Here is a 121,896-nt window from a genome sequence, read left to right on the forward strand (position 1 = left end):
CTGGTTTGTTCATTTTGAATGTCATGGATAATTTGTCCCCAAGTGCTGCCCATCAAGCTGCGCATTGTCATGGCAACAGCGACAGATCAAGAAACAAGTGGAGCAGGAGAGCATATAATAAGTCCCCCCAACCACATCACAGCAGCTAATAACTTTGTATTTGCGGTCTTTCTTGGTTTCATTTGAGTTACAGAATCTTTCAGTTTGCAGAGGAGTCAATTGCACACTTTGAGCACGGCTTTTTTCTTTTCTTTGTCTTTTCATAGGCCTCAAGTAAGGATATTACTGCTTCACTGCACAGGAATGTCCTGTCATGGGGTGTGTGGTGGGGGCAAGAGGAGAAGCAGAGTGTGTCCCTTAGAGCAATAACACACACTGCCTACTCTAAGACTGCAGATAGTGGAGTTTCCAACCTGTCCAGGACTGCAAGTGTCCCAAATGTGGTTGGAATCAGTCCAGAGGCACCATTTTCCTCCGTATCCATCGCAGCCCGGAAGGTTTTGCAATCACGCTCCATCTCGCAGGACCCTGAGTATCCATCCACTCCAGCTCAGCATGTGAAGGTATCCCCTCCAAGAACACTACCAGAGACTTTTGGCCGAAGAGCCTCAGCCATACCCACCAGCACAATGAGAGTGTCAGTCCCCCGACCAGACGTGTGCAGACAGAATCCCGCCATTGTGTCAGCAAATGAGTTCAGACAGGCCTTCTCACCAGCTGATGGATTGGCAGTGAGCGATCGAGGGAAGAGGAAAGCACAAGCTGTACAATGTAGACTGAGCCACACAGAGGGCGACAGACAGCAGGGTGTGATAGCTGGCTCATTAATGAAGCTGTCCTCACAGCCTTCCTACCGGTCTTGTATCCATCTTGAGGTGCCTGTGAGGTCCATTAGCTCTGCTGTGTTTTTGGACAAGTTACTTTCCATTTCCCTTGTGGAACTAGAGGGAGGAAGAGCAGGTCAGCCCACTTTGTACAGGTCCACCTTGTTTGTTCGCCTTGGTGTTTCATCCTGCCGCAGATCCTCTGCAGATAGCAAACCAGCCAAAAGTAATGACGGTTACAGGACACCCCGACCAGCCATGTTGGACCACAGCATGCACAATGGTGGAAGGAGTGGTTTGGGTCACTGCAGAGGCCCTCTATCAAAGTCTTGCAGGTGCAAGGTCGAGGAAATAGCACCCACTCAGGGTGTTAACAGCAAGGCTGATGATTCAGACACCCGGCGCCGCAGCGATACTTTGGGATTATTGTCATTCAGAGGACCGAGCCCCTCAAACACAAAGGCGGGATGGCAGAAGGGGAATGCAGATGAGGCTGCCTTCCTTACCCGGAGCAATTTCAGGCGCAGGCAGCACACTTCCAATATTGGCCCAGGTATGAATTTCATCACCTCGTTCAGAAGTGAAAAGCTAAAGTGCCCATGCCAATTGATCTGAATATTCCTCTCAATGGGCCGCATATTCCTAAGCTATTGTAGATAAGATCACATTTCCTGAGGCGTAACAGCAAACTGAATGCGGTGCCAAGGTGGTCTTAGAGGGTGGAAAGTTTCATTTGTTTCACTCTCCCTCTCACCTTTTGATTTATACCTCATGCATTGTTAATAGAACCACGCCCACCCACCATACATCTGCTAGTGTACATTCACACTGTTTAAAATAACTGGTGCTCACGGTCCAACTGCAGATTTAAATCAAGAACAAACACGTTCACTCATCCTCCACAGACTTCAAACACTCCTGTATAAAACCTCAAGTTAGCAACTGCTACGTATTAACAGCGGGTTGCAGGACCTAAAGATAGACTGACTTTGCACGATTACCAAGAGACCCTGAGAAGGATTGTTTAAAATCACTCTCAAGGTCTCTTGATACGTAAGCTGGGACAAGATCAAGGTTATGTGAGGGCTCAGTGGCATAATTTGCTTTATGTCACTGAGGAGTTTCCAGTTTAATTTTTGGTGGCAGGCTGTCTTCAGGGTGATATAAACAGTAACTAACACAACATACTAGTGCCACCGGGACAGAAATGGATGTTACACTGCAGGTCTGGTCTTCTTAAAGGTAACCAATTACTCCAATTATGCCATCTAAAACAAATAATTTTCTTTTGGGAAATACAGCTACTTGCTTTTTTGCCGAGAGTTAAATGAGAAGATCGATAGCAATAATTATGTGGACACTTACTTTGAAGCCACAACATATTCATATTGAAAGTTTTCCTCACGTGTCATCTTCTGCTTTACTTGCCTTAGTGATTGTTGATTTGTTTCACCTGTCCCTCCATAGTGTATTTAAGTCTGCGTTTCTGCTCAATCTGCACCAGTTTGTCCTTGTATCTTGTGTGTTCAGAGTTCCAGTCCTTTCCTTTCCTTCCCAGTCCCTTCTGGTGTTTTCCAGTTTTCTGAACTTTTGCATTGTTTTTCCCCGGACCTTCGCTTGTGTTTGGACTTCTGGATTCTCCTCTCTTTTTGAATTTGTTTGCCTGTTTGGACTGATTTCTTTGGATTTTACCTGTTGTCTGCCTCACCTTCCCGTAAGCCTTTTGTTAATTGCCTTTTTTTTGTCAATAAATCATTTGAACTGTACCTCCTCCGACTTTCTAGTCTGCATTTGGGTCCAGCCCCTTGCTTCCTTGTTTCCCCAAAACATGAGAGTGGTATCGATCTTTGCATCTAATGCTGCACAAAAAAGCAAGTTAGACTTATTCCCAAAATTTTGAACAGCAGTATCTCTTTATTATTGAGGTGTAGCAGCAAGGGTAACCTGAATGGAGCCATAAGACTCCATAGAGAGTGTACAGTATATCTACTGCACCTTATCGGCAGCGAGCAGACTTATACAGTACTGGCAGTGGATGTCGCAGCTAAAAGGACTGAAAAAATGTGATGTCACTGCTGGAAGCAGTTTCAGAGTCTTACCTGCCTGCTTTCCCTGTTACATGGGCTGTCTCACAAAAAACTGCAACTCAACACTTTTTAATTATTAAACTGCTCTCTCTGCACTCATTACACATTTTATTTTCTGCGCCATGCCACAGCTGTTTGTGTTTTCATCTTTAAACTTTTCTTTCACTGGGCACTTCATTCATTCTGATGCCTAAGGGGGCAAGACATATCCTGTGTCAATATCTTGACCGGCAACATTACATTTTTGGGTGTGCTTCCCGGAGCATGTGATGATGCCCTGTCTACACGCCACATGGTCAGGGCCGGTTTTCAGAAAAGATGTATAGCCCACAGAAGTTAGAGGAATGGGGTTACGGGTGCAGAATGGATGCACTGTCATCCTTTGCATTATTCATAGGCCACACTCGTGTTGCCTCTGGGTTTTCTCTCTCTGAGTTGCGGGGGTAGCGTGTATGGGTGTGTTAGGGTCAGTTTGAGGTCCTTTCATTTTCCTGCTTCTCCAGATCGTAAAAGCATAGATGGAACTCAAGAACGTTGGGAAAATTGTGCTATAACTCAGTCTCAGAGGGGAAGAACACAGTCGTTTGCATTACATCTCCTGTATGTCAACACCAAATAGTAAGAAAACTGCAAAAACACATACACTTCAAATTATCACTCCCTGTGAAAGGCAGTTTGGTCTTTGCAATCCATTGACACGTTTTGTTTTGTTTTTTATTGTGGAATGATGTGGGTTGCCACATTAAATTTCAGTCATTTCACTTCTCTATGTGTCTCTCAAGTGGACTCAAGAACATGGAGCAAGCGAGCAGGGAGTGACAAGACAGCGGGACGACAACATGACTGGTCTGCAGAGCCTCAGAAAGTCTCCGCTTTGGATAAAACCTGTTCCCGACCGAAGGCTGGTTCTCTGGAAGCCAAATGCAAGACTCTCAGCCTCAAAGTAGGAGCCATATCTGCCTTTTAGGAAATATACTACACAAGAGAAACTCCAAAGCATATACAACCTTCATCTTGAAGTTTCATTCTTAATTGTTATTAAACTTCTAAGCACAAGATCCACTTACTGGAATTTTCTCATGACCTTCATCAACAGATAGAGTATGGTAAATTGTCATGGAGATGGATCAGTTGTTAGAACCTCTGTAGAGAATAACAGAATAACAAGTGATCATATAAAATAAAATAAGATAAACTTTATTAATCCCTGGGGATTAATTATCTGGGGAAATGAGGTGTTACAGGCAGCATCAATAGAAATAGTAATAGAAGGTGGAAAGAAATAGGCAATGGAAAATACAAAATAATAAAACAAGAAGTTGACCACATATATGTACATTTTATACAAAAGACTATATATAAAAATACACACACACATACACACACACACACACACACACACACACACATACATACATATATGTATGTATATGTATACATATACATACATATATATATACATACATATGTTGTGTTGGGGGGAACTAGTAACCTGCCACTTTGCAGGGATGGTCTTCCTGATAAATGAGCAACATGGTTTGAAGCTGATGAAGGTCAGAAGATATGAATGAAAGCTCCATAAAATTTCCATTAAATGATTTCTCCACTGATTTACAGCATTGCACTTCTATATACTATAATATTGTCAGACTTGCAATAGATGGTTCAGAAAAAGGTTTAAAATCAATGCAGCAGAACCAGAGACATCTTTCTTATACTGCAAATTCTTCCTCCTTTTCAAAGTCTGCTGCCGACATTCACCACAATGCAATTTGGCCAGTTCAGTCAGAGATACTGGTGTGTTAGCTAGTAGCAGCTAATGTAGCCTCAAGCTCAGATGAGGAGTGGTACAGTGGTCCAGTAACCTCACTACTTGTTAACTCCACACCTCCAGATTTTTCATCATTTTCAACTCATTTTGTATTCTTCAGACCCACCTGACACTGACTCAAGTGACATCACTGGAGGCAAATTGCATACCTTGCTGAATAACTGTGAAAGCCTTTGTACAACCTTTTTCACACAAGTTGTAGCACTCCCCAAGACTCGTAAGCAGACATTGATGTGTAAAGTACCCCTTTAAGTGGCTCTTGTGCTAAGAATTGCAGTTTTATAATATAAACAATATGTATGTGCATAAGGTCACAATACAAAATTACAAGTAGTTATCATTCCTATTGATAACATGCCAGAGACTGTGTCAGTTGTAACATGGATATTACAGTATTTTATGCAGTTTGAGCAAAAAATCAACCTCCAATGGTTGACTTGTTTCTACGTTTCTAGCTGTTCCACTGCTTTTGACCTATTAAATTTAAGAGCTGTCAAAGAATCGGTGGTGTGGCTGAGGAAGCAAAAACAATGGATAATGATTCAACAAAGGTCAATCAGGGAATCAAGAAAATGCCTTGAAAAGCTGTTTAGTATTGTACATAGTGCCACCGCACAGGGCTCATGATAAGATAGAGAAAAGTGCAGATTATGTGACCTTTACAACATTTGGAATGATATATTGGACTATTTCAATTAGGGCTTCCCACACAGAGAATCTTGATTTGTTTACTGTTGGAATAAACACTATCACAACAGCAGCGGCATCTCTTGAGGGGTGATTTTTACACTTGGAGACATTTTTGCTTTGCTTGGTATTTGTCACAGCCCCTGCCAAGTAGAGCGGGAATGAAAGAAAATCTTTAATAATTACACTATTTTCATTTTTTCATTTCCTTCTCCCTGGTTCTATTTTATTTCCACTTTTTTTTTCTACCCAGTTGTGAGGGGTAAAGATCCAGTAAGGTTTGTGAGGCTTTCTAAAGGATTCAGATTCCCCCTGTGAGTAAAGCTCTCTTACCTTTATCCCCACTAAAGCTGAGCATAATATTACCATGTTGCCTACACCTCCTAGCTATTACAAGGATGTGAAGAGGATTCTCCAAGGTTAAGGAATAGATTAAGGATATTTTCAGAATAGATTCTAACCCAATGAAGATTTTTTTTTCTCTTTCCACAGGATTAGTGTCTGTGTTGTACTGTATTCGTCCCACCAACAAGCAGCTTACTGTATACATACCTCTACCCACCTCAGGAGGCTTTGGAGCTCTTCAGGCCAGACTTCATCAGCCGGTCTCAGGATCGGGTGAGGAGGTTGGAGCAGAGGGCCATGAGAAGGAGAGCGCTGCAGGACTCCAATCCAGACCTGGTGCAGGGCCTCCGGGAGAATCGATATAAACAAAAGAGGAACTGCACAACACCGGATCCACTTAGTGGTGAGTGCAGCTAAATAACTCTGGCTGGAACGTGGAAAAGCAGCAGAAACCCATTTAGTAAAACACAATTTCATCTCTCTGGCCATTGGCCAATCAGTCAGGAGGTTTCGGTTCTGCTGTCAAGCCTCCCATGATGAGACCAGTGCACCAACAGCTGTAAGTCATACAGTATGATAGAAGACTTGTGGAAGGGTGGTTCCCACTGCAGTGACGACAGCAATCAATTCACAGTCTAGCAGTTTGAGATGAGTCTGTCCAAAGCAGGCCCTCATCTTCTAAAACAATCTTTTACCATCTGTAATCTGTTGTTACATCACTTCTGCACGGGCGAACACATTCATCAAATCCTTGGACTGTTGGATGAAGGCTCTTTCAGTAGGTATAGTCTTCTGGTAAGGAGTAACCATGTCAGCCCCAGCCATACACAGGCAAATATATAAATAAGGAACTTGAGGTCATGTCATACTGAAACATGTTGGCTTTTCTGGACTGTTTCTCAAATAATCCATGCTAACCTCAACTACCTCAGGTGATCTGGGGGGAAAAGAGAATTTTACATATTGTTCTCCAACAAGTATAGTGGCAATTATCCAACTTTGCTCTCTGGTGGCCAATATCAAGTACTGCAGATCAGTAGAGGCATATTTCTCTTGAAGCTCTGTATGCAGGGAATACACACAGGATGAGGCCAAACGTGTCTAGAATATAATGATCCCTAAGATACCTTCTTATCCATTTGTTTCAACTTTTTTTTTAACTGTGGGATAACTGGTTTGCATTCAGGAATTAAACAAGGTTGAAATGTAACAAAGCAAACGTTTGTCATATGGAATACAAAAAACATATAAGTTCACAAATATAGATAAAAAGAAATCATAGTGAAGAGACACACCAAAGTGAAGCATATGAATGAGATGTGATATAAATGGCTGTAAACTCATCATGAAAAGTAAAATCCTGTGTAAAATGTCCAGTTTAAACCAGAGTTTGTCAAAATGTCATCCGGCAAGGTATAAAGATGCCTGTAATTCCACAGCTGTCAGTAAAGATGAAGTAAACTTTTCATTCAACTTTTCAAGTAACATAATAATTGATCACATGTGTGCTTCTTCATGAGAGGGTATCAAACATGGTATTTTTCTAGTTTGAGACTGTTAAAGCGGTAGATCGTGATACACTGCTGCACATTCAGTGTAAACACTGTCGTGAGTGTTCTCCATCGTTCTCACACTTTGTACGGTTGAGGCGAGCATTTCTCTCAGCGGCTTCAACTCAGCTGTTTGATTCTCTGTCTGCTTCACTGAAATATGGAATTTTAAAAGCTAGAATTTGATTGATTCTCCACATAGGTTGGGAGATGTGAGAATTTCTTAAACGTTTTCTGATTACACCGGCGTGATCACTTTTTTTTTTCCAAGACGTTCACCGCAGCAGATTGTTTACAGCAATTTTTCTTTGCAGCAAATCCAAGTGTGGCCGACATCTGACTGCTCAACCCTTAAGTAAACATTAATAAAGTCAGGAGATATAATACTTCTTGGAACTGAAGGACTCCAACTTTTGAAAGGGCATGGAGGAGTCATGGAATTAGGCACCTAGAATAACTCTCACTGACCTCTGACTCAAGTCTGAAGTCTAATTATGAACAAGGAGTCTTGGTGCTGTTGACCTGAGCAGCAGCACTCTGGCAGTACACTTCAGTTCAATGGCAGAGACAGAGTAGTCCGACTTGATGGGACTGCGTACGGCTATGTACGGTGTGTGTGTTTTTGATATGTGTCCATGCATGTGTGTGTGAGTGTGTGTGTGCTAATGCTCAAATGTCTAACTGTCTAAAAAAGAGAGATCACACACAGCCCTCAGTGTTCATTAACATATTCAGGATTCATTTCCATATTAATTCTTGTTTGTTATTCCTATGTGTTTGTGTGTGTGTGTGCATGTTGGTGTGTGTGTGTGTGTGTGTTTGTGTGTGTGTGTCCTAGATAACCTTTTCAAGCCTAGAGAGAGGTCTATATCAGGCAGAGAGATGCAGCTGAGGTCCAGACGGTGAGTTCTCCAGACGATGTCACTCTGTCTCTCCTCCCTCTTTGTTTTTTTTTTTTTTTTTTTTTGCCAGCACAATCCATCAAGCTTGTTTGTCATACCTGCCAGGTTTGCCCACAGCCACGATGCACGTTCGCACATTCACATACTCTATGGATACAATAGATGTTTAATGTCCAAATGTCTTGACAGGAGATATGAGCTACCCTCTGTATGCCTTATCTTTCGTTTTATTTTTTTCATGCCTTATCTGGAAAGGCACACCTGATCAGATGATGGCTGCCCATTGTAATTTTTTTCAAAAGCGACACTATCTGACTTGGAGGATCTCTTAACAAATTGGCTGTAGTTGTGGGAGTGAAAAAGGAGTCCGTGTGAGACCTGTTTATCAGTGGATCCAGGTTTTTGCTGGCTGTGGTCTATCTAGATAATACCACTTCTCTAGTATGCCAATCCGCTGGCATAGCTCTGCCACCCTCAGACTTTTGATACCATGTTCTCCTGCCCTGTATGAATTTGTCTTTTTTGTGTCTGTAGGATTTACAACAAGCTGCCGGAGGTGACAAAGAAGAAGGAGGAGGAGAAAAAGAAAGCGGTATCACAAACCAACAGATTGCGAGCAGAGGTTTTTAAAAAGGTAGATTTTGGACTTAGAACAGTTCAAAACATTGACGTATGCAATAGAAATAAGAAACAATGCTGCAACAAAAGACGCCTTAAATCCCAAACATAAGACTCTCAGTTTCTAACGTTGTGCTTTAACTGTGCTCTGAAGGCATCTCGTGCTGTTTAACATTGCACCAGGGGATCATTTTAAAATCTGAATGCTCTTTGCAAGAAATGGTGTTGATGAGGAGCTTTTTTTAGATGTGCAGATGCTCATCACTGTGTTATCATCACATTCATTTGACACCCTGGAGGTGGGCCGTGGTTAGGTGCAACATTTTCTTATTCTTACTTTGTTTATAGCCTTGAAAAACATTATTACAGTCATCTCAGACATTTCACATCCTCTAAACTAGGCTGATGACAGTCATCTTATAATTGTGGGTGAGGATAAGAAATGTTCAAAACAGGCATATTTTACTCCAATGTGTCATCAGAGTTTTGATTGGACTTGATTCATCTATTTATGGATCTACAAAACAGACCAATCTGAGGGATGCATGGAAAATGGTTCCAAGATGTTAAAGGATGGTCACAAAGCATGTACCATAAAACTGAACAATGCAAACTTGACAAAAAAATTAGTAATAAGTCTAGATGACACATGCTCATTAGGTGTAAATGAAGTGTTTAGTGTTATTCAAAGTGTATATGAATTATCTATATTCTGTATATGAGTATCATTCATGACGGTAAAATGAAACATAGTTTGATTATTGTCCAGCAGAGGTCACTGTTTGACTGCTAAAGCCAGATCTTCAGTCATTTATCACACTGGACTAGGCCAAAGAATCGTGCGTTCAAAACGTAGGTCCTTCAGTTTCCCCTCATTTTATGTAAAATCTGATATGTTTCAGTGGTGCTTTCAAAATCAGATCAGGAAAGAATCTTCTGATCACTCATGTCAAAACTAAACCCTTACTGCATATTCCCATTTCACTGTTTAAACCACGTGGTGAAGGTGGCTTTCAGCACTGTAAAAATCAAAGCTCACACAGTAATAACTCAGTATTACTTATTCTAAGCCCTGCTGACCCGATGCATAGGACCGGCAGTATCATCGCCCTCCACCAGTGAGGGATGTGTGGCAAACAAATTACATATTTAGGATATGTAGTGTCAGACAGATCCTTTCAGCCTTCACTCACTCTCCCATTATAACTTAAGCCAAACAATGAATTTACTGTCAGTCAGGTGAGAGGTGAGAAAGGTGAGGAGATGCTTCTGATACTTACACAATCATGGCATCTTCAGATCATGCGTGTGTATAACTCACGTTGTGGGGACACAAATCTGTATACACAGTCACATTGTGGGGACTCGTCTTCCTTATTGGGACAAAGCACAAGTTCCTCTAAAGTCAAAAACCATCACATTTTAGGTTAGGTTAGGTTCAGGTTAAGGTGAGGTAGGTCGTGTTGATAGTTAGTGTAAGTCTCCAGGAAATGAATGAAAGTCTATGTAATGCCCAAAATTGATGGATGTGTAAGCATGTGTGTGTGTGGGACAGAGAGAGAGAATATATGTGTGTGAATGTTTTTACCAGTATGTTATTCAAGATGATTGGCTTCTCTCTAGTTTGCCAATGTTTGGGTAAACTGGGAACTGTTTTTCCTCAAGCCTCCAGCAATTTTCATTTTTAGGGAAACAGTGAATCTCCAGTAAAACCACAGCGTTGTGTGATTTACGGACACAGCCAGCGTCTATAGGGCGTATTTAGTGTGACGTCAAAATGTCTCTGTAAGAGAATGTTTTATGTCTCGGAGAAATGGAGCAGGCGCGGCTGTTGCGATGCCAGAGTGACCTTGCCACCTTTCAAATGAAGCTATTAGCCAGGCTCAACCACAGTGAGATTGGGAGAAAAGGAGTATGTTCCTCCCTGATAAACACTGAGTCTTGTGTGCTTTAGAGGCCTCATTTTTGTCAGAAAGTCTCCAGCACACACACACACTGAGGTAGGGCCGGAGAAGAGTGACAGCGGGGTTTGATAGTGCAGGGTAGAGGGTGGGCAGTTTTGAATGCTGGCTGAAATTAGATTCCAGCTGTTTGTAGCACTGTAAGAGGAGAGTGATTGCATAGCAGGGTGTTTGGTTAGATAGCAAGTCAGAATTATTCCCCCTACCTGGGCTTGGACATCTCAGGGGTGAGTCTGATGGAAGTGAAAGCCAATTTAGCAGCAGGAGTCGCTCCTGTGTGATGCAGAGCTGCTCTCTAGAGATTGAGGGAAGAAAGGCTCCGAGTGCAGATAACGCAGATGTGTTTTTGATCAGTTTTTTTGGGGGGAAATTTTCTGTAACATTGTTGTTTTTCTTGTTTTGCAGAGACTTCTGGACCAGATCCTGCAAAGATAAATGGGGTGAATTCACTGACCATTCTGGCTGTTCAACCTTCTCACTGTGCATTAAATAGGACTTTGTATTTGAGTCAGTTAATATTCAGTGCAAGCATTGCACCTGTGCATATGTATTCATCAGTATTAAGGCTCAATTCCTCTTGTATCTTCTTGCAACCTGCAAATGACAACGAAAAGAAACAAAGATTACATTTTGCTGACAGTCAACAAGCTTGTGCAGCTATTAGGGTAACAGGAAGACGTGTTTAGAGGAGTTTCCTTTATTTGTCACCAGTATTTATCTATATAATTTGATTTGACTTGTAACAAAGACACATCTTGATATTTTGGCTTATGCCACAAATTGCAAAATAAGCAATTTCGTTCAGCACAACTATACTGTAAAAGTGTTCTAGAGATGAAGATTGTGTATGATGTTGAAGGTTATTACGTTAATTGTTGTTGTGTGCAGACACTGACAAAGCCGAACCTTCTCACCTCCCTCCAACACACCCGTAATTGAAAAATGAAGAAGGGTTCGACAGTTTAAAATAATAAAGCAATGAAATTGCAATCTGTTTGCCCTGCTCAAATGAACACCTGACCATTATATGTAATTCAGATTAATCATATAATTCTACCCATTTCTTCTCTGATGATTTGATTCCTTATCTACAAACTAATTTTCCTCTAATGTATCTCAAAATGCAATAAAAGTATTCCAAGGGCATTCTATTTAGAAGTAGTGTCATTTTCCAGGAAATTGAGTCTCAGTGCTTTGAGCAAAGCACCTTGACTCTGTCATTGGTACAGCACTATAGGTGTTTATAAAGTGGGATAGGGGAGAACCATGCTTCGTCATTGGTCTGCCTCGAGGCCTCTGGAGCCTCCCATCCGGAACAGTGGAATTCCAAGCTAATCGAACTCAGGAGACATGCAGCGGCTGTGAAAGGGGCCTTTGTCACAGAGCTCCAAACCAGAGATGACATTGTAATAAGAGAGGAGACTGAGCACTGCCTGGGACCGCACTCCACATATAGCCTGTAAAGGTGACTGACATCTTGGTGGCATTTAAACAGAGCTTGCTGGGATGAGGAGAGAAGAGGGGAAGGACATGTGCCGCAGGTCTCAGACACACACATAATGTAAAAACAAACTGCTGTGGCAGACTTTTGGTGGGTGGGTTGCTCTGGAGTATAAAGGGGGTTTTGAATCTCAAACGAAATGCTGGATTAAATGTTGAATATAACCTGAATTTTAGTCTGCTACTGTAGTTCATTCTCTTCCAGTATAAAAATGACAGACCAGCTGCTGTGTACTGCAAGGTTCGCCCATCCAGAATGGAGGATTGTGGCCCAAAGCAAACAACATACTGTATGTAGTAAACAGTATTTTAATCCACTGGCATTACTGATGCCAGCGAGGCCATTTGAAAGAGTAATCCACATGGGAGAACTGCTCTCCTGCCATGTAGGCTGGTTCCAGATGATGAGCACAGACTGACAGGCAGTTGTATACAAGGAGAAGGGCTCCTGTCAGTCAGCCCCACTCTCTCTGAGGCATCATGTGTCTGTATGTCACATTGCTATCTCCGCATAATGGAGACTGTGTGCTCTGAGGCCCCTCTACTGGCTTCCCAATGTCCCTGACTGATTCAGATGCCCTGAGGGTAGCACTGATATGTCTGGCTTAGAAAGGAGAACACTAGCTGAGTTTACAGAGCTAATTGTGTACATTGAAGCAAAGCCACAGATTGTAAGTGTTTAGTCACTAAACATCTCACTGGCACTCATTATCTGCACATCTAGCCTCATGGACATGTCTTTCCAGCAGTGGCTTTGTGTTTCAGGATTGTGACTGTAAAATCAATGCAAACAGTCTTGCCAACTAAAGTTTACAATATTTACTGTATGCAGCAGGGCGAGGTCATTTAAAAACACACACAGACAAAACAGAACCAATTCAACAGTTACAAGTGAGCAACAAAATAAGGACGGTTTTTAGGCTATACAATTTGATAAAAGTCTTCAGAGTGAAAATGAAGGTACACGGATGCACAAAGACATTGAGGGATTTTAAGGACATAACTCAATCAAAGTCAGCTCAGGCGAAGCACTGCAATTTTTCCTTCTCTCTGCAGCTTGTATCCTCAGTGGAGATGTGGAGTGAACCGATGCCTGCACAGAGACATCTGTGACTTTTTTGCCTGCAGCGTACACACACTAAAAAAGATTAGACTAAACCAGACCAGGTAGTCTGCGCAAAACACAGATGGGACCATGGTGATGACAGTCTGTGTGTGTGTGTGTGTGTGTGTGTGTGTGTGTGTGTGGACAGACAGAGAGAAAGAGGAGACAATGTCATCCCGCGGTATTGCGAAATGGGGGCATGATTCACCATTTTGATTGCTGAATACTTTTTAAATGTACAATATTCCCACTGAAAATTGAATCATGAAGCACTTTTATTTCATTTCAACATTACAAACCTTAATCATGACTCATACACGTCATGAACACAAGCATCGTGTGAAAACACGCAGCTTTAATTCAAATCTCCTTTCAAAGTTGTCAAAAAGAAACTTTTCATGGGAAGTTAGGTTCAACAGGTTAAAAGCTTAACATTTTTTGAAATGTCAACTTGTAATCCCATCAGCGTATATGCACAGTTTCATTCTACACAACCCATCATGGTGTTTCACACTACATTTTCCAGCAATTCCATCTCAAGCAGTGCCACAGTCAGACTATGTAACCACCTGGGAAGTGTCCTTTTCAAAGCTTTTCTTGTATCTTACTTGGTTGTGTCTCTCAGGCTGCATCCGTCATGTCTTAGAAAGAGTGAGTTAGGAGAGGAGTCATCATCTTAATCCACTGTGGACTCACTAGATCAAAACATCAAAAATTCTGTCACACCAGAGCAGAGACATGGGGGACTGAAGCAAGAGGACATAGATCAAAGTTCCTATTAACTGTAACTTTAGCAATTTGTTATGTCAACAATAAATAAATAAATATTTTATTTTGAAACCTCATCCACTCATAAACCTCCATCCACAGTGGTCGGAGAAAAATTTGTTATACAATTGGTTTGCACTTACAGACACATACAGGATATGTGTATGCATAACACACTGTTCCGTCTCAGTTTTTTTGTTCAAGAAGAAGAATTAGAAAAAAGCTAATAAATATTTTGTGCTGAAGCAAAGTTTATCTTGTGTGAAAGTTATAATTTTTCGTTCCCACTCTTTTTTTTCTTTTAAGTGTGGTTTCTAAAAACGTTTAACTGTTCGGTAACAGAAATACAGCACACAAAGCCAGAATTTTCACTTTCTACTGGATTAAAATATATATATATATTGCTGTACTATGAATTTTAGAATTCTAGTAGAATCATCTTTTGAAAAGCATTCCCGTCACAATTGTAGAAATTTAAAAATATGTAAATTTTGTTGTTGTTTTTATTTTATTAAAATTTTTGTTTGATTTGTGTGTTTTTCATGAACTTGGATGGAATTTTTTTCTCCCTTTTCTGCTTTGGTAGCAATACCTTTTTCTGAACACCCTGTTCTGTTATTTGTCATGCAGCTTATTGTTCGTCCAATAAAGTTATTTTGAAAAAAGTAGCTAGCTAACATACTTAGCAACTAACCGGCTTACTTACAAACATAAACAAGTAGGCTACAAACATTTAAAAAAACTAGAAACTAGCTACTACTCCCGTCGCGAAACATAGGAGAAACTAAAACATGACTTTTTTTTAATCAATTTCTTCCAAGTTTTTTTTTTGTTGTCAGTCACACATAGCGATTAGCTGACAATGCTATGTTCTTCCTTCTCTTTGGACACAGTCTTGCTAGCTGTGGCAGGTTGGTGTGCTTTGAGACTTGGGTTTTTCGATATGAAATAGCTATTCTATCTCCGTAAAAAGCGTTAAGTGGGTAAATGGGTGAAGATGGTAAATGGGTGAAATCGCAAAATTGGATTTGGCAGCTAATTAATTGGATTTGACAGAATTTTTCTGGCTTTAGGACCCAGCGGAGTTCGAGGCGCACATGGCAAAGTGTGGCTGCTCCGGTACGCGAGGGGATGTCAAGTCTGCTTCACTACTCTCCAACATCCTCTCATTATTTCTGCCGCTCCTTGCCATACCCCTATCACATGAGCAACACCTCCACACTAAAAACATTTAGCTGACACATGTGTTCGCACGGTGTCCCCGCGACAGTTGGCCGCCAAACGTCTGGTGTAGGAACGAAAAGTTTTTGACAGCTTCTTTCTTGAAATGACAGTCTGCCGCATCTAGTTGGACTCTTGCTGGTAAAGCTTTTTTTTCCCCCCTCCCCGTCTTTCCCCGCAACACCTCCGTGAACTGCTCTGACCCAAAGCTCCATCCCGTCCCTTGTGTGAAGTATCTGGTCGTGCTGCATTAACAACGCGGTCTGACCGGAACGCTTTCCCCCGGCTGCACCCCACCGAGCCCGCGCATCATGAGAACCTGGTGGCGGCGGAAGAACTTTGCCTTTCTGATCTTCGCTCTCCGCGTTTGGTGCCTGTCCACGGCAACAGAAAATGCTGACAACACGGTTTACACTGTACAGAAGGGTGAGTAGGCAGCATAAATAATGTTAAAATTTCTGTCATTCACCACTTGGCTCATTCACATGCAGAGCTGCAGACGTTAAACCAGCTGTCAATTGAACATGTTTTTTTAAAGAGTGTTTGGACTGGATTTCATTTATGTTTCATCAGGATATATGCAATCTAAGTGGCTTGTAGTTTGCAGACATTCATATATGTTAAAGGACTAATCTCCTTCCTATTCATAGATGCAGCCTACTTGATGAGACCTTAAAATACCCATTTTGCACACCATTTTTGACATTTTCTCTTCGTACACAGCCCTTTCATTGTCTTGCTGTGCATGCTACATTTAGGAAACACAGGAGGGAAAAGAGTTTGTTTGTTTTTTTAGATCCATCTTTCTGCTCAGATGGAACAATAAAAGGAAGTGTGTATGGATGAGTTAATATCCAGGAAGCTACAGCAGTATCTTTAGGTCGTAAACATAAACAGGATGTTATTATTATGCAGCTAAACTTTCTCTGGTAAATGAGAAACCCAGTGATAATCGGGTGTTGTGTGTATGGGAGAGAGCTTGTGTCAAGATACAAATGGTTTGTGAACACACAATCCTTACAGACCCTAATTCCCACTGCAAACCAGGCCAGAATTGAGGTACTCTATATTTTAGGTGAAAATGTTATGGACCCTCAAACTTGGCAAGTTGGAAAGTCAGGACCCAACATGCTCCAAGAATACTTAAGACTCTAAATAACTTAATCTCTTAACTTTAGTCAGCTCAAAAACATGCAGTGCCTCTGTAACGTGTCCTCCTGAAGCAATACTTCATGTCATCATCACAGTTAAAGTGAGTCCCATCAATGCACAATGCTCACAAGGGAAAATAAAAATGTCCACACTGTGGTAAAAATAGAACTTTTGGTGTTGTCTTTAAAATTTAAATGCATTTCATCCTGCAAAATGTAGATGCAGTGCAGGGCCGGACATTTCTTCTGAGAAAATGCACACACTGCTCAGTGATGCTGTTTTTTTTTTTTTTTTTGCTAACAAACATAAAGCCTGAGGGCGCATCATTAATAGCACCTCACAAATTATAGCAAAGCTTCGCTGAAAATTACCCATGTGGGAGAGAAATGCAGTTCAGGAGATGTTTACCGTGCACATCATCTCAATGCGGGGTCATTAGAGCTCTCACTCAGAGGGTTAGCTGACATATGAAAGCAGGGAGTAAAAATAGTTTTAAAGGCTAGTGTGAGTATTGAAATAGGGCAGTATGTGCCACCTCTTTGATGTCAGCAGGATATTGACTTCAGCTTCTCTGTGAAATGTTTGTCATGGCCTCCCCTCCACCGCAGTGGTAACTGTGCTACAATGTCTTTATCATGCTGTAGTTTGTGAGCCAGAATGAAGATGGAGAGGTTTTCCTCGAGGCACACTCTCCCTCAGTTGTCCTACAACATTGTTTGGATCGGTTTACTAATTGGGAATATATAGAGAGATAAACAGAGCATTTTTCACTTCAGAGAGTCTACTGATTTTTTTTTTCTTTTTTTGTTTATTGATGGGAAGGTGGAGATATCAGAAGCATTAGATAGATAAAGTAGATTCAGGAGTATGGGATTTGCATTTATGGTTTAGCTTGTATGCTAAATGTATATATGTACATATTGGCAAATGCAGATGGATTGGTATGACATGTAAAAATAGAGTAAAAAAAGTGAGAATGATATGTTCAGTACAGCAAAAAGACAAAAAACAGAAACACATTGTTTATTCTTCATACTTCATTCTGTTCTCCCAAGAAAAATGACAGCATCAGTCAATACAGCAGATGCCCCCAAACGTTTATGTTTAAGTGACAAGTCCCTCTAGTGGCCATAAGAATTCTGAAACAGTGCAATGTTGGTATAGAAGCACAAAGACCATAGAGAAAAGAGGCAAAAAATGTTGGACTTTGACACAGAGACTACTGTTCGCTTCACATTTCCTACTCACTATCATGTTGATTTCTAATTTTAACCAATGAGCTATTTTAACACAAACCACAACCTCTCCCTAACCCTAACCACATCTAGTGGACTTTTTGCGTAGTGTTTAAGTAATAAATGAAGTAGTCAAAGATACATACACGGAGTAGTGGAACAGAATATCTGGTATTAATCAACTGGGAAAACAAGATCCTTGGCCGTAAAAGGCAGCTCATTGGTTGGTATACGTTTATCCAAAATGGCTCGTTTCAACAGCGGCCTTAATCCGGCACAAGTGGTTGCCTGACTTTAACCAGATTTATGATGAATGCCCTGCCAGAATGAAAAACTTGGGCTGATGCCATGAGTTGACACTTGCCCAAAGCTAGCCCGCGTGTTGCTAACTGAAAGAGATTTTCAGCCAAAGTCTTCACCTCCAAAAATCTGGCCAAACCTGGCAGCTGTATATGGACCAGAGCCGACTGACATTCAGCCCTCCAGTGCCAGGACATTTCTCAGTGCGCCGACACTCAGCTGCAACTGGCTACCTGGATAGTGTTCAAAAACTGAGTTACAGTATGTTAGCAGTTATTGAATCATGCGTTAGATAGCAAGGAATTTCTTGTCTCTGTGAAATGCCAGCATGGACGATGTAACATCTTGTTTTTGGGGATATTATAGGCTTTATCTAGATGCCGCAAGTGATCTTAAAGATATTCCCAGCCTATCTGCAAGCTATTACATGACATTTATGAAAGAGTGTGAACATTTTATTTAAACTGCAATTTAACCACTAACCAACATTAAAATCTGTATTTAATAGCAATGTCTCCTCCATTTAAGCAACTGCTCCCTTTTAAAAGTCATTGTGTGTCTGTGCTTGATCACAGCATTATGCTCCATGTAACATCATTATCTTATCTTTAATAACACAATCCAAATCATATCCATAACATAAAGTATTCCTGTGGAGTGCTTGGAGTGCAAAGCAAAATTTTTAAGGATTCAAAATTCTCTTGTTACTCTCATGTGATCGATGGGGCTCAGTGGGCGGACATGCAGCTCCAGCAGAAACATCAGTACATGCACAGTAGGGCACAGGTTCTAGAGATTATGTTTATAACATCTTAGTTAGTTAGTTAGTTAGTTGGTTAAAATCACCTTAACATTGGCAACAGTCATCAATCATCCCTTCAACCTTCAATCTGATTGTGATACAATAGGAAGAAGCCTAGTTGTAGTATTCAAATTTGTTTTACAATATTTTGCAGAATATTTTGTCATATTGTACATCTCATGTTGCCTAAAACTCGACTCCCTGACACTTGTTATTTTAACATCAGAAAGAATACTTTAAATGATCAAAAGGTTGACTGATGGCTGCTTGAGTGATTCTCAGAATAGTAACGCATTTGTTGTTGAGAGCTGGATTAAAAGAACTGCCTCTGTTTAAATGTTAGTGTGATTAAATTTAGGAAAAAAAACAGTCTGTGAGAGAATCTACAAAGTTAAAATCAGGTGATCAGTGGTTGAATTGGCAGTCTGCTCATTAGCTTTCAAAAAAGCTAAAAGCAAAACTAAAAGAAGTCCCATAAGGGCAAGAATCAAGCAGCAGTGTTTACACATCTTTGATGAATCACACTCTCTCTGGCTCTCTGTCTCTGTCTGTCTGTCTTTGTCTCCCCTCTGCATATCAACTGGTTTTCTGAGGTCTGATCTTTTATTCTGGCCAGAGGAAACTCAATAAATAATTAGAGAGAACCAAATGACCTGGATTAGATTTGAGGATATTATCTGGTCAAACCGCAGCATCAGACAGAATTAATTAGAAAGATTAGAACGCATGTGTTGTCTAAACAAAGTGGCAGAAAGAAGACTAAACCTGCCCTGAGCACCCCTGAACGCGTAGAAATTACACATATTCCCTTTGGTCTGGTGTGTAACCCACCTTTGGGCACAGTTTCCTGGGATGTAACTCAAACCCATCCATTCTGTGGTGGAGTGTTGACGTATGGCTGCCGGCTGGGTTGAAACAACTGCTTTTTGTGAAAGCCAGTTAGGAAATAACCTCACCCTGGTCTGTCTTTCAGACCCTTGGGGTAGCTGTCACTTGACATTTTGAGGGCAAGCTGGCATTGATTTGTTGGCCACAAAGGAACGACAGACACAATTAGAAACGTCTCCCTCCATTAAGCATCATTGGTCATTATAACAGTCAGTGTCATTTTGCTTCCTCCTGGTCACCACGTGCAGCTCTGCCCGCGGATGACGGGATCACAGATATAATAGATAAGCCGATGTTATGAGAAGCCAACAAAACACACAATGCGGAAACCAGCGACATGCACAGCTCAGAGATGCTTACTGCTGTGTGATAATCTGAGAAACTAACATGCACGCAAGGAATAATGCCCTCAGCAATCCCTGATGTCATGACTGAGAAAGGGAAGACAAGAGAGGGGGAAAAGATGTGAGAGGTATATCGTGAAACTGTGAGAAATCTGGGTGTTAGGCAACAACAGAGCTGCAGACCACCACATGACAGACAGCAGTCAGTCATGGGTGTGATAGACCAGGGTGGGTGCATTTCCCAACCCAGTCTGCATCATCTTTCAGAGAACAAAAAGAGACACAGAGACAGGTGCAAATATATTTTTGTGGGATCGACAGTTTTCTCTGAAATTCTGTGGAGCACAGAGGGGAAGAAAGGAATAATGAATAGATGCGGAGTAGGAAGGAAACATGTAGTCACTGCTTTTGCGTCCTATATCTGGGAACAGCAATTTGTTAATATTTATGCGAGATTGCAGAATGCTGGGGAGATATTGGATTTGCGAGGGGTGCACACATGCAACGGTCAGTTCTCACATTTAAAATGAGTGAGCGACTAGAGGTGTAGCAGTGGAAGCAGAGTGTTTCGGCGTGTACAAAAGAGGTGGTGTACAAATGAATTCTTTCCAGCAGTGGTTGCTTGTTTATTTCTTTTTCTTTGACAGAGCACCATTCTCAAGATATACTAGGTTTCGCTTGGATGAGACTAAGGACAGAACAAGACAGTGGATGGATGGAACAGTGTAATTCGCAGTTACACAGTGGGTTGAACCACCACCAGGTCATCCGAAATCAATAATTTCACAACAGAAAGGTCATCACACCACTGTGTCAGGGTATTTACTGTAACAAGTTCTTGATTGGAGTCCAGCCTTGCTCCTAAACCGTCAGCCCTTATATTGTGGAAGCTTTTGATGGAGGGAATATAAGCTGCTGAGAGAGTATTATATGTAGCAAACAGGTTTGTAAAGAAAGACCTGTGAGGCAGAGGTTAGTTGTGCTTTTCCCACAGCAATTTGGGACCCGTTGATCCTTTTACGTGTTTGTGTGTTTGTGTGTGTGTATATGTCTTATTGGGGTCCACATATTTGGATGTTTTGCCATTTGTATGTAGATGAATGAATATATCATGGAATTATATATTTTGGATTGATATAATGACATAGATAAAAGACCAAGTGTCTGCATCCATGTTAGCACTGAAGCTGTACTTAAACACAGCAGTGCTTTGAGCTAAATGCTAATGTGAGCATGCTAAAAGGTTTACAGTGACAATGTTAACATCCTGATGTCTAGCAGGTATAATATTTACCCTGTCCACCATCACTGTGTTAGCAAGCTAATGTGCTAATTAGCACTAAACTCAAAGTACATCTGAAGCTAATAGGAATGCTATATGAGTTTTGCATTTGGTCATAAGCCACTGTATAGGACAAAATTGAAATTTTGATATGATGGTGTTGCTACATGAAAAGTTAGAAGATCACCAAAGTTATTACAATTCGTCCTGATGGGGGCATGAATGTCAGTACCAAATTACTAGGGAATTCATCCAATAGTGATTGAGATATTTCATTCAAAACTACAAATGCCAATCCCATGGTGACAGATGAGGAAAAGTTAGGGGATCACCAAAGTCAGTAGGATTTGTCCTCTGTGGACCATGAATATCTGTACATAATTGGCAATCCATTGAATAGTTGTTGGGATAGGATCAAGGTGGTTGACTGATCGACCGACCAATCCAACTGATTGACCAACATTACCATCCGTAGAGCCATTCTCTTAGCATGGCTGAAAATCCATATTGGTGGGAACCCTGTCTCTCCCACATGTGGCTGCTGCAGTAGGTGACCCAGCATGTGTGATAGGTTTCTGTTAATCCCCAAATCCTTCAAGCTGAAATCCCCATTGCCCTGAGACATAATGCCCAAATCTGTGCAAGACAAGATGGGAATTGGCTTTTCCACTGTTGCTCCCACAGGATGGGAATGGGACACACAAGTGAAATCTCACTAGCCCACCCCAAGTCTCCTATTACCACTATTTCACTGTGAGCTGCTGACCTCATAGCTTACTCCATCAGGCCACTAATGGGCTGCTCTGTTTGGAATGGATCTGGGGGGTCCTACATCCAGGATTAACACCTTCTCAACTTCAGCACTAATTACTCCAGTGTGTCATCACAAGGGAAGGTGAGTGTTGAGGGAGGGATTGTTGAAATGAGGCAATGAGGAAACACTCAAATTCTCAACTCCTGCAAAAGACTTTTGGACTCTGTGTTTCTCTTTGTGCCCTTCAGCCCCTTTTTCTCTTTGTCTCTCAGCGTGGTCTCTCCGACTGTCAGTAATCATAATGTTGTTCCTCATTGGAAGTCAAATTGTAAACCCCTTTTCTGCTGTCCGTGTACAAAGACTGATGGTAGAGAAGCCAGAGTGCAAGGGTTGAGAAAGTACTCAACTTATGCTGCTGAAAACACAGGAGAGGACTTACTTTCTCATAAAAACAGTAAAATTGCTCTGTTTGATCTGGAGTGTAACCATTTTTTTTCTCCACCTCAGCGGTGCAGCTCTGCGGGTGGTCATGTCAGTTTGTCATGTTGTTTGTCTGTTGGTCGGCCCACCACTTTTGTCCAAACTCAAATTTTTCAACAACAATGGGAATTATGAAATTTATTCCGATACTACTGGTTTATGTCTAAATACTTGCAAAACAAATGACATTCCCATCAGCCTCAGCTGTACTTTGAGTTTAGCGCCAATCAAACAACCATGCTAACATGGTATGATGCTGAACATGAAAAGCATGAACGTGTGTTCCAAACCCATAGTGCATACTGATTCTGAGCAGTTTTTTTAGTATGTAGTTACAAATAAAATATACTCAAAGCAGACAGCATGCGCACTACATACAGTTGATTTCTTAGTGTGCCGCTGATATACACTATTCTCAAATAACACAAACCACTCCAAAAAATATATCTTGGCAAACAAAAAAAAAAGAATTGAAACTTTAAGTTTAAGTTTAACCAGCAGCAATATTCTGAAGTCACAGCTTGATTGACAACCGACATGACACATACTGTATAATTTCCTGTTATAAAAAGTATAAAATGGAAATATCTGTTGATATTCTTATATCTTAAGAAATAAAACAGTGCACTCTGACGACTGAATATTAGCATGTTAGCGTTGTCTGATAATAGCATTTAGCTCAAATTCACACTGTGCCAAAGCCTCACAGAGCTGCAAGCATGGGGACATATTGTTAACAGTGTTGTTCATTTTTCTCACATGCCAAAAAGCACATTGTAATATTTCTGTAGTAAATATCACGCTCTTACCACTGCTACTTAAGGCCATCCTCTTGAGTCCTGCACTTTAAAACATCTTGCAGTGATATCAGAACTGAAGAATGATCAAAAATCAACAACAACAACAAAACTAAAAGCTTGACAGCAGACATGGCAGAAACATAATTTCATAATTTTGCCCCTCTTAATGACATGTTTAAATAAATCTTGTTGAAATGTAAAAACATTTTTGAAGAGGTCTTTCTGAGTTTGTCCTTGAACATTGCACGTTCCTGGAAATTACAGCCCTGGCCACTGCCGTGTTGAATGTACTGTTATTTCCATCTTATTGCTTTAGAACATGAACAAGCATAGTGTAAGCTAATCAGTTCATTTTGGTGCTCAAGATGAAACCCAGTGATGAAAAATGCATTTGTACATTTGCACTCTAAAAAGGAAAAAAACCCATACATATGTTTCACTGGATGACTCATTTCATCAGTTGAAAGAGTTGCTTCTAGCAAGAAACAAAGTAACTCGCACTTCAGAGAGCTACAGCTGTACTCCTTTATTTAAACAATGCTGTCTACTCTTGCATGTGCTTTTATTAGTCGATGAACATCATATTGAAGATGAGCTATGTCAGCAGCAGGGCTTTTCTGTTTATAAAAAAAGGATTCATCAGGAGCCTTGTAACAGGACGAACTGTAATGCTCTCTTTGATGTGCTGGAAAGAGGGAGTGTTTGTTACCGTATGAAAGGCTTTATTTTAGTGCTGAGTTTCAGCCTATAATATTCTACACAGTCCTAAAGACTATGACTGATGTCCCTCTGTTTCTTTGAGTGGCTTCCTGCTAATTAAATAAATGTCAGGACAACCTTACAGGTATCAAGGGCTAATTGATGTTGCGGGAGTAGTTTGATGCCATTTTTACTTCCAGGAACGACTCTGTTAGCAGAGTCATGAGCTGCACTGTGTTTCAAAGCAGCCTCATTCACCATTCTCTTTGTTAAGACCTCTTTATGTCCGAGGGCACATTGTAGGTGTAGCATTCGTTGCTGTATTTAGGTCAGTGGTGTTTTCATACAGAATCAGTAATTGGATGTATATAGAAAGCTCCACTAATGTGTTTGTAAAGCTCCTTTGTTCCACTTCGACCGAAAAGATGAAAATATTTTAGCGTCTGTAATCCTCAGATTTCTTGTGTAGGAGAATGTAGAACCTGGAGCATCTGAGGCAGATGTAAGAAAACACCAAAGACAGTAAGATCTTCACTGAATCAGAGCACTGAGCCCCCCTTTTCTTGAACTTCCTTGCCTCTGATTTTCTTTCTCACATTCTTATGTCATGCGCAACCCTTGCGACTGTGTGTAATGTCTAGAAAAGCCTGGTCTTTGTCTCACATGTTCACCAGTTGAATGAAATGCACCAGTCTGGATTCACATATTGTTAGTGGTATGTGTGCCTACTAATTACTAACAAAGCTCTTTACAGTCTGCCTCTCATTCACCCATTCTCACTCACAGTGAGACAGCGAGCCACCTTGCCAGATACTGTGGCTTTGTCTTGCCCAAGGACACTTCGGCATGTGGTGGACAGGAGAAGCTGGGGATCGACCCACCAACCCTGCTATTACTAGACAACCTGCATCCTGTGCCAAAGCGGCAGCAACCTCCTATTTGTTTTCTTGCTACAAGTTACATTCAGTGATCAATACCACTCTCATATCTTAATCTGGAATTTGGCCTGGTTAGTTTATGTTAATGACAAGACTACAGGAAGTCTCCACATCCAGCAGTATCACATAACCGCTTGTAAAGCCAAAAATTGTCACTTTGGCTACTACATTTTTTTAGGGATTTTTTGACCTTAAAGCAGAGCTAGGCTCGCGATTTCCCCTGTTTTAAAAATGTAAAAGCTGCAAATGTACAAGAAAAATGTTGCCACATATTTTAATGTTAAACAATCATTAGCCCTACAATAAGCAATAAGTTTGTGAAGCTTGTGTTTTGTGTGTGTATGTGTTTTCATGTATTTGTGAACTGGTCACCATATGAAAAAAGCATGAAGGAAGGGACAAATCACACTGATAATGACACTTATCTCATGTCCAAGCAGTGGTTTTTGCTTGGCTCAATACGTTGCCTTTTTATGAATAATATGTGTAATCAATACAGTAGGCACTCCCAGCAGATTAGAAGGTTAAGAGTTAGATTCCCATCCAAATCCAGTTGCAACCGTTGAACTCACCTATTCTGCATGTTGTCTGCCTGTTTTGGCACAAGACCTTATTTTCAAGACACTCGTCCTTGTAAACCTTCATCTTCCTTTTCTTCACTTAAAGAGGCTCCTCCAACGAGTCACTGTTGGCTGAGATTCCTCTTTAAGGGCATTCACAGACGCACCACAGGGCTTTGAATGGAGGCTTGGAGGGCTGGTTTCGCAGCTGTGTGCAGATATTGAACGTTAAATCTTTGCCATTATCAAATCAATAATCAGTTCTTATCCTCTGATCTGCTGTTATTAAAGGTCTGTTCTCCATGTTGAGAAATAACTGAAAAGTCACGTCTCTGGAGCCGTGTTGTGTTTCCTCGCTTTTATATTTGACCTCACTTGAAAGCTGTTGAGACCGGTCCTGCGTGCTTAAGAGCAGCTAAAACAGAAGTAGTTTTCAAATATAAAAGATCTGACTTTGACAGTGTTAAATAGAAATATTTAACAGCTATATCTCGCAGTAATATGTTTTCTTTTCCTTGAAATACACAATAAGTTGTATGCAAATGTTACTTGCAGGAGGCCTCTCAAGTCCTGCTGTGATGTTTGCTGTCTTGTACTCCCTCAACACCTTTCCTATAGATTATCACATGTCCTTCATCCTCCTGTTTGACCTTCCTCACATTGTTTATTCTCTTGTTCAGCTCAGAGGGACCCCATGTTAACATTGCTGATTGAAGGGACACAGTATTAGCTGTGAATGAAAAGCAGTGTGTTCTCTTTCTGCTATAGACTGAAGGGAACACAGGTAGTGCTGCACATATTCATTTGTCTACATATTATTTATGCACGTATAGCTGCGTCGCTTTAGTCACCCCCAAAATATATGCACCATTTTCCTCAAACAAGGCGAATAAATGAATATACAAATACATCATGTCTCTGATGCAGCAGGTAACTCAATAAGTATGTGTTTTGTCCTGAGTCCAGCAGCACCCTCCGTTTGACTGAAGTAATTGTGGCTTTTTTATGTTTATATTGTTGGCTGTGTCACTTCCCTGCTGAGCAAAGTGGACATCAGCCGCTGGTTGAATTCACATTACCTAACAGTTAATTAGAAATATACTCAAACTTGGGGTGGAATGCTAAAACGGCAGAAATCCATGTTAGATCATCAAAATGGAGTCAGCTTTAAAGGAGATCTGTTTTTTGAGGCTATTTAAAGAGAGAGTGGGGGAAAGATGTTTTTGGCTGCCAAAAAGACTTGTGTTTTTTCGATGTATGACCCGCAGCTGTTTTTCCCTTGTGTCCAATATGGGGATACAACTGTGGTTGGCTTAGCAATCAAGATGCTCTCCAGAAAACATATGGGATTAACCCAGTTTTAGTTTGAATTTCAAAGGTTCCCAAAGAGGATAAAGCCCATGAGAATGATCAGAAATGTCACATTTCTGTGCTGTTTGAAGGGAATGCTTCTTTTTTGGGGAGCAGTGACGGATGTTGCAATATAAACTTTAATCTTCATCCAGCTTGTACCGAGGCCTGGTACAAAAAACCTTGACAAACTCAAATACAGCATTCATCTCTTTTGCCCACATAAATACACACTAATTTACACATTAAAGGGGTCAGTATGCTTCAAACAAAGTGCTTGTCAGCCCATTGAACAGTGTTTGGAACCCATTTTTTGCAACCAGCAATGTAATAAGCATGCCGTCTCCACGCTGCAAGTGTGCAAAAGTGAGAAAGAAGGCTGAAATTGAACTTCTCTCTCAAGCTCTCATTTTTATTCTTCACACAACCACTTCCATCCCTTTCTGTGCGAACAAGCAAGTATGAAACCATGAATGCCTGTGAGAAAAGATTGTCCAAAATTGTGCAACTCATTGTGTCTCGCTCCCCTCTCTGTCACAGCAGGCTTTTTGTCCCACTTTTGACTGTGACCGTTCTCTAAACTCTAAACACTTTTGCCGTCAGATGCGGTCTGATGACATGCTGTACGAACTGGTTTGTTTCGAGCATACCCCTGGTTTACTTTCCTCTCTCCATTGCTATTTAATTAACACAAACTCATTCAGTATCTCAGAGATCTAAATGAATTTGCGAGGGCAAGTAGATGTATTGAAGTCTTTTATTAGCAAGACGTCTGGTTGACTTTCCTTTTATGGCTCCTATTTAATGGCACTCTTGCCACAGCCTGTGGTCTCAGTCATGCTGCTCCGTCTGCCTAACGTGGCTTTCATGCACCACTAAAACCAACGAACTACCATCGGCACATGTTCAAATACCCCATTAAATATAGGAGGTCCCTTTTATGCCCTTGTTAGCTTATTACGCACTGTAGATAAATGGAGAGTCTTGGCCACAGTGAGAGCACAGGGCAACTGCGGTCTCACACTGTTTGATGTTGCTGGAAATGCAGTTGTGGAGGCACAGGAGTTGTCGCTCAATTTCACCTTCAAGGAAAAGAGACATCAGACTTTTAAGGGACAGAGTGCTTGAAAATGAAGACATCTCCAGCTGGGGGGAGAGAGGGAAGAAGAGTAAAAAAAAAAATATGTCAGACTAGTATCGCAGCTCAGTGTTCTACTGAACTCTCGCTGTACCCTGCATAGCGCTACACATGCACATGCACACAAACAGATGCTTTACGTGCGTATCTCCAGGGATTGGGAAACAGGCTCAGACCTCAGACTTACAGTAAATAGAGACGCAGCATGCTCTCTCGGTCTTCCTTTGGTGATGCCAGGAGTGTGAAACCTCAAACAACCTCTCTGCTCCGTCTCCACAGCTCCTCGCTGGGTTTGTAACATTTATTTGGCTTCACAGGAAGCCTGCTGGGTCTGTTGCAACACAGACATGCTCAGTAGGGCCATGGGAGCATTAGGGACGGCATCAGTTGTCTGTGGCAAAAAAGGGGGGGGGGGGCTGAGAGAGCAAGGGGAATTGTGACTGTGATTCCCACATTCTGCTCGAAGCCACTGATCTGGTTTATTATATTTCATCCTATATATACAGTACGTCCCATTCTGTTTGCCTCCCCGATGAGCAGTCTTTTAAGAGTTCATCAGCATAATTGGCTTCTAACTTTCCCAATTTCACTTTTGCGAGAGTTTTAAAGAGGAGTAAAGTCACATGTGAAAGAGAGAAAGTGAAAAGGAGTAGGGAAACAGAGAAAGGCAGCAGACTGCAGCGCCAGTTGCTGACCTGCTATGTGAAGTGAAAGAGGAAAAGATAAAAATAAATAGTGGAAAGGACAATTTCATCCTGCCAGTTGTTGTTTTTTTTTTTTTTTTAACTCCATTCCTGTCTGGAGATATCGTAAAGGCTGAGTTTCTCATAAACTGTGTGAGAGCATCTATTATTGATGGCTGTGGCTGTGGTCCTGTTGCAGAGGCCCTCTGGGGGACAGCACATCTCCTCTCAGGCTTCCGTGCCTTTGTTGCAGGCATTTTCTTTCTGTCTGAAGCATTTTTGGTGTGCGTGAATTATTGAGGGTATTACAGAGTAGCTTTGACCTATATCGCTGACCCCTTTGTCTGCATGCCAGTTTAACAAACCCACTGTCAGAACATCCGTGATATTTTTAGTGTGATGTTAAATGTAATCATTCAAGTTTTTAATCTGACCTGATGATCTTTTTTTATTTTTTTAACAGGACGTAGTCCAGAGGAGCCCAAACAGCGAGGGGAAGCAACCAGACCAGTACGCTATGGGACCACTGTACCTCTGCTGCTGAAGGGCAAGGAGCGCAGACCTCTCTGCCAGCTCATGGCCGGGGTAAATACTCACAAGGCCACTTAGCAGCACTAGTTTAATCCTAATAAGCTGGCCTCCAAGTGTGCTCCATGAGCTCAGCCAAGTACAGATGTCTGGCTTTTGTTTGACATAACCGCACTATATGATTCCCTCCCCCGTTGCCTGTTTTCCCCCAGTTGCTTGATTTTCTTCAGCAGAAAGTCCCTCAGCTCTGTTTATCCTGTTGTGGTTTATGTCCTCGCTGGCTCCCACTCCTTTGTTTTCAGTGTGTCCTGTTTTGTTTGTCGAATGCAAGGTTGCCCGTAGGCGATACATGCTGTGAAATTACTCCTGAAACTCAGCAGTACACAAACCTGACACCGTGAAAAAGATTCAAGAGCGTGAGGCAGCCTTGTAACACCTTTCAGGTTGTGTTCTTGTTTCTTGCACCATTGGATATATGCTTGATTAACAGGCGCACACGTACATGTGTATAGTCAAGTCCCTCTCTCGACTCTCTAGACTTGTGTTCTTGGGCTGGGAAAACCAGTCTGTCCCACCTTCTACAGTTGGAAGAGAAAATGTTTGAATTCGGCATCCCCCACCACAACTTAAGGAAACTTTTCCAGAGGAGGGAAATGCGTAGGTGTTGAGAACTCCCCGAGCAATCAAACATTTTTTCCTGGTGCAGGGAAGTCGCCATCTGAGAGAGTTGTTTTTTCTAATCGTATGCTCCTCTCTCACAGTCAGTCAGCAGGAGAAGAGCAGGGATTTTTAATTACAGGAATTGCACCAAAAAAGCAACTTTTATCTTTATGGAGTTCAGTAAGCACCCTGTTAGATATGTTCAACCACCAGCTACTTCTGGCATAAGGCAATTTGTTTAAGAGATACAATGGTTTTACAGTAGGGCATCTACACATTGACCCTTCCCAAATTAAACTGACCGCAAGGGCAGCCAGTGATTGTCTTATTGCACTAGGACTTAAACCTCCCCGGATTACAGATTTATATAGCGGCTCCTTGTGCCAATACAGGGTTATCGAGCACTCGTAAAGTATTGCAGAGTCATTACTTACAGTGACATCCACTCTTTACACACACATACTCACAGCCGCAAACACAAACGTAGACAAGTTGGCTCTCAGACAGAGCCGGAGACCGGCTGGCCTGAAGGCATCGGTCAGCAGACCCAAGAAATATCACAGTACACAGCATGTCTGAGATATCATCTGGTGATACATAAATCTATGTCTGTTCCTCACTCGCGGAAATGTCTTACTGTCTCTTTTCCTTTTCTTTTTTTTTTTTATGTTAATGTTGCATGAATGGTCTGACGCAACCATGGGCCTCAGGCATGAATGCGCTTTGCGTCTGCCTTACTGCCAAGGGCACTTCCTCACTCTGATAACAACAGTTTTCTGAAAGGCATCAAGTCGTCTTGGAGCTTTTTGTGGAAAATTGCCATTTTGAGATGTGATTTAGGCTCAAACCTCACAATGACATTTTACATTGTGAGCAGAATTTCCTGCATCACCTTAATTTCCCGCTTTCTTGCAGCCATAACTCAGTGGCACCAAAAACCCTCAGTTTTTCTGCCAAAGAATGTTGGATGTTCCATTTGCATTGGCAGTAACTTAATGTCGCTGTAATTCGGTGTAATGATGAACAATACACAATGCGGCTGTGGTAATAGGGAGTGTATTTGAAGCCAGTGTGAGAATGGCAGACCCTGCCACTAACAATGAAAACTACTATACAGAAAAGTAATAACTGAATGTGAATACTTTGAATGGGTAATGCATTTGAATTTCACAAAAATCATAAGCCTTTTGAGAGAGAGTTCAGATAGAAAACTTAAGTTGTTTGAGTTGTGAAACTAGTCCAATTTACCAACTTCTGAGTCAGGCACAGACTTGGGAAATGTAGGATGTGGATGCGTTCTTCCTGTTCCACTAATGCTATTGTACCTTGCCACATCCTGCCATGTATATGGGCTGCGTGTCACAAAAAATGCTGATCCACAGGCAGGATGGGTGAGATCCGGGCACTACCTCAACACTCCCATCGTCTTTTTGTGTTTCAGAGTTATCCTGCGTCACTCCAGCTGCTGGTACGGGCAGAAGGTGAACAGCTGATCCTGTTGCTGGAGAAAAACAAGTGAGTTTTCCTCTGATTCATTTGTATTTAAACACTCACTTGGACTGAGGAAACTTGATATTTATTGGGTTAATCACGACCAATAGATAAACCCTCACTGCCAGCTATGGCTGGCTGGATATGTATGCAAGAGGAGGAGAAGTTGTATGGGTCGGGGCTATGATATAGTGTATTCAGGGAGGGAGAAATAATATGTCCCCTAGTGATTGGACTCTTTTATGGTTCAGTCTCTCTGAAGGGTCGAGAGATGAAAGCTGGTAAAGAATAAGGCAGACGAGAGCTCTGAGGACATGCTTGTCCTCCCCTCCTTTGCTTTCCCTCTCCTCTCATCACTCCACTGCCTTCCAGGCTGTGGAAAATAACACAGTGAACTGTGAAACGAGGGGTGGGGATCATTTGGAGTTCATAAATATGTAGATACACGCACAAAGTGTTTCATATAGAGAGGAAAAATTGCAGCAAAGCCAGAAATAAAAGAGCATAAAGGCCAGGCTACATGTCCGGGGAAATTTACAATCTCAATGATTGTATTGCTGTCTCAGGTCTTGTTTCTGCCAGTGTTTCTTATTCAGAGGGAGTGGAGACATAATATTTTACCCTGCTGCTCTGGGATACAGATATTGACACTGGAGTGATGGACTTGGTCCACAACCGGTCAGACCTCATCACTGGTAACTCTAGAACAAACACAAATCGCACTGCTGAGATTTCCTGGCTGCTTCCCCTTTACAAACTGCAAAACCTCAGTGGGAGTTTGAAAATGACACAACTGCTGCTCTCAACGTTCACAGATGAAACTACTTATATTAGTAATTGTACATCTGACACATAACAGCCAGGTAACTAAAACCACACTTAGAAAGATTGGAAGAGGCTATTCCAACAAACTGTCTAGTGTGTTGGCAGATAAACAAATTGTTAAACACCTCTCCCTGTCTGATTTCCCCTTGCCCATTACTCAAGGTGCCCTGCCAACACAATTCTAATAACTTGCCAACAAACTAAAAAATTCCTCCAAATATAATGTACCTGTCCAGAAATTACACACTCCCTAGAAAAACGCTGTCCTGACTGACCCTTCCATCCGCCGTTCTCCATGTGACCTCCGGTGACCTCAGCATCAGCTGTGAGTCATCCGTCACCAGCCTGAGGCCCGGGAGCATGCTGCCATTCCCATCCGGCCTGTTCCCTGTCAGGCCAGATGTGTCCTCTGATATCGCTTCACCAGTTCAGCCAACTCAGAACAGGTGGTCTCTGACCTCTACGTGGGTCTGTTTTGTCGAGGCTGTAACCGTTCTGTCTGGGGCAGAAGGACAGTTGAGGGTGCGTGACAGGAAAATGCTAATGATAAAGCGATGCCTTGAAGTTTTTCCAAGTAACCCACAGTAGTATTATATATATAAGAGTCCTAATCTGATTTGTTTTCCTATATTAAACATATGTACATTATGTACTTTAAGTGCATTAAAGAACCATTTTTACCCGTCAGCATTAAGAAAAATGTTCATATCGGGGTCTAAATATCTGTTTTATTTTCATCTCCGGCAAGAAGTAAATGTAGAAGTTAAGGGCAGTTTTCATAATAACAGCACTTAAGAGGTGCGGTATGCAAATTTCTTGTTTTTCACCAAAAGTTGCTCTGCTGCCTTCACTCACACACACTGTCAGTGTGCATATGTTCATATTACTCATAGCAGTCTCTTATTTTTTCATGGTAATCTGTTCTATTGATTTTGATCCATAAAAACTCTCATGATTGGATATTAAACATGAGTATGGGATGTTTGTAGAGCTACAACAAAATGTTGTTGCGTGTACACAAGGACAAAATATTTTAGTTAATCCACAAACCTCTTAAACAGCGCCGTCATTATTACAGGTCATTATTACAAAGGCATTTTGAACAGCCAAGCAGTGTTAGCATTGTTTAACTCAATGGAAGCATGGCATCTATTCAAAGAACCTTACAGCAATCTCTAGAGGAATATCGAAGCAATACAGCGTGGAAGTTATTTAACTTTACCGCTACTTAAGGAGAAATGTGGTGAAAACATTCAAGGTTAGAGGTGAAAGATTGCAGAATGAAGGGAAAAGGAACAAACATGTGTTGATGTGGTGGTGAAAGTGAATAGATCTGAATGCAGGGAACTCAAGAGCTTAATAAGTGTTGGCTCTTTGTGCTGAGTTATGGCAGGTTTTCTGTGAAGGCTCATCCTTTTTTCGCTCGAATCTGCTGAGCCTGAGCAGTTTGCTCATTTGGCACTGCTGCAGAGCACACCTGTTCCAAGGCCAGTGTGAAATGATCTCAGTCCTCACCAATATAAACACGCTACCAGATCCAATTAATAAACTGCTGTTTGTTAGCTGCTTGGCCCTGTCCCAGGAAAACTTGGCCACAGCAAGACAAGTACAGATCTACTGAGGAGAGAAATCAGTGGGGTCCGCTGTGTGTATGTGTATCTCTCTCTCTAGCTATGTGTGTGTGTGTGTGTGTGTCTCAATCTCTTTGTTTTTGTACATCTTGTTAATTTTGTCTTCATTGCACGAACACCTAAGCTTGGACTGGGTTTTATCTCCAGGGGTGGTGGAGGCCACTTTTTTTTTGTCCTTGCCAGGCATTGGGATCACGCTGTCTGAATAAAAAAAAAATCAAGTATAGGCAGTGAGAGGACTGCCTCTGTATTCCACACAATCTTAAGTTTTGTGTCACTTTTACAGAATCACCAAAGATGTTGTCAAAAGAAGTCTTGCAAACAGTTCAAAATGTTCCAGTTTGTGAATGTCTGTGCCAAAAAACTAAGTTCAGAGTAAATGTTCTTTTGCATTATTTATTAGTTTTGATTTTGGTTTCACTAGCCAAGCAGCGCATTGGGACATAGCGTAGACCAGCCTCTCTGCTTGATTTCAATTGTAACATACTTAAATGCCATTTCACATTAGCTTCTTTGTCCCACGCGCCAGTTCATTTGAAATAAGTAGTTTAACATGATTAAAAAGGGAGTAAATGTTTTCCCATCACTCCGTCATGTTTCTTATTTTGAGCATCAAAGCCACAGGAATGGCTGCGTCATAAACAGGGTTCAAAGCTTGACGTTTTGTACAGTGCAAACAGACATGCAGACTTGTGCCAGCAGCGGCTGCTTTGAGGCATAGCATTGATCAATGGCACAGTTGGCCAGCTTCAAATGATTAATGGTGGTCGAAGGGGACATTCCACATTAGTCTTGATTAAAGACTTCAATAGCACTGTCTGGGGGAGCAAGGTATAAGGTGTGTGTGTGTGTGTGTGTGTGTGTGTGTGTGTGTGTGTGTGTGTGTGTGTGTGTGTGTGTGTGTGTGTGTGTGTGTGTGAGAGAGAGAGAGAGAGAGAAGTATCGAAGGTGGGCAGCTTGGCCCACTTACTTAAGTTTTGTACATTTACTATTATAATGTTTGGTTTCTAAGGCCTGTTATTGTTTGAACAGCGGCCACAAGGACAACAAGTGACAATCATGGGATAAGTAAGTACTAAAACATCCTTTAGTTTAGTAGAGAAGAGCCATAAAGTCAGAGAACTAACCCAGTAGTGTCAGCTTGCTGACCAGACATCAGCTTCAGGTACTTGACACTGTGTAGTACTCGGTGCCATTGACAGACTTTGGTAAATACCAAAAAGTAGTTGGGATTGATACTCAGCATTTTCCTCGGAGCCACGGTTCTATAGAGAAAACAATAATATGAAAATGCAATTCTGATAAATAAATACATGAAGAAAAATACTTCATGTTATGCTTCTTTACATTCTAAAGATCTTATTTTGACACCTTTGCTAACATTGCTGAATGTGGCTTACAGTATATGGAAGTATACTGACGACAAAAGATTTGAGAGAGCACAAAAACAAATTTCAGTGCTACTCAGTCAGCAACTCTCTCAATTTTCTCCGGCGTTTTGGCAGAGTCTGAGCACTTGGGATTGCAAGAGGTCGCTTGCCAACCATTTTTGTCCAGCAAGCTGCAACAGGACACACCCATATCCGCATGTCAGGGTCATGTCTTTTTCAAAGTTAAACTCCACACATGGAAAAAAGTCATCTTTTGAATGTACTGTACATATACTGTATGTATATTTATCCTCTATAAGGAGCGCTTGGTGGCCAGTTACTTTAAGACAAGATGACTTACTTATTTTACGCCTTGTCGTTTTGCCAACAGTTTTAATTCTTGTTGGCATTAGGATCTGCATCCATAAATTGTTTTTCAGCCAAATTCTGGGGATCTAGCTGATCCCCTGTCACCTCCCTGTCGCCTAATTTATTCATCGCGGTATGTCGGATTTGTGCCACAAGTTTTCTGATAATGCTGATATTCTGAATTTAGCCACAGCCCATAATGATTTTATTTGAACAATTGGTTTTTTAAATCCCACATGGAGTCATGCAGTCAACACAACCACCTCATATCAGGTTCATTAGATTTCTGATCGCAGTTTTCACCTCAGAAGTGACTAATGAGCCTCATTCATAAATATTTTTATATTTTTTCTGTTAAAATTGTTCATAAAAATGGAAAGAGATGAAATAAGAAACCCCTCCATCTGGCTCAGAGAATTACACTAGAAATTTAAGTCAACATGATGCTAACACAGCTGTTGCAATATACAGTATATGTAGTTAGTAACCACTTTTAAGTTACTTAAAACTTCATCATTTTGCAACAAATTAGATGGGATTTTAGTAATCTAGTGTCAAAGCATTTTTATTTTTATAATAATACAGACACTAATAACTGCTCTTCGTCTCCTTCTGGTGGTTAAATTGTCCGAGCTTTTATTTTGAAAGTAGAAGGAGGGATTTAACAGGATGACCCTTCACTTCCAGGTGATTTAAGGAATTCAGCTTTGATTGTTACATGATTCCTATTATGAATCAGTGCCTTTGCACTCTCACTCATATACAGACTGAACACTCAAATTTATTCGAACTAAATCTCTTGTTGACATTAAACTTCCATACCTTTAAGGCATGTAAGATGTATTGTCATCTTGGGTCACCTCAATCCTTTTCAAGTATGCTCTCTTTATTAAAATACATTTTTTTCTTTTCAGCTTTTCTCCTTAAAACACAATAAGCTGGATGTGCTCATGGTCCAGCTAGCGCTCTGCACAAGACCATGCGTTTCCCAGTGAGAACATTTCCTTTCATTCTTCTGTGGCAGGAAAGAAAAGAGGAAAAGAGTCCTTTTGGAACACATGGCCACATCTAAACAACATCATTATGTTTTTGACCAAAAAAAAAAAAATCCCTATAGCAACATCCTCCATGTGTTTTCTGTGGGAAAGACGATGAGCTCTATTTCAATAACACAGCTGACAATGCCAAGTGTGTGGTACCACAGAGGAGGTGTATCATTACCAAGTCAGGCCAGACAAAGAGGGAAGAAATATACCAGGTTTCCCTCGCAGTTTAATTGGATCTGTCAAGACATGAGATAAGTTGAACTGTATGTGGCTCTGTCTTTCAACGTAACTATTTGTGTGGAAAATAATTGGCTGCTTGCTTGTTTGGCTGTCAATTCTGGGTTTATATGTGTAACTTGTCAGTAATGATGGGTTTCCATGCAGTCTAAATAAACCTATACTGACCTAATGACCTGCATGATGTCAGGAAATAGATGGATGCTGGATGTTGAGCACTTTGGCTGTCTACTTCCTCTTCCTCTGCTGCCTCTCACACCAACTCTTCCATCACCCCCACTTCTTCTGTTCCCACACGCTTCTGATAAAATTGTTGTGATGCTCTCTTCCTGTCTCGTCTTGCGGTTTCTCTGTCTATATCCAGGTTTTTCTACACCCCCCTTTTTTCTCTTGCTGTCTCTTCCTATCCTTCCTCCCACGCTCTCCACATGCATGCTTGTGTTTTCAGTGAGCAGCCTTTCTGTCACCATGTGACCTGAGACCCTGTCAAAGCCACCAGTGGGGAACATTGGACCTCAGGCTGCTGTTTGGTGCCAACACATGTGTACTTGGACTTTGGTGCCAAGTCTCTGTGTGACTTTAGTTTGGATGCCAAGGCCTTTTGTTCTGCCTGCCACAATCAATTCATGCATTATTAGAAGGTTAAACACCAGTCACCTACAAGCAAGGGGTTTCTATTTGCTCTTTAACTGCGCTTTGCTTCATTGTGTATGCCTTATTCTCTGATTTCCTGTTATGATACAGCAGAGAAGAGAAAACTGATGTCCAGTGGACTTTAGAGTTTTGCAGACTGAATGCAGAACAAGACCATGCTAGTTAGGCTGTGTTCAGACAGACAACAGCACTGCATGAGAAACAAAAAGTCATATGAAGGAATAGTTTGACAGTTTGGGATTTATTTATTTTTTTTTTTTTGCAGAGAGTTAAATGTGGAGATTGATACCACTCTGATGTCTGCTCATTAAATATAAGGAAACAGCCAGTGGACAGTCAGCCCATTCGCCGTTTTACAAGCGGTAGTGTGCTGGTCTATTTCTTGGCTGCAGCCAGTTACATCCTGGAATCTCTGCGGGTTGCCTGTCATCTGCTCAGAGCCAACAGATAGTCCGGCACATAACCACCTGTTTAATGGAGAGTCGTCATACTTGTTGTACGTGAGGTGGATTGTCACATTTGGAAAGTGCCAGGCTAGCTGTTTCCTCCTGTTGAGCTAAGGTAACCAACATACACAGAGCCCTCCAGCAAAAAAGGAAAACATAGGCCCATCGGTCAGCAAATCAGCTGATCATGTTACAACTTTCAGGGCAATGCACCACATTGGCCGATCAAATTTGTGCAATTACCTTTGCACGTTCCAGGTAGATTACTTTGTTACATGAACTGCAAATTTCCACTACCTGCCCTCGTGATTGTCACGACAGGATAACATGATTGCAACTGTAATTGCTTTCCACTGTTAGAAAATTGGTCTTTTAAGTGCCTGATAAGCCTTTAAAGTCATTAATCTATCATTCAAATTGTCCTCCCTGGTTTATTTTTCATTGTCTCGCTGGTACCCGAAATCCCCACCAAAGTAATACAAGACTCTCATACAGATTAACTGCAGTGGCTCTAAGTCCTTTACCTGCTGCTGGCTTTTTGTCAGGTTGAGAAACAAAATACTTTGGCAGTCAGCTCTACTCGAACTCAGAGACAAGGCAACTATGCCAAAACACACATCTTGTCTTGAAAGATGAGATCTGGAGCATATAGGAATATTATGAGCTTTTACACATCCTGTCTGTTTGAGTATTGATCTGATTGTGAATTTCACCTTTTTTTTCCCCTGATGACATTGTGGTTTGAGTTTTTGTTAAGCTTAGAGCGCATAGTAATCACATTTTGCTTCCTGCCATCTTTAATTAGTTGGCTAAAGAGTTTGTGGATAATGCAGAGTGCCCTTGGGGAAAGTTGCCCAGTCTTGAAGGACAATAAGAAAAAAAAAGAGAGAGAGAGAGCAGTCTTAGGTGTTGCTTGGTGAAAAGATTAGAGTGGTAGTGTTTTGACCGCTTGGATCAGATCCAAGCATCAGAGCCAAGCTAGCTTATAGTCTCACACAGTCTTTCTTTCCTTCTCTTTAAGTCTCTCTCTATCTTTCTTTTCCCTTTTCTTTCTTTGCCTGCCTCGTTCCCTAAAAGTGTGATTAATTTTCCAGACCCCAGAGATCTCTGGGGAAGATCTGTGTTATTATTGATATGGTCGTAAAGAAAACCACATACTTGTGACCTATAATAATGTGCCTGCGTAACGTCATTCACATATTTATGTGATTATGGAGCTGGAATCAGCTTGTTTATTAAAATATGTTTATTATGATATAACCACCTAAAACTGTAGCTGGAGCGCAGCAGATAAAGAATTTTGAGGAATAATGTTGCCAGAATTGTAATTTAGCTTTCAATTAAACACATTTATGTACTAATGCAGTAGTCAGTATATGGCATTATGTATTTGTTCATTGCAACAGACCTATTTTTAGGGGCCTGCAGCAATAGGGAAGATGGCGAGGGTGTTGCCACAGCACTTAGCCAGTGTAGTCAGGTTGTGTTTTGTGTTTCTGTTTCTCTCATTCTCTCTGGCTCTCTCTGGCTCTCTCTGTATATGTACATTTCTCATTCATGCCAGGGAACATTGAGTGGAAGATTTTAACTGCTTTTAACCTCACATGTACTGTACAGAGAGTGGGTCACCTGTCAAGGGTGCTGGCAAGCGGAACAATTAGGATCTTCTGAGCGTAAGCGATTTTGTGTTTAGTTTCTGAACACTTAACAGAGAATAATGTCCTCCAAATGAGAGCACAGAGGTGACGCATTTGCAGCCTTGTTCACAAACTCCTTTAAAAAGGCTGCACATCTTTTTTTTTTTCTTTTAAATTAGACTCTGTTGTACCATGGTATCAGTGGAGTGAACTTTTGCCTGGTGTAGTTGAGTAGAAAAATCTGTTATCTGCACTGGAGTTTTTGATATGGTGGGGTGGGGCTACAGATGTTGATGGTGCATAATATCCATATTTATCATGGGCATCATTTATCTGCATCAGCAGGAAACACATCCTGGAGAGTGTGGTACATGAGTAATTACATTACATAAATGCATTTCTCAAGATAATAAAATGCATGCATGAACTGTACATTGTAATGCACTTCCATGCATTTATCAATGGCAGGATACAGCCATTAGTGGACAATCACATTTCACACACAACCTCCCAAAACCCTTAGCTGTAAAAGCTTCATATCAGAACATTAATGACAAATCCTTTTCAAAGTAGAGGTGGCTTTGTGTGTGATTCACATCCTCCTGTATATCTCAGCATGGTACAGAATGGGTCACTTGCAGTGGACCCAAGAGAAATAAGGACTGTTCCTGCCTGAGACTGCACAGCTCAGCAGCTGTTTCACTCTCTCACAGGTATTAATTGGATATGGTTGATACCAGCAATATAGTTCACCATGCTATCAGACGGTACAGGTGATATAACATAGATTATAGGGATTTTTGAGAGTGCCCCTGAGCTAATGCCACTGGTCCTCAGCCTTTTAGATCAACGTTGTTATTTATGTTCCAGATCCATCAAGTCTGCCTCTATAAAATCACATATGTATTTCAGCTGAACATAATAATCACTTGCCACCATGCATGTATAATTTACTGTGTGCCCAGCAGCCTTTCAGAACTCTACCAGGACACATACTGTATGTTTGAGAAACAGCTTTACTGGCTGTTGGAGATTTGAAAGTTTGAAAGGTCAGCAGTGTTTACATGCATGCACACACACACACACACACGCACACACACACACACACACACGCAGGATAGCTCCGCACACTCAGAGGAAGTGTGTGTTCACAATAAATCCAGATGTGCCTTGGAAAACAAGGTAGAGAGGAAGTGCATCATGTCACATCACTGATAGAGGGGAAGTTTTTGCTGTACTTGGTCCATGTTGAACTTGACAACACAGGGCCAGCAGCACAATGAATCCACAGGCTGTGTGTATAAACACAGGGGCCAGTGTTGTTTTTTTTATGGTCAAAAATGCAGCAACAAACTGTGTTTTTGGAGAAACAAATCTGCAGAGAAGCACATTAATGTATGCTGAAAGTGATAAATATGTTCTTTTGGAACAGAAATAATCCTGATCCACAAGAAAATCATACATTTATGGTTTGTATTTATAACTGTGGAATGTGTTTAAGCAACATTGCTTCAGCAAAGTTTGAAAAAACCATGAGCAGGTAAGATAGCTCTAAACAAGCATGTAAACCACTTTACTTGGAGGTAAAACTGAAAGTAAGCGCATCTGAAATGTAATAATCCCTAATTGCACTGGAAAACTGTGAATGCCCAACCAGGGCAAATACAGCAGGTCAAAGATGAATCAGAATTCAGTCTGAAAACTGTGATGCATGTCTACTTAATCTTCCTTTTTTTGTTTTCTTTTATTTGATCTTTAGACTGCATGTGTTTCTTGCCTTGTCTGACTTCTTTTTAGTGATGTTGCTGCTTTCCCAGATCTCTGCAATTAATTTGGTGAGTACAAGGTTACTATCACCAGTAAGAATGATGGCCAGACCTACAAAAATAAGAGCCAAGTTGCAATAAAACAGAATTATGCTTCAAGGTTTCCTCACATTTTCAAGTTGCAGTCTAAGCTTGAACTCTTGAAGATCAGTAACATTTTTTATAATCCTTTTATAGACTTAATTGAGAGGCCACTACCCGCTGACCAATACGGCATGAGTGATAAAGCTGACTTATGCTTGTATGTGAGCGGGTAGATAAATGTAGTGCAGTATTGTATTTTAGAGGCTGGCATCTCAGAAATTTAAAGTTTCTCAACTAAAGTCAGGGCTCCAAATAACTTAAAAGCACTTTCCTGTTTTGGTTTTTTCCTGACATCTCATGCTCAATACCCAGCAGCCATGCCGACTCACATGAGAGTCCTGCACGAGTCCAGTTTTGCAAACTCACCTGCACCGGTACCAACTCAGTACCGGAATTAACCATTAATATAAGTCTCTTGACCCGTGATTGAACACATAGGCCACACAGTCAGTAACTTTAAAGTGCTTTATTTTTAGTTGAGCAGTTGGAACATGTAGAAACAGCACAATTCAAATCATAATTAAGCGTCCTAATTTGGCAGAATCAATCACCACCTGTGTCGCTACTCACTGTGCTGGCGTTTAATTGCCTTTGAGGTAGCTGTGCTTAAAAACAATATCGTCCACAGTCTCTTGTTCTCCGTTCTTGAACCAAAAATCCAGTCAAGGGAAAGTCTCTTTTACTGACTACACCCACTATCTGCGCCAGGTTAGGAAACATTTCAGCATGCTCCTCCCACCAACACAAAACCTCAATAGGATCCTCCTTGGGTGTCTTGAATTCTGTGTAAGCTGCCACCTCATCCTGAGGCTGCAAAATTTCATCGCTGGAATCCTCCCATCAACTAAATCATCTCCTGTTGATCGCAGATGGGCTCTCTTCTCTGGTGGTGGGCACAGGCCCAGGGTATATTGCAGGGGGCTTTCATGTTTCTCCTTGAGTTTTGGAAAAAGAATAAAAAGGAAACGCAAGATCAATGCTATTTTTAGAGGAAAGGCAAACAAAAAAGAAAATATAACGAGTGAGAAAGTTTAAAACTGCATATTTAGTATACTGCAGGAAAAAAATTGCTTAATTTAATACAGTTATGAGAATGACGACCAGTGCGTCAGTTGCATAATAAACAGTGTCTAATCTGTGCGTTGTGATTTTTTTGCCTTCAGATAGCCTATAAAGAAGGCCAAGATTGAGATTTGATTGCTGAAGTTACTCATTTTGCAGTTTAGATATTGTGAAAATGACAAATATTCTTATAGGAACAATATAGTACCTTTAACAAGACATCCTGCTTCACTGTGAACATTCATCACTTCACCCTGGTGTGCAAGCAGCTTCAGGCTTTTTAGTTTGGGCTACAAGAACAGTGCAAGCTTATGCCAGAGATGCCATTAAATTTTTTTCTTCAGCGATGACAATGTCAAATAGTTGCAGCTGACGTCTGAGGTGCTCCAACCACACAACAGTCAGGCAAATGGTTGCGGTTTTGGATGCCTCCAAGGCCCTGGTCTTGTCCAAATGCAACAAAGTCTCAGAGTCTCTGTGCTCAGGTTACTCAGGCATTTTTTTCTCTTCGCTCCCCCAGAAGAGCATGGATGCCCTCGTACTGGCTGCTAATGGAGTCCAGCATCATATGTAGCTAGTTTTAGCGTGTCTCCAAAGATGTTTTCAGGCCTCAACTGGGTTGTGGCTTGTGGACTCCTTGTCTCCATGTTCTAATGGTTTAAAGGTTGCATTCTTGGAAAAATATCTGTTAATTGGCGCAACACCTGTGCTCCTCCAGCTGTCGATGTGTTTTCTGTCCACAATTGTCCACAATTTAGTCTACACCACTGACCATTATTTGGTCGGAATTTAGGGGTCAAAGTCTGTGTTGTAGGCTTTCAAATTAGAAGGACCTGTGTGGCTGATTTGGCTTGATAATATTTGATGAGATGCTAAAAATACTGCACCATTTCTGATTTCTCCTGGGTAAAAAAAATACAGATTTTTGTTCTCACGCACTACTCTACACTGTAGTTAATTTTACCCATTCCTGTGCCCATGAATTTATATAAATAGATTTTTGACCTTGCAGGTTACCCGTGGGTAACTGACTTGATACAGAACTCTGTCTCATGTTATGCTGCATCAGTATCAGTGACAGATTGTGCACCCTGATCCTCATGTTAAAATTATACATCACAGCCAAGTGGAAGTTTCCATCTCCACCATGTTTTCAAGGTAATGGGGTGGAGAAAGACAGATTGTATGCTATTATCTTATTGGGGAATCAGTGCAGGATCCGTTAAAGTGTAAAGAGTGGGTTTAATGGCATGAGACATTTTTTAAGAGGAGGGGAAGAAATACTCCATGGGGTCTAGGACTGGAAAGCTGATGGTCTGGGATGTGCGCAGTCAGTGAAGCCACGACATGTTATATTAAATCAGTTTTGTTATGCAGCACAAGTGCTCCTTACAGTTTGAAGTCTGTGTGTCAACTTTTAGGGTTTGAAAAAGGAACAAATGTGTGGATGACATGGCTGAATGCAGGAGAGCAGAAGATGATTGATATGCGCCAGTTGCTTAATGTTTTTTGCAGCAAGAATGAAATGATAGAGTCAAAAATAAAGACAAAAATAAAAGGCAAGGGAAGAAAAAACGAAAGACAAAAAAACATCTTTAATATTTTTTCCGCTCAGCTCTTAATTGCGTATTTCCCCTGAAGGCAAAAAAAAGTATGGCTGAACAATGAGGCTGCCCAGGGGAGCAACCATAGATTAATTGGACAGATAGGAACCCTCTGACATTAACATTTATGCATTTGTTTACTCTTTTTCAATGAATAATAATAGGCCACCTCCCTTGAAGATCCCTAGTCACTCATTAGTTCCGGTGTGTAGCTTGTTATGGATGGGAATATTGAAGCAGCAAAAACAAAAAAAAAAAACCCAAAACAGTTCATCTCAGTAGTGGGCAAGCATACGAAAACTATTTCTAGAGGTTGTTTAGAATACTTCTTTCTCACAAACTTTTAATGAAGATTTGATGATGCTGCTGCACACACTTGTTATCCATACATCAGCTTCAGTATGCAGAGGAACATTAGAGGAGGCAAAATAGCCTTTTGTCTTCTGTTTGGCATGCATGCAAATAATCAACTTTTGAGCAAATTGATCAAAAGATACATTTTGTGGTATGATATGTTTACAGTATTTTGTTTATAGTGATTAACTGTAGAAGATGGAGGCATGTTGTTTAGGTTTTCTGTTCACTCAACGCTAATTTAAAATGGGTTAAATGAAAACACTGATGCTTCTTCTAGTATCCCTCCAGTATTTGAAGGATAATGCTCACTTGAGATGTGTATTTCAGGTTTGACTCTTACTGGCATTGTTAGCTGCCCCGGAAAATCAAATTATAATTAATGTGATAAATCTTCCTTGCTATTGCTTCTTGTAGCAGATGACCCACAGTATCTGTAGATCTTTCAATTGCTGAAAGTATTTTCCCAAAAAGAAGTAATGATGTAATATAGAGGATGAATATTCAATGATACAGCAACAGTACAGTCCACCAAATCTCCTACTGGACAATCACATTGAACGCCCCCCATATTACATTATTTATGTAATGCATAATGTAATAGTATTAAGAAAAAATAGATTAAAAGAAAAATAAGTCAACAGATTAAAAAATAATATGGACAGATAATAAGGAAGAAAATAATAAAAATAAATCAAAATAGTTTAATATCATTTGCTTATTACTCAACACAATTGTTGGCAATAAAAATAGGCTTGCTAATTTACTAGATAAGTTATCAGTGGAACCTCTCAAAGTGAAGAATATTCTTTCCTAAGTGCAAGATATGCTGCATTTGTCAGTAGCTTCACTCTATCAAGAACACATTTTCTCACCATATAGAGAGTTTCTGGTTCACTGCTTGTTAGTTGTGGTGATGTTGCCTCAGGCCATTATGAGCTCATACTGTCATCATCTGGTGCCTAGAAATATTCTGCGCTGCTTTGTTAGAGTAATAAAGAATTCAGACACTCCTTTAGCCACACATTTTACATTCACAACGGTCTGATGTTTAGCTGCAAAAGCTGGGAGCATTAATTACAACAAACAGCCTCTGTGGTGCAATAAGTGGGGAGGATGCAAATGCCAGCGGCTAATTTTGGACTAGATGGGCAGGCTGCGTTATAGCAGCTGGCCATACCCAGAGAGAAGTTACACAGTTGGCCTGGCTTCATGTTCAGGGTTCATTCTAACTGTACTGTAGATGAGTGCATTTTCCCTCCTGCAGATTCAACAAACTATTCCCTTTAAAGGGCACAGAGGGAATATGACATCATGCTCTTTTTACAGTTATGAGGAAAAATATGTTTAATGTGGGAATCGTGTTATGGTGTTAAATATTCCGGACTTGTAGGCCAGCAGCTATGAAACAGTTCATTCTCTAACAGCTCTGCAGTACCTCACTGCTTTTAGCTGCAGTTATTGCTTTATTTCACAACAGAGGGAAATGATCACATTGATATAGCTTCAGCGCAAATTGCAGTGTTTGACACCCACCACACGTGTACTTTCATTAGAAGTATCAAAAGGCTTGGGGCTCGACACTAACACATTTTAAATCCTTGTTCTGCACCTGCAGCCTTGCATTTTTACCTACATTCTGATATCAATTCTGAATACTTTTTAAGACTGTATGGTCGTAAAAAGCAGCGCCAGTAAAAAGCGATGGGTGGCAAAATAAGAAATATCTGGAAGCATAAAAGATAAGGTTACCACAGACGTGCTATGAAAGAAAATAAAACTCTTTGGAGATGTAAAGAAGATATGTCAGGGGGACGAGGCATACCCAGGGGAAAGAAACTGACTCCGGTGATCTGAGTTCTTGAGACTCACATGATAGAAAAATGTCTGACAATTGATGCACAAGCCCACGCTATACAACATTTATCCTGCATTTACCGTTATCTGAAGGACTTTATCTTATACAGTTAAACAGGCACCTTTCACTTTGTGCTGTAAAGTGATTGGGAGAGTGGTACAGTCCAATATGGACTGTATATATAATATCTCTCTATATATACACTATATATAATATAATCTCCTCCTTAAGGGATTCTTTCACTGACCATCAGAAGCCTCAAGGAGAAAAATTCCGTGATCTCACTGTCACTTGCTATCATGTCCCCTTATTACCTTTGTCAACACCCATATATTATGTTTCATGGGGCCTGTAATCTTCATTGGTGACAAGTCAAGCAGTCATGAAGGAGATCATATGGTCAGTGATGTAGCTCAAACAGGAAAATGTATTTAAATTTTCCGATGAATGCCTGTGATTTTGGTCATTTTAGAGAGCATGTGAGAGCGAGACAGCTTCCCCTAACTGCATCACTATACCATGATTCATCATTCACGACTGCTCTCTAGTGCAGAGAGCCTTGTTTCTCCCTTAGCGGTTTGTTTTACTGTGATGTGATGACTTCACTGGCCGTGGGCACCACATCACACACGGGGCTTTGAAGCCTGAGGCGAGGGGCACAGACAGAGAGCGTTGTTTGAATGAGTGTACCCTCTTGGTGATTGAACGGCAAAAGGCAGGTTTTCATTTGGATCTCAACACGAATGTCAACTATAAAGCAAGTTGTAATGCTCTTACTCTTCACAAGTTGTGGGCCTGACCACTTGAAGACTGAGTCACTGGTACATTTGTTTCTGCTGGGCCATTTGGGGTCTTTAATTCTAAAAACAGCTTCGGTAGAAATGACTATTTATTGTTTCAGAATTTGGTTTTCTGTGTTTCTTTTCCCTATGATGAGATTTTTGGGGGGGAAAAGTGTCCTCATCTTGGCCTTCGTGAACTCACTGTGGAATGATTTAAAAGTGATGGAGCTGTTCTTCTTTGACTTCTATCTAAGCAAGAAGGGATCTTGACTTATTAAGGAGCCATCTTTGCTTTGGTCAGTCAATATTTAAACAGGCTTGGCCCATCAGCCTGCTTGTCTGATATTGGGCTGCTGCATGCTAGAGTGTTTATATTGGAAAATTTTAGCCTGCTCTCTCATTTGTGTGACTTTTTGCCACACAACAGTGAGACTGAGACAGTGACGACGTACCGCTTTGATCCAGACTCAAGAATCTTGACAGGTAAAGGATGGGTTGCAATGCAATTTTGTGCAGACATTCATTGTCCCTAGATGATATACCCCATTGACTTTAGGGATCCACTGACCTCTAGCACCACCATGTGGCTAGCATATTTGGTTTCGAGGGAATTGTCTCAATAGCTATTGGATGGATCACCATTAAATTTGGTACATACACACCATGTCCTAAGGGAAGAATCCTGGTGACTTTGGTGATCCCCTGATAACTCATATAGTGCCACCAGCAGATTTCATATTCCCACATCTGCGTAATGGATTGGCAAAAAAATGGTGCATTCATTGTTCCCAGAGGATAAATCTGCCTGTCTTTTATTGCTCCCCTGACCTTTCCACTAGCACCATTTTTGACACTATGAGGCTATATAATTTTTTACAAACATTCATGTCCTCCAGGGGGTGAACTGTAATTCCTTTGGTGAACTAAACTGAACCTTGTGCCTACTGCTAAATAATAATTGTTGGTAATTGTTGGTCATTGTTGATGTGTTAATTAAGATGGTGAGCATGGCAAACACTGCTAAACAGCTAGCATAGTAACATTGTCATTTTGAGCATATTAGCATGCTAATGTTGGCATTTAGCTGATATAGGTTTAGCATTTAGACTAAGTAATGTCTCACAGAGCAGCTAGTATTGCTTGACACCTTAAATTTCATGGAGAAAATTGACACCTATAACCAAGAGATTCATTTTATGACTCCCTGTTTTCCACAGCCTCCAGTTATGTGGTCTTTACCAAGTGGAGCACAAATGTGCATAAGTAATCTCTTACAAAGCCAGAGAAGGAGAGTGAAGGCAGGCACTCCTCTAATTCTGCAGTTCACAGGATTTTTCTGTTTTGCTCCCTCCACTCCTCCCACCTTCATCTCTGTCTCTCCCTGGTTTTCTCTGGCTTTGCTGGCTTTGTACACTCCAGTGCACCCGCTACAGCCAAGCCTAAGCTGAAGGGACATTGAGCTGTATGTAAATCAATTTGGAACGCGTCCGAATGTGGAAATAGAATTAGACTTGTCAACCACACCTCTTTAGTTCCTCTTCTTCTCTTCATCTCTCTGTCCTGCTGTAGAATGCTCTTTTTCAGGTTAGGCATACAGTACCATAAGTAGCAGCTATAGGAAGGCTTAGGGTTAGGCTCGTGGGGTAGAGGGGATTAAAAGAAATCACTGGTTAGCAGTCTTCAAAGGAAGTAGAGAGTCTGCAAGAGGAGCCACATTTCTCTCAAATGGTTTCATGCTCAAGGGGCTTTGTGTAATGGTAAATTATTACATGAGGCATGGAGTCACATATATGTAAATGAGGCTTGGCGCTTTAAATTTGCACGGAACATTGTACTCTCCGGATGCCTGAGAAAAGGATGATATTAAAAACACTGATTCATGTAAACAACGTGTGACACATCCAGTTTGGGCTTCATCAATTATGCCGTTGTTGCGAGCCTGTGTTTGCTGGGTTTGATTTGTTTTTTTCAAATAGAACTCAGCAAAATGCATTTGGTTCAACAACAGTTCTATCTGCCATAATTTCAGATATGACAGAAAGTCATATTTTTTCATGCAGCAGATAAGGAAGCCGGGATTTTGTAAGGTCCACTGTAATGAGTTTTTCTGCTGTGTCCTTGTCTGCTTGTTGCCTGCATTGTGCTCATCATATCTATGAGAGTCATTCATTCATTGATTGTTGTGTAGGATATATGTCAGCAATCCACCAATGTCAAGAGATGGAAAGGGAACAGGAATATATATGTCATCATGAATGAGGCATCAGGGATCAGGGAGGTTAAAAGGAGATCGACAGAGCCTTTCCCAAGTTATAAATCATTCCCCTGATTATCAAACAATACAAAACAATCGTAGCATGGACGACATACTTGGCTCTACATATGGAAAGCTATTCATCTGGCTTTTAGAAAAAATCAATAATTCATGCCATGAATGAATTTTCTGAGAAATTAAATTAACTCTGAAGAGCACTTTGTTAGATGCTGAAAAAAGAAATTATTTTTAAGACAAATATCAGTATTTTCTGCCTGCCAGGGTGCTATTAAAGAGCGCCTCATTCATCACAATTAACCTGGGTGACTATTAGTGAAACATTAATTAGATGTTAGACTGTGTTTAATGAATCACAACACACACTTAGGAGCATCGAATCAATGGTTATTGACTCAAGCAATTACAGGAGATTTATATAATATTTCTGGAAAGTGCTAAGTTTTTCTATCAGAAAAGTAACAAGCACAAGAGCAAAGAGTCACACTATCAGTTCACAGGCCATCGCAGGTCATCTTCCTCACGTGGAGGGAAGGTGCATGCTAAAAACAAGTCATTTTGCACGTCAATCAGAAGCTCTGTATTTCTCTTCCTGTTTATTAATTTCACAAACTGTCTCTTATAATGGAGAAACCGAAAGCAGCACTGGGTTTCTGGTGATTTTCAGTCCAATTCTCATCTACCATTCTCCATCTATATTACATTTGATTGGCTGCATGTTCCTCTCGACGAAAATAGGGATGGAGGTGGGTTGTTGCTAAGAAAGGAGGTATAATCACATGGAAGTATTCGGGTAATTCGGAGTTAAACTCATTCTCCTACGTCGTTTTCAGTTTTGTAGAAAAACATGACCCACATGGGTTTGGTGCAGTGTGGATGACATTTCTGGCTCTCAATGAAAATGTCAAACTCATATCTTTTTTTTGAATGCGCTCAGGAGAAAGTAAAACCAAGGCCTGTTTTTTAAAGGCTCACAGTCAGTCCAACAGCTCAGGTTTATTCCTCTGTACATGGACAGTAAAAGGGCAAAGAGGGAAACATTAAAGCAGAAGAGAAATGGAAACCAAGGGCATCTAATCATCAGCAGGGTCACTTTCAGCTGTGTACGACACACAATACCACAACACAGAGCTAAAAGGTAGTCAGAGTGGGCAGAGGAAACTCTCTTCGAACACACAGTAAATATTCATGGTCCCATAAACTCTGTGCTCTTGCCAAGCAGTTGATTGCAGGCAGATTCCACCATGTAAAATCTGCAGCTTTAATACAGTATGTGTCATAGCACCAGGGGCCATGCTGCCCTAAGCTGGATCTTCCAAACATGCTCCCAAAACACAGCACGGGAGAATTTGCTTGGAATTACCGCTCACATGACACAAATCCCATCTTTACTGCAATCACATCCTCTATCAGAGCATTTTGATTTTGCCCTCCTTTCATCAAAAACATGATCGTATTGTGTTGATGTCACTGGCAGATGGCTGTTTATCACTGCCACTTTTCGAACACTGCTTCTGCAAGTTAAATATAACATATTTGTGGATTTTCCAGCCAGCATACAGCACCTTCTGATGTGTCATCCATTTTTAATGAGACATACCGGGCCCTTTAAAGTGATTACTGGCTGCTGGCTTATCGGATTTGGTTTAGAGCTTGCTAATGGCATGATAAGGCACATTAAAGTGATAATAAGTATTTAATGAAGTTAAATTTGGTCAGGGTAGGGCCACGGAGGATGGATCCTTTTTTAAACAGGTCAGGAAAAAAATGAACTTTAAACATGCAGATAAGATATTAAATGGTCCTGAAGTATGAAAAATTATTGGCTCCATCCACTCTCATCTCATTCTGGTTTGTGGTCCATGCAAGCTGTGTGAGATGGCAGAGCAGTTTGGGATATGAATGATTCCCACTGTGATTTGGACAAACACTGCCTTCCAGTTTTTTAAATCCTCTCCATCTCCCCTTCTGTCTTTATGGATCTGATGTTTTTTGGAGAACAAAAGTCAGCCTATGTGATACTTTTCTGAAACTTTTTGTTTTCACATGACGGTTATTCACTTAGCACACTGCCTTAAATTGGCTATTTTAAAATACATGGTGTCATGATTTTTTTTTTTTTAGATTTTGGGGAATCTTAAAATCATGTCACATACAAAGTTGTAGACAAAAAAGCCATGTTCTCACTTGCTAATACTCTTTCTCATACATACATACATACACAGACACACGGATACACATACACATACACACATTCACACACATCCTGAGATCATCCTGCCTGATGTCAGTGCGATTATGCAGCTGCAAAAGATGGGTGTTCCTGCTGCTCCTTGCCAATGCTTGGGGTGGGGCTCACTGTGTCCATCTGCTTATGGCCTTAGGAGCAAAACCCACACACATACAGTGACAGTTTAAAATATGTCCACACACACACACACACACATAGAAATGCACATGCACAAAATAATTACCTCAGCAGGGATTCTACTCAGTCATGCTGAATGCCAGGGGATTCAAGGACATGTACAAATCACCTAATAAATTCACAGAAAATCAAGTCTCTCCTTGCCTCAGAATGCTAAGTACTTCGTCCACATTATCCCCCAAATCCTTACAAGCAACACTGAATCTACATAAAAAGTCAACTAAGGGTAGACTTCTTAGTGGTCTTAAAACACAGACTTTTAAAAAAAAAAATCCATTCAGATTCACAGCGTGTTTGATGTGTGTTTCCTTTTGTTTTTTTTTTTTTTTTTTTGTTCTCTTCTTAGGGGACTTTTTGCAAGCCATTACACTGAGACACATTACCAGGAGGATGGAAGTGCAGTCACCGGTGCTCACAACTTCACGGTACGGTGGCACTCGAGTGCTTTTGACATTTATGGTCGAGTTGACGTGCAGTGGTGCTCTGCAGTCACGCTGTAAAAACTGACCCTTTAAAAATGTTCATGTGCACACATGTTTTTTTTTTTTTTTACTTATACAGGATCAGTATATGGTGATCTAGACTGTGTTTTATGCATTATTTAAAAATCAAATTTAGGATGAAAATCAATTGGTTTTTTTAATCACTACAGTTTGACACAGTGTGTATTTTAAACGGTACGTCTACCCTGTGGCCTACTTGATGATAAGCTGTATTTTATGCTGGCTGTTTTTAAGCCAACATTGCCATCAGGATTTTATTACTGAATCCCCTTTTAGCAGCTGATCTGTTCCTGACTACTTGTTTTATTCTACATGTACGTGAATGCTAGCTGCTTAAACCAAAGTCTTTCTTTTTCTGCTACTCTCTTGAAAATGAAGAAAATGTCGATGTTTGAAGTGAATTTCAAGTACTTCTGAAGGCCACTCACTGACGCACTTGTTGAATTCAGTTCATGTGGCTCACAGGGGAAAATCCAGGCAGAATTGATTCTTCATTCTATGATGAAGGTATTTTTATTTCATGTTAGGTAGAAAGAAGGTTTCACTGCATGGCAACAGTAATTTGTAGCAGCCATTGTAGAGGACAGATAACATTTCTTTGGCATTGCAAAGACTAAGACTTTGAAAAGAGTTCTCTCCCTTTTTTAACATAGTTAACAGTCTCTTGTCCTTATGTGGTAAGTTGGAATGAAATCACTGTTTACCTGAACGGCGAGGACATTTTGACAGGTCACTTACAGCTTGGAGGTTTGATAATTTGGCAGTGACTGACATGTCTATTTCCTACAAAGTTATGCAAACAGCGTTTTCCACTCTCTCCCTCACCTTTAATTTTGAGAGGGAGGATGTTACAAGCACTGCATCAAGCTGTCAAATAGACATACTGTATTGTCTTAGATAAGCTTCACGCAGCTGCACACTTCCAGTACCTGCTGTCACTGAACTCAGCAATCAGCCATGTGTTAATCAAGGATCAGTGGAAAGACGTGTACTGTAAATAAGCTCCTCCGGTCTGTGAATTATCTGATAAGACAAAAGAATCTGTGAAAATGATTTTTGTAGCATACATAGGTTGACGTCCACAAAATAAACCTAAGCAGGAACTGTAAATCAAGAGATAAATCAAACCCTTAACAAGGAGCAGCTTTACAGTGAGTCAGTCATTACAAAGACATTTTTCAAACCCACAGAGCTTTATTTCCAAAATGGACATTAAGGGGGTTAACTAAGATGTATTCTATCTGTTATCTGCTTCAGGAAATCTTCTACAAATGAGCGCATTACTAAATATTTAACTTTGAATGCATTTAGCTGCTTTAAACATCCAGGATCTTATATGAAAGGTGAAGTAATGTAGGTCAAGCATAGCCTAAGCACAAAGCCTTTGTGCAATGCTGCTCTATTTTTATACTTAATGTAGTGAATCTCCATTTCATCACCACCTGGCTCAGTAAATTGCACTATAGTTGTCAAACAGAAGTTGTTGGAAGCGACTGTTTTTTGCAACAATCTCACCCCAAAGTATCCTCCTGCAGTTCAATATTGGGGATGAAAAATGGTCAGCTTAGTGACTAATGACAGTTGATTTAAGAGGACTGGACTGCTGCCTGACAGTAAATGGAGGTCTGTATTGTCTTTTAACGAGGGTCGCTTCCTCTGCTTTTCTTGTGCTCAGACAACAGTGTTTTCATTGTTTCACAGAAGCCTTGAGTGTCCTCTTTTGCCTCTACTAGACCATTCTAGTGGAATAACGAAGGAAAAACAATTACCATATTACTGTCACCTCCCATCCATGTCAGTTTTCCGGCTTGTCCCTTCAACTGTGTAGGTTGCATTAATTTCAAAAATGCCTCTTTGTATGGAGATGGATAGGAGTAACGACTGCTCGACAGAGCTTACTAATTTCAAAGGACATAACTAAGGACAGCATCAGCACAGTTCCACTCTATCTTGTCCTCTTACGCTCTTTTGATGTCACATAAGAGCTGTGACAAGCAGCTTTTGTTCTTTTTAAATATAATGCATTTTTAATTGTCTTATCCAGTGGGCAAAGCTTTCGTGGCATAAAATGTTTTCATCTACAGTATGTAAAGCCTTTTTTAAATTAACAATTCATCTCTTTTAGAGTAACTGCTACTACCATGGGGAAGTGCAGGCACATCCAAACTCCGATGTCACCCTCAGCACCTGCTCAGGCCTTCGGTATGGAAAGTAGCCATCATTTTGCATTCAAGCAGCATCTCAGCACTGCCCTTTAACTGCCATTTGCCATTGCCATGTTTATATTTACTTAAGTCAGTCTGCACAGCAGCCCATCGCTCTTAAGCCCCTTAAGCACGCTGTCAGTAAGTTGGTGTGCAGACTTGCAGAAATAGGAGAAAATGTCACACCTCATTGTCTTTGTCCACAGAGGCATCCAGTAAATATCTGCGCTCATTTTGGCAGTAATTGACATCTTGCTGTTGCTAATGACCAATCACAACTGGAAGATTTGGGAATCAGCAAAAAGTATTGACATACACAATGTGATCTTCTGCTTAATTAAACAGCAAGATGACATTTCCGGACACAGAAAATGTTTACTTTCCAATGGCAACCTTTCATCAACACGGTAACAGCTAATGACAAAGAACATTAAAGTCTGATTTGGGGTAAAAATTATTATTATTTGTGCACATGAAGAAGGTTATATACTAATTATACTGAACTTGTTTGTGAATTAAGAACTTTTGTGCATAAAGACATGAGGAGTTTTAAACCTGAAGTAGTTATTAAGATTCATGGACAACTTCCTTACTTACTATCAATGAACAGTAATTGGGAGGTTTTTGAGGGAAAACACTTCATGGGTCTGGTAGTTTTAGAATATGGTCATGTAGAATAATGCATTAATAAATGCTTTATCATGACTAATAAAGAGTCAATATGCTATTAATGTGCATGCTAATAAGCAACTAGTTAATAATAAATATGTGTACCTTAATATAAAATGTTACCAAAAAATGCTTTAGCGTTTCATTTGGCATCAGTAAGTGGGCTTGTAGAAAATAGGTGTCACATTCAATCAAATTGGTTATGCTTTGAAGCTTTGTGTTTGGACTTGCGCCGCTGTCTCTGCAGAGGCTTCATCGCACTTGAAAACAAGACATTCATCATTGAGCCGGTGTCTGGTCATGACAACTGTGCCCACTTCATCTACCGAGTGGAAGAACTCAGACTGACCCCAGGAGACTGCGGCCACGGCTTCAACATGTCCTCTGTTGCCCCTGAAAACTACATCAAAAACCCCTTCCAATCATTCCACACGAGGGTGAGATTAGTATTCTGTTGTTTTTTATCGCAAAGCCCGTATTAGAACCTTGGGATATCGCAGTGCACGGCAATATTGCCATCAATTTGAGCATTTTGTTTTTTAATTGTCAAACATTTCTGAAGAGTAATGTTCTCTTGATGAAAGAGAAATGGGCGTTTGAGCAACAATTTGGCAAGCCAACTGGTTTGGATAACTTCCCAGAGGGTGCTGTGTTGGGCTTGACACATTTTATCTGCGCTTAAAGCCCAAAGTCGAGGGCGCATGCAGGTTTGGCCAATGATTTACATGAAGCAGGTGCAGCATCCATCTGCCACTATTCCCAAGCATTAAAAACTACATTTGAGTCAGGAAGTGAAACTTACCAACATACAGTACTTAATGACCCCTGAGTAATATCTGGTCTCTGTGTTTTTAGAAGGGCATCGGTTCCAGCTTAAGGGATGGGACATAGGGGCAAAATTTTTTTTAATATGGCGGTGTGATTTGCTTTTGTGTGATGTCCTGGCTGTTGTAAACTATACAATGCTAATTTTAAACATGAGATAAAATTACAAATGGTTTAGTTGCGGTTTGACATTTTGGGAAACTTGCTTATTCAATTTGTTGCCATGGGTTAAATGAGATGATGGATGCTAAATATGATGCTGTAGCTAGCACTCCATTAGCTTAGCGTAGCAGAAGGGGGGTGACATCTACCCTGGCTATTTCCAAATGTAACAAAATGTGTAAATTTAACCAGTTAATGAGCTTTAGAGGAGCTGGTAGGTGGTTTTGTTTTCTTTGGACAGAAGCTAGGCTGGCTGTTGTCCCCATGAGCCGCCAAACAGCTGCTATGCGTAACTTCACATTTACTTACTTACTTACAGATATGGGATTGGTATTGGTATTTTACAGTGAATAAGTGCACTGGAAGGTTTTTTAGGTATGGCAGCATTGGAAGTTTTATCTCAAGGCTGTTACTGCAGGCCCACAGGAAGTGCATCAATTTTGTGTCTGTGATATTTGTGCTTGAAATATAAAGTAGCCAAATCTTTAAGGTTATCAAGTGGACAAAAAACCTTGACAAACCTTTTTTTTTTCTTTTTTTAGCAAGTCTCAAAACATTTCTAACATGCAACATCTCTGTTTTTTTACTTCAGCATAAAAGGCATGCTCAGAAGACAACCAAGTACGTTGAGCTGATCATTGTTGCAGACAACAGAGAGGTAATGCATCTATTGTGCTTCATTCACAAACATCGTGTTTTAATAACAGAAACTAACTAACTGAAAGCACAGCAACCCTTTATGATAACAGTAGGAAAAAAGCTGGGTAAGCTGTAGTAACAGTAGAGCAGGTCCTGCTGGGACTGCAGAAGTAGGTCAGTGTGCAACAGGCAGTGTGGTCTTGTGGCAGAGGCTCCGTTTTGACAGGAAGTGCTGAACGATTCCCCAGCGGACCAGACAGGAAACCGGAAAAAGCCGCGTGGAAACAGAGGAGTCTCCCATAAGCACTGACGAGCTCATTGTGGGGTTTCCTCTTGGCGGCCCTCTACTAATGCCACCAACCTGAATAGAAAGAAAGGAAATGGGGAAAAAAAAGGGGAAGGGATCAAGTTTGTTGTCAGGTTCAGATTTAAAATCCAGCAACAAATGCAGGTGGATGCACAGTAGGTTGGAAAAAGAGGGTCTGACTTGGATCCAAAGCTTTGCAGGCTGTCAGATCTGCCAATATACCTGCTCCCTGTGGCCATGCCATTCGTTTCTCCAACACTGGGAGATTTTTCTACATCCAGATGGCCACAGCTTGACAAGCTGCCTAGCACACAGTAAAACCTATTGCCATTATGGGTGGCTGTGTTGTTTCATGCCGTTTAGTTCTGAAAATCACTATAACTGCAGTATCGTTTGTGTCTTAATGCAGCACAGTTATGTGCGATTTTGTTTTCAGTTTCAGAAACATGGGAGGGATGTGGAGAAGGTGAAACAGAGACTGGCAGAGATAGCCAATTACGTGGACAAGGTAAAACATCATCTCCCCTTTGCACGGGAGGGATAAATCACGTTTTTAAAATAGAAATATTGCTGGCAGCAGAGATTAATGGGATGACTATGTGATATATTAATGTCCTACTAAAACAGCTGCTTTTAGTCTGTCTAAAACCTCTGCCAGGCTGCGGCTCTATTGCTCGCAGATACAGTAGGCAGAGGGATTTACATAAGGAAAGCATGGACGGAGACATGAAAAAGGCATCTGATCATGGTAAAATTGTGGTGCTGATGCACACAGGAGAGGTTTCAGGGTTATCATAATGTGTCTCACACATCTCATTGGAAGTGTTTTGATGATTCATGTGATCTAAGCTAAACTGTACCTCTGTTCACAGTAACTCCCTCCACTTATGAACTTTCGCCCCTTCAGTTCTACAGGGCCCTGGACATCCGGGTGGCCCTGGTGGGTTTGGAGGTGTGGAGTGACTCTGATAAATGCCCCATCACCCAGGATCCCTTCACCACCCTGCACGAGTTCTTAGACTGGCGAAAAGTCAAACTGCTGCCCCAGAAGCCTCACGACAATGCCCAGCTCATAAGGTAGAAATGCAATTTATAAGAAGAAACTGAGCTCAGAGAGCAACAATGAATGTTCATACTGGTACACGAAAACAGATCCTTAAAGGGCCATTAGCCACAAAATCATTTATACTTTATATTATTTCTAACCATTTTGCTTTTTTTCATACCCAGTCAGCCATTGTTTTCCATTAATTTTGTTACTGGATGTACAACCCCAATTCCAAATTTATTGGATTGTTGGGATGCTGTTGGAAGTTAAATAAAAACAGAATGCAATCATTTGCAAACTTACTGTTTACCGACAGCGGTTTTACGAAGTTGCTGCCATCAAATTCAGAATTAGCATATATTTAGAAAAATCATTGAAGCTGATGAGGTGAAATATTAAATATATTGTTTTTGTACCATTTTCAATTATATATATGTCAAAAACATTAGGAAATTGTCACATTCATTTTTTTTATGTTTTAAACAGTGTCCCAAATTGTTTTTGAGGTTAATACACTAGATCTAAACCTGGTACAGAATTAATCTAAACCTTATTAATTCTTTGGAAAACCAACTGCAATAATGAATTCAGACTTTGTGGGTAGCAAGCTAAAAAATGCTGGTCGTGCAGATTTTAACAATTTTCTCCCCCTACTTCTGTCTGTTGCAGTGGGGTTTACTTCCAGGGCACCACCATTGGCATGGCGCCCATTATGAGCATGTGTACAGTTGAACAGTCTGGAGGCATTGTCATGGTGAGTAAAAGCCTCCTCGCTGCTCCCACCATGCCTCCACCCTCTTCTTCCTCTGTGTAGCTTGATTGTATCAGCGTGAGCATTGTGCAGATGCAGCCGGCCAGACAATCCGGACGTGATTTACACAGAAAAGGTGTTCGACATTTGCTGGAAGCACATTCATGGACAGGTCTGGCAGGAATTCATGCTTTTAAACATAACGATATTGGTGCTGGCACTCCCTCAGCATTCATGTCCCCGTCATTACCACAAACACCCACGTGCACAAAGGAATATGTAGACATATACTCTCAGAAGGATTGGACTGGAGACACGCACGCCCTTGTAAGGTGAATTCAGAGTCTTGCAGTCGTTCAATCAAGCTTTCCTCTGACATCTCTAAATGGGTTGGTGGGGCACTGGGGTAAACAAAGGCCACAGAGTTTAAACAAAACCACATTTACATTTTTATGAGATGTGATAAATTGTTTATGTCACACATTTGAATCAAAATGCATTTTTTTACTCACAGCTGCACATCACCTCAGGTATGCTAAATCATTACATGCAGTAAATTACCTGCCTGTTGGGCTCCTCTGCCTGCTTTAGCACTTGACACCCATGCCAATTCACAAAGTGTTTATCAACCCAATGCAATTACGCCCCAGCCCAGATGTGCATCCCCCATTAATAGATATGTTTTCTGCTGGCCGCGGCTGTGTTGAGGATCCTCCAGATGTTTGTCTTCCCCATTACTTACAGATGGCAGATGGTTTGGCGCGAGATTAAAGGACCATGTAAGCAGTTAGAGGGCGGTCAGATGACATGAACCATTTCTCAAACCGTGCACTACCATGTGTGTTAATTAGACTCAAATCCTCTATTTGGTAAACATGTTCTTTCAATTTGCATGTCGAAATGTTATTTATTTTTTTAAGTAAACTCACATGCGTCTTTATATGTGAATGGTTAGGTTTAAACTGTGTCAGCGAACTACATCCACTTTTTTATGGGGTATTCTTCTAGTCTTGGAGTTATTTTCCCACATGGCTGGAAAAGATATCAGAAAGACTATCAGAGCATTTCTCGTAACCAACACTATCAAATTCTCACCATCACAACAATGGCTTAGAGCTGCTTCAAAGTAATGACTTTGGCTTTCAAGAGTTTCATCCATTTCTGCTGACAATGATATTACACTTTTTTGTGAGGAAGCACTCAACTATGAGTTGCACACATGCACACACACACACACACACACACACACACACACACACACACACACACGGTGACACACTGATAACCATGGCAGAAGCAGAGGAAGGTTTTCCCATCTTTCTTGTTAAAAGGCAGGGTGCAACTCCTCATGACACTGCTCTCTAATCAGAGCAGAAAATAGATTGGCTTGCCCTCAACCTTGACACATGACCCCGCCTTCAAAGGAAGCATGTGATTTTCTCATGTACATGGCAGAGAACGTTTGAAGACCACAGTAAGATACGCTGCGTGGGCGGCCTCTTTCTCAGGGGTTGGCAGAATTGCAGTGCTGAATCATGCACATTATTAAGAGTTTAAATGCAAGTATCTTTGGGGGTGTTTGTTATACATCGATCAGCTTTGCTATGCAGCATTTATCTGTTGTAAGGTTGAGAAATGCTTCTCTGGGCTTCACTTAGGCTAATGTGCACAGATATTTGTGTCTGGATTTTGAATACACTATTTATGTCATTTTTTATCCTTTTCGAACCTGAGGTGTGAGTGTAGGCTCAGATGTTAATGTACAATATATCTTTGAAGAACCATAATTCCAACATTTCTAGTACAGGCAAACATGGAGTGAATGTGAAAAATATGCGCAGAGGCAGGGCAAAGTGTTTGAAATTAAAGAAACAGTTGAACATTTTAGAAAATATGCTTATTCCATTTGTGGTTAGATGAGAATATTGATACTCTCATGTCTACACAGTAAATATGACGCTACAGCAAGTGGGCAGTTACCTTATGACTGGAAACAAGGGGAAATAGCTAGCCTGAAAAGTACAGCACCCTGAAAGCTCAGTAATTAGATCATGTTGATTTAATCTGTACAACGTAAAAATGACACATCATTGTCTTCCACTGTGTTATGTGCTAGACTCCTTCTTTGGCGAGGGACCAGTAACTGCATTGCTCAGATGTTTTTGTGTTTTGGTTTTTGCATGTCTTAATAAACAAAATATAACATGTTAATTAGTGAATTTAAGAGGTGCTAATAAGTGGATTTTGCTACCTTAAAGCTTTAATCCAGACTAGGTGTTTCTCCTTCGTTCCATTCTTTATGTGAAGACAAGCTATCCGGCTGCTTTGTATGTACTCTACATAATTCAGTCTTCTCATCTAACTTTAATAAGCATAGTTCTCAAAACTATTCCTTTAATGTTACAATATCAATGAGAATATGCAAATACAAAATCACACATGGAATTATAAAAATTGATGGTCTGTGTACTGGATTATGGGGTTATTCATTCTCAGTTTTCCAGTCTAGCCTTAGCATACATATATATATAATTTCTCAGTCACCCTTCTCCACCTCCCTGTCTCTGTCTGCCTCATCCTCCCAGTTTCCCTCTCTACCTGTCTGCAAAACTAGGCGAGACTTCCACCTCTCTCTCGTCACTCTCCGTCTCTGTCTGCCTGGTGAAGGGCAGTTGTCTCGCTTATCAATGCAGCAGCGAGTCATACAGCGGTAGGTTCATGGAGCTTACTGCAGTAGCTGTCTCCACAAGCAGCGGGTATGATTGGGTCTGCAGGGGTAATGGGATGGCAGATGAATTCAGGCCTCCATGAGGAGAATGAGTAATGGAGGAAGGATGAGGAGGCAGATCTGACAGTTACTGAACTGTTTTAGGAATCTGCAGCTTAAAAATGGTCTTCTTTGAACTTTGCATTTTCTTTCTTCTCTTTTTAAGTGACTGTGTGCTTCAGTATGGCTTGATTTTTCCTCAGAGCTTGCTTAAGTGACTTTGATTGAATTTCATGCATTTTCGAACATACTAGATTACACACAATTAGCACGTTGTCACAGTCCAGGGTGCCCTTTTTCTTCCCATCACAGGACCACTCTGAGAACCCACTGGGTGCAGCCGTGACTTTGGCACACGAACTGGGACACAATTTTGGCATGAACCACGACACCCCAGAGCGCGGCTGTGGCTGCAGGATGACCGTTGATCGTGGAGGCTGCATCATGACGCCCTCCACAGGGTGAGATTCCGGTGATCTTTTTCATATTAAATTGTATCCATGAAGAGGCTACAGTGCCAAAGCTTTATGATTAGAAGTTGAGGCAAATGTGACACAAATGTTTCTGCTGCTGGACTGGTTTAGGCAGCAGTTGGCAGCAAAATTCAAATTAAATGGCCATTGCACCACACTGTCATTACAATAATTATGCTGGTTGTGAGTTTTCTTAGCGTTTCACTTCCTTTTAGATTGTAGTTTTAGACCGATTTCAGTTTGTAATAGATTCCCCAAAAAAACAAAAGGCTTCAAATTTAAAAACATTAGCTCAGACAAAGGTTTAAAATTGGGACTTCAGGCTGTTTCTCTGAGCCATTAAAGAGTTCATCTTTCAAAGCCTTGGTTCACACAGCTCAGAACTAAAATATTTATTAGCTGAACTTTTCAGAATAAATTGTCAACTTCTTTTGCACCTGAACAGTCAAGAAAAGATTGATTAAGCTCCACTAGTTGCACAGTTTGGATGATTTTCACCTGCACATGACGCTCCACTGTTTATGTGTTGTTGTATGAGTCGGGGCTCAAACACACACACGCATGTAAACACACAGACACACACTTTGGCCTGAGACTAAAGCAGCTGCTCTAGCATTCTACTCGTGTTGCCTGGGTCGCTGAGATAACAGTGCTGCTGCAAGTGATGGACTCTGTGACTGTTAGTAAACAGCAAGCAGATAAGACAAAACCCAGAGCGCAATACCAGATTTCACCCTTGGTTCAGTGCCAGTCTGGTTTGTCTTGATGGTGAGTCCTGCAAGCCGCAGATGAATGTAGTCCGGATAGATTTCACAACACTTTGAAAAAGACAAAGACAAAAGATGAAATACACTTACTATTGTTACTATTTCAAAATACAGATCAACAGAGAAGCTGCCCACACAGACTCACACACAACACACCAACCAAATCAGCCCTAGCCTACAGCTTTCCCACACATTAATAATATCTCTGGGTGTTAAATCATGCAGGATAATGGAAATTTGTCCAATTTTGTGGATGTAGCAGGAAAGGTTGCCAGATCCTATGAAACTTGATTGCAGCGGTGGTTGTAGCTTTGGTTCTTTGAGTTTGAGTTGTGTCATTACGTCCTCCAGCTAGTGTTTATCAGATAAATGGTAAAAATGGTCTTTTTCCATTTAAGGTCCCAGTATTAAAGGTCTAGTGTGTAGAATTTAGTGGCATCTAGTGGTGAGGTAGATTGCAACCAGTTGAATACCTTTCCTCTCACCTTCCCCATCCAAGCATGTTGGAGAACCTAAGGTAGCAGTGAAACTTGCAAAAAAGAGTTTAAACTCTAAACAGGGCGTTGCAACATGGCGGACACATTGTAAGAAGACCTGCTCCCTCTGTAGATATAAAGAGCTCATTCTAAGGATGAACGTGTAAACACAATGATTCTTATGTTCAGGTGATTTTACACTAATGAAAACATAATTTTGATTATATTCCATTTCTACCATAGTCTGCCAGTGGTGTTTGTGAGTAATACATGCTTCAAAATAGTCACAAAATCTGATTAAAAAAACACATAATATAAATAATGTAACTTAGTTTGTACCAGATTGTCCCAGAAAAAACTTGAATGACCTTTTACTGCACAAATAAACTGTGTTTGTTTGTGCAGCCACTGGCAACAGTGAGCTCATCCTGCTGTTCTCATACTGCAATATTTATGTCAGAGAAAATAAAAGTATAATGCACACCGAGAACCACTGGATTTATGCAGTGAAGTTTTATATTTACACCCAGCGTTGATGGCATGACAACTTCGCTTTAGCTCGCCACCAGCCAAAGATATCTAATGATGTCATGCAGAGAGTTTAGAAAAATGACTACATGATCTAAATGGGTTAGAATGAGTCACGATGTTATTGAATTCTTCAACAGGTTAATGAAGCACAGTGCCTCATTTTCTGCACTCTCTGCCACATAATTATGAGATTAGACACATTAATAGTTGAGAGATGTGATCAGTGACCTTTCATGCTAAAACTTGCTCCAGTGTTTGCTATGTAAAGGGTGCAGGATAAATCCATACACAGTGATGTGGTGACATTTTGCCTGGCAGTTTTGTGTTGATACACTGACTCCAAGTATCAATTTGTTGATTTACATGAGAGAAAATTTTAAAGCTGCATTAACCAGTATTTTATTACTAATGGGTCAAATGAATATTTGAGTAACACACATTACTCAACATTTTTGTAAATGTTGCCGTGTTATCTAGCCTTCTAATTTTCATCTGCAGTCCGCCCTATTTTAGCATTTTTTAGCTCATTGTTTTGGTTTTACGGTCTGTAAAATCTGTTTTGATCCAATTTTGGCACTTTCATCAACTCTATTCTCCACCAGCAGCGGGCAGCTGTTTTCTGCAAAAATGTTCAAAGTTAACAACTATCTGGTGAATATAGTGGATCATTTAGCTGTTAATGAACCAGATATTTCCCTCAGGAGTTGGTGGAGACCAAAAACAGAGCTAAAAGGAGAGCGGATATTGGATTGACGTTCGTGAGGTAGCCAGAAACACAACTCCAATGTTCATGACGCTGTATGCTAAATGTGTAAATAGGAAATTTTTTGCAAACACATTCATCATCATGTATTTACAGCTCAGTCCTCTGCTTCCAAGTGGCCAAAAAAAAAATCAGTTTTATGTACTTGATGTTTGACATTAAAGGTGATCACAGGGTTGTTGAGACAGTGAATATGATTACATGCATGCCAATATTCCACTATTATTCCAAATATGACAATATTCTGAATTTGATAGCATATAGCATATTCCATTTGGATTTTCCACAATAGGCCTTATTCTGAATGGGGTATTTTCTGATTAAGACATGGGGGATTTGCAGATATTATTCAGGTTTTAGGAGCATTCTTTGGACTGTATACACCATATTCGGAATATGCATCTCCATCAGCACTTTTTACTGCAGTTTGCAGCACACATTCGCTCACTGTCACCCCTGTGTATTACATGGCTAACAGTTTGTAAGGATGGAGTAGACATGCATGCACCAAAGAAAAGTCCACATTTCTGATCGGAAGGATAAACACACCTAGGACTTCTAAACATTATGAAAGACTTTCAACAGGTATTTGGATATGCGCAAATATTGCAACGGCAACCTTTTCAAGAAGGTGTTTGAACAAATACCAGAGGGAGGCTGTGTGCATTAAATGGAGTATGCATAACTGCTTGAAAACAGGAATATTCGTTATATTCATTATATAATATTCATTTTCATGAGCCATGTAAACAGCTTAGTGGGAATATTAGGCGAAAAACAGAATACTTTGTGTATGTAAATGAAGTCAACGTAGTTGTCTAGATTATATCAGTTGTGCTGCTAGACCATTTATATAGTCTATAGTAAAATTTCATGGGAAACATTTTGCTGTATTTTCTGAGCCATCTTGAAAAATTAAAATTATGAACATACCCAAGTTCAAGCTTGGCTTAGTCAGTTATCTCCCAAATTGAATGTCTTGAACTATCAGCCTGAATTCAGAACCAGTAATTTCACCAACCAGTCTAGAACTCATTTCTGCCATCACAGATCTGGTTTCTTTTTTATATATATATTAGCAATCTCCTTTGACCGTTCAGCAGAGATGCCTTCAGAATGTTAAACACGTTGTTGTAGCTCTTTTGACTGTGTGTTTGGGATAGTCTCAGCTTAGACTTGCTAATGGGGGAGAGGACAGGCTGCATCTAAATGACGTGATTATCAGTGACGCTGCCAGCTGTAATCAGGGCCAGGGCACACACAGAGAGATCCGCAGAGAGGTGCTTTATGCCTGGATAGACAGGCGGAGCGAGGAAGCAGTGCTTTTATTTGTCTTTTATCTCCCTCAGTGGTAGAGCAGGAGGAGAAACACAAAGAGAGATAGAGGTGAGAGCTAGACACAAGCAGGAGAATGATGACAATGAAGGAATTATTTGGCTACACATAGACGTCCATGACAGGCGTGTGAGCCATGAAGACTGGCCACAAGAGACTTGTGTCATAACAATGAGTCGGTATTTGAGGGACAGAGGAGAGGAACAGAGGTTTACATGGACATTTTGAAGTGGGGATGTCTTTTAAAAGTTGAGCTAAGAGTTGCATCATGTGAACGTGGGGAGAAAGCTCAAAAGTACTTTCCTGTGTCTGTATGTGTTACCAGGCAGAAAGATGAAGCCCAGCAGGTAACTGTGGCTGGACTTTGAGGCCAAGAGGTGAATTCTTTCTCAACGTAATATGTTGGTAGCTTGTGAGTCTTGTTATTTTCTTGTCGAAATGACAGAGTGCAGTTGAGGTGAGAAGTTGCAAAATGTCATTATCTGAAGATATTCTGCTGGGGAGAGGAGGGAGAAAGCTAGTTAGCTTGCTGGTGGGTAAATGTTTGCAGTAACTTTACCGTGTGTTTTGCTTTTCTTCCTGCTATTTAATCACCATAGGCTTCTACTGCTGCAGCCTAACATTTCTCGAAAGGTCAGACATGTCTTTCCTGCTTAGCGTGGACTAAATGCATGTCAGTCTGCAGTGCGGCTTAGAGAGCAGTAGAGACGGCTTCATGTCCATCATAGAGCCTACAAATAGATGAGCCCTTCATAGCCCTCGTGTGACCAGTGCCTCTGCTGTCAACAGACCCATTTCACTCTCCATCCAGACTGACATTTCCTCCTCCTCCTCCTCTGAACCCACTGGCCTCACATGTTGAGATGATCAAACTGACAGGATTCATCTGCCCTGCACATATGGCTGTAGATCCAGGAAGAGCTGCCTGGTGCACATGAGAGTGTATCTGCATGTCAGTACATTGTAAAGGCTTACATTAATGCTACAAGATCATTCTGTAAGTCGCTATGAAAAGCCCCCAGCAAACCTGCTTCCAAACATAATCTATATATATATTTTAAAAGGGCATTAAACCGATATGCTTAACATAAAAACATACAATTCTTCAAGTGGAGGCAGGGAGTGTCTGAGAAAGATGCTATTGAGTTGCATAATGAAAAATGTAGGATCACTGAATCCTTTAGGAGCTCACTGTTGCTAAAAATCTAGCATATCTAAACCTCTGGAACTCTGCTGCTTCAGTTTTTTTTTTCAAGTCTGTCTCTTGTGAGTCTCCGAGCTTAATCGAAATGTAATACCAAATCACTGTAATACACCTTTAATTCGCATAAATCACAGGACTTGGGCTTGTTCAGGTTGTGTAGTCGTATGATCAGATTTTTTGTTGTTGTTCTGATGTTGTTGATCATCTGCTCAGTTAAAGCTAGTGAAAGCAGGTATTCATCACTGCATCCTGAACACCGTCAAGTGGTGTAAGGAAGGGTAAAACTCGATGCACTCAGGTGCCTCTAGATAAATTGTTATAACCAGCAGTAACTGAAAGAGCTTCATTTAATGCTGCGTTTGATATTGTGTATTCTTTGAAAGCTTTGTTTCGGTCTAGCTCACCCTGTGCTTACCTGAGCAGATGGTATGTTGCCTCAGACAGCATAAAAGGCGAGTTTGTGGTGTACTGCATGGTATCAGGAGAGGTGGTGGAAGCTCACTGTGTCTATTTCTTCTTTCTTTACATTGTTTGGTGAAACGTTTTTTTGTTTTTTTTTCATGGATTCTTGCTGACGGTTCAGCTTTCTTCAGTATCCCCTTTAAAGTTGTCCAGTGCCAAAATAACTCATCTCATCTGAGCTGCTGTTTATTTAGTGCACATCACCCAGAGCAACAGCAGAAAAGAATACACACGATATTACATGAAAAGTACACACATAGACAGGTAACAGTGTTAATTTGTCAACAAGGCTGATGTTAGTCATTTCAGAAACAGACATCATACAGCATAACCATCACAGGACTGGGGTTGCTAGCCCACTTGTCGGCGAGGAAAAACAGTCCGTGATTTGTGTTCCTAGCCAGGAGAGATCATAGTGAACAGAAAAAAGATTTGTTTTTAGCCTGGATTTGAAAGTATCAACAGAGCTCGCCGCCCAAATGTGCAGTGGTAGATTATTCCAGACAAGTGGAGCTCGACGGCCTAAGGCTCGACCATCAACAGAGTTCTTGTTATATCGAGGAATGGTTAAGAGCATTTACTGTCCATAATATGAGAGAGCAAGATCATCGTGAATGTACAGTTGTTGGCACTTCAGACAACAGATACTAAAACCAAGTAAAGCATGTATGGTGGACATTTAAAGGTTCCCTGTAGTTTTTGTACTCTAGTAGCGCTATTGAGCTGTTTTTCTATGAGTTGGTTCCTATTTTGTTTATCATATGCACTTCCATAAGGACGCACATGCACGTGGGTGGCACGATTTACATTCCTGTCAATGGTTTCACGCTATTTTCACTGAAAGGTGTCGGTAATGGGCCAAGATATGCAGCAATGGGCCAACAAAAACAGGGAAGAAGAAGACTGCAAGCTAGTAAAAGTGGATTTAAACAATGCTGGGCTCAAAATATTTGAAAGAATGGCTTCTAAAATGTTTTATGAGGAAGGAATTCAATATTTGTTTGTTAATTTGTTTGAGCTGAAGAATACACTCGATGTGTTTTGGTGAGCAGAGCTGTAAACAAACTCCACAGGGCCCCTTTAACCAAATCCCCCACCCTGAAAATCAACACATGGCGACATGGGAGGGGATAAATATCTGTTTTTCCTGCCACTTTAAACATTACTTAATGAAATGGCAACAGTTGAAGTGTTATGTTCGTAGATGAGATAACACTAGATGCTTTCTTCCGTCTGTGCAATGTGGCAGCTCGACTAACTGAGTCTGCTGCTCATCAGTGAGATAGCGTCACACGTTTTCCTCTGTCAGTATCACAGATGTACTTTAAGGCTGTATGACGATGATGAGATTGTGATCTTTTGAGAGCGTGTTATTAACAATGCGAATGACACATTTGCCTTTCGAACATTACCTACAGCCACAAATGAGCTGACTAATTAGATTTTGTGTAACTTTTGTGCAGAGCCAAATTAGTTCCACCCGAGCAAACTACACCTGGAGAGGGTGTGAGGCTTTTTGCTAATATTATCCAGGGAAACCTACACTCTCTGCTCAGCTAATTTCCTGGACAGCAGAGCAGCCGTGTGGTCTCAGCTGTGATAATACACATCTTCCATGCGGGTCTATTGCAAACTGAGAACTGTACATTTGAGCTGTTCCTACATTATTTAATGCTGATTTATGGTGTGTCTTTCCATAGTGGCATCTTCCCTCATGGCTTCTCAATTCTTTCAACTGAGGTGTTGCAGTAACTGCTAATGTACTTGCTCCAGTTGATTCCAGTTTTTATTTTTTCACATAACAGGTCTTCTCACTTGTTTCAAGTGGTTGGGACTCAATCTAATCAAACCACACCCACACAGTCCTGATGAAGTAAATGAAAGGTTTTGTTGCATTAAACTCTTGATCGATAATAACTAAGGACGGTTTTCCCAACGTTATCTCGGATTTTTGTTTATTTTGTCATGGATATGTATGTAATGTTAGCAACCACGTTCACAGGTAGTTACATTGTGTGATATATTACAGTTCAACAAATGTGCTATTGTCCACTTGCATTGCTCATTGCACCATACTTCCACAGTCAGCGTCTGCATTACACACCAAACAGAGGGTGAAACAGGAGTGGATTTTCACCCCTGTCCCATCCCACCCCCATAAAAACATTCCTGTCCTGTCTCATCCCATTCCCATGTTGTGTTTTCCACACATCATGCACCGGCCAGGTGGTTGCAACCAACCAGCAAGCAGCCACCAGAGCAGACAGAACAGAATAAAAAAGGCAACAGAACAACTGGCATTATGTTCAAAATTTAAAAAAAAATCCTGTCCCACTGCAGTCACTTTAAGAGTACTGATATCGAGTCCCAGCCTGCAGGAATCTTACAGGAATCCTGTGACCCACAGGACTCAAAAAAAATGTCAACCTCTAATACCAAGCGAACAGTAATCTAATGTCGTCTTTTCCATCCTCCACCTAAAAGTCACAGACATTCAGCCTGTGGCCCAAAAACACTTGGAAAGCATCACAGCATAATCTGTCCTTGATTATGCGTTTGTGCTCATCTGTGTCCAGACAGTAAACTCCTTTGGTGTATCTGCTCGATGCCATTAAGAGCCGCACCAGGCAGTGGGTGACAGAGAATTTAGATATTCTTGCAGCATCCCTTGACACCCTGTGTGGCTGACACTGCATCTGTTGCCAGGATGGAGTGGGCACCTGTTACCTGGGGATGTCAGCAGCAAATTAGCGCCGCAGCTCAATTATCAAAGCCCTGTTCATGCACAATCACCGGCCACATTGCACAGTTAAAGGTAGATCATTTAGAATGATTTCTTGGCTCCCGTCATGGCTGTTTGAGGTGCCCTCTACTTTAAATAGTGAGGCGTATAAATGACAGAGCACAACTTAATTGCTCACTTTTAGAGAGCCGTGTTTAATTGACTTTAAAGGTCATTTCACATATTCAAAACACAATCAGTTGTATTGCACTACTTCTTGTTTTTGACAGTCAGCTTCACTCAACATTGGCATAAATTTAATAGTAAACACTGTTCTTATTTTACGCCATGAAACCAATGAGAGGGCTGTAAAATATACTGTGTATCAAACCTCCTTGGACAGGGTAATCCTGACAATAAACTGTGGTTTTCTAAAAGTCAGTGTCTCACAACATAAACCAGTCAATAGTCTGCAAAAGGGACTTAACCTTTCAAAACGTGTGCTTGAGTCTCATACAAATCATAGCAATGGCACTCAGGCCTGAATCCATGTTGTTTTTAACACAGGTATCCACAGGGTCTTGTTAATACTCTCCATGTGGGGCTAATTTAGTCCAAAGAAATCTGATTTTCCTCAGTGAAGAAATCTCCAACTGCCAACCGTCCAAACTTTAACCATTAATGGCAGTTTATTGAGAACAGACTCTGTTTACCCTTCATGCGTATTCCATCCCCTCATGTAGATCCCAAAGCATGCCTGTGTTCTGTTATCAGTGGCAGCCCATGCTATTTACGGAGGGCTTGGTCTGCTCCGTGCCATAGTTTGATCTGCATAGTCTGTCTACCTTTGATTTCATGCATGGGTCTCCATGCACAGGGCAGCAAAGCTCTGTTTGTGTCATGTTGTGGTGGTAAAAAGACTCTAACAAGTGGATTATGGGAGCAGAGGCGGGCAGACAGAGACCGGTAGATTGGCTTTTTAGTCGGTGAGAGATGAAAGCATCCGACACTCAAAGGTGGCCAGTCTGAATGAAGTGGACACAGCAGTTTCACCCGAGGGTGGCCGTTAGAAGAGGATGTTTTTCTGTGTTCTCTGTTCTCGGGGAAATCTGTGTTCTCTTGGAAAAAAAAGCAGATTTCTTTCCCATTGAATCCACCGTTATGTCTGGTCCCCTCAGGAGGAGCTTCACAATACTCGACTAAGACCAGCGAAATATCCATGCTGTTGCAACAGCCAAATCCCCCTTAGGCAAAGGCAAAGCGCCCGACACCTTCACCCCCCACCCCAACACACACACACATCCCTATGTCCAACGCCAGGCTCCATAAACATATTCTGTGTCATGTTGAATTTTCACAAATCTGCCCTGTCAAGCAGCAAGCTTTGCAGACAGCCTCCACACCCTGTTGCGTTTGAAGACCTCAGTCAGTCTATCGCTGCATAAGTACGTGTACGACATGTTTCTGTCTGAAGTCAAGCTTTTCAAGCATCCGATGCCAGCTGCCTTGCTCTGTGCCACGTCTGCCAATCCTTTCTGCTAGCCATTGCTGCCTTGCACATACTCCATATCCTCCTCGTATTACACCCCAAAGCCTGCTTTCTCTGTCAGACCTTTCGTGAGGCTGTCTTTTTTAGCTGGTCCTGAAGCGCAAGGCTGAGTCTTGGTTATGTTATTATCATACGCTGTGTTTCAGTACTGTATTTATGTGTTGAATGTCCTTTTGTTTCATTCTGCCAGTGTGTTAAGAGAGGTCGAGGAAGGCCTCAGAAAAACGTTAAGCACAGATGTGGGTTTAGACACTTAAGACTCATTTTTAAAGCCTTGTTGTTTTCTTGTTGGTTGTTTTGAGTGTTTTGGTGACTTACTGCATCACTTTGTGGACTTTTTGCATCACATTGTGGTCATTTTGCCACTCTTTGGGGTCATTTCATGTCTCTTTGTTGTCATTTTGTGGCTCATTTTAGTTGTTTTGTGCCTTTTTTTGGCGTTTTGCATCTCATTTTGCATCTTACTGTGGTTGGTTTGCATCTCTTTGTGGTTGTTTTGCGGCCTATGCCACCACTAACCACCCCTCTGGCCTCGCCCCTGGTAAAACAGCAACATTTCTGCCATTTTTCTGTCCCTAATCCATAATTTCATTCCTTCCATTCTTTCCTTTCCTTTCTTTCTCTTACTTAATCCACCTATTATTTTTGCTTTTTCTTTCTATTTATTTCTGGGTGTTAGACTTGCAGACGCTCACTTGAGCAGGAGGACCATTCCCCCCGGGCTTCACGGCTGTTATTGGCATATCTCACAGTTTCATCTTTAATGTCATAACATTCCTCGATTTCAATACGAAGTCCAATTTCTTTCTGCACTAAATTAGACATTAGTCAGCCCTTCAGGTAAGCGATACCAGGCAGTGAAATTAATGTGATAGAAATTGTGCTTGCTATTTTATCAGGGTTTCACATCCACACATGTGCTCACACACACACACACACACGCACAACTTATCCACATCCGACATACCCCTCTTCATGCTCTTCCCTCCAGTCAGTTGCTTAAATTGTCCCGGTCTAGCCAGGATATGCCTCTTGAAAATGTGCATAGCTGCCAGAGAAAATGTTTCTCTGGACATTTGATGGCCCGCTTATGTATTGAGTAGGATTGAAAATCTATTGAACCGGAGCTCATACAATGTCAGTAGAGCATTAAATTTGTGTGAAAAGGCCTCTTGAATGAGCAGATTGAACAAAGCTCTGTCTGTGTTCTGGCTCAGCAGAATGACTGAGTCTACTTTACTCCAGATCATTGTGGTTTCTGAACACTAAAAGCACACATGAAGCAGGACTTTTTCTGTGTCTGGGCCAAATTTGTGGGTTTTTAATATCATGTGTCTTCATTTCAGTCAACCTTGCTCTTCTGTTCTTCTTGCAGGTATCCGTTCCCAACAGTGTTCAGTACGTGCAGCAAGAAGGACCTTGCCGCCAGTCTGGAGAAAGGTGTGGGCATGTGTTTGTACAACATGCCCGAGGTCAAAGTGCTATATGGCGGCCAGAAGTGTGGCAATGGCTACGTGGAGGAAGGAGAAGAGTGTGACTGCGGGGAGCCGGAGGTAGGGCCTTCATCTTCACCTTCTCAAGTGGGGCAGATCAGTCTCCGTTACTGTGGCTGTACTGGGCAGCTCTCTGTATGTGAATGCGAAACAATGTGGAAAAAAGAAAATGTCTTTGTGGCATAAACAAAAGTTAAAACACAAAATCAATTTTAAGTCATTGGTGAATCAGGATTCAGCAAAATTTAGTTAATGTGATTCAGAACAAATCCATGAATGGCCCTTTCACCAGAATGTCCACAAAAACAGGCCTTGCTTCTTGCCGTAAACTGCCCCCTCAAATCCACATTTCAATACTCAAAAGTACCAAACATACTCCTACGTACTCCTCCGGCTTGTAAGCAAACACCCACCCACATGAACGCCCCACTTCATGTTAAACTTTCTCTTGACGTGACCTTGTTATTGCGTGACCTTGTTATTGCGCCTTAAAAGCATCAAAACCCACCGTGCAAAAAAAATAAAAAAATGCCTAGAGAACAAACCACCGAGGCCTCCACTATTAGTGTTTTATTTACATCACACCTTCTCTCCCACATGTGCTGAACAGTGCTCTGACAGGCTGCCACAGTGATGTCATTCCCTTGTTGAAAGCCCATTAATCAAACCACTGTCCAACTGTGTGACAAAGAAAACAAACAAAGTGTAATCGGGTCGAGGCTGGAATAAGCTTTCTTTGGCTGTGCCATCCAAACAACTGGGCACGCTCTGATGCTTGTATCCAGCCACGTGGACACACTTTGTTTCTCGCTCACGCACACACTGTGAAGTGAGAATCGCACCTGGGCAGCATGTATCCCTCAGTTGCAGCCACGGCAGCTGTGTGTGTGATTTGATTATGAGTAAATCTCTCAAGGTTGATTGATTTTTTTCGAGAATATTTGTGGTGAAAAATGCCCCTGCTTTTTTTTGTTCAACCAACATCTAAAACACATAAATCTTCCACTTATAGTGATAGTAAACAGAGAAAAGCAGCAAATTCCCTCATTTGAGAAGCTGGAACTTCCAAATGTTAGGATGTTCTGCATTTGTGCTTGAACAATGAAGACTCAAACAGCGAATCAGCTATGAAAACTGCATGAGTAATTGTTTCAGGTCTATCTAACATGCCCTGTTTGATTATCTACATCCCGAATCCAAATCTGTTTGAATCCCATATCAAATATATTTGCAGGTACAGTTATAAATAAGTAAACCTCAAGATTCAGATCAATATCTACCTTTTGTTGGCTGAAAAGGCAGAAACTATAGATTGTAGTGGCAGCCTGATTAACATTCACAACCTCTAGCAACAACCTGAAAATTACATCAGCAGAAGATATGAAACGTTGATTAAATGTGTATAGGATAGCTTGAAGTAACAGCTGTACTCTGCTGAATAGATATTGATATGATAATCATCGAAGTTTAAGATTTGCTTTCTCGAGAGAGGAGTCTTCTTGTTGAACTACAAAATCACACAGCCCACTTACACAGAGTGATGTTTCTTTTGCCTCACAAATGATCTTTGATGAGTGAAGACGCCGGCTGTCACTTTAGCGGATTAACGCTGATTAGCTACAGCTGATGGTGATGATCTGCTGCCGGTGATGTTTGTCATTTTAAAACCGGCGAAAGCGACGTTCAGCTCTGACAAAAATAGTGACATTACGTGAATGAACAAAAAGTGAGAAAAGGTTTGATAAGTGATTTGTTTGCATCAGAGCCTAACAAATCTGAGTTTGTTACCAACCAGCACGGAGATGCAAAATGGAACCAGCTATTGGAGCCCATCCCTAATCCAGATAAACCGGAGCATTTTTGAGTGGGAAAATATTGTCATTGTATTTATTGTCAATTGTCATTTTTATGACCCTAACTCTTAAAACCTGACTACTGACTGTAGTTAAGTGGTGTTATGACTATGTACGCCATCATTTAAAGGCAACTATGGATAGTATTTCAGTGGAGTCATTGTGTTTGACCACCAACGAAACAACTGTATAATTTACATTTGCCAACTCCATCTCTGCCAGTTTGCCCCTCCGTAACCCCTCCTGATACCACCACAGCGGCCCTGCTTGTTTTATCTGCCAGCCCACTTAGACCAAGAGATGAAAGCCACCTTTTCTCTCCTCTCTAAACAACAGGCTTACATCAGGGCCAAAATGTAAACAGCCAGACTCAAAAAAACCACACATCAACTGAAAATTAGACGTCCAAAAATCCAGTTCCCAGCCTTCAACACATCTCGTCATTACCTCAGAGCCCCACAAGTGAAACAGCCACGTTGAAAGAAGATAAATGATAGTGGGAGTTGTTTTCTGCGATGCGTGACACTACTTGGAAAACAACGCCGATGTGTTTGGGCATTCAATAAAAGATAAACATTGCAACACCTCCCTGAAGACTTTTACAGCATTACCCCCATTTCAACTCATCCTTATGCTTCCTCCCTCGTCGGTTTCTGCCAGCAGCCAGCTGATCTTGTCGTCGTGGTGAAGTGTCTACAATCTTCGCCTCTTCAGGGCTTTCAAATCCCACTTGTGCTGTTGCCCATGATACCCTAACGGTCAAATCTACCACATCTTTCCGCTATGCATAACATCGAATCAGGCCAACTGCTGCACCTGATTTCAATCTTTTCCTCCACTTCACTTTTTTAGACGGGTCATCGCATGAACACACTCCTCTTTATAAGTCCAAATGTCTCGAGAATTTCCAAATCCAGAGCATAGGAGCTTTAGTTCATATATCCCCATGACTCAAAGCTCTCCAGGTTAGGGTAAGCACGGTGGGAATCCCCCGGACAGGAAGTGCGCACCCCTGACCTGAAGTCTTGATCTAACGGGACCAACTGACAGAGAAACTCCAGAGCGGTGATCAGGTCCACATGTTGTTAGCTGTTTTGTTTTCTTTCCCTTATTCCAGGAATGTTTGAACCCATGCTGCAACGCCACCACATGCACCCTCAAGGGAGACGCCGTGTGCGCCCACGGACAGTGCTGTGAAGACTGCAGGGTAAGACTTTTCATGCAGCCTTGGGTCTGTCTCATGCATTCTCCTTCCACGTCGGACAGCCGTCTCCTGATTTAAATGCCGTTCTGCCATTCTCATAGCTGAAAAGGATCTGAAATTGTGTTTTCTCAGCTCCTCTGAACATTGCTCAAAGCTTTCCTCTGACGGACGGACATTTTTCATTTCCAAACTTAACTGCAACCTAAAACTTTTGAAACTCCAGTAATTCTCTCTGGTAGGTTATTAACAGACTCATAATAGCCTGCCCTTAGATAGAGTTTAATATCTCAGGTCAGTTCATTCAAGATCTGTATATTTTACCTGAATTGGATTTCATTCGAGGACAAGTTGTCAAGTTGGATTGCATAAAGTTAATTTCCACCGAGTTATTGGCGGTTTTCGCTTTGACATGGAAATCATTTTCCCAAGTATCTCAGATGTGTGTCCTCTCTTTGAAAAGGAACATTTGTAGAAGATGATTAAAGTGATTGAATGTTTTTGCACAGTCCATTTGGAGGCAAATGAGTCCTTCCCTTTGCTTTACATAAAAGCATGTGTGACCTCATGGCATGAGACACAAGCATTGTGCGATGTTCTGTGCAAGCGAGAGCCTAATGCAGCAGGTGTAGCTCATTCTGGACGTGAAAATGAGCTGGCAAGTTTACATTTCAGTCTCATATTTGAATAAGCCCGAGATCACTTTCCTGTTAAAGTCACGATGGCAGTCTTATAGGATAAGACCTGTTTCCAACATGGCTCAAGTCATAAAGGTCAGACCAGCACAAGGCTAAGTATGCAGCAGTGTTAGATGCATGAATACTTCTTTAGAGCACTCGAGGTTAAGGATAGAAAATAAAATATTATATTAATTTAATTAATTATTATATTAATTAATTAAATATCATACTAACTTACTTACTACTGCACAAGGGGATTCTTGTCATGTCAGATCAGTCTATAAAAATGTGTTTTCAAGGTTTTTTTCCTCACCTTTGTGGTGCGAGGCAAAAGACCAAAGTCAACCTATGAATCACAAAATTTCCAACATTCATCCATGCAAAGTAATTACAGTCTGAATATCCAGCAAAACATAAAGGATGTGAGCACATAGAAATTAAATTAGAATCAATCTAAGGTCTCTAAAATCAATTTTAACTGCTTATTACTATGAGGGGATCCACTGGTGAAAGACAGGGGTGATCATCCTTCACACTCACAGTGGTCATTAATTAAGCCTTCAACTGCAAAATCAATTTTAAAATCCATCACTGCTGCAGCCTGTAGACAACTGAGAACACTTTCTGTCCTTGATATCATTTTTTAACCACACTAGCAGCAGAGCTCTGTGGATGGCAGTGTTGGTCCACCGCTGTGGTCCAGAAATATCTCAACAACTGTTAAATGGATTGCCATGAAATTCGGTACTCAAACTCATGTCCCTCTGAGGAGTAATCCTAATATCTTTTTTCATGTCGCACCATCGTCAGGTCTATACTTTGTCTAATACTTTAGTTCATGACCAAAATCCCAGCAGCCTCAGCTGCATGTTGTGTTAAGCACCAACTAGCAAACGTGTTTCATTGTAACTGATTAACATTGTTTTTGTGAGCATAGCTAGTTAGTTAGTTAGCTTGCTGATGTTAGCATTTAGCACAAAGCACCACTGTGCCAAAGTGCAGCGCTACACAGCCGCCAGCATGGCTGCTGACTCTCGTCTTGTTTCTGACTCATCGCTGTTCTCCAACAGTGCTATCACTCCCTCTAGCACAGCAGGTGCAAAATATCACAAAACATTGCTGCTCTATTTGTAACAGTCCTGTCATGTTTCACTGAAGACATAACAGAGTATTTGCAAAGCCCAAAGGTCTTGACTTTAACAGGTAAATGAACGCAGTGTTGCAGATCTGAGCTGTATTGTATGTGATTACAGCTGAAAGTGGCTGGCACTCTGTGTCGAGAGTCCAGTAACTCCTGTGACCTGCCAGAGTTCTGTACTGGTGCCAACCCTCACTGCCCAGCCAACGTTTATCTGCATGATGGGCACGCCTGCCACAACGTCGATGGCTACTGCTACAACGGCATCTGCCAGACTCATGAGCAACAATGCATCACCTTGTGGGGACCAGGTAAATCAATGGCTACCAATAAGTTGGACTTTGAACATAATGTTCACTAACATAAGGGTATCCTCCACTTCTTGTTTGGTGATTATATTTTTGTATTTTCCTTGTTTGTCTCTGTGTGCAGGAGCCAAGCCTGCCCCTGGGATATGCTTTGAGCGAGTAAACTCTGCAGGGGATCCTTATGGGAATTGTGGGAAAGACTCCAAAGGTTCCTTTGCCAAATGTGATGCGAGGTAAGACTCTGCAGCTGCAATGATGCGGTAGAGGTACAGAGAAATGACTGTGCAAAACACAACTGATTAGCTTAAGTGGTGTCATTAGCAATCATCATTACGTTGTGAAATTTGACATGTGATCTTCAAACAAAAGTTTACATGGGTGAAAAATGTAATTTGAGAAAGATAGCAGCTAATTACGTTCTGCGAAAGTATTCATGAATCATTTCATGCTATTCTTGTTGGCTAATTGTGGTAAAGATCTTCTCCCTTTGGGTGAATTCTGTAATCAAGCTCTTTGTTAATTGATGTAATTGCTTGAATGGCCGGAGGACTGAAGCAGTGCAGCTCTCTTCAGCAGTCTTTCATCTTTCTCTACACTTACTTATCTTTGTCTGTGATTGACAAGCCTTTCTGTTTTAGGCTTTTTTAATTAAGTGTTTTATTAGGCGTGTTTTTTAAGTGTTGCGTGCATGCATGTGTGTGTCCGCTTGCGTCTGTGTGTGTTGTCTGCAGGGATGCAAAGTGTGGTAAAATTCAGTGCCAGGGAGGAGCCAACCGGCCAGTGATTGGAACAAACGCTGTTTCTATTGAAACCAACATCCCGCTACAAGAAGGAGGGCGTATTCTGTGTCGGGGAACACATGTTTACCTGGGTGATGACATGCCAGATCCTGGACTAGTGCTGGCTGGTACAAAGTGTGGAGCCGGCATGGTGAGTAATCAATTTACCATTTAACTGTAAAGAGACGGAGCACAAGGTTATGTTTAGCTCTTCTTAATAGCCATACGTCAGACGTTGCTTAAGACTCAGTATTGTGATAGTGTTGTAGTGTATATTCCAATAACCACAGCACATCATGCTTGCGGCTAGAAAAAGGTACAAGACTGTGGGTTCCCAAAGTTTTGATGACTTTGAGCTGCACAGGAAACCCCATGAACTTGTCGTACAATTTGTGTTTGGTCCTTCAATTCCTTGAGTACCAAATTCACCAGCTTGTGTATAAGGCAGATCACTTTATCTGTCGCCTGAGGTCTGACAAAGTTTCAAAGTTTTTTCAGTTGTGAGTTTTCCATCTCACAGCCACATTAAACTGCTAACTTTAGGTTACTGTAACAGCACTAGCATTGACGACAGAGCGTAAACCCTGTGACACTTTTTTCACATGATTAGAATATTTTGGTGTCAATCTTGAAAATTGTATGTAGCATTTACAGTCATATTTTCATGTTAATTTCACATTGATTTATGTATTTTCCATTAGAATTTTTTCTAATACACAAGAAAAGCTATGACTGTGCTCTCCTGTTTGAGCGGAGAACATGCAGGAGGCATCAATCAGACACCTGCTGCTTTATGGCACAGACATTAAACCTGTGCACATGCAAGACAGATATTATCAGTGCCATAGAACTGCGCACACTTCTTCTTTCTTTTGTATTCATCTTAATTGGCTTTCCAATTCTGCACTTGCTTGATGATTCTTTTCCCTCTCATAGGTGTGTCTGAATCGGCAGTGCCAGAATGTCAGTGTCTTTGGTGTGCATGAGTGCTCTGCGAAGTGCAACGGACGTGGGGTGAGTGCAGAGTACCTACTAGCTCAATATTTAGTGTTAAATTATGCACCGTAGCCGTTGAAACAGTCCGGTGAGGACATTGTATTTACCCATTTAGTCACTTTTTGACTAACAAAATTACGACTGGTTCGCTGCACTGTAATTGTACACAATAGCAGAACCACAGCGTATTTAAATGGAGCCTGTGAGTCATGGCAGCTGCTGCTGTTCTGTATGATGGATTTTCATTGCCCCACAGAGGTTAAATCAATCCCATTTAACAGCATCATTTATGTTCTATGCATAGTGTTGTCCATCATCTTCTGACTATACAGTGAGCGAAGACACAGTGCAGCACAGCAGAGGGAGACTACAATAGACGTTCTGCTGCAGTATAAAAGCAACTCTTCCTGCCAAGACATGATCACCTTTCTCTCTTAGCTTTCTCTAATCAATAATTCAACAGGGACTGCTTTTATGTTTTATTTACTTTGTTGTTTGGTTTTCAGAATCAAACGCTCACCAGGGGCTGAATTAGCTTACAGTAACCTCTGATCTTCACCGCCAATTATGGCATAATAACAATGAGAAAAAGCTGTGATCCTAAAAGCCTTTATTCTTTAAACTCATATATGTATCTTGGAGCTGACCAAACGCACCTGAACCAAATTAGTCTGTCAATGAAAAATAACGTTATTATGCCCTAGAACAAATAAAATGCTGTAGCTGCCAGTTGATCGGCTCACTGCAATAAAAATAATCGCATGAAAAATACTTTACAAGAGAAGTGAAATATAGAGAAATGGTTTGCCATTAAAAGTGTGGACTTGAGGTGCATCTTCCCTCCTGCAGAAATACCTGCCAAATCAATTTGTCTGCCATTTTCTCAAACACATCACACAGTACGAGACCTGCCTGGAAAAGTAGTAATCTTCCGAATTTACTGCAGAAGTTTAAAGAATGTTGTTTGGCTGCAAGTCAACTTACTTTATCTTGAAAGGCATGTATGTACTGTTGCTTATTAAGCAGGTGAGAGGCACCTATTAGCTTTCTTTTTTAAAACTTATATATCCCAGACGTCTTTTAGCAATAAATAGATCAAAGTGAACTGTAATGTTTTCTGATATATCCAATACATTGATATGAGAATGATCATTGTCGTATTAGTGTCTCATTCTTATGAGATATTTCAATTATATGACATATTCGTTAGACATAGTAAAATCTTCATCCTGAAAATGAATTCTACATTAGAGAGTCAGATAACATTACTGTCTTTGTGACAAACATTAAGAGATCATTTTTGCTTCGATGTCGTAACATTTCCCTTCACACACACACACACACACACACACACACACACACTTATAAAACTCTGCCCAAATCATTCCTCCCTCCGAGGCCCCAAGTGCCTCTTAACCCCATCACCCGGTGCGAAGGAGTGTCCACAGCCTGGGGGCAGGGGAGGCACTTGACTGTACTTCTGTGCTAAATGTAAATCCCCCACAGCTGTACAACTCCCTCTGCCCCTCCCTCCCTCCTCCATCCTCCCTCCAACCGACAGCTGGACTGCGTTACCTCGCCAGGGAATCCTCCTGGATCAGACTCCTGCACTGGAAACCCGAGGCTTCACGGGATGGACTCTCCCATGCACATGTTTTACCTATTATGACTCTTAGCACAGCCAGTGTGCTCTTATCTTGAAAGTCACTCAGAGTACTTGAATGAGAGTGGCTTATTTATAAAAAATAAATGAATTCAGTTGTCATGTTGTTATTTGCAGATAGACCCTTCTTTGTAGAGCACAATGCATCATTTATATGTGGAGTTTAGCTGGTTGGAATACAAATGCCTTTTGATACTATTTGACGCAAGACAGTGAAACTACCTTGTTTGCAGGTGTGCAACAACAAGAAGAACTGCCACTGTGAAGCACACTGGGCCCCTCCGTTCTGTGAGAAAGCAGGCTTCGGTGGGAGCATTGACAGTGGACCAATGAGACTGGCAGGTAGTGTGGACGATTTAGTTTCTGTCCTCTCTCATCTAGACGGAGAGACAATGGCGCTAACTCAGAAATAAGCTACAACACAAAGCTCTACCAACAGCACCTTGTACATCTCTTTTCTTGCAGAGTCAGGAGTGGATTGATGTGTAGTTTGGACTCGAGTGTAACTTTCCTAGAGCAACACAACCTCCCTTTCCACCCAGAAATACATTACACAGCACAGTCTATAGCCTTAACAGAAAGAAAATGAATTTTATTCCTTAGAGTGGAAAAGAGAAATGTGAATCACAAACTGTGCTGCCGACCGTGGCCTAGCTGTAACGGTCTTTGCATTATGTCCTGTCATTGTTGTGTGCTGTAGATGTGCGTGTGTGTGTATTAATGTGCGTGTTGTCATGTATGGCATCAGTCGACAGTGTGGTCATTACCGTGGCGATCCTGGTCACCCTGGTCAGCCTTCTGGTAACCACCGTGATCATTTTTCTGAAGAGGAAGACTCTGCTGCGCCTCCTCTTCACCAATAAGAAGAGCACCTTGGAGAAACTCAGGTGACAAACAAAGCTGGATTGTGGTTCAGTGACACGCTGTTAGGCTGCTTAGACTGCAGCGAAAAAAACCTTAAAGATGAGATGATTCGATTATCATCACAAGTTCTTGTTCCTGCTGTTTTAACGTGAAATTATTACTTCATTTTAATGTTGTAAGTCATTTATTTGAGCCATTTTACTCTTGAAACCAATAGCAAACAGGTTTTTTTTGCCATGTGAACTAGTTTTAGTGCAATGATTTCGCAACAGCCAAGTGTGCTGCTTATGTTAAAGGTGATCCAAATGGAAATGACAGCACCAAGTTTATTATTCGCTGAATAATTTCCAAGACGTTGGAAATTATTTAGAGAATGGAAAGAACTATGTAATTTGGTTGTACAGCCCCAGATTACCTAAAGTTGGCAAGTTTTCCATCTACAGCAAAGCTTTGTATTTATACACCATATGTGGATATACCAGAGATTTACTCTTTAACATATAAATGTGTATGGTCATACAATTATAGTTTGGGCCTTTGAAGCCTCTAGAATCTTGGTATTTGAGTTTTTTCTTTGACATGAATTATCCATTAATCCAAACAAGCAAAGATCAAAGTTCGGAAAAAAAACATCCTTAGAGCACATTTATGAAGAACTCTCAAAAAGAGCTAATCTGCTTCAGTGGGACTGTGTGGTGTGGTTTTAACAGATTTGATTGACAGCTGCCTGGCAACATAAACAAGCAGCCCACCAACAGTCATCGTAATTCGACTCAGATGAACTATGATTTCGTCTGACGCTGTTAAATTCTTGTTTATATGGGTAACCTTTTTAAACACAGGGGGGGGAAACAGGCCATTTTCAATCATGATCAGCTGAGAAACACAAAAGTGTTTTTCATCTTCAGTTAAACTTTGTGATTGCATGTGAATATACCACAAAGTTCATCTAAATATTCCTGAAATTTATATTGTGAAAAAGCTTCGGACTTGACCTTTAAGTACATGTGATGTGTTTATAGATCTGTGGAGGCCAACAGGCCAGCCAGCCCCATCAGGACTCAGTCCATGTACAGGCCCACACCACAGCGCAAGCCTCCACCCAAACCCTCTGCAGCCAACATTTATAAGGTGAGACGCTGAAAGCTCGGAGTATGTGTATCAGCATACACTGTATGTTAATATGCGCCCGTTTATTTTATCTATATGTGTGTGTTTGTGTGTGTGTGTGTGTGTGTGTGTGTGCTCCTCTCTGTCACGGCCCATTTGATTTGATTTCTTTTGTAATCGCACTCTATTAGAGGCCTTCACTAACCTGCAGCCAAGTCTCGGTTTAGAGTTGTCATGCTCCCAGGCTTGTTGACAAAATTAGATGAGGGCAAGCCGGGTAATTGATTCAGCCTCACTATATCGCTCTCTGAGAAATATTAATTACGGTGCATTTCTGTCAGGAGGCAGAGAAACTTTAATAGAGACTCAGGATGTTGTTATTTGAGCACCTTTTTATTATTTTTTGTGATTAAAAAGATTTTTTTTATGAGAAGAGGACAGAGTTGATTGATTTGGGCAGAGGAGGAGAGCATGTTCTGATTTGTTTGTTGGAAATGATAAGCACGGAGGGAGATTACATATCATTTGTATGTGCATGACAGACTAAAGCTACATGCATTTATATGCATGAGTGTGTGTGTGGGTCTGATTTGTGTTTGCATCTGCAGCAACTGAGTAGAAAAGTTCTATCTAATATCATAATTGAGTGTAGAAGTTCAGCCAGATTATTTTTAGTAGTATTCCATCCACTGGAGTGACTATTTGAAACAGGCTGTCCATTCTTATTATGGTCACCACATGTCAGTCAGCATCACAGCAGCTCTCTTTGAATATCTGCATTGTGTGTGTGTGTGTGTGTGTGTGTGTGTGTGTGTGTGTGTGAGAGAGAGAGAGAGAGAGAGAGAGAGAGAGAGAGAGAGTGTGTTGTCCAGCAGCCAAATCCTTTCTGGTCATTTTAGGTGTTATTGGTTTGTTCTGGAGCGGAGGGGTAACAGCTGGTCAGGACATGTGGTCAGACTCTGGCTTTTAAAATTTCAGAACGTCATATCTAATAATGTTGTTTTCCAGTTTTATGACCGACTCTGACATCAGCTCTTTCACACTAATGAGAGCTGCATGACTGCGGTGGAATTTTACTTCTCATGCCTGCACTACCCCTTAATATCTGAGCACAAGACAAGGCAAGGGCTGCAACTCATTATTTTCATGATCTGCTAATATTTGATTATTTATTTGATGAAGGGATCCACAAGCTGGCTGAAAACAATGAAAAAAATACCCATCACAGCTCTCCAGATGCACATTTGACACCTTTAAATCAGAGGTGTTTAAGAGGAACTGTGGAAAAACTACCAGGAATTTCACTACCAGAGTTTTTCTGAAAAGAGACACGATCCAAAAATTGACCCAAGGACAGTCAGACACAATCTAAATAGATCAGAAGATAGCTAGACCCGATCCAAAAGTGCGGTCAACCCAAACAGAAAGGGAACACCAGAAACGGCAGCGGCACGATGCAAAACCAATAACGAGCAGCTGTGATCGAGCGTGTCGTTGCTCCCAGCACTTCACAGCCCACGCTCAACTCAAAAAATATTTTTCTGCTGTGGTGACCATGTTATTCACAACATCATCAAACCATGCCTTTTGTTTTCATTGTTGTGACTGAGAGATTCTTAGTGGCAGAAATTACATACTGTGTCTTTAATATTTAAGTTGGAAAAAATTTGAAAAGCTGGAACCAGCAAATCTGACATGTCGCTTGATAAAAGACAAATGTTATCAGAAACACCTTTTCCTGCTATGACAAGTCAAAATGTATGTGCAGCTGCTGTAACAGATGACACGTAACTGCTGGCATCACTGAAAACAACTTCCTCTCGTCCTCTTCTCAGCCATCTCTCCTGAGCGCAGAGCCTCTCCTTCCTCCACACAACTTCCACTCTCACAGCCTGCGCAGACTGCCGCTCTACCAGCCCCTGCACATCAGCCAGCCCATGCCGGTGTCCCTGAGCGTGGGCCAGCCCACCCTGCCTCCTCTGCCAGCCCACCACAGGCCCCACACGTCCCTCTCTCCACCTCCAGTGGCGCCTTTTCTCAGCCTGCCACGCCAGCAGTCATCGTACCGAGCGGAGCAGGTTTGTTGATGAATTCTGCGGTAGATCTCCACTGCATGTTGGACTCATAAATTGTACAAACAGCTTTTACTTTGTCATTGTACTTTAAAATGGGAATTTATTTTTGTAGACCACAGCTTTAATGGACCATGTGCAAGGCATAGGCCATTAAATTCAAGTGGTGTATATTTTACTGTACATTACTCCTGGCTGTTTTCTAAAGCAAACCATAGGTTTCTACATTGATTTTCTACATACATATATTCTCAGCAACCATCAGTTCTATTTCATTTTAATATGAGAGAAGGAAAATAAACCCACAGAGACCTGAAACTTTCTTGATACAGGTCACAGTTTTCCTTTTTTGTCAAAGTCGCATTCTCATTGGATGGTAATGAATCTTTGGTGGTGCGTTTAAGGACTCTCTGACATCTGAGATTTGAGTCCGCTGCTACCAAGCCATTGTAACCATGTTGTTAGCAAAACAATCTCACCACAAGTTTTATGATTTAGTATTGTGGTGAGTGCTGTTTTTAAGATCAAGTCTCAACTTGGTATGGAAATCACAACTATGAGATAAACTACAAACAAACATGGGTGTAAAATAATTCAGTGAATTCACAAATTTTCAGATGTTACAGTTTCCATGGACACACAAACGAAGTGGTTTTAAAATCAGTCCCTGCTCACACTTCATTACCACATTACAGTTATGTAACTTTAACAATAACTAAAGCAAAAGAAATGCTCACACTGATGGATTACCTACGTTAAGCAAATTTTTAAGTCTCACGATTATCAGACCATGCTGAAATGAACAGAAACCAATGGAATGGAAAGGAAATCAATCTGAGAACCTGAGCTACTCTTTAAAAACTGTCTTCAGTAATGTAAAATATATGCATCATGTAATTAACGGTCTGAAACTTGTACAGACACCTGTGTGGTCATTTTTAAAGGTAGTAGCAAAGTGTTGGATACCGGGAACTCTGCACTGCGGTCAGCTTGCTTGCCCACATATCGACAGCAAAATTCAATCCGTCTCCCTCCCCGTGACCCAACTCCTGAGTAAGGTGCCGCTTTCTGCCGAGCCAGCAGTATTGGATGCAGTGGAGATAGTAAATCCATCTGTCTGCTGGATTTGGTGGTGGATCCTGATCCGTTCTGTGATAGCACAGTAAGGAGGGTCGTGTTGGATTTCGGCACTATGAGCCGCAGCAGCGGGGTGCACGGGTAATTGACAGACGCGCTGCTTTAAAGACAGGAAGAATTTAGCTTTGTAATGTGACACTGTGTGTCTGTTGGATAAATAGCGTCATATAATCCCAGATGTAAAGCCAGAGCATGAAGAAGTCAGAGGGAGGCGTGCAGAGAGCCAGTTTTTACACCTCCAAGGTTAATCATTCAGGTGAGCAGCAGCAGTGATGGAAAGTAACTAAGTACATTTACTCGTGTACTGTGCTCAACTGCAAGTGTGAGCTTCTACTCCACTACACTACTACGTTATGGAGGCAAATATTGGAAGGTAGTTTTTTTCTGCACTACATTTATTCTACAGCTTCAATTACTTTTCAGAATATGAGTCTACACTCATAAAAAATATTATAAAACTAGTACTTGTGACGCTCTAAATACATTAATGTAGTATTTAAAATGCAGGACTTTTACTTGTAATAGAGTATTTTTACATTGTTGTATTGGTACATCTACTTCAAGTGGCAATCTCACAGATCTAGACCTGGCTGACTTGGCGACACCTGTAGTTATTGGTGGTAACAGCAAATAAGCTTAATACTACCGATCACATAATTCTTGGGTTAGCAAAACAAACTGCAGTAATAATAAAGAAGTGAGGCATCTACAAACAGCAGAGCACAGTGGAAGGAGGTTGTTAACTTGCTCAGACAGTTAGAGGTGTGGAGGCAGCCTGTCACCTTCAGGTCGTCATCTAACAGCTCACTTCGGCTGCTCCGTCTTGTTCCATCACTCCCTGCAGTATTTCAACCATTGTGTTGTTTTCTAGACACACTTTTGATGAACGACAATAACGGTAATTTTGAAGCTCACTGACAAACACATTGCATTTCCTTGCATTTTTTCCAGGAATATTGAGACACATCCAAGTCATAATACTGCAAATAAATAAATATTGCAGTATTTTCATCATCACTATTGTGTTATTCGGCGACAGTGAAAATCTTGGAGATTATAAAGGATCTGAATACTTGTACCACTGAGCAGCAGAAACAGCTGGCATCTTATCAAGCAATGCAGCATACCACCCGTGGTTGACGTGAACGTGTGCCAACTTAAGATGCACTTAAGCTGAAAGGCCGCTGTTCGCTTTATAAAAAGGCTGCTCTGTGGCCTGCCAAAACAATGAAACCGTGCTACCTGCTAATATCTACCAGCTCATTTTACTGTAATGAAACAGATGGAGCGAGAGGAGACGGCAAATGTACTGTAGGTCAGAAACAGAGTAGAGGGTTCTTTTGAGATTTAATAACGGGCCAGCAAGGACGTGCAGGACATCAATCCTTAAACACAAAGCGTATTACAAGCTTATTGTAATACTCGACACAGCCTTCCCTGCTGTCTGTGCCAATATGTCTTATTTTAAAACAGTTTTTCAATCTTACGCCTGCGTGCCGATTGCACCCCATTAAACGTCGAGGTGTTTCCAGGGGAATAAAGCCCACACTGCATTCATTACAATGAGGCAATACATGAAAAGAAAGCTGTGTGGGAGCTGAGGATTTTCACAAACCAGCTTGCTTGCTATTATCTTGTTCCGCTGAAGGAAAAATACATATCAGATACCCGCGGAGTCAAATAGACGCGACGCAAATGAGCTCAAACCCCGTTCAGGTGCTCTGCGAAAGCACGCTGAGGAGTTAAAATTGTGCCTTTCCAAAATGTCATCTTTCTGGAACTTAGAAAAATAGCTTTGTTTTTGGCCAGACAACCACGCATTTTTCAGCTCCTCTGGTGGGTTTTGAAAGGTGCTTGTAAGCCCAAGGCTCATAGATCTTTCTCAAGCCACAGAGGACAGTGCAATCCTTCATTTTGAATTAAGACATGTGAACACCACCAGGACTCCAGTTACAGTGTGAGGTTTTCTGCCAAGAGCGGCATTAGAATGCACATGGGTCCCGGATTATTCTTGCATTTGAGTGGATGCATCTGTTCGTTTACATCTTTGTTTTCCTCTGCACACGCCCTTGAAAAACAGCCCGATTTTGTGTTTCTGGAGGAGTTAATCTTCACTCAAACTAAACTGTCCATAACTTACGCATGTAGGAGTTCGTCAGGAACAAATGTGCTCACAGCGGGTGGTACACTGTATGTGAAAGTCTGCGAAATGCTCTGCTAGTTTCAGTTAATATTCACACAGATTTATCTAATTGGATCACAAGAATCCCCTACTGTGCACGTTTTATTACCCCCGAAACTCTCAACAAGTGGGAACAGCATCCACGCGGGACCGTAATGCAGAGTCAGAGTCAAACAGACCCGCTGTGCCGTTAACGGAGCTCAATCTGATTAAAGCATCGTAACATTTGAGTCTCCGTGGGGCACCTTGTGCTTTTAACTGCATCTGAAGAGCTTTGGGCAGAGAGTTTTGCTCAGTTTGAGTTTGTTTTGTGACTACAGTGCACCTCAGCTAATATATTAAATGGCATGGATGAATTATTGCTTTTGTTTTAACAACTTCAACTTCTTACTGGTGACAGAAGACATATTATATAATATAATATGACTTGTGGTATTTTTATTTCTCAGATTCGTTGAACTGTGTCTCAAATTAGTGCTTAATACTGGCATCACTGACTGTATTTCATATGAAGCTGAAACAATGAGTCGATTAGTCAATCAACAAATATTGATAAGCAACTGTTTTTGTCAGTTAAATTGAATCAATTAATCGTTTTTTAGGCAAAAAGTGCTAAAAATTATCTTCCAGCAACTGGTCAAATGTCTGCATTTACTCTTTTTTTTAGTCCTTTGTAATAATTAATAGCATATCTTTGGTTTCGTGCTGTTGGTCGGACAGAACAAGCAGTTGAAGACCTCAGCCTGGGCTTTGACAAACTGTAATTTTTACCTTTTTTCCTTTATAGACCAAAACGATCAATAGTTTGATTTAGAAAATAAACACCAGATTAGTTGATAATGAAAGCAGTCATTAGTTGGAGCCCTGATTTTATATTTCCCTCACTTAATTCAACCAGTGTTAACAAACACTACATGGCCAAAAGTATGTGGACAACTGAACAGCATATGTGGCGACCCAAACACCACACCCATATGTGATGGTTACTGCATCCGCTACAGCAGCCTGCACTCCTCTGGGAAGGCTTTCCATAAGATTTTGAAGCCTGGCTGCCGGGATTTGCTCCCATTCACGCACAAGAACATCTGTGACATTTGGGCCATCAGATCGCAGGTCACAGTCGGCCTTCCAAGTCATCACAGGAGCCGGTGGATAGGGTTAAGTCCTTCTTTATAGACGTGTGGTGTTGAAACAAGGGAAGGTTTTACCCAAACTGCTTCCACGCAGTCTGAAGCATCAGTTTTAAGAGATCAGATATGAGATCTAACTACTTTTAATCGGGACCAAGGGGCCCAAACCATAAAATACCCAGACCACAAACATCGGTGGACCGAGGTGTCAACATACTTTTGGCCATATTATAGTAGAGAAATGAGAACACACTCACAGGTTTGGGTCAGGTCACAGGCTGCATTCATGAATGATTTAAACCTTCCAGCTCTGTAAGTCTTATCCATGCATGATGTGGAAAACTTTATTCCTCCCTGCGTGCATATTCCTTGAAGTTTGTCCATGGAGTGTGTGTTGTGTTGTGTTGTGGTGTGTGTGGGCGGGAGCAGGGAGGTTTTGTTCACATATGTGTGCGTGTGTGTGACAGTGGCCGGGCTGCTGGTGGCAGATGTTTATCGCTGCCTCGCCTCCTTGCTGTAGATTAGTAACACATGATGGCACCTCATTCAGATAACCTTCTCCACTCACACAGCACTGCCACAGAGGTGGTGGAGACGAGGTGGAGGAGGAGGAGGGGGCATGGGATTCATCTCATGTTAGTTGTGTGGAATTCAGAGAAGATAACACAGTGCCCTCTAGTGAAACGTGGTTGCTTTTGTGGCTCCACGTAGCTGCTGAACAGCTAGTCCATATTTTAAGGAAGGTAGAAGGTGACATGCTAGATTTTTTCCTTACAGTGTCTCACGATATGAGTAATGTGGTGTTGAGGTTTTCTTAATTAAAATGTTAGCAAACAGGATCTATATATAATTCTGGAAAAAAAAAAAAACACCATTCCTCAAGACACAGAAAAAACCTTGATCATGTACCTCCATGCAGTTAATACTGGCCAGTTTAAATACAAGCACCATATTTCAACACTGTTCTCCTTTATTTTAAAGAAATACATTAAAATCAGCTCACACACAGTGTCGATCTGACGGACTGAACTTTTTTATTCCTTCTTCAGGACTTTGAGAAACCCAGTCCGCCCCAGAAACCCCTGCCCGCGGACCCACTGGGGAGGAGCTCTCGGCTGGGTCACAGCGCCACAGCAGCGGGCGTCCACGCCCCCGGAACTGGACCCCTGCCCATACCTATCCCCACTGTGCCCAGGCCTCCGCCCACCATCCCTTTACCCAGCAGGTCGGTGCAGCGGTAATCACATGTCTTCATGTCCTTTTTCAGATGTGGAACACGTTGGCCTCACTCAGACATGACAGGACCCTTATGGAGGCACGATGCTCGCAGTGTTTTCTGCCTCAGATTGATTGAGTGGAAGTTAGTTTTCCATTGAAGCCTTAATTAATGACCCTCGTGAGCGTGAGGGAGATCTGCCCCCTCTCCTCATTAGTGAATCTCCTTATACATTTTCTCATCAATTTTCCCATTTTTTAGTCTCACTTTGGGAGTGCTGGTCTGATTATTATTGTGTTTTTTTAACCTCTTTAACCAAACACCGCAGGGGAAAAAAAACACTTTTAGACTGATCCAAGAAAAACCTCCTCAGCAATTTCAAATTTGCTCATTTGCCAGTGTTTCCTGGTTTATTCAACCACTTTTATTTCCTTTGTGCATAAGAGGTGATAGTTAAATGATAGATATATTGCACTGCTGTTCAAAAGGCAAACACAATGTGCATTTAATCTCTCTCTGTATTTAACCTTGTGCTCCTGTAGTCTTTGCATGAATCCAGCAGCACTCAGTTCACACCTGTGTAGTGTTAGAAAAATGTCACGTCTCAGATTAACCTGCTGAGCTGCACAGGGGGATATTTTTGCTGTATCGTATTAACCTGAAAAACATGCTTTTGTGTACGTTTCAGACCTGTGCCAGTGTTGCCCTACAGACCCCCAAAGACTCATAAGGACTGCTGAGCTCTTGACGTCATGGACGAGTTGATCTCTCACCAACAGACGGAGACTTTCTTGATTTGCACTAATTACTGAGACTCTGTAAGACCTTTTGGACACTTGAAAGTATCACAGAGTTTCTAATGAAAGGGGGCTAACATCACACCTCGGTGCTACGCCTCTAAAAGGTGCTGCATTGTCCTCGCTCAGGTACCAATGAACTATTTATCTATTTAAATATTTAACTTCAGTGTTACCAGTTTGTGCACAGAGCATTTTCCCCATGGAAAAGATTAGAAAAGAAGGAAACACGGTGTAATTTAGAATATTTCTTTTGCATTCTTTGGTGATTTTTATACTTTTTTTCTCAAATGAAATGCTGAAATATATGATGTTTTTATAAGCAGTGAAGTAGCTTGAATAATTGAACCGCAAAAAAAAAAAAGTTTGGTTTTGGACGAAAATGAAGATAAAGGGAAATGGAGCACAACTCGGTAAGTTGTCAGTGTAGCTTGTGGGCCATAGAGCAATGTTGCTTTTTCAGTTTTCATATTTTTATGATGTATTGAATGCCAAATGCATCTTTTCTATTCATGTCACCATGGTGCTACAAAGTAGACATTAATCAAAAGTTTTTTTGTTTTTTTTTAATTAAATACATGGACTCATATTAAAGCCTTGGAATACACTACTTTTTATGGGATTGCTCTGATCTGCTCATTTTACAGTCTCACAGTCAGGCTCTCTTATTCCCTTATAAGTTCACTTTCACAGTTAAATACAAACAGGAAAAGTAGTTTTCACACATCGCAGACAGGCTCTGACACACTGCCCGGGGCATGTGTTGGACGCCCAACATGTTCTCCTGATACTGGCAGACGCTGCAGAGTCTCAACAGATTCGACAGACTGATTGTGTTCCAGGGAATTACACCAACACCAAATAATTCAACATTAGCTCTGGTGTTTGTATGTTTAACATTCGCGTTCACTTTGTCCTTGAGTGTGCGAGCCAAGAGGAATGACTTCAGCGCTGTGAGCTTTCCAATCTCCCCCTCGACCGTGTCCAACAAGATGTTTGACCGTATCTGTCCTGTCCTTACTTTATTTGACTTTTTTTTGCCTTCATAACATTCCATTTGGATTTTGTATGGTTGTGTTGTTCTTGAACTCTTGAGATTATTCACGCCTTCGCAGCATCGTTTGTTCGCCGTTGCACTTTGAGTTTCCTTGATGTTGTTTGTTGTTGACTTGGTGTTTTACAAGGAGGGATTCGAACTCTACAGCGCAGTTCTTTTTCCTGTGTTCTGTGTTGACTTTGGATGATGCATTTTGTATTTGCAGTGTATCCAAACGCAGTGGCTTGTCCCCCCCACCACTGAAGAATGATTGAAGTCAATGAAGCCCCGCATACATGCTTTGCATTTGTGTACAGACGTGTGCGAGTAATGCTTTTTTCGTGTTCTGGAAGTGTTCAGATGTGCTCGACTGTATGAGTAACTGCTCCCTGTCGGAAAATATTTGTCAGTGCTGTGTGGATTAGTCGTTAAATGTTTATTCCATTTGTAAAACCTAAATGTAATGTGTTTATTTGCATAACTGTAACATGTTTAAAAGCCATTGTAAAGTGTAAATATTGTATGTCAGTTATCATTTCTCTTCCTTTTTCTGTTGTCTTTTTACAAGCACAGTAATATAAGAACGGCTTTGAGGCTATTCCCCATTTACACTGACTGGTGAAAACATGATTTTGAAGATTTCAACCTGTACGTTGTGGGCCAGAGACAAATGTTTGAGGGTAACATTTGAAGAGATTTTGTTGATGAAATCGGAGCCAAATAAAAGTTCCTTTATGACTGTTTACAACAAGTTGTTTTAATTTCATTCTCACTTTTGAGATATATTTTAAAAATAAACTGGTTCACAAGGACACAACTTCTCAGCATTTGCATTTTTGGCCTCTGAGAGGATGAGTCTGCCTGAAGCTCAGTATGCAAAATCCAAGTCGCTCAATAACAAACCCACCAAAACAAGCAAATAAGAGCTTTGGTCATTTTGATTTTTTTTTGTATTTGCAAACAACTTGAATCATTCTGTCATCATCCCACTAAGAGGAAACAGCAACATATCACACTTAAAGATGTGATGAATACAATAAAACTAAGATTCTTTGCCCATCCTTTCCTCCACTAAGCCATAAACTGTGCTTCTTGGTGTCTGAAAATGACACAAAAATAAATGCGTCAAGAAGAACGCTCCAGCTATGTATGTCATTTTCACATTGACTCTGAATGAAAGTGTCTCAACAATGTGTGACCTCATTCTTTACATGTGTGTCTGCTGTGCTGTCCAGACTCTGTTGCAGCAGCCGGTCACGGTTGTTCAACACTGCCACCTACCAGACAACAGGGGTCATTACAAACCCCCAGCGCTCTCCTCCCTGCGAGCCTCCCTCCCTCCATTTTTATCTTGTTATCTTGCCTTAATGTGCTCCCTCAAACCACAGGGTGAAGCTGCCCTTGAGTCCTGATTAAGGATCAGCTCCACCGAACACTTGTTAACTTAGACTATTACTGGGAAAGAATACAAAAATAAGAGCCTTGACCTCTAAACTGTCTTTAGAGTGAGCTGAAGAACATGGTAGAACCAGCAAAAAGAGGTATAATAGGAAATGAAGTAGTAAAGTATGGCACTTTATTAACAATTAAGGACTGTTGTTGTGCTGGGTAGCTTCCAAATGTGACTGTATGAATTATAGGTAGTGAGAAAAAGCTGAACTGGAAAAAAAAAGGTTTAATAGAAAACAGTACCAGTGGTTTTAGTTTGAATAGTGCCAGCTGTCAGCCACAGGTGGGCGCTAAAAACACATTTTCTGAATTTCTAGCTCGCTGGGATGGTACTGTATAGTTCGACATCTAGGGAATAAATATGCTTGTTCACTGTGCCAAGAGTTAGACGAAACAGTTTTACTGCTATACCGTTGTCATGTCTGTATGGTAAGTAGAAGTGTAGCTACTTACAGCAGTCGTTCATCTTAGTTAGCATAAAGATACTAAACAAACGGAGCGGAGCTATCTTGTGCCATAGAATTTCTTGGTAGGGACCAGTTGCTAGGCGACGAGCATATCTTCCAGGCTAAGAAACCACGTGTCGCCCCTAATGTTTATCGTTTTCACACCTTAGCTACAAGATATAGCATACTTAATGAGTTAATAACTGAACTTGAGAAGTTTAAGAAGAAGTTTGTTTCATCGGTGGATTTTACTACCTTTGGACAGAGCCAGGCTAACGTTAGCTGTGTCTCTGAACCCAGTCTGTATCCTAAACTTAACGAAGCTAGCTAGCATTAGCCAACTAGCTGCCCAGTTTGGCTAGAAAACAACTTTTCAGGTTGAACACGAATAGGAAGAATAAAAAAGAAAGAACAGAACTGCAATGATTAAGCAATTAGTTGTCAACAAAGCAATTTTTTGAGGTAAAAAAAAGTCTAAATTATCTGAATCCAGCTTCTTAAAAGTTTCTGATTTCTTTACTCCTCTATGATAATAAACTGCATATCTTTGCGTTGACATCATCTTGGGCTTTGGACATTTTCTGACATTTTATAGACCAAACAGCTAGCTTGCTAATTGATTAATCAGCAATGAAAATAATCATTTAGTTGCAGCCCTAAATAATAATGGTCCATATATCCACAGGCCACAGTTTCAGATATTGTTTTAATAATGTTGTTCTTTTGTTTTTGTTCACAGTGTTGTAACGCTGTGGAGGCTGAAAGTAGAGCACAACAGACATCGTGCTAACCTCTTAGTATTACAGATCTTGGTGTTTGGGTGGATACATGAATAAATATAAATCACTGGTTTGTCAGCCACTGAGACAATCAGTCAATTTCTAAAATGCTGAATTAAACCAATGGTTGATAAATAAATGCATTTCACACAATGTGTACAGCTTGTAGCCTGTGTGTGTGAGCCAACTCTCATTGTAAACAACAAACTGCCCATCTATCTCTGTTCTTACAACAGTGTGTGTGTGTGTGTGTGTGTGTGTGTGTGTGTGTGTGTGTGTGTCATCTGTTGATGACTGCACTTCTATGGGATTAGTGGCCACATGACAACACTGGGCTGGCTGCCTAGTGAGCCTTTCATTTGGCTTCACTTGCAGAGGTGGTCTGTCTGCCGTCCAACAGTTTACTGAGAGCTGGAGATTTCCAAACTTCATATCTGTGGATCTGTAAATGAAGTCTAAACCGGACAGACTGGGAGCTCACTTGTGATGGCGCAGGACATTACCAGTTTAAACGCAGAGGAGTGTTTTGAGGAGGAATCACCCTGTTGCTCAGACACAGAAGCGCTGAGTCAAGGAGACAAAGAATATGATGACATTTTGGAGCTTAATCAGTTTGATGGACTGCCTTATTCCTCCAGGTTTTACAAATTGCTGAGAGAAAGGAAAGAGCTGCCAGTGTGGAAAGCAAAGTGTGATTTCATGGACACTTTGGGCAAAGCACAGTTTGTCAGTGTCAGTGGTTCTTCTAAAACTGGGAGGAGTTCTCAAGTGAGTACTGTGGGACATTTGACACTTTAGATGGTACTGCCATGGAAAATATTGCACATTTAATTTATGGAACTTTGTTATCAGGACATAATCAAACCTCCCTGTGATACTGGGATGTAAACAGCTTCTCTCGCTCTTTTGAAACAGATTCCACAGTGGTGTGCTGAATTCTGCCTGTCAGTCCAGTTCCAGCATGGCATGGTGGTTTGTACACAGACTCACGCACAGCAGGCAGTAGATCTTGCCTTACGAGTGGCTGACGAGATGGACGTCAACATTGGGCATGAAGTTGGATACAGCATCCCTTTGGAAACATGTTGCACTAACGACACAGTCCTCAGGTAGGGTGTTGTAAAGCAGTGTTTCCTACTTTCAAACACAGATCTATCCAGCGTTTCTCAATCTGATTCTTTCTCTCCTCTTGCGGGGTTACAATAAAGCATGGTCCTGACACACACAGCTAAATCACACCGCCTTTTCTTATTCTCAAGAGTGAAGCGAACAAAAGGCTTGAGGGGGCCCTTTTCAGGGGCTCCTGCACAGCTGCCCAGCTCCCTGTCTGCCCATATGTCACACTCCCTCATATGGGTCTCTCGTAAGTCAGCTGGGGAACAAAGAAATGCAGCACATTGAGGGGAGGGAGATAAGATAAACAGGCAGGCGGCAAGTACGAAAGGATCCACTCCCCAGTCTAATTATCAGAGTAAATTACACTAATGGGAGCAAAGCTGATGTGTAGACAAAGTGCCTTTCATTACGATGCCATTCTGAAGTATGTTGAATGGATTTCTTGAATATACTGTTCCACTCTTTCAGCCTGCAGGCTTACAGTGAAAGAAAAGTGAGGATGTTTTTCAGGCTATTATAATTTGGAATACCAAGTGACTCTGTGCACATAATGCCAAGCGTCATTTTACCTCCCACCACAGGTACTGCACAGACGACATGCTCCTGAGAGAGATGATGTCAGACCCTTTGCTTGAGCGCTACGGTGTGGTCGTCATGGACCAGGCCCACCAGAGGACCGTAGCCACTGATGTTCTCCAGGGTCTGCTGAAGGACATCACCCTGCAGAGGCCAGAGCTCCGTGTGGTCCTCCTTACAGCTGTTGAACCGGAATCCAAACAGCTAGCCCACTTCACCGGGTCAGCGGTGCCTCTGATTCGCCTGGAGAACCCAGGTGCAGGGGAGGTGGTCTACAGCAGCACAGGTGACGGCTACTTCTGCTCCGCTCTCCGTCTGGTGCTGGAGATCCACCACTCTGAAGAGGAAGGGGACGTGGTTGTGTTTCTGGTGACGACGCAGGTAAAAAGCAGCACCGCAGGAGTGATGGAATGAGAAAATATCTCTTCCTCTGACTTTCTACTTTCTTTACTCTCCACCAGGAGATAGATCTGGCCCATGACATCCTGTCTCATGAGGGACATAGCTTACCCCCAGATCTGGGTGAGTTCCTGCCCGTTGCAGTGCACCCTAGCCAACCTGGGAATTTACCAGTCCTGGGGGAGGAGGAGACAGGTCGGACCCGCAGAGTATTCCTCACATCCAGCCCAAACGAGGACTTCTTCTGGGCTGTTAGCTCCATACGCTTTGTCATTGATGCCGGGCTAGAGAAAAGATACGTAAGTTAGTCTTTTTTGTTTTTAATTGAAATAAGAGTTAAAAGCGATTGTACAGATCTCTTAAACGTTTGAAGGTTGAGTTATAAATCATATTGCTGCTAATGTAGAAACCTATCAGTGGAGGGCATGTACATTTTAGGGCTAACAACACGGCCAATCAGGTGTTGTTGCTTTAATCGTAGTGTAGGTATGAATTAGGGTTGGAATATTATGTATTGCATTGTTCAACACAAGAACGTTGCAGTATAGAGTACATGGTGAGTAAAACCATGTACTCTATACTGCAAAGGTCACTTTGCAAAGAAGTGGCACTTTGAATGTTATATTATTGCATATATTATTAGATTTTTTTTTAATGCTGATGCCTTTAAAGTAGCATTTTAAATTAAGTAGTCAGTGTGGAGCTAGTTTGTCTACTGCACAGTGGCATGCAAAAGTTTGGTCACCACAAGATATTATAGCTGTCTTAAGTATTACCAAGGTCTCTGACCTTAATCAGCTTGTTAGGGATATGGCCTGTTAACAATCATCGTTAGGAGAAGCCAGGTGATGCAAATTTCAAAGCTTTATAAATGCTCCGACTCCTCAAACTTTGTCCCAACAATCAGCATCCATGGGTTCCTCTAAGCTACTGCGCAGCACTGTGGAACTTAAAATAATTAATGCCCACAAAGCAGGATAAGCATTTTCAGGTAGCTGTTCCCTCAGTTCATAATGTAATTAAGAAATGGCAGTTAGCATGAACAGTGGAGGTCACATTGAGGTCTGTTCTAAGAGGACTCATAGGATTGCTAGAAAGCCAAATCAAAGCCCCCATTTGACTGCAAAGTATCTTCAGGAAGATTCAGCAGACTCTGCGGTGGTGGTGCACTGTTCTGCTGTGCAGCGACACCTGCACAACTATGAGCTTCATGGAAGAGTCAAAAACTTTGCGGTATCCTAACTGCAACATTCATTGTCAGAAGTTTGCAAAGAAACATCCAAAACGAGCCAGATGCATTTTGGAAACAAGCCCTGTGGAATGATGAAGTTAAAACATTTTTTTTTGGCCACACGAGCAAAGGTATGTTTAGAAAAAAAGGGTGCAGAATTTCACGAGATCACCCCTGCTGTTAAGCACAAAGGTGGATTAATCATGTTTTGGGCTTGTGTTGCTGCCAAGTGATACAGGGAACTTTTCTCTGATGTATTCAATAAAATGGAAGTAACATCACACTGTCTGTAAACAGCTGTAGATGAAAAGAGGATGGCTTCTACAACAGGATAATGATCCTAAACACACCTCAAAATCCACAATGGACTACTTAAGAGGCCCAAGATGAGGGTTTTCCTAATCCCCTCACAGTCCTCTGACCTAAGCACTAGAAGCCCTTTGCATGGAAAAATGGGTGAAAGTCCCCCAAACAAGAATTAAAAGACTCTTAGCTAGATTTTTACCATGGGTACCCAAACGTTTGCATGCCACTGTATGTCCTGATGATATATTCAACCACTGTGTATAGTCAAGTCAACACACTGATGCTGTTCCAGGTGTACAACCCCAGGATCAGAACAAACTCAATCATCATTCAGCCAATCAGCAAAGGCCAAGCCAAGAGTCGCAAACAGCTGGCAGGTCCGACAGGTGAGAGGTTAACCTGGTGCAGCTTGGAGTGTTTGATGTAAATCTCAGTCTGCCAGTCTCCCTATTGCAGTCCTGCTTAAACAGGATCTTTCTGTCCTGTAGGCAAGTGTTTCTGTCTGTACCCAGAGGACAGGCAGCTTCCTGTCGAGACACGCCCGCATATCGTGGAGTCTGACATCACTTCCACTGTGCTCTTCCTGAAGAGGATGGAGATCGCCGGACTGCGTCACTGTGACTTCATCGACAGGCCGGGTGAGGGTTATGTAAAGTGACAAAATGAAGGTGGAATATATTTTTGCAGTTTGTTTTGTTCCCTAAATTCCCCGTGTCCTCAGTGATAATTAGATGAATTTTGGCTTCGGCCCTTTTGTTCCAACAGACAGGAACTTTTTTTATTGGAGGGCAGTGAGCCGTGCTCGGCTGAACTGACAGCTCCTGCTCTGCGAGCATCCTTTTTAGTGCTGACCTGCTTCCATTTGCTTTTGTTCCCCCGGATTTATTCACCACCACTAGCCCAAATACACACACTCTCTCTCAGCCTCCCATTAGTTGATTAGAGCATAAACGTAGTGTTTGTGTGTGGGAGTATCCATGTCTCTTTGTTTCACTGTGATGTTCATTAAAAAAAACAACATTTGTTGCAAAAACAGAATAGCAAATCTAATTTGTACCATGAAAGACTCATTTTACATAGTGATGCATGGCAGATGTTGCTGAGGATTATCAAAACTTAATCTTCTGATGGCTTTTTACTCCAAGCGTGCCCACCAGGGTGTCCGTATACTGTAGGGGGATTGGCCCAGTGGGTCACCATTTTGGATTACAGTTAAAACAGCATGAAAACTGAAAAATAATCCGGAACAGTTTTAGTCAAAGTGTATTTGTATGCTATTAATAATCTCTTGGTTTAAATACTAGACAGTCATAAAGACATGTAGTTAGTTGGTTTTTTGTGATAAAAAACAAAAAAAAAAAGCCAGTGTATAATCCAAAAACCCGTTACAACCCAGATCCTGGAGGCCTAATGCAGGCCCTGGAGGAGCTGGACTACCTGGCAGCTCTGGATAATGATGGAAACCTGTCTGAGATGGGCATCATCATGTCCGAGTTCCCCTTGGAGCCCCAAATGGCCAAGACTCTGCTCGCCTCCTGTGAGTTTGACTGTGTCAGCGAGGTGGTCATCATTGCTGCCATGCTAACAGGTAACATGTGCTCGGCTGATATTTGAACAAGTAACCAAATATCTGTTAGTATAAATCTACATACATGTACAAATCCATGTGTTGTATCTTATCAAGTAAACAGGAAGTTGTTAATGTCACATTTGTCTCGTGGATTTTTTAGCGCCGACTTGCTTCACGGTTCCCTCTGTGGAGCTGAAGCCAGAGGCGACCCAGTGCCACATGAAGTTCCAGCACCCGGAGGGGGACCACTTCACCCTCATCAATATCTACAAGGCCTTTAAACAGTGCCAGCAGGATCCCTGTGAGTTTTGAGAGCATCGCCTACATGGAAACACACACATGCGCATACACGCATACACACACAGGTGCTACGGAGATCAGAGAATTAAGAAAAATTATTGTTACTGTTTCCAAAACAAGTTTACTGGCCTTAATCAATGAGATTAATTGTCATGTTTGCAATTATCACAAACAATTTTAATGAGAACGATACTTTTTTCAAATAATTATAATACAAAAATGGTGAAAAATGTCTTTTAACGGTTAAAATCAAACTATTTCCTCAAAACAACATGTTTGTGTGTTTTGGGGGGATATTTGCTTGACAGAAAACCTAAAACGATACCAATATCTACACATATAGTTATAATGATTATTGATTAGCATGTCTATGTCTTCATTACTGATTCTGCCTTCTCTGATCCTCTCTGGCTCTGTCCTCTTCCCTTGTTAGACTGCAATGTGGCGAGGTGGTGTCAGGATTTCTACCTGAACCACGCTGCTCTGCTGATGGCTGACGCTCTTCGCGCCGAGCTCACGGACACTCTGAAGAGGATCGAGCTGCCTGTCTCAGTGCCTGCCTTCGGTTCCCGAAGCAACACCCTCAGCATTAAGAGAGCCCTGCTGGCAGGTTTCTTCATGCAGGTCAGATAACATAACTCCATCATAGCACTCAACAAAAACGTGAAAGAATTATTAGATCGAGAGTTTACAACGTTTCAGCTTTCATCAAACACCCAGAGACCTTTAATCATGTGTACTTGACTGTGATTTTAGTTTTCACAATGAATCATCATAAAATATGAGCTTGTTAAAATATTTCTGTTCATTTAGAATGAGGGCCGTGTCCAGAATGGGGGAACTGCAGTGGCAGTAGCCACCCCTGAAATTTGATTGGCCACCCTATTATCCTAAAGTATGACTGGCTATCTGCCCAGTGAGAGGCGGACCTTAGATCGAACCAGCTGTCTTACAAGTGTTTTTGAACGTACATTGTTTTCCTATTTAACCTATTTTTGGAGGTATAATTTCTGTTTGAGGACTTAAAGCTTTATATAAGTAAGAAAATATGAGAAATGGTAAATTTAAGGTATTCCAACCTGTGTGTGTGTGTGTGTGTATACTTATCAAAGTGACTATTCTGTGTTTAAACGCCAACTGGGACTATTTTCTTTCAGGACTTCTATTTCACCTGAAACTTCCAGCTCCTATTAATCACCTACACTTAAATCACACTTCAGCCTCTTTCTGCACCCCCACTTTAACTGCTATTTCAACTTGTCTCAGTCTCAAACTACAACTTCAACTGTTTCAGTATTTCAATTATTTCAAATTCTTCAACTGCAGATCTTCAGCAGCAAACACAAGTAAATTCATACATTTCCTTCCTCGTGCTCCTGCTCTCCTTGCAATACCAAAAAAAAGTACTCTTGACTAGTGACTCCAGCCGCTTTGAGGGAATCCATCTGACTGTGGCTGTGATTTCCCTCAGGTGGCGCGAGATGTGGATGGATCAGGGAACTACTTCATTCTGACCCACAAGCATGTGGCACAGATTCATTCTCTGTCTGGATACAGAGCCAAGAGCCCTAAGATGGGCCTGCCGGAGTGGGTGCTGTTCCATGAGCACTCCTTCTCTGAAGACAACTGCCTCCGCACTGTAACCCACATAACACCCGAGCAGTAAGTCTCAGCCTTGTTAACATTTTGTTCTTTGTGTATTTGAAGTTGTGCACTTGTCTTGCATTCAGATAGCTGACCACTTGTTAACTAGGCTGCAGTCACTCGTTGCTTTAAAAGAGCCCAGTAGACCACCATCGTATCTTCACTTTTGAGGAAGCTTAAAATAATCAGACAGACACATTCCCTTTCCCTTTTGGCCCAGATGTAAAGCCCCAGTTCAGCAGAGACTAGCCACGCTGGCTGTGAGGGGGGGTATCATAATCCTGTTCACAAGTATCAGCTGGTTGGAGAGGGGATTAAGAATTGCACAGATCCGTGTGAATGTGGAGCAGCGGCTAAATGGAGGAAGAGAAAGCTCTGCAGCCTTTGTCATCCTCTGTTAGGTTCCACATCCTGAAATGTGGGACTCTGTTCACTGCCAGTTCAAATAATGTGAGGAGCAGATACTGTAAGTCACCCAAAACAAAGCCCGAATTAAAAACAAGTTTGCAAATGGAAATTTGCACCAATTACATTCAACATGAATTAGCTTCTTTCTCTAAAACTGTGGTGAGTGTGGTTTTCAGGAACAACATTGTCCTCTCCCCTACCAGGTTCATTCAGATGGCACCGCAGTATTTCTTCTACAATCTGCCACCTAGTGAGAGCAAAGACATCCTCCAAAACATTTTGAACCATGGATCCTCTCAGTACCAAGAGGAGAAACCTCCAGCCTCCCACGAGGAGCCCCAGGACCACCAGACGTATGACCGCTGTGTCATACAATGACGTACTAACCCACCGTTCCCAGTGCTGGTGAGGAAATAACCAGTAGGACTATATTGCACTAAAGATCATATATATCATATTGATTCATTTCCTGCCATCTGCACCTGTCATCCTTCATTTTTGTCTCAATGTCATGTCCTGTATTTATCTTTGAATAGTTACAAACTGCACTATTATATGAAATAAAAAACAATAAATGCTGTTGAGCTTCAGTGTTTGATTCCTTAGATATTTGTATTTAATCCTCTTATTCAACAAAAAAATCCTTAAGAATAATTTTTTATACTTTTTTATTCTACTCCAGTGAAATTAATAATTTAGTTTCATCCTGGTTCTCCTTTTCACCTCTAACCTTCAGTCGCTGTCCAACAGTCACCCACCCACAGCACTGAGGGTCCAGTCTGATTAATGAGGTGCAGGGACAGTTTGTGCCTGCCTGCGGCTCCATCTGGCGTGAATACAATTCAGGAACAGTGGGGTGGCCCAGTTCACCGACACATTGAAAACATCACGTCCCCTCTTCTTCAGTGACCTGGGTCTGAACAGTGTCGCCTTCCCCACTTATAATATTTTACTCTGAATTTTCTTTTCAAGGCAAACCAGCTATGCACAATGTTTTGAGACCATGTAGATATTTAAATGTCAGGAGAATTAAACCGAAGTTATAGTCATCATACTGTATTTTGGTTATCCAAAGATCTCATTAAAATCCCTCTTCTTCAGATGTGTCTGTCAGCAGAAGAGCATGTTAGCATCTTGTGATGCTTTAGGAGGAACATACAATAGCATGAGTGCAACAGAACATCTACAGGAGTGCATAAAACATATAAACATTTTATTTCCATGTCACAGCAAACCATGCTGATATAAACTCATGTATACATACAGCAACATGGACAAAATAGCCTCGAGTTTGCATTGAATGTTGCAGAACTATTGCACACTGTAGTTTTGGAAAGCGATAACGCATTTAGGGCTTATTACAACTTGTCAGCTATCAGTCACTCTTCATTCTATTTTATTCACAGCATTATTGGTATTATTGAATATCAAAACACCAATTATATAAAGAAAAGAATCAGAAATCTGAGCATGTACTAAATGATTTATCTAAGCCCCTAAGCATACAAGTTATATGTGATTATACCATCTTTGAAATGCCTTTTGTTTTTGTTTGTAGGAAAATGAGGCAATCCAGGTGATGTTTGGTACAGTCAGCAACAAATCCTACACACAGGAGCTTTACATATGACCCATAACTGCTTCAGCAATAAGAAAATCAAATAATATCTTCTGCATTTACACGTCTTTTCACAAAAATGTACAAATCAAACCTGTGATGCAAATGTTATAAAAAGATGAATTCGTTTTAAAGGCGCAGGAGGTGAAATTAGCTTAAGAAGTGTAATTCAGAGTTTGACAGTGTTGCCTGAGCGTGTGCCTCTTAATAATGGGGTCTATAAATCACTGTTTCTTGTCACAGTGCGTTTGAGAAGGCCGGTGTCAAGTCCCCACAGCGAGGTCTGGATGTCCGGTGAGATGCAGAGAGCAGAGTTAAAGTCTTGAGTGTCTTCCTTGCTGTGTCCTTATCATGAATGTGTTCCCGTCGCTGTTAGCAGGGTCAGCTGCTGCAGGAGCTCTATGTGGAGCTCCACACGGCTGAGGAGAGGTGCATTTTTCTCTGCTCGCAGCAGCTTGGAGTACACATTCTTATAGGTTTTCAATGCCTCCTCATCCTTATTGCTGTAACAAACAGAAATAAGCTTATCAGGACTATTAAAAGGATATTGGACAAATATGTAGCTGAACAATACGCTATAGGTTTTACATTCTTGCTCACCTCGGCTTCCGTTTCATCGTCGTCATCAATTTGATCAGCTGCAGCAGCAGGAAGGAGAAACTTGGCTCAAACACACCAATTAACTTCATCACTTCCTGGAGGTTGAGTCCTGAGGTGGGCCCGCAGGCCACATCAGGAGATTCTGCTGGTTCAGCAGAGTCGGGTTCACTCAACTACAGGACAAGCAGCGAAAGGAAAAAGACGCTGTCGGTTACAGTGTGTGATCGAGAAAAGCCAAACTGAACAAAGCTTTTCAAAGATGCATGAGCATGAGAGAGCCTTCCCACGTAGTACTGTGAACCTCACCTCCATCTGCTCCTCCTGCAGCTCGTTATGAATCAGCTGGAAAGCATGGCGAGTTTCTGTCATGATCTCTATTGCTCCGGTCAGGCTCTTCAGCTTGGCCGCGCTGCTGCTCTGACCTATGGAAACACAATGTGAAACATGACTATTAAGAGGCTGAGGATAGAAATGCTATGTTATAGATAGAGTGCTGCAGGAAATCAGTGTTAGCTACTGTTCCCTCGTCACAAAGTCGATGTGCTTTTTCGGAATAAGTTTTCAGTTAGTTACCTGAAATAAGGTCTGTGGTTAAGCTTAAGAGATTTTCATGTTTTGTTCTATGACATAAAATATGTCAGTAAATGCATCACTGGTGAATTTTAAAGCTTTTACGTGTCTTAAAAAAGGTGTTTGCTAACAAGTGGCTAAATGAGACTACGGAGGGACATTAAACATCATCACGCTGAACACAGAAACTCATCTACTTGCTGTTCCACCTTTGCAACTTTGTTGTGTTTATGCTTGTGCTCTCGCAAACCATTCTAATCAAACTTTCAAGCTGTGGATTTCTCAGTTGATAGTAAAGCATGTATAGTATAGTGTAGCAGGAAGCTTAGTGGTGGTATTTTGGAGTCATGTGACCATGGGGTACAGTAGTTTATTATAACGTTAGCTTTTTACTTACATTTATGCTTCAAAAATCCTAAAAGTGTGAAGATTATCTTGCTGAACAAAACATATAAGTATCTTTGACTTTTGTTCGCCACTGATCTTATTTTCTGCAATAATACAAAATTCATTGCAAACATCCCACTAGCTTTTTGTCAAGGGTAAAAATAAGTAATCCCAGCAGAACTTGTCTTGAGACAAAACCAAACACTGCTTACAACATCGCACCATTCAGCATGATGCACAGTCACTCACCCGCCATAGTAAACTCAGCAAAGGCCACCCTCTCCAGGAGCGTGCGGAGCAGCTCACAGGGTGCATCTTTGAGGCTGAGGAACAAACAGACAGCCTTGCTGTAATGGAGCTCTGCCAGGCTCCGATGCTGCTTCCTCAAGTGTTCATCCCCCACCTGTCACACAATTACAGCCAGAAACACAGACATCCTTCAGTGTGCGCTACAGAGCTATAAGTATGAAACACAGACATCCTTCAGTGTGCACTACAGAGCTATAAGTATGAAACACAGACATCCCAGCAGGGATTCCATTCTAGTCTTTTTTCTTACAGTAAATAACATTCTTCTTTTGGTATTAACAAAAAAAACGTGTGACAAAGGGGTGAGCCACAAGCATCGTTAGAGCAAAAAAAACAAACAAATATTCCGCAACCGGTTTCCCACCTGGTTGCGGAAGCAGCTGTGGTACATGGAGGCCAGGCGGTGGTGGATGGTGGCAGCTCTGTACTGGTAGAGCGGCTGACGGGCCGACTCCGTCTGCAGGTCACAGTACTTCAGAGACTTCATCATCGCCTCAGTCACCTCCCGCTCGATCTGGGAAAACACACGCAGGGATGGATGGTTTAAGGGCCGTGTGGCTGCAGGTTTTCGTTCCAACCAAAGAGGAGCACACCAGGCTGGAATCAATTAATCAGCTGATCTCAGTCTTCAGCTGATAACTAAGGATCCCTTGATGTTGACTGGTTGGCCTGGTGTGCCCCTCCTTGGTTGGAACGAAAACCTGCAGCCACTCGGCCCTTTATGGAATCACTTTGACATATGTGGTTTAAAGTTTGATCACGCTGAGGCATTCGTGTTGCAAACAACTGATGAATGCATATGAAGGATAAAAAGGTTGCCACTTCACATGTAAATATTGCATTCGTTGGAAAAAATGCGAGATTATCAAAATGTGTGCAAGAGTTCAAACTTCTTTTTTCAAATTAGAATATTTGTTCACTAGTATGTGGTCAAACCCACCTGCTCCTGGGCCTTCCTGGACAGCGGGGCATAGTCCTGCAGAAGTGTAGCCAGAGTGAAATAGGTAGTGGACAGCTCCCAGTTTACACTGTCCCACACTGCTGGGTGGCTCTCTCGGCTTGCTAGCGACTTCATAGCCCTCAAGTAGTAGTCTATGGCCTGGGGTAAAAATAAGATGAAAAAATGCATTAATTAATAGCATGTAGGGAAAGGTTGGGACACAGAGATCATTAAGATTGCAAAGCGGTAAATAATTTTCCATTAATGGAGTGTGAATGCAGAATAAGACAGAAAGCATTTGACATGGCACCTTGTTGTAGTAGAGGGCCTCTTCAGGTGTGAACTCCCCTCTGTTCAGGTCTGCAGAGATGGTGCAGTGGGCCTGAGCACAGATTCTCATTAACCTGCCAGTATTGCACAGCAGCAGGGCTGTGTTGGTGCTGTCCCCGATAGCTTCAAAGTCCTTCATGCCTTTCTCAAAGAAGGCAAAACTCTTTTTCCACATCTCCTGCTCTGCTAGAGACACCGACTTCTTCACTGGAAGGGGAGGGGGACACGGCCAGTTAGATCCAGCGACATGGACATCGAGGCAGGTCAAAACTATTATATAAGTGGAATGGAGCAAAACACTTTTTTACTTTTTTAAACTCCCTATTGCTGCTGATCCAGGTGCAAAGAGATGTTTGTTATTATCCTGCCAGTGGAACGCATCTAAATTTCAATATTACTCAGAAATAAACACAGGAGGTGGTATCTAAATTAAAAGGAATAACTGTCAGTCTGTGCACTTACACTGGCGGCTACAATCCTCAAAGTTCCACCTGTTTTTTATCATTACTCCAACATACCTTCTTTCTCAGTCTGCATGGCTGCAGCCTGGTTCATGTAGTACACTCCCATCTCGTTGCGGATGTTTCCCAGCCTTTTGAGCACCTGAGCCAGCTGATCTGAGCCACGATCTTTCAAAACCTCAGAGACGAGCAGTTCGTACGCTGCCTCGTAGCACTTACTGCTAACAAACAGCTGGTACTCCGGGTCCATGGCCAGGTCTGTTGCCATGTTGAAGGCTAGTGGGCAGAGAGTAAAAGCGCTGACAAATGGAATGATCAATAACTGAACAGAACAAATTGAAAAGACAAGAAGTTAGAGGATAAAGGTAAAGCGAGCACTGTGAAAGATCTCTGTGGAACTGAAATGGATAAGAAGACACTACACCAGTTATGGACACTGTCCTTAGTGACTGACCCTGGCAGCTGCTCTCTCTGTGCAGGCTGTGCAGGATCTCCTGGTCCTCTTTGGTCTGGTAGCTGTATTCCTCCTGGTAAGCTGCTCTGTTGTTGGCATTCTGGGCCAACATCAGCTGGATGTCCCCACACAGAGACAGGCACTGGCTGTGAAACAGCAGCACCTGCGGGTGCAGTGTACCGCTCACTGAACAATAGGCATCTGGAGGAAACAGCAGACAGAAGAAGAGGGGGAAGGAAGGGAACGAGAATAAATGTTGAGCTATTATGTTGCTTCATAAAATATTGAAGTAACTGTTTGTAATCAGCATCAAGATTAAAATTTTATTCTTCCACAAAGCAGTGTAGTTTTATTATCAGCATGAGTTGTTGTGATTATAATAGCTATTATAACAACATTTCCCAGTGTTTCCCTTGTATTAGCCTTACCGTAACACTGCAGAGACAGCTTGATGTAGCGCAGAGCTCTGCCGTACTTCAGCAAGTTAGTGGCTGCATCAGACAGGACGTAGTAGGCCTTGGAGGCTTTGAGGAAGAGCTGCAGCTTCATACCGTGCTGCCATGAGCCGGGGATCATCCCTGAGCGTGTCGGGTGCTTCTGATCGGCCTGCAGCGGCCCCACTGCTGGCACACACATGTTGGACGACCGGGAGAAAGACACATGCGGGGTTGAGTGATGAAGAATGTCCTGGCGGTCGAGTCATTTCATGACAAGTGGTGTGCTTTGTAAGAAAAACGCCTGCAACTAAACAGATTGGATTCACAATGTTCCTGACTTATTATGGGATATTATATTCATTATCCTTTGAAACAAGATGACTGACCTCTTTCAAGGAGGAGAGAGAGGCCTGTCTCAGCAGCACAGGCTCCAATTGCACTTCTGTCTTCATATTTCAGAGGTATGGGTGTGTTAGGGTCTGCAGCTGGGAGGTCACTCTCCTTCTTGATGGTGCCATCCACTGCCTTCAGCCCCTGTGTAATGTATATCATGAATACAGCAGATGACACATTTCTTAGGACACATTGCATCATTAGCATTGTATGTGCACTACACATAAGTACGAGGCAGAGACTCGCCTTTAGTACGTAGCTCAGGACGTGTCGGCATTTCTCCTCTTTGTCTTGAGAAACGGGGAAAGCACAACTTGGCTGCAGGGATCAGGAAAAGCAAGATTATGCTTTGGTGTTGACATTCACCATATTTATCTGCACATTCCACACAGCCCCCTTAGGTCTGTGCAGAGGAAAAACATTTAGTGAGGCACTCACTCTGATCTGGTGAGTGGATTTGTATTTCTCCGGGACCGAGAGCTCCCCTACAGAGCGGATCACAGCCACAGCTTTACTATCATCCTGTGAGCTGTAGGAGCTGTTCTCATCGCTGTCCTCTGTCAGCTCCGCCTCCTCCTCCTCCTCCTCCTCCTCCTCCCTGTCTTCGTCGCTGTAGCTGTCCTCTGAGCCGCCGGCCCGAAGCGACTCCCCTCCATCTTCTTGGGGAGGCTCGTCGAGCTGGAACAGCTCTGACAGCATGTAGTGGGCCGAGGCGATGATCTAAACAGACAGGAGATGGAGGAGATCAGGACTGGAGTCAGGTTCAATCAAATCTAAACTGGTCTGCTCAGATTTGGTCAAGCATTTTCACCTGTTACCTCCCTGCCGTCTAAGTACATAGACTGAAAACTCAGGAACTTCAGTTTCTTTTCATGCTTACCTGGGGATGCCTCTCCTCATCCAGAAGTTTGACGCAGTTTAAGAGCAGAGTTCTGATTGTGCCATAGTGCTTTCTGTTTTGTCTCGCCTTCAGCATCAAGTTGCTGGCAACTCTGCACCACAAAACAGAAAACACACAAGAATTCATCACAGGTTTGCCCACTGTCACTGTTAATAATGTCTGATTTAAGCAGAACTCACAAGAAAATCGTATTTCATACGGACAAGGAGGAGTTGAAAACTGCCATTTAAAACAACATAATACTGTTTAAATAGCTAATTTGGCTCTTTAGGCCTCCTCCTGTCTGACTCAACCTGAAGTCCAACTATAAATGTATAGATTTTGGAAGCATAACCGAAAATGATAGGCTCATAAAAACACCTACTTTAGGTAAAAAAGCAATCCGTGATACGGCAAAAGCTCTTTATGGATTTTTTTTTTCAAAATCTTTTTAGGCCTGGAATTCAGCTTCTCTCCTGAGTCTTTCCCAGATATTCACCTGTACAGCAACACAGCCACAGGAAGAGTGAAGGGATTCTGACATTTCTCTTCTTCAGCCTCCTCACACAGAGTAGTGAGATCATAAAGCTTCACAATGTCACTCCCACTAGCTGTGGATTCAAGAAATGACATCAGAAAACATCAAGACTGACAAACCCACAGCACAGACTTATAACAAAGACAAAAAAAATCCTGTTCCTTTATCTCCCACCTTTGAAAAGCCAGTAGGTGTGACCTTCTTTGGTGCAGTTGGACTTGAGGAAGGAGAGGATGTTTTGGGCGATGTCTTTCACCACCCTTGTGGAGAAAGTTGAGTTCTCCAGATGTGGGATGTCCTCTGTTTTTATCATCTCGTATTTCTGCAGGTAAAACCATTTATTGCCACTTTTTCAATAAAAAGCCTAAAATTAGTGATTTTAAAAACACACAGACAGCCATTAAAATGACTATGACTGAAGATGCACTATGGCAATCACCACATGATAATAACTGTAATTTACCTGAACAATGCCATTGACGTGAAAGCACATGACAAGTTCTGGGACATTACACATCAGATTGTCGAGCCAGTAGTCAATACCTGTCAGAATGTTGATTGGCTTATTGTTGTCCCTGAAAAACACAGTAACAGAGTTAGCTGTTAGATTAAGCAGGAATAATGTTGTGGAACCAGTGTAATTCTGAGGAGGGTAAAGCTTCCAAAATGACATTTCTGCTTCACCTCCTGAGGTCAGATAAACCAAATTAAAAACTGACCTGCCACTAATAATTTGAACCATCTCTAATCACTGTGCATATTCCATGGGTATACTGTACATCACATCACACACTATTATTTTGTAGGCCATTATGCGTGTAGATTAATTTGCACTATCTTGCTGACACAAACATCTAACGTAAGAACCCAATCTCTAATCTAGTATTAATTTCAGATCCAGGATGCAAGCAAATGATTTCAAATCCCAACCTGAGTCTCAGACTGACAGCAGGATAGCGACCACCTCCGAAAATAGGCATGTTGGACCCAACCAACATGTGGATATCCTCAAACGTCCACATGATGTTTCGCACAAAGTCGTTCCTTAAACCCTGTCAAACAAGTCACATCAAACAGTGTTTAACAGCATATATATAAGTGTACATTAGGCGTAAGATACCAACTGTAGTACTACAGCATTAACGAAGGGTAAAATGTTGGATCACCTGACTGTTCTCCCCTTCGTTGAAGAGCATAGGGAGGTTTTGCTCTTTGGGTACAGACGTTACCTGGCCCAGAGCAAACTTGCTGTCCACAGAAACACTTTCCTGCACATTGAATAGTAGCAATACTGTCATACAAGTGGTGTAAATCAAAACCCTCACAGACAGTATTTCAGTTACCAGTAAGCAGTGACTCAAGATCTACACTCATCTCTCAGCTCCTAAATAACTGTCCGATAGTCAAGATGCTGTACCTGCTTGGGAGCATCTGATTCTTCTGCATCAGATGATGTGCTGGTGAAGGTGGTGGGCCATGAAGAACTGAACTCCTCTGCCTCGTTCTCCTCCTCCCCTTCATTCAGGTTGTTTGGTACAGGCTCGGCCGCCCCATCACCATTTATACTGGAGGAAACACAGAAGTTGTTATGGGATAACACTGGAAAAGATGAGCCTTAAAATAAAAATAGTGTGTCACTGAACGCCAAAACCCTACTCATTTTTTTTCTATAATTCGAGTAAGGGCAAGCACTCACCTGTAGTAGAGGAACTTTGACAGGATTGCTTTCTGATACCAGTGCTCTTTACTTTTCTTTTTCCTCTGCCACTTCTGATCTATTAGCCGCTGGTAAAACTCTTTCAGCCATGTCCAATCTCCTGTCTACACACACACAGACGAGAATACAATCACTTACATACTCTAAAGTTACTGTTGTGAAAAAAAACACTGTAAATAAAAGTCTGGAATAAGCCCTGCTGTACCTGAGAGGATCTCATGAAGAGCTCTTGAATGTCCAGCTCATCTAAAAGCAATGTCCTCCCCACGCGGTGAACGGCCATACTGACGTGGGACTTGCTGTAGGGAATTTTCAAAAGCTTCTTGATGTTCTGAACGTGAGAGGAAAACAATGTTAGCACCAGGTGTATGTGCATATTTCAGAGCCAAGAAAAGAGATGTAAGCTCCACAAACCTCTGAGTCTGACACCACGTCAACATCATCCCCGACACAATCAATGAAGTCGTAAGCCATCCCAAAACTACAACAGAAAAAACAAAAAAACAAACTTAAATCACTATGGAGAGTGAGCAAATGGCAATATTGATTAGGGTCAGAAAGATTAAAGCATTACTATTATTCACTGGCCAAGAAAAGGCTTCCACATATGATTCAGTATCTGTGATTTACTGATATAAACGCAGCTGATTGAAGACTTTTAGCACCATCAGCTATGCAGTGAGAAGATATCCAGAGCTTCTCGTTTGCAGCGTCTTAGCTGCATCGTATATAATTCTGTTTCAAATCAAGTTTTGTAACATCAGTAAAAAAAAATGCATTGTATCCATTACACACTGTGTCTAATATGGATAGACCAGTAAGCACTAATCAGTCTTCATAAGTGCATTTAGACCAACAACAGAGGCCATCTGGCCAGCAGGTTTAAGCAGAGCATTGATCATGATGCTCTTAGCTTCTAATATAACCTCTAACTTGTATCAGCAAATACATTCACACAATCTCAAACTGTCACCACTACATACTGTATCTAACAAGAGATGTTTCTAATATTTTCTTTGCCCTTACTGACATAAATGGGGTGGACAAAATATAAGAAATGCCTCTCAGTATAATGCAAAACAAGGCAACACTACTCGGGCTGCACAAATTAGTTTGTCAGCATTTGAAAGCTGTCAATCATTTTTTTTTGGGGTCTTTTTGCATGTCTCTTCACTCTGTTTAAAACAGGTATTTGTGCACAGTTGCAGATACAGATTAGGCCACACTAATATCATTAGTTTTAATACTATTGGGAGAATTGATGCAACTTACTCCAGAGAGTTATAACGTCCAACAGTCAACTCTACAGACACCAACATAGTTTCACACTAGAGCAATAGATATCAATGGGACACTAACGAGGCTAACGACTGTCGTTGACACCAAAGGGTTGCACCCCACCCCGCCTTAATGGGGGGATCGTTTGCCTCACAATAGAGTGATACCATTCTTGTTTTTGTGGGTTGGTCTCACTCAGGGGATAAATACTTGAACCTAACATCATTGCATTGGACTAGAGCTGTCCTATCTAGTCTGGTTGCGTACGAACTGATGAAGCCTGCTCGGATGAGAGGCGAAACGTCTTCTAAGACAAACTGACGAGGTCCAGTTGCGAACGATTGAATGCCCTAAAGCTTACAATGACCTGGATGAATGAGAATATTCACAGGCAGCAATAGATATCAGTTGTAGTAAGCATTTCTCATGATGTTGTACCTGGAGAAAGGCTTGCTTTTGCTGCTGGATCCTAGTATAGTGGTGCCAGCGCTGCCCAGCTGCGGGTTTTCTCTCAGCCAGTTGGCAGGAGGCAGCTTCAGGTCTGTCTTCTCCTGCAGCAGGGCATAGCTGGTAGGAGGTGGGGCGGCAGAGTACTTGACCACAGCACGGCTCTTTATTTCACTGTTGCCTGTGCATACTGCAGAGTCCTTGAGGACAACAAAGGACACCATATTGTAAGTCACCATGATCAGGAAACACTGAGGCTGGAGTTGAGTCTGGTCCTTTTGCATGAACCTTTGGCTAGTAAACAGCTGTCATGGTTAGTATCTACATCTGGTGGATCCGTAAATCATTTAACCAATGCAACTGGAGGACAGGAAGACCAATCGATTTCACAGTAATATCTTGGCATGCAGCGAGAGCCAGTGTTACCGCTCTTCCTTGTTCTCAGTCTAGTAATGTAACTTACATGTTTGCTGTTCTCTGCCGTGCAGGTGGGTCCACTGGGATCCTCCTTTGGATTATCCACTGGGATCCCAGGCTCCCTGTCCCCAGCTGATGCGCTCATACTGGACACACGACCGTTCACACCAGCAAATACTGCCGATTTCCTAACAGCCAGACAACCTATCCATGGCTTAGACAACTCATGGACAACCTATATATTACAACTAGGTAACGGACGAGACACGTCAATTATATCAATAAAGTTAGTGATGTCTCCAGTTTGCTAGCTTTACAGGCTAGCTCCTCGAAAGAGCAACACTGACTCGTCGACCTGTGAAAAAAAAGTGTTGTCACTCAACACGGTTGTTAAATTAAAGCTAAGCGACACTCACATGAGAGGCTGTTGTTGCTTTGTCAACCTTAGTAATGTTTAGCCCTTACTTAACTAGTTACATACGCCGGCAGCTTCCTCTCCTGCCACAGCCACTCTGCTGCTGTCAGAGCACATTAGTGCGAGCAGCAGGCAAACAACAACTTCCGGTTTCGCGGTGAGACAAACTCCAAAACTCATCTTATTTCTTAATTCGACCATTTGAATTGAAAAAAAGATAAACGATGGTTTTGAACAGTATGCAACGTAGAATATTAGCCTATGTAACAGAAATTGTGACGACTACTGCGACTTTTTAGAAAAAATTATGAACCGGAAGTATTTTCCGAGCTGTGAGATCATTTTTCTAGAAAAGTTGAGCACATTCTACGCTGATGTGTTTTATTCTGAAATTTATTCTCCAATGCGTCAACTAGACTTTAACTGATGTTGATCTCTTAACTGTGCACATCAAATGTTTACATAAAAAAACAATATTTTTTAATAAGGAAAGTGAATATATTGAATTAAGTTAAGTAATTAAGTAGAAAAAGAGAGACATAAGCAGCAAAAACAAGAGTAAAATATAAAGAGTAAAATATAAATAGTCGTAGGTGGTCGAATAACCCCTGGTAAGGCTTTATATTATATTATATTATATTATAGTATAGTATAGTATAGTATAGTATAGTATAGTATATACGTAGGCAGGGGATTGGACCGTGGTCAGAAGTTACATCCAGCAGCGGAATGTCAAGCAGCTGACTGGCTGAACAGGGAGGAGCTGTGTACCTTGCCTACTGGCAGTTCATTTATGTGCTGATGGCAACGTTTTAACAATCATTTCGTCTTCGACCAAGTGGCAAAGCCGCAGCTTTACAACTTGCAGCGCAGATAAATTAGGGTTTATTATAATGGGAAGCTGGAAGAATCACGTGCGCGCTCGGCTGCAGCAAAGAGACATCGCAGAGAAACTGCCATACGTCGGCGTTTTCACAAGCTGTAGGATCGATACTTTCCTGTCTCAGCATTTGCAATAATGATCTCCTCACTGTCTTAGTCTATCGATATCTGTCTGTTTTCTTTCAGTGTCTCAGCTGGAAGAACGTTTTGAAATTCGCAAACAAATTTTGGATGACGCTCATTCGAAGAGGTTAGAAATGTGGTGTTTTCACTTAACCTTGGCCTCTCTGTTTATCTGGATGGACAAAGGTTGGGGTTTTTTTAATTTGTTTTAAAATCTGGTTTTATATTTTCAGTTTAGAGCGAGGTGGAGTTGATGCTGGGAAAAACACCAGGCTCCTTCAGCTCCAACTGAGAGAGAGTGAACACCTGGCAGAAAAGGTAGGTTCAGTCCAGCGATAAACGGCAGAGCATCAGCCTCAGATGTTAGAGAGCTTTCACCTTTTGTTTAACTACATAAGAAGCAGCATTTTACACAAATAAGTGTAATAAACCTCAGGTGCAAGTCTGATAATCAGAAGATACATTAACAGATAGCTTTAGGTGTCTTTAACCATGTAAAATGAGCATTATTAGGTTACAGCCCGGAAAGAAATTATACCAGCCTTCTTTTGTTTGTGCATTCAGTGACATTTGAACTCATGAGATTACTCATCATTCAATCAACTCAGTTTGAGCTCTTTGTCTCCCCAGCTGTCTCAGACTGTCTCCGACTTGACCACCGTCCTGTATCTGAAAGAGGCTGAACTGCAGTACTGGCAGTCACGGTAATTTCAGGTTTTCAGCTCAAAACTATTGATGGATGCAGAGAAAAGTGTAAAAATTACGGGGATTTATTATTTTGCATTTTATAGTGGTGCTACAACAGGGCCAAAGAATCATTTCCTGCACTTGTGGCATTGAAATGATGAAGAAATCCAGTTTAAGTCACTTGATGTTCTTCAGCATTGGTGGATGAACTTGTGACCTAAAATCCAACATCTAAAAGTTTGAAGTAGCATCACCACAAGCTGATCAAAGGTACAATAAATCACCATTTCATTACTTGGCTGTTTCAGTGTGTCCCGCTATCGTGAAGAGGCACTTACTTTGGCTAAAGGGAGTAAAACCCTGAAGGCGACCCTTTCAGATTTTGAGTTCACCATAGAGTGTCAGTCCAAAGAGTTGGCAGCGCTGCGAGCGGAGCAGAAAGGATTAAAGGAAGCGCTGGCAGAAGCTTGGAGAGAAAAAGAAGAACTCTTGCAACGATGGATGGAGGTCAAGAGGGAGGAGGCAGACAGGTTGAATAAGTACAACGACATACAGGAAAGGTAAGAGAAGTGAATGTGTGATCTCTGTGTGACTTACGAAGCTCAAAAATGAGAATTCACTCACTTTGAATAACTACGGATTCTGAGATTTTAAGCTGTTTGTCTTCACTGCTTTTCAACAGGTGGCAACGTTTGGCCAGACAGCTGAAGAAGCACCTCCACAGGGAAACGGGAAAAGAGTGTGTGACGAGGTCTTGGAGTGGCCCAACAGAAACGTCTCCGTCAGTCATTCAGAGTAAGAATCTGCTTTCTCTTCAACGTATCAGTGCATAATACAGTAGACGCAAACAAGTGCCTGCCTCTTAATGTAGTACCACTACTTTGCTTCAATGCTGCACACAAAGATCCAAACACCAAGAGCCTTCATCAAGACCATATTAATGAGATCAAGACAAAAAGAGCTTCTGAATAGTGAATTCTCAGTTTGATCAAGAAAGCACTAATGGCACTGATGAAGGACCGTTGAGCCTTCATCAAGGAACAATATCAGAAGTCACTCAAAGCCATCAAGTGCCTCATTTACAGTACCAACCCGAACCGAAAGGTCCAACTAGAAGAATTCTGTGGTTCTGTAGGAATCTCAGGCAGTGAGATCCAAGAACCTTCACTTTATCATGAGGTTTAAATTGGACCAGGATGCACACTATTAAATCCATGTTGCTCAAAGAGGCAGCCATGTTTAATGCATAATGTGTACTCAACCTGATTGTCAGGAGGGGCGTTTAACAACCTCGGGGGAGGATACATTCTCCACTTAAAAACCTAGACATGTTGGGTATTTCACAGGCTGATTCCAGTATGTTTAGACTTGCTTACATGATACCTTACTATGAGGAATATGGGCATGTTTTTTTTTTTTTTTTTAGGTATGCTGATTTAAATCAGGAGCTATCAGATCAACAAATAAATCAATAAGCCTAAGAATCTGACCAAACATTCTGTAGTATTTTTTTGATACTTGTTGCTACAGACCCATTTTGGTGAGAATTAAAAAAAAAAAAAAAAGTATTGATGTTTGATGCCCGTGTGAAGGGTACGGCTGCACTTTGACCTTAATCTTGGAATTGGAGCTATGACCTCAGTATATCTGAAACCCTGGCTACTGCCCTTATCAGGAGCCTCAAATCAATATTGTAGGACTGGATCACAACCTCTTCAGCTATGTGTTAAAGCTTAACTTACAACATGTTATTCAGGCTTTTTTTTGTGCTCATCTTGTCCTCAGGGATCAATAATCCAACGAGATACACCAGGGACACTCAAGCTACAACCATGTCTCAGCTGCGGCAAAAGTCTAATATTCCCGCAGGATCCTGGAGACAACAGTTCTCGGCACAGATTACCTCTCCGTCCAGTTCCCACATGTGACGCCAGAGCGATGACCGAGGAGTGACCCCCTCGCTACAGGAAGTGTCATGATAAATGGTTTCTATATCATATATGTAATTTTTAGAGTGCTTAATTTTACTTTTGGTGCATTAAAGTCACCCTTTTCCCAAGTAATGTCTGTTACGCTCCAGTGAACTAATCACATGACCAGTTGCACCATTTGAGGTGATAAACCATGGGAACGACCCCTGTTCATCTAGTTTACATTATTGCAGTTGCTATTGTTGTACAGTCAGGGCTCGTTTTTAGTGAGTATTTCAACTTTTCACTGTGTATTTGCAAAGAAAGTCATATGAAACCATTTTGCAAGACTTTAATAATTTGAAACTTTACCCTTTTTTTATAATTTTAAAGTGATCCTTGACCAATTAACATTTCTTATTAAAATGGAAGAAAAGAATGATCCCAGATGAATGTATGTTATTGTAAAGAAGCATGTACTGTTGTATTTCTAAATCAAGTGTTCCAGGAAAATAAAGTCATATATATGCTAATTTAATTTCCCTTTCTCTCTGCGTTGAAAACAAAGGTTTTCTCCTTGTAATTCTCAAACACTTGACCGCACTGGGGGAGCAAATTTAATGACATTTTGGCTACACATTTGTCCTCAGTTGTTTTTCCAGATTTTTTATTATCTTTCCTTTGTTTGATATTTGTCACAATCTAGTTTTAGTGTCAGAATTCCTGCTCCACATCTCCATGGCAATTTGAGATCACATGTCAGGTTGTTTGTTTACTGCATGTTTCCATAGCCACCAGCGTTTGGATTAGTTGTTAAGTTGGACAGTGTGTGTGTGTGTGTGTGTGTGTGTGGTGTATTGGTGGAACTACTCAGTGGACTCGAGATCTCAAACTGTTTTAAAATGGTAAAAGGTGGAAAGCGATATTCTTCAATGAGCAACGATGGCAAATGGGTAAGAAATTCTTCTTTTTATCACATTGTCAAATCATTACGAATCACAACATTCAAACCGGGTTGTCTAATTAGCTTTCCTCACATTTTCCTCTCAGTTTGCTCACCAGGTTTTACCAGGGAATGAAACAAGGAATCGTGAGACTTGTACAAGCACTGGGGTCATGCTGACCCAGGTTAAATCATCGTTGCCTCAAGCTTTGAACTTCAAGCGCTATCCTAAATGGAAAACTCAGCAGGTGTGTAGGCTATGAACAGTCGATCGTACAGTAGTGTGTGGCATGGCTGTTATTTTTTTTCACAGTGGCCTAGGGCTTTGAAAGGTTTCATTGCACTTCCTATCAGATCACTTCTGCCAAGAAGAAAACTACCTCCTCATTTGATCTCTTTCTACTGCATTCAGTTGTGATGTATGTATCCCCACATGAATTTTTTCATGTGTGTCTTTACAGGAATCTAGAGAGTTTCCATTCTCAGACCATGACAACAAGCATGCCTTAAAAGACAACATCTCTGTTTTCACTCATGTGAGTATGAAGAGAAAATCAGGGAAATGTTCAGATCCGTCACCACGTTACTCCATGAAAGGAAACCATATCTTTTCTGTATCATGCTGGTATTTGTCAGGGTGTGGGGCGCCGGAAGATCCTTGATGATCACAGACAGCAGAGCTCCCACTTCTGCCTGTGCCACGATGGAGCTGACAACAGCCCTGAAGGACCTGGGGGGAACGCCACAGTCTGCCAGGCTGATTTTATGGTGAAACAGGCTGTTAATGGTCCAATCAGCACCAGACGGTTCCCCCGCAACCACAAGCAGAAGTCCGCAGAAGCAGCTTTGGCACAGACAGGGGAACAATTTATGTGGTTCGGGCGACATGACTCTACCATCTCCTCAGCACCTTCCAAGCCCTGAAATGTTCCTACATTTAAGGCACTATAGCATATCATTGAAGGGCCATTGCATAGAGTAGTTCAGGTGAACTTTCTGAATGGTCCAGCTGTCAAATAAAGCACTGAATTAGAAACATTGGTCAGGATGTTCTCTTGTTTTGAGAGTTTACACTTTAATTATGTTTGTGGACTTACAGAAGACAGTTATAAAAAACAAAAACAAAGCAGCAGAGGCCAACATGTCTGACTTTTCC

At 41.5% G+C, this 121,896-nt stretch overlaps 5 protein-coding genes across 6 annotated transcripts; 4 read left to right on the top strand and 1 right to left on the bottom strand.

Moving 5' to 3' along the window:
- The first annotated feature begins 15,672 nt into the window (after positions 1–15,672).
- On the top strand, positions 15,673–94,454 carry adam12b (ADAM metallopeptidase domain 12b). The gene is made up of 23 exons (XM_041948096.1): positions 15,673–15,825; positions 29,268–29,389; positions 31,434–31,507; positions 52,315–52,393; positions 54,597–54,673; positions 55,592–55,781; positions 56,924–56,989; positions 57,714–57,785; positions 58,185–58,354; positions 58,995–59,079; positions 62,156–62,304; positions 73,501–73,678; positions 76,589–76,678; positions 78,606–78,801; positions 78,923–79,031; positions 79,530–79,728; positions 80,514–80,591; positions 82,470–82,578; positions 82,985–83,123; positions 84,123–84,231; positions 86,046–86,288; positions 91,781–91,956; positions 92,636–94,454. The coding sequence occupies exons 1-23, from the start codon at positions 15,711–15,713 to the stop codon at positions 92,685–92,687; spliced, it is 2,877 nt and encodes a 958-aa protein (XP_041804030.1). The 5' UTR covers positions 15,673–15,710; the 3' UTR covers positions 92,688–94,454.
- A 2,486-nt stretch (positions 94,455–96,940) lies between these two features.
- dhx32b (DEAH (Asp-Glu-Ala-His) box polypeptide 32b) lies at positions 96,941–104,382 on the top strand. The gene is made up of 11 exons (XM_041947971.1): positions 96,941–97,222; positions 97,370–97,563; positions 98,152–98,527; positions 98,608–98,844; positions 100,375–100,468; positions 100,571–100,720; positions 101,479–101,670; positions 101,813–101,953; positions 102,386–102,576; positions 103,424–103,614; positions 104,208–104,382. Exons 1-11 carry the CDS (start codon positions 96,941–96,943, stop codon positions 104,380–104,382), a joined length of 2,223 nt encoding a protein of 740 aa, XP_041803905.1.
- Positions 104,383–105,225: 843 nt separating this feature from the next.
- edrf1 (erythroid differentiation regulatory factor 1) lies at positions 105,226–116,295 on the bottom strand. Of its 2 annotated transcripts, none has more exons than XM_041947372.1 (25): positions 115,827–116,295; positions 115,355–115,563; positions 114,053–114,119; positions 113,844–113,969; positions 113,618–113,742; positions 113,339–113,486; positions 113,088–113,189; positions 112,852–112,973; positions 112,385–112,496; positions 112,096–112,243; positions 111,883–111,994; positions 111,384–111,495; positions 110,942–111,223; positions 110,750–110,821; positions 110,497–110,644; positions 110,102–110,293; positions 109,674–109,874; positions 109,277–109,495; positions 108,739–108,965; positions 108,429–108,587; positions 107,853–108,002; positions 107,429–107,582; positions 106,529–106,644; positions 106,223–106,395; positions 105,226–106,125 (listed from the first exon to the last, which is right to left on the bottom strand). In XM_041947372.1, exons 1-25 carry the CDS (start codon positions 115,923–115,925, stop codon positions 105,972–105,974), a joined length of 3,729 nt encoding a protein of 1,242 aa, XP_041803306.1. In that variant the 5' UTR covers positions 115,926–116,295; the 3' UTR covers positions 105,226–105,971. The 2 variants fall into 2 exon arrangements, with proteins under 2 accessions (XP_041803306.1, XP_041803305.1); XM_041947371.1 differs by having other exon boundaries at positions 110,102–110,296.
- Positions 116,296–117,088: 793 nt separating this feature from the next.
- si:ch1073-143l10.2 (uncharacterized protein LOC565165 homolog) lies at positions 117,089–119,815 on the top strand. The gene is made up of 7 exons (XM_041948097.1): positions 117,089–117,176; positions 117,264–117,327; positions 117,434–117,518; positions 117,831–117,904; positions 118,196–118,447; positions 118,570–118,682; positions 119,673–119,815. Exons 1-7 carry the CDS (start codon positions 117,089–117,091, stop codon positions 119,813–119,815), a joined length of 819 nt encoding a protein of 272 aa, XP_041804031.1.
- Positions 119,816–120,699: 884 nt separating this feature from the next.
- tex36 (testis expressed 36) lies at positions 120,700–121,664 on the top strand. Its single transcript, XM_041948098.1, has 4 exons — positions 120,700–120,750; positions 120,848–120,988; positions 121,202–121,276; positions 121,377–121,664. Exons 1-4 carry the CDS (start codon positions 120,700–120,702, stop codon positions 121,662–121,664), a joined length of 555 nt encoding a protein of 184 aa, XP_041804032.1.
- Positions 121,665–121,896: the final 232 nt, after the last annotated feature.

The sequence above is a fragment of the Chelmon rostratus genome, chromosome 11 (assembly GCF_017976325.1).
Source record: "Chelmon rostratus isolate fCheRos1 chromosome 11, fCheRos1.pri, whole genome shotgun sequence".
NCBI classification, from domain to species: domain Eukaryota; kingdom Metazoa; phylum Chordata; class Actinopteri; order Chaetodontiformes; family Chaetodontidae; genus Chelmon; species Chelmon rostratus.

Coding starts and splice junctions, on each gene's coding strand:
- adam12b (XM_041948096.1), top strand. CDS start 15,711: ATGAGAACCTGGTGGCGGCGGAAGAACTTTGCCTTTCTGATCTTCGCT. Junction 29,390..31,433: donor TCTGCCAGCTCATGGCCGGG/GTAAATACTCAC, acceptor TTTGTGTTTCAG/AGTTATCCTGCGTCACTCCA. Junction 73,679..76,588: donor GTGACTGCGGGGAGCCGGAG/GTAGGGCCTTCA, acceptor CCCTTATTCCAG/GAATGTTTGAACCCATGCTG.
- dhx32b (XM_041947971.1), top strand. CDS start 96,941: ATGGCGCAGGACATTACCAGTTTAAACGCAGAGGAGTGTTTTGAGGAG. Junction 97,223..97,369: donor AAACTGGGAGGAGTTCTCAA/GTGAGTACTGTG, acceptor CTTTTGAAACAG/ATTCCACAGTGGTGTGCTGA. Junction 102,577..103,423: donor TGGCAGGTTTCTTCATGCAG/GTCAGATAACAT, acceptor GATTTCCCTCAG/GTGGCGCGAGATGTGGATGG.
- edrf1 (XM_041947371.1), bottom strand. CDS start 115,925: ATGAGCGCATCAGCTGGGGACAGGGAGCCTGGGATCCCAGTGGATAAT. Junction 111,496..111,882: donor GTGGCTGTGTTGCTGTACAG/GTGAATATCTGG, acceptor TTTGTGGTGCAG/AGTTGCCAGCAACTTGATGC. Junction 107,583..107,852: donor ACAGCTGCTTCCGCAACCAG/GTGGGAAACCGG, acceptor ATTGTGTGACAG/GTGGGGGATGAACACTTGAG.
- si:ch1073-143l10.2 (XM_041948097.1), top strand. CDS start 117,089: ATGGGAAGCTGGAAGAATCACGTGCGCGCTCGGCTGCAGCAAAGAGAC. Junction 117,519..117,830: donor GTGAACACCTGGCAGAAAAG/GTAGGTTCAGTC, acceptor TTGTCTCCCCAG/CTGTCTCAGACTGTCTCCGA. Junction 117,905..118,195: donor CTGCAGTACTGGCAGTCACG/GTAATTTCAGGT, acceptor TGGCTGTTTCAG/TGTGTCCCGCTATCGTGAAG.
- tex36 (XM_041948098.1), top strand. CDS start 120,700: ATGGTAAAAGGTGGAAAGCGATATTCTTCAATGAGCAACGATGGCAAA. Junction 120,989..121,201: donor CTAAATGGAAAACTCAGCAG/GTGTGTAGGCTA, acceptor GTGTCTTTACAG/GAATCTAGAGAGTTTCCATT. Junction 121,277..121,376: donor ACATCTCTGTTTTCACTCAT/GTGAGTATGAAG, acceptor GGTATTTGTCAG/GGTGTGGGGCGCCGGAAGAT.